The sequence below is a fragment of the Oncorhynchus masou genome, chromosome 22 (genome assembly GCF_036934945.1).
Source record: "Oncorhynchus masou masou isolate Uvic2021 chromosome 22, UVic_Omas_1.1, whole genome shotgun sequence".
Taxonomy (NCBI): Eukaryota; Metazoa; Chordata; class Actinopteri; order Salmoniformes; family Salmonidae; genus Oncorhynchus; species Oncorhynchus masou.
Window position 1 is genome coordinate 18,001,099 of NC_088233.1, and position 144,179 is coordinate 18,145,277.

The 144,179-nt window shown below is 42.7% G+C and overlaps 1 protein-coding gene across 1 annotated transcript; it reads right to left on the reverse strand.

Annotated features, from left to right (window-relative positions):
* Positions 1-202: 202 nt before the first annotated feature.
* On the reverse strand, positions 203-93,770 carry LOC135508787 (polypeptide N-acetylgalactosaminyltransferase 18-like). Its single transcript, XM_064929006.1, has 11 exons — positions 93,533-93,770; positions 46,466-46,667; positions 46,192-46,358; positions 44,474-44,657; positions 41,375-41,572; positions 40,838-40,952; positions 35,414-35,599; positions 34,946-35,083; positions 32,899-32,994; positions 27,874-28,038; positions 203-1,239 (listed from the first exon to the last, which is right to left on the reverse strand). The coding sequence occupies exons 1-11, from the start codon at positions 93,768-93,770 to the stop codon at positions 1,090-1,092; spliced, it is 1,839 nt and encodes a 612-aa protein (XP_064785078.1). The 3' UTR covers positions 203-1,089.
* Between the last annotated feature and the right edge of the window lie 50,409 nt (positions 93,771-144,179).

Genomic DNA, 144,179 nt, shown 5'->3' on the forward strand with positions numbered 1-144,179 from the left:
AACATGAACGGAGTGATGCGTTTTGAGTGCCATCACGTGCATCTTTCATGACTTTTAACTCAATTTCTAGAAGCTAATGAGGACTGACATGTTAAATCGATGAAAACAACTCTCCTGCACTCCTCTTCAGGAACCAAATCATAATTTAAGAATATATTTCTCTGTAGGACACGCAAGCAGTGTAGTGAAACGGGAGTTAGTTCTACAAAGTACTTTTAATTAGCAACATATGAAAACCAACATGAAAGCATTCATTTCCCACTTGAAATATACAGGACATTAAGTAAATGAAATCAGTGTCCTCATATTGGTAATAACAGTGATAACATAAGGACATTTGTTTCATCATACAGAGGATATTATTACTGGACGTTTCACTCAGGCTCCATTATTACCTAGCTGCTGCTGTCAACAAGTCCTGTATTTCTCAGGATATGGGGAAAATAATGATTGCATTCTTTGCAAAAGCCTACATTTTTATGCGTTGTGAAAAATAATTATTGTATCAAATAGACTATTAAGGTGTCTTCACAAAATCAAAACTGAGATGGACCATCTGGATTGACTTTCACAAGAGCATAAGGAATTACTCAGGATGGATAATCAGCCACAGAATATATTTTTTTCTCATCAGCATTTTTACTGAAGGTTTTTATAAATATCCAGCATATACACTTATAAAAAAAGTGTGTATATTCGCGACAGTTCCTCGAACCCGACCACTAGATCTTATAATAAAATCTGTCTACAAACAAACCTGAGACACAAAAGAAACCAGAATAAGAAAGGTTTTTCAAACACATGCTACACAGTAGCAGAAATTACATGATGTATATTAGAGCCATTGCCAGCCTAAATTCAGCATAACAAAAGACAATCTGACACTTAAATCCCACATACACTATGAATCCAGGAATTGTTTAATATTGATCGAATTATGTCTGAGTCTAAGAGATTGCATACTTATAATTAAATTCTTGCCTTCCTCAATAAATATATAGTTTTAAGAAGCAAAGCTTCTATGTCTGTCAGTCACAGGTCCAGTGTTCACCATGGGCAACTCTTTCCCCTGCAGGACTCAGGATCCCCTCATTGGTGAGTGTAGGTTGACAGTAGGTTGGTGATTGTCCATTTCTGACCAGAACACTTCTGTATGGCCAGCTGGTAGCCAAACTCCTTTTCACTGCTCTCGACAAGCTCCAGACAATGCTTGGACTTCCTGTTCTCTATGGAACCTCCCTATAGGACACAGAGCATATTACAACGTTGAATCATGCAGTCATTTCACTGTGCTGAAATGCATTGTGTCCATCGGGGAGCTCCGACTTCCACCGTAATGGCAGGCCATTTAAAATCCATAGGATAGTTAGTTGTACATCTGTAATCACATATCAGTAAAATGAATGCAGATGATGGATCTTTTACTGACCAGTGCGCAACTACGGGGCAAAACAGACAGGGTTGCCTTGGACTTACCATGTAAACTATAATTAGTCTCCAATGTTTATTGAAAACAAATACATTTGCACATTGAGCACTTGTCTCTCAAATACATTGTTATATTGATTCGCCGCACCTTAGCACTCACGCACACATCCATACAGACCCACACAGACATACACGTCACAAATGCTGATATGATTGCTAAATACTGCACCATTTAAAAAGGGTAGGAAGAATGAGTTAACTCTCCAAAGTAACAACACGCTTTGGTCAAAGACTTAGTAACTTATTCATAATCTAGTTAAAATAAATGTATGACTTTGTAGTTATTAAAACTGGATAACGTTAGCCACACCCAGGGGTGAAAGTAGATTTAATTTCTTTGCGATACGGGATCTATGTGTGCTGTGGCAGACCAGGGGATTTGGTCAAGACGTTTACACAGATCAGACAATTGTATTAGCTTGGTTGCAAGATGTGTTTATTAAATCACAAACAAAGAGAAAAGAATGGGTCTCCTCCTTCACCGCTAGGCACTCTTTCTCGACAATAGAGTACTTTTTTCTCTAGGTATCAGCTTTCTGCTTATGTACATGATGGGGTGCTCCTCCCCATCGTGTCCTGGGACAGGACGGCCCCTAGTCCCATGCGTCCATCTGGACCAACATCGGTACCTGGAAATCTGGCGTTACAAGAATCAGATGAGAGCACAGTGCTTCCTTCAGGCGTCTGAACGCTGTTTTGGTCTCGCCCGTCCATTTCCCTGTTTTTGGGAGGCGGGCCCTGGTTAGATCAGTAAGGGGGAGGCTATAGCCCCAAATTTGGGAATAAACCGGCTGTAGTATCCTGCCAGTCCCAGGAAGGACTTGACCTGTGTCTTGGTGTGTGGAACGGGCCAGTCAGGTACTGCGTGGACCTTCCTCTCCTGGGGCTTGACGTTCCCCGGTCTGATCAAATACTCTAGGTACTCCACCTCCTTGAACCTTAGCTTGCATTTCTTGGGGATCGACGTCAACCCAGCTTGCCTGAGGGCGTCCAGCACCGCCTGAAGGCGCGTCATGTGCTCTTCCCAATGTTGGCTGTGGATGATGATACCATCCAAAAATGGGCCGCTGCATTCTGTTGGTGGGGTCGGAGGACTCGGTCCATCAGGCACTAGAACGTTGGTGGGGCTCCGTGGAGACAATGGGAGGACCCAATTCTGATATAAGCCATCCTTCATCGAAAACACAGTCTTCTCCTGGGAGGAGGCTGACAACGGTACCTGCCAATATCCTGGTCAGGTCGAGGGTACTGATGTACTGGGCCTTTCCCAATTGGTCGATAAGCTCACCCACCCTCGAATTGGGGTAGGCGTCAAAAAAGCGGATGTCATTCACACCCCAGAAATCATTACAGAAGCGCTACTGTCCGGTTTGGGCACCAACACGTTTGGGCTGCACCATGTGCTGTGGGACACTTCGATGACACCCATCCTCAGCATAGCCTCCACTTCCTGCTTCATGGCCTTCCCTCGGGCCTCAGGGATCCAATATGGCCTCTTTTGTACAGTTTCCCCGGGTCGGGTGCAGACGTGGTGTTCAATGAGGGTTGTGCAGCCCGGTTTTTCTGAGAACACCGCCATGTTCTGATCGACAAGCTCCCGGAGCACTTGCTTCTGGGCCGGGTCGAGGTCATCACTGCTCAGGACCACCACTGGTACCGTTGGCATCTGGTAAATCTGTTGGGGTTTCCTTCTCCCCCCCGGCTGTCGTACGCGGTAATTGACCGGTCCCAGCTTCTAGAAACACCAACAAAAGTTTATTTGAAAAGCTTACGAAAGCTCTGCTCCTGTTTGTTGGTAATTCCAGCAGACATGTAAAATATGACCATACAATACACTATTCAAAAAGGTACCAAAAAGTACAGTAAAAATAACACTTCCATCTGTACCATGTTGCCAGGAACTTACTTTCTGCCGTGGGGATTAAGACCAACACCTTGTCTCTCACCTGGAAATCTTGGGGTTCCCTGATTGTAGACCTGGGCGTGTTGGGCCTTCTCCATGTGTTCCCTTACCACTGGCCATATAGCTGTCCGCAACCTCATCGTCTCCACGTGTTCTTCCATGTTGCGTAAGGGGGTCGGCTGGGCTTCCCACACTTCCTTGACAAGGTCTAGTAGGCACGTGGCCTCCTCCCATAGAGGAGTTTGAAAGGGGAAAACCCGGTGGATGACTGGGGCACTTCTCAGACCGAGAACATTAGGTGGGGAAGTAGCTGGGCCCAGTTCTTCCCGTCCTGCTTGATGACCTTCCACAGCATTTGTTTGAGCGTGTTATTGAACTGCGGGGGAAAGGCGGAGGTCCGGATCTGCTTGATCTGCAGGAGAGCACACTCATTAGGCGGGACATGAACTCAGCACCTTGGGAATGGCCTCGGGATACCGGGTGGCATAATCTACTATTACCAGCATGTACCGGTGTCCTCGTTCCATTTTTACCAGGGGTCCCACTATGTCCATGGCGATGCATTCAAAGGGCACCCCGATGACTGGTAGGGGATCAGAGGGTTTCGGCTCCAACGGCGCCTCGGACTCCAACTCCGGATTTACGGGTTTGCCAACCGCAAACGCAGGCTACAGGTTGTCCTCTCTCTCGTCTTCCGCCATCTCTGAGCATTTTTCCTCAGGTCGTGACTCCAGCGGACAATCTCGTCCCACGAGGAGGGTTACTGGCAACTCCGGTAGAGCACCCACCATCATCTGGAAGCTCCCTTGTGGCATTACGATATTGGCCTGTACGGTTGGATACCTCTTCGTGTCACCGTGGACACAGGAACCAGACATCTCCCGACCATGTTTGGTCCCCTGGGCCAGCAGGCTCTTGGCTATGTGGCTGATATAAGAAGGGCTTTAAAAATAAATTTGAAATGTTATATTATTCGCTAGAGCTCTATTATTCTTGACGTCGTTTGTCCTCTGATGTCTAAGCTTGATCTGCCCAGCTGGTTATAGACTCGTGTCCTACCGCCACCAGCTCATACATAAAACATCCTCCATTTAGGCTGCAAAGGCGTTGGTTTTCTCCTTAACTATATTTAATGCTGTGCGTCCGGAAGTACCATTAGCCACCCTAGCATGGTGATGGAAAATAGAATGTTAAGACATGACAAATGTTTTCTATTTTTTTAGGGGGGCCGGCACACCAATACATCTAGTTCAGGAGAAAAAAAACTTCTACAAAAGGAAATACTTTGTAGAAGCACCTTAGGAGTGATTACAGTCTTTCTGGGTAAGTCTCAATGAGCTTTCCACACTTGGATTGTGTAACATTTGCCCATTATTCTTTCAAAATTCTTCAAGCTGTGTCAAATTCGTTGACAACCATTTTCAGATCTTGCCATAGATTATCAAGTAGATTTAAATCAAAACTGTAACTCGGCCACTCAGGAACATTCACCATCTTCTTGATAAGCAACTCCAGTGTAGATTTGGCATTGAGTTTTAGGTTATTGTCTTGCTGAAAGGTGAATTCATCTCCAAGTGTCTGGTGGAAAGCAGACTGAACCAGGTTTTCCTCTGAGTTTGCCTCTGCTTAGCTCCATTCCTTTTCTTTTTTTTATACTGAAAAACTCCCCAGTCCTTAACGATTACAAGCATACCAATAACATGATGCAGCCACCACTATGCTTGAAAATATAGAGAATGGTACTCAGTAATGTGTTGCACTGGATTTGCCCCAAACATAACACTTTGTATCAGGACAAAAAGTTATTTTTTTTGCAGTATTACTTTAGTGCCTTGTTGCAAACAGGATGCATGTTTTGAATATTTGTATTATGTACAGCAGTGATCACCAACCAGCCAATCAATACATAAATACTTCCTGCAGGACCTGTTATACATCTGGGGGGTTCTGAAACTAGAAGTCACCGAGTTCCATTTTCTCATGTCTGATAATGGTTGTGAGTGACCTTCCTTCATTGAGAAAGATAAACAAAAAGGAAAAGTATGCTGACATCAGCTAGTCATGCGATCTTGTACTGGAACATAAAGGAATTCAACATGAATTAGCATGTTTGTATTAATAGGTTATAAGAAAAAAGTTTTGCAAGTTTTTCTTCTAATGATGATAACGTCTGTTTACGGAAGGACAGAGCAATTAAATGTCTTGTCAAACAAGTTTCTCTTCACTTATTTGTCCTAACAAGTCATTGTCCCTTCAAAATAGAGGTTCACCCTTTTAACTTAATTATATTAATCTATAATCTATTCATTCATATAGTAATAGCTATGAATTAATCTGCTAACGCCTGGATAAGGTGATATTTCTCACTTTAGATTTAAGATTTAAAGCTAGTCAAAACAATGATTGTGTTTACTGACTTATTACTTATTACTTATTATTACTGTTACTGTAAATTGTTATCTCATTTATATCCTAGCTACCTATTTAACGATTGGTAGTCTGAGCATTGTAGACTATATCATTTCTGAAGACGTGTCATTTCAGAATGAGGGGAGATGCAGCACTGCTGGTGTTGCTAGTCGTCCAAAAATGTTTGTGAACTAACACTCGCACTTGACTCTTTTTTCCCCTTACTAGCTGATAGCTACTTTGAGTAAAAATGTACTTCCTATGACTGATATGTGGTTGTCCCACCTAGCCATCTTAAGATGAAGGCACTAACTTTAAGTCGCTCTGGATAAGAGCGTCTGCTAAATGACTAAAATGTCAAACGTAATGTCAATGGAGGGCATGGGCTCAGGAAAGGTCAGTGCCAAAAAGTATTACGAGCATGGTTGGTTTAACCACAGAAAAGACCGCAACCTTCCCGCTAGCCATGATTGGCTGAGATAATGAGTGGGCTGGACATACCAAGAGATGAGTTGGGATTGATCTGCAATATAGCAGGCTTCTGTCTATGAATCATGTATTAAAACTGCATAAGTACTGCTCTCCACTTTCAAGAGGACAGAATTTTGAAATCAGTGGAATTCGAGTATGATAGCTAAGGAAATTGTCTCCGGAATACATCTTCAAACAAAGGGCGATCTTCAAACATGAATGATGTATACGGGTAAGATAGTCTAGCTAGCTATATTTTTTAGATATTACATGTTTCTAATTTTGACAGCAAGAGCCATTTGCTTGGCTAGCTATAGCCTAATGTTAGCTAGCTAACATTGAACCTGACTGGCTAGCCAAGTTACCTGCATCTTCATGCAGGGTAGATTTTTTATTTTACCTTTATTTAACTAGGCAAGTCAGTTAAGAACAAATTCTTATTTTCAATGACGGCCTAGGAACTGTCAGTTAACTGCCCGTTCAGGGGCAGAATGACAGATTTGTACCTTGTCAGCTCGGGGGTTTGAACATGCAACGCTCTAACCACTAGGCTACCCTGCCTCCCCAGTAATGTCATGAGTTGTGATTAGGTTCATTGTTTACCTAGCTAGCTAACGTTAGATGGCTGGCTTGCTAGCTATGGAAAATATTGTTAAATATTCGCACTGATTTAGGAACTAGGCCTACGGTAAATTGCATTTTGTCTGCCATGTGGCTGTTGAACAAGTTGAGGAGACTAAATTACTTGATGTTACCTTATATCGTAAACTGTCATGTTCAAAACATATAGATTCAATGGTTGTATAGATGGGGAGATGTCTGTCCATAATTAAGAGATGCTCTGCTTTTTGACACCACATTCCTGCAAGCTCTAGTTTTGTATAATCTTGATTATTGTCCAACCATGCGGTCAAGCGCTGCAAAGAAAGGCCTAGTTAAGCTGCAGCTGGTCCAGAACCAGGCGGCACATCCTGCTCTTCATTGTTATCAGAGGGCTGATATAACTACTATGCATCCCAGTCTCTTTTGGCTAAGAGTTGAGTAGAGACTGACTGCTTCTTTTTTTAAGAAACATTGTGTTGAAAATTCCAAATTGTTTTCAGTCACACAGCTCTGACACACACACTTACCCCACCAGACATGCCACCAAGGGACTTTGAGTCCCCAAATCCATAAAAATGTAAAGATAACGTACAGTATTATATAGAGCAGGGCAAAGGCCGTATGCGGCCCACGACCTGATTCAATACGTTCCGCAGAATCATGTTCAGATCAAAGAATTTGCTATAGTAAAGTTTTGAAAAAAGTATTTGCTATTTAAATTATAAACCCAAGGAATACTCGCCTTCGTGTAATGATTTAACTCCCACCGCTTGTGGGACATTTATTTTGAAGGCACGTATATAACTGCACGAGGACAGACAGTGACTGATACTGTGACGTGTGTCAGCCTTACAAATGGTAGCTAGCTAGAAATTGCGCAAAAATTAGTTTTTCAAAGGTTTCAAATAAAAGGAAAGTTGACAATGAATGTAGTAAGGTGTTCCAGCAAGAGTGGACATTGAAATATGTATTTATTGAGGTATCAGGGAAAGCTGTGTGCTTAGTGTGAGAAATAGTTTATTTCTCAATTGCAAAAGCAGCAAGGACTTTTCACAAAATTGCATTCAGCAAACAATGGAATTGCAAGAGCTAGCCATGTATTGTACCACAAAATTGCTTAACATAGCAAGCCATTCGCAGAGGGCGAATTCATTAAATAATGTTTAATTGACTCTGCAGCAATACTTTTCCCTGATGAGAAAGAGCGGTTTGAAAATGTTTTCCTGCCAAGACCAACAGTGACACAGCGTGTTGAGGGCATCGCAGAGAATATGGAACAGTTGAAAGACAAGGTTAAGGATTTCAACTATTTCTCCTTTACCCTGGATGAGAGAAGTGATGCACGTGACACGGTGCAGTTGTTGATATTCTTACAAGGCATATAACCTCAGACTTTGAAATTACAGAGGAGCTTGCTTCAGTGCAGTCAATGACGAGCACACCCACAGGGAAATATTTATTGGAGATTAATAAGTGTGTGGCAAAGCTGGGACTGAGTTTTGAAAAGTTATATTGTGTGACCACTGATGGGTGCCTAAACTTGACAGGAAAATAAATTTTTTAAAGGATACAAGATCAAGTAACTGAGCTGAACCCAGATCAGAAAAGTATTTTCCTGTATTGCATTATTCATCAGGAGGTGCTCTGTAAATGTGTTCTGAAAATGAGCCATGTTGTGGATACAGTCACTAAAGTGGTAAACTTAATAAGAGGAAAATCTGATTTTGCCTTCAGCATGGACATCATGGACATCATGCCCTCATGAATGAACTGTATTTCAAACTACAAGGGAAGGACCTTTTTGCACATCAGATGTATAGCCTTGTCAAAGCCCTCAAGGGAAAATTACTCCTCCTGACCCGATAAGTAGAAGCCAACAATCTCACCCACCTTCCAACACTACTAGTCTGTTCCCTATCAGATGACCAGCGGGAGAAGTATACATCGCTACTGCGTGCTTTGAACGGTGAGTTCTCGTCGTTTTGAGGATTTCAAAGCGTTGGAAAATGACATGCTGTTGCTTTCCTCTCCTTTTACCTTCAATATGGATAATGCTCACATTGACCTGCATCTTGAGCTTATCGATCTTCAGTCTGATGCAGTGATTGGAGAACTATTCAAAACAATGTCACTGATGAGGTTCTATGCATCTCTCGATGAACAAATCTTTCCAAAGATTAGGAGTCATGCTCAGAAGATGTTTGTACTGTTTGGGTCTACCTAAGGATGTGAACAGACATTTTCAGTGATGAAATATAAGTCAAGGCACAGATCATCTCTTACAGACTCTCACCTCCCAGCAATCCTGCGCATAGCGACGTCAGAAACTATTCCTGACTTCACTGCTCTAGTCAATGCCCATCAGAGACTTCACTCCTCACACTGAGTAATTTCAATGTAATGTTGAACTCTCTCTCATGTTTTTGTGCATACCCGTTAACAAGAGTTCTGTCTGTGGTGCTGAATGCAGTGTACTTTTTCCTCCGTGTAATTAATTGCATGTTTAATAATGAAAATATCTACCAAAAGGAGAACATAGATGTGGTTTATTTCTGTGCATGTTAAAAAAGGAAAATAAGTAGCATATCTGGACATGATTTACAGTATATATATCTGTCAACACAGTCATACATATGATGTAAAATCCTGTAATATGATTCTGGCCCGCGATGGCAAAAATATATTCTAATGTGACCCCATGGAAAATAATTGCCCAGGCCTGATTAGATGTCATAATTGCATGAAACTCCCATCTCATATTGTTCAAATTTATTTTTATTGATTTAATTAGGCAAGTCAGTTAAGAGCAAATTCGTATTTACAATGACGGCCTAGGAACAGTGGGTTAACTGCCTCTTTCAGGGGCAAAACGACAGATTTTTACCTGGTCAGCTCAGGGATTCGATCTAGCAACCTTTCCGGTTCATGGCCCGACGCTCTAACCACTAGGTTCGCCGAACAGCAAACCTTGATTAAGGGGAGGGTAGGCGATGCTTAGTTTTTTATAAAATTAAACAAAATGGGGGGGGGAAACCAATATTTAGTTTTTAAATACGAGATTCTCTGGCACAAAAGGAACACCTCTTGATTCATGAGCACTGTGCGTCATGGCTGGATCCAACAGCAAAGCATCCATGCCATTATCAACTGCGTTACTGTTAAGACCTTTTCTACTTTTGCGATTGTTTTTAAGAACACACCTCAAATATTGCCACCGCAAGGGGATGCTAAGCTACAGGACTGTTTCACTAGCACAGACTTAAATATGTTGCGGGGTTCATCCGATAATGTTGAGGAGTTTACTGCATCAGTTACTGGCTTCATTAAAGCTGCAACATATCACTTTTTTGGACACCAGATAAAAATCACAGAGAAATGTGAGTTATAGATCTGTCATTCTCATTGAAAGCAAGTCTGAGAAGCGCTAGATCTGTTCTATGTATGCTATTTCTATGCATTCTGTGCTTAAGATTTGTTTTACTTTCGGTTTGGTCATTGTAAATAAGAATTTGTTCTAAACGGACTTGCCTAATTAAATAAAGAATCAATTAAAAAAACACTATACTTGCTTGTTTTGTCACAAACTGAAATTAGGCAAACTATTAGAATTTTAGCCATCAAGAAATGGCGGAGCAATTTCTGCATAGTGAATCTTTAAGAAGTGCATTGACGACGTCGTCCCCACAGTGACCGTACATACATACCCTAACCAGAAGCCATGGATTACAGGCAGCACCCGCACTGAGCTAAAGCCTGGCCGCTTTCCAGGAGCTAATCCGGATGCTTATAATAACTCCCGATATGACCTACAACAAACCATCAAACAGGCAAAGAGTGAATACAGGACTAAGAAGTCACAATGTCTTTCGTGATTGTAGGTTGTTAGAATAGCTACTTCAGAGTACCATTCGGAAATATTCTCATAGATAGATGCTTCGGCGGTTGTCGGTATTCTCGTTTTAGGTTTACGTCATTTCTAGTTGCAGACCAGTAATTTGTGTCGTCTAGAATTTGCTCCTTCAGAAGTGAATTGATAGTCTCGGAGTTGAACCATTTCTAGCCATGTAGCCAAAACTACAGCTGTCTGGTCTCCGTGGCCTAAAGAATTGTAGCCATTCCAATGTGGGGACTCCTTCATGGCATTCTCTGACTTAATGTATATTTTGTAGGAAGTGGGTTTTAACACTATGGAAAAGGGCGGTTCTATGACCCCTAATGTAATGTCTGGGCTCATGGGGGTGTGGCCACTGACTAGTTAAAATATTATAACTAAACAAGTATCTCGTTTAGAAGGCCAACATGACATTACATCGTCTCACAAATATTTTCATATTCAACAATATATTTCACACAACATTCAGGTAGAAAATTAATAACATAAATGTACACTTCCAAAACTACCATTATTCAACTTGGACAGGATTATACACACAGACCATTCCCACATTCTCAAAAATAGAAATATTGTTTAATCCTCCAATTTGGGGAATAGGAGTAGAACAAAGAGAAAGCTCTTTGGTTTATTTCCCCTCTCTTTCTGCATGACCTGGGGGAGAGAGTCTCTGCCAGGAATTTATGACTTGTCGTAAAGTCCTAAAACTCGTGGTGGGAGAGAGAGGGGGGGCATGATATACACCCCAAAGGGCCACATCGTGACAACTGTGGGACCTTTCATAGACAGGTGTGCCTTTCCAAATCATGTCCAAGCAATTGAAAAGCAATTGAATTTACCACAGGTGAACTCCAATCAAGTTGGGACTGAATATTTCCCTCTGCAACTGGTTCCTGGAATTCCTGTCGGGCTGCCCCCAGGTGGTGAATGCAGGCAACACATCCGCAATGCTGACCAAAACGGGGGCCCCTCGGGGTTGTGTGCTTAGTCTCCTCCTATACTCCCTGTTCACCCACAACTGTGGCCGTGCACGACTCCAACACAAGTTCGCTGACGACACAACGGTAGTAGGACTGATCAACAACGGTGAGGAAGTCTATAGGGAGTTCAGAGACCTGGCAGTGTGGTGCCAGGAAAACAATCTCTCCCTCAACCTCAGCTGATCGTGGACTACAGGAAATGGAGCGGCGAGCAGGCCCTCATCCACATCGACGGGGCTGTAGTGGAGCAGGTCTTAGAGCTTCAAGTTCCTCAGTGTCCACATCACTAAGGAATTAACATGGTCCACACATCCACACATATGTGAAGAGGGCACGACAGCACCTCTTCCCCCTCAAAAGAGGCTGAAAACATTTGGCATGGACCTTCAGATCCTCAAAAAGGTTCTACAGCTGCACCATTGAGAGCATCTTGACTGGCTGCATCACCGCTTGGTATGGCAAACTGCAAGGCACCCAACCGCAAGGCGCTACAGAGGGTGGTAAGGCTCAGTACATCATTGGGCCGAGCTCCGTGCCATCCAGGACCTCTATACCAGGCTGTGTCAGAAGAAGGCCCCCCCCAAAAAAAAATGTAAGACCCCAGCCACCCAAGCCTTAGACAGTTCTCTCTGTCACCACATTGCAAGCTGTACCAGTGCACCAGGTCTGGAACCAACAGGACCCTGAACAGCTTCTATCCCCAAGCCATAAGACTGCTAAATAGCTAATTAAATGGCTACCGGGACTACCTGCATTGACCCTTTTGTTGCACTAACTCACTTGCACTGACTCGACTCGCTACTGGTGTTCTAAAAGGAGAATCTCAGGCCAACTGTCTGCGAGCTGAAGTTGAAGCGTACCTTGGTCATGCAGCAAGACAATGATCAAAAACAAGCAAGTCTACATAGAATGGATGAAAAGCAAAAAATGTTACGTTTTGGAATGGCCTAGTCAAACCTAAACCCGATTGAGATGTGGCAGAACCTGAAACGAGTAGTTGATGCTCGAAAACGCACAAATGTCGCCGAGTTAAAGCATATCTGCATGGAAGAGTGGGCCAAAATTCCTCTACAGCGATGTGAGACTGATCAACAACTACAGGAAGCATTTGGTTGCAGTCATTGCAGCTAAAGGTGGCTCAACCAGTTAGAGCGTAAGGGGGAAATCCCATTTTCCCACACAGGGGCATTGAGTGTTACTTATTTGATTCATTTAAGAAACAAAGTTATGCATCACAATTTTGTGTTATTGTTTCACTCAGGTTCCCTCAATTATTAGGTTTTGGGTTGAAAATCTGATAACATTCAATGTCAAAAATATGCAAAAATAGAGAAAATCTTAAAGGGGTCAAATACTTTCCCATGGTACCATATGTGTAATACCGCTGCAGTTTTTTGTTGCCTTGAGTTTCACTTTAAAAAGCAATGCTGTCAACATAGATGTCATTCAGATCTACATGAATACATTCAAATCACGAAGACAAACCTTTTAATACATTAACTTTAAAACCTTGGAGGGGGCAGGACCAGGTTCTAAGGTAAATGTCTGAGAGAAAGATGGGGCTAGTGCAAAAGCTGGTCATGAGAGTTGCAAATGGGAGCGAGACTAACCATGATGTATAGTAATGAAACGGACGTCAGTGTGCTGCTAACAGTATAGATTCCTCCACTGTCCCTGTCCCCATAATGGGCTCGAATGAGTGATCCTGTGCTCGCAGACACATGTAACCATCCTCCTTGACAACGTACAGTACAAACCGTTTGAGATATGAAAAATCTCATTCAATAGCTCCATCGGCAACATTTCAAGCTAGCTGTGGAGTAAACGTAGGCTAATTCTTATCCCATATTCTTCATTACGAACTAGTCACAAACTGCTACTAGAATTGGGATTATTTGCTTAAGTATTTTTACCTGAGAACTACAACAAAAACAGTAGCTAAGTGGAATGGACATCGTATTCTGATTAAATTCATTGTGGGAATTTCGAGTTGAATCTAGAGGCATTCAGCCATGGCATTCTAAACATTCTTATTTGGTTAGCAAGCTAGCTAAAGTTAACATAACTAGCTAGCGACGTCTGTGCAAATTAAGACTTTGCTGTTATCTAAAGAAATGCCTGGCAATGTATTTATGGTTGAATTTTCTGTAAGTTTTCAATCAAATTGTTGCTCAAAACAGTGGGCATAGTGGATGTTTTAGCACCACCAGAGAGACAGACCACTCTACTGCTGATGCTAGCTGCCATCCAAGAGCACAGAGTGCTTAAAAGGGTCTGTGCAGAAACATCGACTTTTGGGTGAAAAAAATGTAGATGTGATTAAAGGCGTCAAACTAATTAACGGTGTTATAATTTTCAAAAGTTAAATGTAACTTAACTTTGACAGCCCTAGTAATAATATTCCTTAGATCTTTATTATGGTAGAAAAGAGGTACCGTGCATTCAGACATTATTCACACCCCTTGACTTTTCCACATGTTGTTGTGTCCCAGCCTGAATTTAAAATGGATGAAATTGGGATTTTTGGTCACTGGCCTACATACAATACCACAATGTCAATGGAATTAGTCAACATGTTTACAAATGAATATAAAATTAAAAAGGTGAAATGTTGAGTCAATAAGTAATCTACATCTTTATAATGGCAAGCCAAAAATGTGCTTAACAAGTCACATAATAAATTGCATGGACTGTGAGTGACTGTGTGCAATAATAGTGTGTAACATGATTTTTGACTGGCTACCTTATCTCTGTAACCCACACATACAGATAATTTTAAGGACCCTCAATCGAGAAGTGAATGTCAAACAGAGATTCAATCACAACGATCAGGGACGTTTTCCAATACCTCACAAAGGGCACCAATAAGTAGATGGGAGAGAAAAAAAACAGACATTGACTATCCCTTTGAGCATGGTGAAGTTATTACAGTTAGTACCAGTTTTGACTTAAATTGTCTTCAAAATGTATGGAAAGACTTGTCTTGCAATGATCAACAATGAACTTGACAGAGCTTGAATAATTTTTTTAAGAATAATGTGCAAATATTGTACAATCCGGTTGTGCAAAGCTCCTAGAGACTTACCCCAAGAGACTTACCCCAAGACTCAGCTGTAATTGCTGCCAAAGTGATTCTAACATGTAAATGAGATATTTATGCATTTCATTATCAATAAATGTGCACCCATTTATTTTGAATTCAGGCTGTAACAAAATGTGGAATAAGTCAAGGGGTATGAATACTTTCTGAAGGCACCGTACATAATGGTGAATCACATTGAATCAAATAAGGCCACTGTCAAATTGCTTTTTACACACCATAAAACACAAATTGGAATTACATTTTAAAATCAGGGATCATGTTTAAGATACTTTTCATTATTACTGTTGTCTTTAATCTAATATTGCATATTCTGTGGCTATTCAGATGGCAAATCTAGCTAGTTTGTTACTTGGTCCATGATTTTGAATTTTGGTCCTAGGTTGGTTGCACCATCTGTACCACATCATCTTGGTTGGTAGTCCTTACTATTACACCATATTTCACATAATGACATCGATGATGTCACAGAACTGGACAAAACTTTAAACTTGCTCTTCCTGAGCTCAGTGTTGATTTAATAGTCAAACAGTCAACATGGGCTTCTGTGGGCTCTTCAAGTGCCATAAGGCAAAAAGCTAAAAATCACAGAAGATTGACGTTGGAAATGAAGAGGGGGACAATAGTAGCTCATCAAGGAGATTGATGTGCATCAGTGCTTATTTTTGCTACCTTTGGTTTGGTCTGTGGATTGGTCAACAATTGATTTTGAATACAAACATGTCATATCTGATATAAATGGAATGAAAGTCTGTTCTCTCTCTTCTCCTGTATCCTGCCCATGGAATAAGGTTGTAAGGCCCATGGCCTGAGTAGGTCTGATTAGTTCATGCTTTGTCTTGTAAGTTAGCCTTTGTGAATACTATCTAAGCATACAGATCCTATGTTAATGTCAGTATTGTCTTGTAACTTAAGCGTTATGCCTTGTATGTGAATCCACTCATTTGACAAAGATATTAAATGATGCCTACTTTTATATTCACTTCTCATGACCATTCCCAGATCTTACACAGCTAAATGCATAATAATTGCACATGGTTTAACTATAGTATCATATGGAGTCAGATATTCCGTTCAATAGACTTTGTTAACATACAAATGACATAGTCTTATGATGTGTTACATGTGAGGTATATACAGTATAATATATGCTTAGGCTATATGATAAATATTACTCCACTACATGTAGAGGTAGACCAGGCAGCTCATCACCTTCCACGATCCTGAGAGGAGCCAGCCATCTGGCTAAAAAAGCCTCTGGATCTGGTGTGGGCAGAGGGGTGCGTTGGCTTCCACTCCTAAGGGTACCTGCCCACCTTCCCTATATTTTACCTACCCTCAGGAGATAGCGCTGGCCAGGTAACGTCCATAATATTTTGTAAGATACATTGACACAACTTTTTCTTAGCAACCCCAATTAATTGTAAATGTCTTGGCTCCTACAACATGTTCCCTGTGTGTCTCTGGCTGGTCAGGGGCAGGACTTATTTCCTCTACTTCTCCCCGGACCAGCCTCTGGTCATGCTACGGAACAGCACCAGCCCTAAACTGGTCATGGTGAGCCCCGAACCTGCTGTCTGCCATCAGGCTCATCCAAACAGCGAGGAGCCCGTGGACATGGAGAGCAGATCATTCAGGTGTCCGTTTCATGGCTCATGTTGCCACTGTCTTTCAGGTGTACCTCATGGCAGAGGTCCCACAGGTGAAAGTTGGTTTTAGCCCAAGTTGAGGGGGGGATTGGCTATATTGGGATTGGGTGTAATCCCTTACAGCAGAGTTCCCACCATGTTGTGGCTGTTGCGTTTCATTTTTATCTTTCAATTTGAATGAGAAAAGACTAATCCGCTGAAGTTCCTTACTGGCATACCAAATAAAGGAGATTTTAGCATTGAAAGTAGATTGCTTTGCTGTGATCATTTTAAATAGTATTTTAATAGTATAATGTAGTATACTGTATGTTTTAACTGTCTTTTTTCAATGTGTTAGATATTAGAAGGGTTTCTATAAATATTACATTGATGATAACGCTGTCATCTGCAAAACATAAGGCAGGTTCACAGTGGTTAACAAATGCAAAACAGTTCAATGATTGCATATTGCTGTTATGTCTGAAACAAATTACATTTGATTTTCATCTCAGCAGTGCAGCTAGTAATTTATGCTGGTACAGACTGCTGTGCCCAGACTAACTATTGAACTCCAATACCGGAAGGCCCTAAACCTAAATTCCTTAGATAATTAATTTAATTTGATTCCTAATTAATCTGTTCACTCCGATATGAATGAATTATTGCAGAGCCTGTTTATCCTGCACTCATCTTTTTGCACATGTCAACTCCTCCACATTAGTGGGTATTCGTTTTCTGTGTGCATAAAATGTTGTGTTTGCTCCTCCACAGTGGGCTCAGGAGTGTGCTCTTTCCTTGGTCCCAAGGGAGAGGGTCTGAGATGGACTTTACCTCTGGCAACGAACCAACTCTGCTCTCCTCTCCACACAACACTCTCATTCAATATCCTGAGTGGGCCAAACCCAAATATTGATTTTCTATCCTAAGTAGAAGCTGAAATTCATCTGGCTTTGAAGGTTGTGAGGCCTATGTGTCCTGCGCTCCGATTCGGGAATCAGGGAGCTTATGAACTTGGAAGTGTCACACTGTGTACCATCTACTGCTAGTCTGAAAGTAGAATCATAAGTTACAGGCACCAATACTGTCTGCACACTGTTTTTCATGAAATAGCTATTTATTTTAAGGTACAATAGAAGGTGGGATTTGTTTTTCTTCAATGTATCATTCGCAATTCCTTGCACTGGGTCTGTCACAGTAGGTAGCCAATGTTCACAAATGGAAAATATAGGAAACTTAATGCATCTTTAGATGGCAGTATTATAAATCAGTATGAGCGCTCAGCAGACAGCATTTGATATGAAGATAAAAACAACACATTCTTCTGAAAACATTGTTTTTTGAACCGTCTGTGTAGGGTAGAAGGAGGCTGGAGTAGCTGTGGTAGTAAATTATGTATTATTCTGATAAGGCTGTCAAAGTTAATACGTTAATTACAGTTAACTATAAAAAAATGTAACGGAGTCAATTTAGTACCACATTTATTACATCCATTCTCCACCCACAAATCAGGGTTTCCCCACAGACACTTTAAGTGCAACAAACCGCGCTCCGCTGTTGGTCGGCAAGTCATTTCGTTCCCAGAAACTTCAGCCCAAATCTGCAAAGAGTCTGGTAGACTGAAAAGGCTAACTTTGTTAGCCAATACATAAAGAACAGGAGAAACACCCAGCACATAGGCATAGCCTTAATATACCAACCAATCATCTCCCACAATTGTTGTGTGATTCGCTAAAATTAAATGACAAATACTTTACTCAGTAGGTTACCCCCATTGAATTCTATGGTTACTCCAACTAAGGCAAACTTTGAATCATTGATACCCCAGGATTATATGCACTGTGTGCAATAGCCTGGGGATGAGCTTAGTTGGGAAGTAGCAGCAGCTATAGGTCTCACTGTGGTGCCAAAATATCCATTATGCGCACAACTTTGAGCAACAATTATTATTATTATTTTTTGTTGTTGAATTTTTACCCCTTTTTCTCCCCAATTTCGTGGTATCCAATTGTTTTTAGTAGCTACTATCTTGTCTCATCGCTACAACTCCCGTACGGGCTCGGGAGAGACGAAGGTTGAAAGTCATGCGTCCACCGATACACAACCCAACCAAGCCGCACTGCTTCTTAACACAGCGTGCATCCAACCCGGAAGCCAGCCGCACCAATGTGTCGGAGGAAACACCGTGCACCTGGCAACCTTGGTTAGCACGCACTGTGCCCGGCCCGCCACAGGAGTCACTGGTGCGCGATGAGACAAGGAAATGCCCATTGAAACATATTGCAAATGCACGTGCACTTGCAATATGATTCAACAGTGAAAAAAACATCACCAATTGGACATGATGAAATCAACACAACGAGCGATGGAAAGGAGCAACTATCACTGCCCGGCCATCCTGTGTTCATTTGAGCATGCCAAATTTGTGATGGTACATAGCAAATGGACATAACATCCTGCTTTGGCATTTTCAAATCTTTCATATTGCATTTGGATATTTCTTATGGCATTTGGCCCCAAAAAAAGTGACTTTTGACTTCCTATGAAATCATATTGCAAATGGACAAAACATATGCCTTATGCACAAGTTTAAAAAAAATAAAAAAAATAATGATAATATAATTGGACAAAAGTATATTCATACAGTTCTTACACGTGTAATTGACAAAAAAAAAATGAAAAAAATTGAAAGATTTTCAAAAAATGGTCCAGAAAGCACTTTAAGGGGTTGCTAGGTTTTTGAATTTTTTTTCACTTTTTCAAAATTTTGCTTTTGGATGTTGACTTGTGTTGCATTTGCAATATGAAAAACCACGGTGGAGCGTGAAGTGTTACACCTGGCATTTGCCATATGGCATTTGCAATCAACTTTGAATGAAACGACGCCGAATTGAGTGGTATTGGACACCGTGTATATGGTTTGTCCAGTGCCAATGACTTCCCATTCATTTTTGTCCATTTCAGGGGGGTGTTCCCTTACTTGGTTGTAAAATGTTTGTATGCTTTTGTAAGCTGGGCGCTGTCCTCAGATAATCGCATGGTATGCTTTCGCCGTAAAGACTTTCTGAAATCTGACAAAGCGGCTGGATTAACATGAAGTTCATCTTTAAACCGATGTATAACACTTGTATTTTTTAGGAATGTTTATTATGACCATTTTGAATTTGGCGCTCTGCAATTTCACCCCGGATGTTGTCTAGCGGAAGACCTGCGCCAGAAAGGTTAAAGGCACAGTCAACATAGTGTATGTCAACTTCTGACCCACTGGAATTGCGATACAGTGAATTATAAATTAAATAATCTGTCTGTTAACAATTGTTGGAAAAATTACTTGTGTCTTGCACAAAGCAGATGTCCTTATCGACTTGCCAAAACTATAGTTGTTAACAAGAAATTTGTGGAGTGGTTGAAAACGAGTTTTAACTTCTTGAAACTCCCCATCCCGGATCCGGGTTTGTGACTAAAGCCTCAGGCTCATTAGCATAACGCAACGTTAACGATTTCTGAAAATCGCAAATAAAATGAAAATAATGCGTCTGCTCTCAAGCTTAGCCTTTTCTTAACAACACTGTCATCTCAGATTTTCAAAATATGCTTTTGAACCATAGAAATTGACTAATTTGTGTAAGAGTATGCAAAGCTAGCATAGCATTTTGAGTAGCATTTAGCACGCAACATTTTCACAAAAACCAGATAACCAAATAAATAAAATCATTTACCTTTGAAGAGCTTCTGATGTTTTCAATGAGGAGACTCTCAGTTACATACCAAATGCGCAGTTTTTCCTGAAAGCGTCTGTGTGTAGGAGAAATCGTTCCGTTTTCTACATTGCGTCTGGCTACCGAAACGAACCGAAAATTCAGTCACCTACAACGTAAAACTTTTTCCGGATTAACTACATAATATCGACCGAAACATGGCAAACGTTGTTTGGAATCAATCCTCAAGGTGTTTTTTCACATATCTCTTCATTGATATGCAGTTCGTGGAAGCTTGCTTTCCTCTCTGTATCCCATGGAAAAATACTGGCAGGTGACTTTTGCGCACCAATTTCGGCGCAGGACACCGGGCGGACACCTGGTAAATGTGGTCTCTTATGGTCAATCTTCCAATGATCTGCCTACAAATACGTCACAATGCTGCAGACACTTTGGGGAAACGACAGAAAGGGCAGGCTCATTCCTCTCGCATTCACAGCCATATAAGGAGACAATGGAAAACAGAGCCTCAAAAATCCTGCTCATTTCCTGGATGCCGTCTCATCTTGGTTTTGCCTGAAGCTCACGTTCTAGGGCACGCACAGAAAATATCTTGGTAGTTCTGGACACGTCAGAGTGTTTTCTTTCGAATGCTATCAATTATATGCATAGTTGAGCATCTTTTTGTGACAAAATATCTTGTTTAAAACGGGAACGTTTTTCATCCAAAAATGAAATAGCGCCCCCAGAGCATCAACAAGTTAATGACTCCAACCTAAGTGTATTTAAACTTCCGACTTCAACTGTATGTATGTATGTATGTATGTATGTATGTATGTATGTATGTATGTATGTATGTACAGTGCCTTGCGAAAGTATTCGGCCCCCTTGAACTTTGCGACCTTTTGCCACATTTCAGGCTTCAAACATAAAGATATAAAACTGTATTTTTCTATTAAGAATCAACAACAAGTGGTACACAATCATGAAGTGGAACGACATTTATTGGATATTTCAAACTTTTTTAACAAATCAAAAACTGAAATATTGGGCATGCAAAATTATTCAGCCCCCTTAAGTTAATACTTTGTAGCACCACCTTTTGCTGCGATTACAGCTGTAAGTCACTTGGGGTATGTCTCTATCAGTTTTGCACATCGAGAGACAGAAATTTTTTCCCATTCCTCCTTGCAAAACAGCTCGAGCTCAGTGAGGTTGGATGGAGAGCATTTGTGAACAGCAGTTTTCAGTTCTTTCCACAGATTCTTGATAGGATTCAGGTCTGGACTTTGACTTGGCCATTCTAACACCTGGATATGTTTATTTTTGAACCATTCCATTGTAGATTTTGCTTTATGTTTTGGATCATTGTCTTGTTGGAAGACAAATCTCCGTCCCAGTCTCAGGTCTTTTGCAGACTCCATTAGGTTTTCTTCCAGAATGGTCCTGTATTTGCCTCCATCCATCTTCCCATCAATTTTAACCATCTTCCCTGTCCCTGCTGAAGAAAAGCAGGCCCAAGCCATGATGCTGCCACCACCATGTTTGACAGTGGGTATGGGTGATGAGCTGTGTTGCTTTTACGCCAAACATAACGTTTTGCATTGTTGCCAAAAAGTTCAATTTTGGTTTCATCTGACCAGAGCACCTTCTTCCACATTTTTGGCGTGTCTCCCAGGTGGCTTGTGGCAAACTTTAAACGACACTTTTTATGGATATCTTTAAGAAATGGCTTTCTTCTTGCCACTCTTCCATAAAGGCCAGATTTGTGCAATATACGACTGATTGTTGTCCTATGGACAGAGTCTCCCACCTCAGCTGTAGATCTCTGCAGTTCATCCAGAGTGATAATGGGCCTCTTGGCTGCATCTCTGATCAGTCTTCTCCTTGTATGAGCTGAAAGTTTAGAGGGACGGCCAGGTCTTGGTAGATTTGCAGTGGTCTGATACTCCTTCCATTTCAATATTATTGCTTGCACAGTGCTCCTTGGGATGTTTAAAGCTTGGGAAATCTTTTTGTATCCAAATCCGGCTTTAAACTTATTCACAACAGTATCTCGGACCTGCCTGGTGTGTTCCTTGTTCTTCATTATGCTCTCTGCGCTTTTAACGGACCTCTGAAACTATCACAGTGCAGGTGCATTTATACGGAGACTTGATTACACACAGGTGGATTGTATTTATCATCATTAGTCATTTAGGTCAACATTGGATCATTCAGAGATCCTCACTGAACTTCTGGAGAGAGTTTGCTGCACTGAAAGTAAAGGGGCTGAATAATTTTGCACGCCCAATTTTTCAGTTTTTGATTTGTTAACTTCTTGAAACTCCCCATCCCGGATCCGGGTTTGTGACTAAAGCCTCGGGCTCATTAGCATAACGCAACGTTAACGATTTCTGAAAATCGCAAATAAAATGAAAATAATGCGTCTGCTCTCAAGCTTAGCCTTTTCTTAACAACACTGTCATCTCAGATTTTCAAAATATGCTTTTGAACCATAGAAATTGACTAATTTGTGTAAGAGTATGCAAAGCTAGCATAGCATTTTGAGTAGCATTTAGCACGCAACATTTTCACAAAAACCAGATAACCAAATAAATAAAATCATTTACCTTTGAAGAGCTTCTGATGTTTTCAATGAGGAGACTCTCAGTTACATACCAAATGCGCAGTTTTTCCTGAAAGCGTCTGTGTGTAGGAGAAATCGTTCCGTTTTCTACATTGTGTCTGGCTACCGAAACGAACCGAAAATTCAGTCACCTACAACGTAAAACCTTTTCCGGATTAACTACATAATATCGACCGAAACATGGCAAACGTTGTTTGGAATCAATCCTCAAGGTGTTTTTTCACATATCTCTTCATTGATATGCAGTTCGTGGAAGCTTGCTTTCCTCTCTGTATCCCATGGAAAAATACTGGCAGGTGACTTTTGCGCACCAATTTCGGCGCAGGACACCGGGCGGACACCTGGTAAATGTGGTCTCTTATGGTCAATCTTCCAATGATCTGCCTACAAATACGTCACAATGCTGCAGACACCTTGGGGAAACGACAGAAAGGGCAGGCTCATTCCTCTCGCATTCACAGCCATATAAGGAGACAATGGAAAACAGAGCCTCAAAAATCCTGCTCATTTCCTGGATGCCGTCTCATCTTGGTTTTGCCTGAAGCTCACGTTCTAGGGCACGCATAGAAAATATCTTGGTAGTTCTGGACACGTCAGAGTGTTTTCTTTCGAATGCTATCAATTATATGCATAGTCGAGCATCTTTTTGTGACAAAATATCTTGTTTAAAACGGGAACGTTTTTCATCCAAAAATGAAATAGCGCCCCCAGAGCATCAACAAGTTAATGACTCCAACCTAAGTGTATTTAAACTTCCGACTTCAACTGTATGTATGTATGTATGTATGTATGTATGTATGTATGTATGTATGTATGTATGTATGTATGTACAGTGCCTTGCGAAAGTATTCGGCCCCCTTGAACTTTGCGACCTTTTGCCACATTTCAGGCTTCAAACATAAAGATATAAAACTGTATTTTTCTATTAAGAATCAACAACAAGTGGTACACAATCATGAAGTGGAACGACATTTATTGGATATTTCAAACTTTTTAACAAATCAAAAACTGAAATATTGGGCATGCAAAATTATTCAGCCCCCTTAAGTTAATACTTTGTAGCACCACCTTTTGCTGCGATTACAGCTGTAAGTCACTTGGGGTATGTCTCTATCAGTTTTGCACATCGAGAGACAGAAATTTTTTCCCATTCCTCCTTGCAAAACAGCTCGAGCTCAGTGAGGTTGGATGGAGAGCATTTGTGAACAGCAGTTTTCAGTTCTTTCCACAGATTCTTGATAGGATTCAGGTCTGGACTTTGACTTGGCCATTCTAACACCTGGATATGTTTATTTTTGAACCATTCCATTGTAGATTTTGCTTTATGTTTTGGATCATTGTCTTGTTGGAAGACAAATCTCCGTCCCAGTCTCAGGTCTTTTGCAGACTCCATTAGGTTTTCTTCCAGAATGGTCCTGTATTTGCCTCCATCCATCTTCCCATCAATTTTAACCATCTTCCCTGTCCCTGCTGAAGAAAAGCAGGCCCAAGCCATGATGCTGCCACCACCATGTTTGACAGTGGGTATGGGTGATGAGCTGTGTTGCTTTTACGCCAAACATAACGTTTTGCATTGTTGCCAAAAAGTTCAATTTTGGTTTCATCTGACCAGAGCACCTTCTTCCACATTTTTGGCGTGTCTCCCAGGTGGCTTGTGGCAAACTTTAAACGACACTTTTTATGGATATCTTTAAGAAATGGCTTTCTTCTTGCCACTCTTCCATAAAGGCCAGATTTGTGCAATATACGACTGATTGTTGTCCTATGGACAGAGTCTCCCACCTCAGCTGTAGATCTCTGCAGTTCATCCAGAGTGATAATGGGCCTCTTGGCTGCATCTCTGATCAGTCTTCTCCTTGTATGAGCTGAAAGTTTAGAGGGACGGCCAGGTCTTGGTAGATTTGCAGTGGTCTGATACTCCTTCCATTTCAATATTATTGCTTGCACAGTGCTCCTTGGGATGTTTAAAGCTTGGGAAATCTTTTTGTATCCAAATCCGGCTTTAAACTTATTCACAACAGTATCTCGGACCTGCCTGGTGTGTTCCTTGTTCTTCATTATGCTCTCTGCGCTTTTAACGGACCTCTGAAACTATCACAGTGCAGGTGCATTTATACGGAGACTTGATTACACACAGGTGGATTGTATTTATCATCATTAGTCATTTAGGTCAACATTGGATCATTCAGAGATCCTCACTGAACTTCTGGAGAGAGTTTGCTGCACTGAAAGTAAAGGGGCTGAATAATTTTGCACGCCCAATTTTTCAGTTTTTGATTTGTTAACTTCTTGAAACTCCCCATCCCGGATCCGGGTTTGTGACTAAAGCCTCGGGCTCATTAGCATAACGCAACGTTAACGATTTCTGAAAATCGCAAATAAAATGAAAATAATGCGTCTGCTCTCAAGCTTAGCCTTTTCTTAACAACACTGTCATCTCAGATTTTCAAAATATGCTTTTGAACCATAGAAATTGACTAATTTGTGTAAGAGTATGCAAAGCTAGCATAGCATTTTGAGTAGCATTTAGCACGCAACATTTTCACAAAAACCAGATAACCAAATAAATAAAATCATTTACCTTTGAAGAGCTTCTGATGTTTTCAATGAGGAGACTCTCAGTTACATACCAAATGCGCAGTTTTTCCTGAAAGCGTCTGTGTGTAGGAGAAATCGTTCCGTTTTCTACATTGTGTCTGGCTACCGAAACGAACCGAAAATTCAGTCACCTACAACGTAAAACCTTTTCCGGATTAACTACATAATATCGACCGAAACATGGCAAACGTTGTTTGGAATCAATCCTCAAGGTGTTTTTTCACATATCTCTTCATTGATATGCAGTTCGTGGAAGCTTGCTTTCCTCTCTGTATCCCATGGAAAAATACTGGCAGGTGACTTTTGCGCACCAATTTCGCGCAGGACACCGGGCGGACACCTGGTAAATGTGGTCTCTTATGGTCAATCTTCCAATGATCTGCCTACAAATACGTCACAATGCTGCAGACACCTTGGGGAAACGACAGAAAGGGCAGGCTCATTCCTCTCGCATTCACAGCCATATAAGGAGACAATGGAAAACAGAGCCTCAAAAATCCTGCTCATTTCCTGGATGCCGTCTCATCTTGGTTTTGCCTGAAGCTCACGTTCTAGGGCACGCATAGAAAATATCTTGGTAGTTCTGGACACGTCAGAGTGTTTTCTTTCGAATGCTATCAATTATATGCATAGTCGAGCATCTTTTTGTGACAAAATATCTTGTTTAAAACGGGAACGTTTTTCATCCAAAAATGAAATAGCGCCCCCAGAGCATCAACAGGTTAAAAAAGTTTGAAATATCCAATAAATGTCGTTCCACTTCATGATTGTGTCCCACTTGTTGTTGATTCTTCACAAAAAAATACAGCTTTATATCTTTATGTTTGAAGCCTGAAATGTGGCAAAAGGTCGCAAAGTTCAAGGGGGAATACTTTCGCAAGGCACTGTATGTTTACACACACACACACACACACACACACACACACACACACACACACACACACACACACACACACACACACACACACACACACACACACACACACACACACACACACACACACACACACACACACACACACACACACACACACATTGCTCATCCTAATGTTTCTATATATCTTAATTCCATTATTTTACTTTTAGATGTTTTTATAGTTTTGTATTACTGCACTGTTGGAGCTAGGAACACAAGCATTTCACAACACCCGCAATAACATAAGTGACCAATACAATTTGATTTGTTTGATTTAGCATGTGAGACCTGGTTTAGCTCTACTCTGACAAAACAGCTCACATATTCCCTGCTGCCTGTCCCACCTCCCCGGTAATATTCACTCCACCCTCTCTCCTGAATTAAGCATGTGTTTAGAGCCAGCACTTTTCATGGCTTTGTTATACGCTGTGATGAGTATTTGCGAGAGGTGATTGTGTTTAACATTTCTGTAATTCACTTTTTATTGGGGATTTCAAGTGATGTCTGTGAAGGGGCAAACAAAAATTTACCTATAAAATAAGAAGCTTATAAAAATTGATGTGGGATCTCAGATTTATACTGCATTGTCCCTCTTAAAAACTCTTCCCTCAGGGTCAAACACAGTTCAATATTTCAATAGATCACTTATCAATAATTCAAAGCCCCTGATTGGCCGCTTCAGAGACCCCCCCCTCCCTCTCTTCACCTCCCCTCTTCACATGGAGGCAGAAAGGACCTCTGGCTTCAAACACAGCTAAAGTCTCTGCTGGATTTTAAAGCAGGAGTCCTTGTGCCCTCCCAAGAGGCAGCCCCACAGCTTATGATCAAACAGCCACCGACTAATTACTTTAGAATGGTAGTACACTACAGTGACATAGGTATTTCATGGAATGATAGGTTGAATACTAACCAACCACTTTCCATTCTTCAGTAACTACTAAAGATCTCTAAATATGAAGTTTAATGACACACCCATTTATCCAGATTTTACCTACACCATTACTCGTTCTTCATTTCAGAGTCATTGACTAAACTTTCCTTTCAACTATTAAAAATGAAGGAGCCTTATTTGAACCTTGAGTAACACCTAATGGTGATGCTCTCAAAAATATAAAAAGGACAAAGTACGTTTCACATGTGATTTTTTGACAGCAGGGTGACATTAGGGTGAATTTTAATGCCATCGTCTGCAGTGGAGAAGATGCAAAGTCATTGGGCGATGTTCATTGTTCTCCACGGAGAGGATCTATTGTGTTTAATGAGCAGGGTCCAATGTTCCACTTTGGCTTTTCATATGGTGCGAATGCTTTTTTTGTGACACTCCGTAATGTGAAACAAGGCCACTTGAGTGCGGGCTGGTGAACCACACTCTCAACCCACTAACAGAACCACTCTTCACATCTGCTCCTCTCCTTCAAATGCTCAACAGCCCAGTGCAGTGCCTTATTAGCCTGGTTCATCGACCACATTTGTAACTTTGTTTGTGACTAACTCAATACCCATCTGAACTACTGTACAGTGAATCTACATTCTCATGAGAGAAGACAGGAGTAGCCTTTACCTGAGTAAACTGCCAGGCGAGTTTCATGCGCTTGGCTGTGGCGTAGCTGCACTCCAGGAGCCGCGGCCGACTGTTCACATCCACCAGGCACTTGTTGTCGTCGTCGTCGATGGTGGGGCTCAGGACCCCCAGGTGTAGCTGCTGCGTGTTCGTGTAGTACACATTCTAGAGAAGTACCAGATGAGTGTCAAGCAAAAAGAACGATTAGTAACAAGGAACCGGAATGTTATGCATCTGACTGGAGGGACTGAATGCAAGCATCAGGGAGATAATTGGGTGGAATGATGTTTGTCTTTCGCAAACAAGACATTTAGAAAATCAATTATCCCAACGTAAAGCAATAGTGAGCCTTTAAGCTGTGATCCTGTACCCTGAAAGAGTTCAGCAGACGGGGGACACAGTGATAATAGTGGTTATTAAACATGATCTATAGATTGACATTCCATTCCAACCGAACTCTTAATGGTGTTGCCTCTCCATTCAGAGCTGGTGACAGAATCTCATTAGTCTCAATCCCTGTGAAGAGAGGACTCTGTCCTTCATTACCTGCTGGGTCCTTTGATAGGTCCTAATTGTGTGTATTGCAATAAAGACACAGCTTGAAGTGTTTACACACCTTAAAAAAACATGGTCAAAATAGCAAATATAAGAACAAAAATACATGCATTAAATGGACATTTTTTCCATACAAATGGTTGTTCCACTTTGGTATTTATTAGGATCCCCAATAGCCTCTGCCGCAGCTACTCTTCCTGGGGTCCACATTTTATTGCTAGCTTGAATTACCTGGGGTGGCAGAGAGTTCCATATAGTCAAATCAAAAGAAATTGTAGTGATCACATGCACATGGTTAGCAGATGTTATTGCGAGTGTAGCGAAATGCTTGTGCTTCTAGTTCCGACAGTGCAGCAATATCTAACATGTAGTCATGGCTCAATTTAATACTGTGCATTTCCCAGCTTCTGTTCTGGACCTGGGGACTGTGAAGAGACATCTGGTTGCATGTTTTGTGTTGTACCAAAGACTGTTCAAACTGTGTGCCAAATGCTTGAACAGACAGTTCGGTACCCTCAACACATCAATACCTCACACAAAGACTCAACTCAACTCTCCTCAACTTTGTGCCAGGATAGATTGACATGCATGTTACTGACACTTGCCCACCATGTACATACATGTGTGATATGTGCTGCTTTGTTCTGGACCAACTGCAATTTACCTATGTCCCTCTTTCTCGCACATGACCACACAGCTGAACAGTAGTCCAGGTGCAACAAAACTAGGGTCTGTAGGACCTGTCTGGTCAAATGATATGTCAAGAAGGCAGAGCAACGCCCTATCACGAAAATACCTTTTCCCATTTTAGCAACCATTAAGTGTATATGTTTTGACCATGACAGCTTGCTTTCTAGGGTTACACCCAGCAGTTTAGTCTCCTCAACTTGCTCAATCACCACTTTTTGTTTTTGAGATATTTTTCAGCCCATTACTAGCTACCCTTTCTAAAACTGACTAGAGCTCTATGTCTATGTACACTGAGTCATCAGTGTACATAGATACACAGGCTTTATTCAAGGTCGGTGGAAGGTCATTAGTAAAAACAGAAAACAATAATGGCCTTAGCCGGCTGCCCTGCTGTACAGCACACAACTGAATTTGCATGATAGGCCTAGAATTTCATTTAAAGTACTCCTGAGCTTTTTTACTATCATTCTTTATATAAGTTCTTTGTTCCATAGTATAGTTTCTTCATTTAGTTTAGTTATGTGATTTATTTAATTGACTGTATGTTTGCTAGTCTGCTGTGTTGTCAGACCTATTTGCTATTCCCTTTGCCTCATCCTCTCAGCCATACAGTTTTTCAATTCATCATCTATCCATGGGGATTTGGCAGTTCTAACAGTCAGTTTTTTGATCCGTGTATGCCTATCAGTCAACAGAATAAGCGGTATCATAAATGCTTCAAGTGCAGCATGAGTATGTTCCTCAATTACACACATCTGACCAACCAATTTTTTTTACACATTCGACATAGGAAGCATTGCAAAATCTTGCATGATCGTTTATACACAATTTTAGGTACAATCTTTCAATCTCTCATGGCTCAAAGTGGAAGAGAGATTGACTTCATCCCTACTTGTTTTTGTAAGAAGTGTTGACAAGCTGAATGCACCGAGCTGTCTGTTTAAATGACTAGCACACAGCATGGACACCCATGCATACCCCACAAGACATGCCACCAAAGGTCTCTTAACAAGCCCCAAGTTCAGAACAGACTATGGGAGGAGCACAGTACTACATAGAGCCTTAACTACATAGAACTCTATTCCACATCAGGTAACTGATGCAAGCAGTAAAATCATACACAAAAAAGAAAATCTGGTAAAAATACACCATATGGAACAGCGGGGACTGTGAGACACACACAAAGGTACAGACACATGCATACGCACACAAGAGCTAGCACACACACACACGTATATTGTAATATTGTTGAATGGTGGTATTATACATTTTGTATTATAGATATGTAGAGGTGTAATAATGTTATGATGTACTGTTTTATCTTTTGTTTTGTATGTAATGTAAGTACCTTAATGTGATTGGACCCCAGGAAGCGTATCTGCTGCCTTTGCAACAGCTAAATGGGGATCACTAAGAAATACAAATCTACTTCCCCAGAGTCAAATTAACTTGTGAATAGTGTTTTCATGTATCTGTGTCCAGTATGAAGAAAGTTAGAGGTAGTTGTGAGCCAATGCTAACTAGCTTTAGCGCAAAGACTGGAAGTCTACGGGTATATCCTAGCATGCTACACCCATAGACTTCCAGTCATTGTGCTAATGCTAAATCCTGAAGTATCCCTTTAAAGATTAATCAAAAATAATTTCTACGTTTTTAAACTGAGCCGTGTGGAACAGAGAGTGTGAGTGTGTCTGAACCACCGACGAGAGTGTGTCTGAACCAACAACGAGAGTGTGTCTGAACCACCGACGTACTCATTGCGAGAAGAGCCTTCATCCCGATGAGGATTTGTACATAACACAGCCAACATTTATTAATCCCTCTTCAATGAACTCTGCAAGGGCTTCATAGCAAATTGAAACCCTCCATCTTTCGCCTGCTGACGCAGTCGCTTTCTGTTCATTTGCTAGGCAAGGAAGAGATGCGGTCTCTACTATAGTCAGAACCAAATCCTACATACTTCATTATAAACACAAATTTCACACAAATAATAGATACCATATCGTGGCTGTCTGATGAAAAACTTGTAACTCAATATTTATTTTACATTTATTAAAACCACTAACTCCCCTTAATGTACTCTGTCCATTTCATAATTATAATTGTATGATCATTAATGGGAAAATATGTTTTTATATATTTCCTGAAAAGTTTATTAAGGTGATAAGAGATGTTCATGAGACAGCGACGATATCATGTAAATGTAATTAGCAACAGTAATGTAAAGTAACTTTCAACAGGTATCACTGAGACGACTGAAAACAACCACCTTTGGTACTACAGTATAGAGCAAACCAGTAAAGATAGAATAACCAATTTAATACACTTGTTTCCTGTACTAAGGTATCCCTTCCGCTCTCTGCAGTAAACAGTAGAGTGCTCTTTGATAAGATCCTTTGATAAGCAATATGGATCCCTAAAGTGTCCTCACCAGTGATGGAAAAAGTACCCAATTGCCATACTTTAGTTAAAGTATAGATACTTAAGTAAAAGTGAGTCAATTTTCTTGTTTTTTAAAATGTACAGATAGCCAGGGGCAGACTCCAACACTCAGACATAATTTACAAATGATGCATTTGTGTAGTGAGTCCACCAGATCAGAGGCAGTAGGGATGACCACGTGTTCTCTTGATAAGTACGTGAATTGGACCATTTTCCTGTCCTGCTGAGCATTCCAATGTAACAAGTACTTTTGGGTGTCTGTACTTTACGCCACTGCTCCACACACACACAAACACACGTTCAGTGCCAATTGGAGCTTCATCTCCATACAGTCTAGAGGGTCTGGTCTCCTAGGTAACACCAGTTCTAATGAGGAACACTGGGAGATGTACAAATGAGGATCCCTGCTGAGAGGGGAGAATCTCCTGGTGGCCTGGCAGCCCATCTGTTCCCACAAGAAACACCCTTCTACCTCCTCAATAATAGACAGGCCATCACTATCTAATTAGTTCCTGGTCCCTGACATTCACCACCATTCCCCTCCATACCCAGATAATGCTCTGATAGAGTTTGTATAGGCCTACACACTCCATTGTAGTACAGATGCAGAGGACATGTGCTTCTATTTGGCTTGGCTTCAGCCTGCATACCCAACGTAATACATTATCTTCTCTCAGTTTGTATTCTACAGTAAATCTTGTAGAGTTACTGTCTAGAACTAAACTGCATTTTGGACCCAGCAGCTTAACAATTGATAATCTCATATCTTGGGTTTCAGCAAAAATATATAAAAAGTTATGCATAATAAGTATATTTTCTTACATGAGCTAAATGTCTCAGGGATAAAATGAACATTTATTGTGACAGTGAGAGAGAAGTGTTCACGCAGCAGTTCGGAGAGATCCAGTAGCTGGGTATGACCCAGAAAGAAGACAAAGGTTTAACATTTCAGGCACCAATCGATTATATTGACTTCTGACAACAGAGATGCGGTACTAGACTGTCTTGTTGCAATTATAAATTATTCAATGTGAATATGTAGACGGGCAAACAAATTTTTTATTTTTTGCTGTAAAATCCAGCACATTACAAAGTAGTAAAAAGGGACAAGTAGTATAAAAGCACTATGCATTTAGAAACATTAATATCTTTTCCAAAAGCTTTTATATTGAACAAGACAAGGAAATAAGGATGAATATCCTGAATCATAGTTAGAGTAAGAGTCTTATTTTAAGTGGGGGAAAAACCTAGTTATTCAGTAATTGCTGTGGCATATACGTTAGGACCAGGACAAAATTGGTAGTGACCTTACAGATGGAGGGGTCAGAGGGCACTCACCTGTGGCGTCATCCCATGACAGACGTACAGGATGGGGATGTTGTCCGAGTCAGGCCCCTGGTCTAGACACAGGTCGCTCCTCAGAGCATTCTTCAACTGGAGGAGACAGAGGAGGAAAATCAAGGCTGTTCCAACCACATAACCATGGGGCAGGGATGGAGACGGATTAAGGATGCAGAAGTTATCGCTCTCCATGCGATAACAGACAATCTGTTTCGTAAAAGCACTTAAACTGTGCCTTCTTCTGTCTGGCCAACGACAACGGTTAATTAGTCTGTTAATGATAGAATGACACAGCACACAACTGGTCTGTGTGACGAAGAGTTTGACAAATGGAAGCACTTTAGGCTAAATACCGAGAACACAATAGTTGAAACAATTGTTTTTCATTATCCTCACATCAACAAGGGAAGAAATATGTTTTGCAACTAAATAAATGGGATGCCATTAGTCCTGCGGAATCTATTTGACAACAAATTGAGTCATATTTTAGAGCGACATCTACAAAAATAAATAATCACACTTTTTAAAATGATATTGTGTAATAAATGTTATTGTTATGATAATATCACTCTCAATGCACTCTTATTCAGTTCAGCTTTAAGATAACTATCATTGGTCAAATATGTATTCTTCAAATGTGTTTCAAGAAGTTGTTTTGATAGCAATGCCTTCATAATCATATTCCCAGCTTGACTCCCACACATGCTGACTAGTGTCATGATCACACATCAAACATTTCTAACACAGTTGTGATGTGCTCATCAAACAACCAAGCAATGCACTAGAGGGTTCGTCAAGTTATTTTTGGACCGTTTTATTACTCATGTTTAAATACAACTGACCTTCAACCTTTCATTGCTTCAGTGGAGGTATGTCCTCAAGCTGTGGTTTGAAATGGACTCCTATGACAGTAATGTTCTTGCTAAGATATTTCAAAAGACTGTTTCAGCATGAACAGTATGTGGGTCGTTCCACCAATTCGGTGCCTTTTAAGAAGTGTAAATTTGTCCCAAAAACGTTAGATTTCACCTCATTTCAAAAGGACATGTTCGACTCCATGAAAAAAACACGTTTCCCCATCAAGAGTTTAAAATACGAAAAATGACTACAGTAAGTGGCTATTAAGTGACAAATAAAGTAACAGGGTAGACTGAAACAAGGTTGACAATTTCATCTTAAATCAGCTACAAATCCCCTCGAGATAGGGGGAATGAAAGCTTGTTTTGTGGAATAGGGAGTGGCAATTGAATGCAAGTGAACAATATTGTTTCAATTGCTAATACATTTCTAGCCTGTCTATCTATGGGATACAGGCGTGTTATATGCTCGACTCGCTCAGTTTTCCAGCACAAAACACACTTGAATATGGCCAAGAGTATAACCAGCTTACTTCCTTCTACAATATGATTTGACTATTCGATGTTCAATGTTTCTTTCGAAAAAGGTATTTAAAAAGGAAGTTTCACCATATTAAAAATAGAGTTCAGTTCTTCTAGTAACAGGGTTGACCTTAAAATGAGGGTCAGACGTAGATTAAGAACTAATCACATGAAATAAATAATAATCTCCAGAAATGACTGTCAAAGGAACAAAATAACTAGGGCTTCACAATGATGGTGAAACTTGGAGACATTTTGGGGTTAAGTGGGTTGAAATCTTCCTAGAAGTGACACAGGGTTGCTGAATTTCAGCACTTCAGTAAGCCATTTCATAAAAATAAAACATCTGATTGATTGAATTCTCCATGTGGTCTATATTAAAAAGGGCACTTAATATTACAGGCTTTAAAATTCAGTATTGGTCCACAATGTCTACTTAAAATATCAAAGGGACACAAAAGGCACTCTTTTCATGAAACGACTCATGCACGTTCTTACCTCACATTACCAGCACAATATAGCATGACTTTCTATGATAAGTGACATTGTCATATGAGGTGATTATTATTATTATTACCTACGCTGCACATGTATGGTACAGCCATCTTGTGATATTTTGGAAAAGAAACAAAGGCTGAGATGTACAGATATAATAACATACTCACCACTCCATAGGCAACTGTGTCACTGTAGGTTCTCATCTCAGAGTAGATGTTGGCCAAGAACCAGCTGAAAGATTTACACAGCAGTCTGTTTCTCAAAGCCTTCCTCTCCGAGAGGTCCCCTATGTCAATCCCTGAGTTCTAGAAATAGACACACCAACACATGGATACCACAGGTGGGTGGTTGCACCTTAATTGGGTGGTTCATAGTAAGGACCGGAACAGAGTAAATGGAACAGTATCAAACAGGTGTTTGATACCGTTCTATTCACTCCATTCCAGCCATTATCATGAGCCAGCCTCACGAATCTCCTGTGATGGATACCCACATGTCATAACCTATCATTAAATAAAACATTTATGGAATCCAAGTTTAGACTGAATTGACTAGGGCCTGGATTATTTTCTGCTCAGGTCACATGGTCAGGAGGGTTGGATAATGACCCACTCTAAGGAGGCTGTGGTCTTTACCTGTAGGGGAACGTTCCAGGCCATGTAAACATGGTTCTTGTATTCGTCCATCCACACCTCGGCCACCCTAAGTGCATTCCGCCGCACATGAGCAGTCAGGTCTTGAGTGTAGGGCTTGTGAGCACGCTCGATATGCGCTATCCGAGAACAGGGCAAAACCTCCACACTGCCCCCACATTGCCATACCTGGAGTTACATACAGTCCAAATAACATATTTCAAAAGTGGTAGGAAGTTGAGTATAGCCTTGGAAGTGTACAGAGCTCAGTAGTGAACACAGGGTTAGATGTAAGGAAGTCAGAGTCAGTAAATTATCTGTCATATAAAGACTGTCTACCACATCTCACACAAACTTTTGGACTACTGTAGAGCTACCACGTCTCCAAACATCTTTTACGAATCACCATATTTTGTAAAAGAACTTACTTGAAAGGGTTATGAGGAGCTATTATTTAGCATATAATGTAGCCTGTGTGTATGAGAGAGAGAAAGTCAAAGAGAGTGAGATGGTGTGTGCAAGAATCTTCTTTCATCCTCCAATATTCTCCTGCTGGGTAGAGCCCCAAGAGCTCTTCCTTTACTTTCTCTCAGAGGAAAATCCTTCTCATGGGGATTATACGGAGCATGTGCCTACTGTTTTGGACTGGAGACAACTGTATCGCCAGACAACATTACACCTGGCTGTACATGGGTGTGGAAGGTATAGGGAAGTGTCCAGGACTAGAAATATCAGTTATTATGAGTGCTGAATTGTTTCACCCACATGTTCATGGTCATAAACTAAACACACAACTTGGTCAGGAACTCAAAGGAAAAGTTAGCTAACCGCGATTTAATCAGAAAATGACTGCCTGCTGAGATAAGATTCTAAAGTAATCTAATTGGAGAAAAAAAATCAGCAGTAAATATACAGTGGGAAAACAGACATAATAAAGATAGACCTATAAATAAAGTCTTTATTAAAGCATAACATGTGTTTATGGGGTACCAGGGAGGAAGCATTGGTAGAAAAACAGACAAATCCCATTACTGATGATTTCCCTTGTTTTGGCAGGCCTAAATAGAACTATTCACTACGGGAGATGTTATGCCCTGTGGAAAGAAGTGGAATTCCGGATTCTGTTAACAAAATTCATCATTTACATTGACAACACTGATTATCCACGACTTGAGTTTCTATTATCTGCAAAGATAGAGGGGATTACGTATGCACTCGCACATAGCCTGTTAAGACTGGAAAATAAACTCCAGCACCCTGGTAATCGTGATTCCCCACAGATTCAATGGATCTTTATACCAACATCTGGTCTCAATAGAGTTATACACTACATGCTAAAAGTATGTGGACACCTGCTCGGCGAACATCTCATTCCATAATCATGGGCATTAATATGGAATTGGTCCCCCTTTGCTACCTTAAACAGCCTCCACTCTTCTGGGAAGGCTTTCCACAAGATGTTGGAACATTGCTGCGGGGACTTGCCTTCATTCAGCCACAATAGCATTAGTTAGGTCGGCCACTGATGTCGGGCGATTAGGCTCGCAGTCGGCGTTCCGATTCATCCTAAAGGTGTTCGATGGGGGTTGATGTCAGGGCTCTGTGCAGGCTAGTCAAGTTCTTCCACACCAATCTCAACAAACCAATTCTGTATGGACCTCACTTTGTGCACGGGGGAATTGTCATGCTGAAAGGGGCTTCCCCAAATTGTTGCCACAAAGTTCAAAGCACAGAATTGTCTAGAAAGTCATTGTATGCTGTAGTGTTAAGATTTCCCTTCACTGGAACTAAGGGGCCTAGTCCGAAACATGAAAAACAGCCCCAGACCATTATTTCTCCTCCACCAAACTTTAGTTGGCACTACGCAGTCGGGCAGGTAGAGTTCTCCTGACATCCTTCAAACCTAGATTAGTTTGTCGGACTGCCAGATGGTGAAGCGTGATTCATCACTCCAGAGAACACATTTCTACTGCTCCAGAGTCCAACGGTGGCAAGCTTTACACCACTCCAGCTGACACTTGGCATTGCGCATAGTGATCTTAGGTTGCGGGTGGCTGCTCGGCCATGGAAACCCATTTCATGAAGCTCCCGACGAACAGTTCTTGTGCTGACATTACTCCGAGAGCAGAATATGTGAGCATAACGGATCTGGAGCGTGTCCAATTTGACTGGAGCGAGATTCACAAAGGCTGGAGCGTCGGCCTTCTTGCCTGCTCCAAATTCTCTACAGTAGCATTCACTTCACAAGCTCAGGGCATGCCTGCCTGCCTGCCTCAGCATGCATTTGTAGTATACCTGTGTGCTGCTATAGCCCCCTGATTTAGCTACTGTCAGAGTTCGCTAAATATTTTCATAAAGAAACTGATTAAACACACAGGTGCTAAACCAAGGTGACTTACAAAGATGAGGTCCAAGAGCAGGAGAGGGAGTGTGTTGTCCACAACTAAAGAATCATTGTGGAATCTGAAAATAATCGTATCCCAAAAGCATGCTACATGTACATGCTAAAAGAAAGGAACGAGTTGGGTCATTAACTAAGTGTGTCATTGCAGCAAAGTATTATAAACAAAAAATCTGATCTCTTAAACGTTTTGTTCATTTTCGTACAATTATCTATACAATGGGCCATAATTGATTTTGGCCATATAGGCCTGGCATATTCCTACATTCAAAGAGCATTTTTTTTTAAACTGGCAAGAGAGTGGACAAGAGGGTGTTTATCATCCCCAGTGGCTTTGCAAGTGTGGAGAGGATATTCTCCACTTCTGGCCTGCTCTCCAGGCACCATCACATGAGCTTCAAGACACAGACTGGCCAGACTCGTGTTTCTAAAGATTTATTCCAAAAATAATTTCAAAAAGGCACTAAGTAATTCTTTGTTTAATGTGTATTTCATTCTAAGTAAGTCACAGCCTACATGCGCAATTTACAGACTATAAAGATTTAATACAACTAAATGTTGTTTAAATGCTGAGCGCTTTATGTCCCTACTAGCCTATTGTGACGCACTCACAAATGCTTCACAAAGCATTTCTTTTTAGGCTATAGCCTTCAAATAATTTAAATAGTATCACATAAATAATTCATTTTCGTTCCTTATTAGGCTCCCTGTCTAGCTCCTGACCTATTTAGACTTTTTATATGCTGTTTTATATGACATCTAGCCTATTTGAAATTATGTTCGCTTCTTATATTCACCTTTTCATGTTTATTCAAATACTTTTCATTCAAATCCATATGGTTTGGTTTCAATACTTAAAAAAACAAATTGGTAGATCCAGGTAGTCACAAAAATAGATGGGTGTTGGTTAAATTGTGATTTGAATGAATGGAGCTTATTTGGAGCGGCAGTAGTTTTTCATGTGATCATGGAGCAGTTTTTAGCGGCACAGTATGAAAGCACATGGAGCGATGACCGATGAGTGGGATTTCCAACGGCTCAACTCCACTCAGGAGCTCTGTTCCAGAGGCAGTTTGGAATGGTAGTGAGTGTTATAACCGAGGACAGATGATTTTCAGCACTCGGTGGTCCCATTCTGTGAGCGTCTATCATAGACCATAACGGTCTACCACTTCGCAGCTGAGACATTGCTGCTCTTAGACGTTTCCACGTCACAATAACAGCACTTACATTTGACCAGGGCAGATATATGATGAACTGACTTGTTGGAAAGGTGGCATCCTATGACGATGCCAGGTTGAAAGTCACTGAGCTCTTCAGTACGGGCCATTCTACTGCCAATGTTTGTCTGGAGATTGCATGGCTGTGCTCGATTTTATACGCCGGTCAGCCTAATCCACTAATTTGAAGGGATATCCACATACCTTTGACCATGTAGTGTATGGACAGTCCTGGAACTTTTTCCGTATTTCCACACAATAAGAATTTCCCATTTAGCCAGCAGGTTAGAGTTTTTTGCCATGAATCTTGTTCTGGAGGGAGCTCTGCAGAATGGTCACGAGCTGGCACAACCACAAAGTCATAAAATGTGATTTTAAACCTAACCACACTGCTAAACCGAATGCCTAACCCTAGCCTTAAATTAAAGACCAAAAAGCATTTTTTTGTTTACATACATTTTTACAATACAGACAATTTAGAATTTAGAACTGGCCCCATCTAAAAATCGCTCAGTTCTGCCTCCAGGACCAGACCCATCCCAATAAACATCAACCTCCACTTGCCAGATCCATAATGTAATACATAAAGCAATACAGTTGCTAGAGAGCACATTTCTCCCTTCAGAAGGATGAAGTTAGCCATTTAGAGAAGCTACTGTAAGATGCAGTCTAGGGAGTGACAGCTGGAAAAACAGCTGCTCTGATCAATTATTATAAACACCCGGTCTTCAGAGTGAAGGACGGGATTTACGCCTACCAAAAAGTTGGCTGTTCCCTTCCCTCCTGATACTGCAGGACCACAAAGCTGCAAGGGAAAGGATGCACAAATATCCACACAGGACCCACTCCAGAAATAGAATGAATATAACAGGATTCCCCATTCAAGTCAATGATGGAATAATGGGTGGACTGGCAGCCATTTTGAGGGTGCCCATGCCAGGAAGTAAAAGCAGGAAGTGTACCATTCAATCTGTGTTGTGATTTGTTGAGTCAACTCAACTGACATTAGAAAAACTACATTCCTTTGCATGAGCCCCTTCAGTTAGCATCATTTAAAGAAATCAGTGGAAGGTGTTGGAAGGAGCTATAGGAAGACAGGCTCATTGTAATGGCTGGAATGGAATGAATGGAACAGAGTCAAACGGGGTTTCTATATATGTGATGTGTTTGATACCGTTTCAGCCAGTACAATGAGCCCGTCCTCCTACATCTCCTCCCACCAGCCTCCACTGGAATAAACATTCTACATTACCATGGCAATCCAGCATCAGTAATAGAACATTCCAAATAACAATGGAAATTGTTGTATCACACTACCAGGCAGCCATTGCGAGTGTCTGCATGAGAACCAATCAAATTGCCAGGTTTGAGCTTGCAAGCCCGTTTCTATTCTATGTGCAGTGTGCATGTATGTTCCATAGTAATTACGGTTCGTCTAAGTGTATTTTTCCTATATTTTCAGATCGATGGCTATATGTAAGTGTGCAAGTCGCTGAGCTGGTCGAGTTTCAGCACACCATGGGGGCAGGTGGGGGTTCCTGACACACTGCAGCTCCTCCCATGGCCCATCTGGAGGAGTGCTGAGCTGACTGGTTGTGTCTGCCAGCAACATACAGTAGTGCAGCAGTGGATTATTACACACACTAATGAGTTTAAGAGTCCTCAAATCCCAACTTCAAATCTGGGCATGTACGTAACAGACTTGTGTAAATTACTCATCGATGTCAATGGGGGACCGATCTCAAGTTAGGATTTGGCTCTATTTAAACATATTATTGAGCTGATTATAGTTTGGACTCCACTCACCCTGATGCCAAGCTCCACATTCTCTCCACCATAGATCTCCATTCCCTCATCCAATAGACCAATCTTCTCAAAGTACGTCCTGTCCACCACAAAACAGCCAATTAGAGCTGGGCTCCTGGTACAAAGATGGCAAAGAGAGAGAAACAGTCATTTATGCGCTTTAGTTCTGTGAACTACTTCCTAGTACTTGCTCATTTATTTGTAATACTAAGTGCTCAGCTGAAGATTATGCACATTTGATTTCATGATAAACATTTGTTTTCAATAATAACCCTACAAGGTTGTTTGCCTATTCCTTTTTTTCTGTAAAGAATAAGCATGATTTTCTGTATCATGTTACTAAGTAACGGCTGTCCAGAAGCAAAGAGCTTTCATCTACAACAAACTGATGCAACAGGTTCACACACAGTTCTTACATTGTTCTGTTATCAAAATCAAATACTAAACAACATGTGGGTTTCTCAATGCCAACAGAAACAGTGCCAGTGAAATAGCAGAAGACAACAGTTGAGTGTTAAAGTCTTAGCTGACAGCAACCTGATAGGGGCGGTGGTGTTGTGCTGGGTCCACCAGGTTTTGGGCGGATTCAGGTAGCGACACCACAGCTCCCAGTCGAAGCCCTGAGCAGACAGTGGATACTCCTCGATCTCAAACGTGTCATACTTGATGTTGTCAAACGACGGTGAGATGATGCGCGTTCTGTCCTCCTTGATCCTGAGCAGGATGGGCTCGGCCCTGTTGGGAAGACAAGGCATTGTGGGACGTTCTGAAGCTTTGAGATACATTGTGTCTTTTTCCAATGAAACCGATATGAGGGACAACACCTTTCACCATACATTTTTCATCACTTCTTTAACATCACAGGAAAGATGGGGGGAAACTGTTGGAATGTGGGACTTTCATCCTACCCACTGATTGTTAATGGCTCCTTAGGAGTTCTTGTCCTATGGCTATAGGTTACAGTATTCCACGCCACACACAGAATATGAGATGTGTTGATTTGGTGGGTGAAACAAATTAGGTTGGACAAAGCGTATTACCATGTACAGTGCATTTGGAAAGTATTTAGACCCAATCTACATACAATACATGACAAAGAAAAAACAGGTTTATAAATTTTAGCAAATCTATTAAAAAAAGGAAATATCACATTTACATATGTATTCAGACCCTTTACTCAGTACTTTGTTGAAGCACCTTTGGCAGCGATTACAGCCTCGAGTCGCTCTTGGGTATGACGCTACAAGCTTGGCACACCTGTATTTGGGGAGTTTCTCCCATTATTCTCTGCAGATCCTCTCAAGCTCTTTCAAGTTGGATGGGGAGCGTTACTGCACAGCTATTTTCAGGTCTCTCCAGAGATGTGCGATCGGGTTCAAGTCCGGGCTCTGGCTGGGCCACTCAAGGACATTCAGAGACTTGTTTCCGAAGCCACTCCTGCGTTGTCTTGGCTGTGTGCTTAGGATTGTTGTCCTTTTGGAAGGTGAACCTTCACCCCAGTCTGAGGTCCTGAGCAATCTGGAGTAAGATTTCGTCAAGGATCTCTCTGTGGGCCTCCTGAGTGGCACAGTGGTCTAAGGCACTGCATCGCAGTGCTGGCTGTGCCACTAAAGATCCTGGTTCGAGTCCAGGCTCTATCGCAGCCAGCCGCGACCGGGAGAACCATGGAGTGGCACACAATTGGCCCAGCGTAATCCGGGTTAGGGGAGGGTTTGGCAGCAGGGATGTCCTTGTCCCATCGCGCACTAGCAACTCCTGTTGCAGGCCGTGCGCAATGCACGCTGACAAGTTCGCCAGGTGTACGGTGTTTCCTCCGACAAATTGGTGCGGCTGGCTTCCGGGTTAAGCAGGTATTGTGTCAAGAAGCAGTGTGGCTTGGCTGTGTTGTGTTTCAGAGGAGGCACGGCTCTTGACCTTCGCCTCTCGAGTCCGTAAGGGAGTTGCAGCGATGGGACAAGACTAACTACCAATTGGATACCAAGAAATTGGGGAGAAAAAGTGAGTAAAATAAATGAAAATAAAATAAGGATTCATCTTTCCCAAGATCCTGACAAATCTCCCAGTCCCTGCCGCTAAAAAACATCACCACAGCTGCCACCACCATGTTTCACTGCTGGGATGGTGCCAGGTTTCCTCTAGATGTGACACTTGGCATTCAGGCCAAAGTGTTCAATCTTGTTTTCATCAAACCAGAGAATCTTGTTTCTCATGGTCTGAAAGTCCTTTGGGTGCCTTTTGGCAAACTCCAAGTGGGCTGTCATGTGCCTTTTACTGAGGAGTGGCTTCTGTCTGGCCACTCTACCATAAAGGCCTGACTGGTAGAGTGCTGCAGAGATGGTTGGCCTTCTGGAAGGTTCTCCCATCTCCACAGAGGAACTCTGGAGCTCAGAGTCAAAGCCACAGTCAAGGAAATACACATCTTAACACATTTATACAGCAGTTTCCTGTGTGTATCAAGAATGGTCCTCCACCCAAAGGACATCCTGCCAACTTGACACAACTTTGGGAAGCATTGGAGTCAACATGGGCCAGCATCCCTGTGGAATGCTTTCGACACCTTGTAGATTCCATGCCTTGACAAACTGAGGCTGTTCTAAGGGCAAAAGAGGGGGATGCAACTCAATATTAAGAAGATGTCCTTAATGTTTTGGACACTCAATGTAGTTCTCCTCACTAAAAGGTAACTTGAAGTCTTGTTCGTGGGAGTTTGAGTTTTCAATTTTAGACTAGATAAAACAGGTCAAGATAGACAGAAAATCTGTTGTCGACTGGCACTAGACAACATGTCCACAGCTCCTGATGATTGTAATGTACAGTAGCAGAGGTGCTAAATATAGCAGTCAGTCGCCCTCTGTCATTTAAAATGACAGACATTATTCAATCAATCATTAAAAATAACCATGTTAGATCTCCACAGGGCTTGCATATGTGTGTAATTACATTTGGAAAAGGATCCTCAGCAGACACACAAATAGCATCAAAGTTGTTTTTTGTACAAAAGGCCTCAGATCAATGTTAATATGAACAGCCAACCTGTAATTCTATCAACATGATTCTGTGCATAAAAGACAAGCCGAGAGCCTCATGTACTCTGCTTTTCAAGCACTGTCATCGCATTGAGGCAAATTACTTTATTGGTCGAAGACATTAAATCTGGTAGCTCTGAGAAGTGAGGAGACCTGTGTGTTCTGAGATCTGTGCCAAAGCACTTCAGGAGTAAGTGGGGTTATTTTGAATTGAGCCCAGGCTCTTCAGAGATATGTGCGTCGGTCGGCCTGTCAAGCTGTGGAGAGAATGATTAACAGGCACATCAACCCTGTCAGACAACAGGAAGCCCTGATACACTCGGTTGCCATGGACAACACATCTCATATCTCAACTCCAGTCAGCAGCACGTCAACCCTTTGAGCCCTAATGCCTTTAAGAGCTGAGGACAGTCACATATTATTCTGACTGAAAACCCTCTACCTCATCGACCAAACTAGCTATTTTAGGTAATATCTCTTAGGTAATGACTGAGAAAATGCAGCACATATCAATTCTACCGCACTTACATCAAATATCATAAATGGGCACACAAGGTTTTTAGCTGTTGGACAGATGGGCACATACACATATGGCATCCCAGTCCCTTACCATCCAATGTTGAACTCCACGTGGGCATCGAACAGGGCCACGACGGGGGCGCTGGCGGCCCTCCACCCACTGACCCGGGAGCGGATCAGTCCCTCCTGCTTGTCGTGACGGACCAGTTTGATGAAGTCTGGCCGCTGGGAGTTGGTCTCCTTCACAAAGTGTTGAAGGTTCTCCTTCAGCTCAGCTATAGAAACAGTCGTATATGGATTTGTATAAGCATCACAGAGTCTGTCTGACCTTTATAAAGAAGTGACATTGCTGCATGAAACACTGGGAAGCTTTGAAACAGTGTGTAGGTATTTCTCATTATGTCTTATAAAAGCCTACACCTGCGAAATCTGCTGAAGGTATGTACAGTGTAGACTACCTAGGACCATCAACTAAACACACTTTTGAAATGTGCTTTACAGCCCGAAGTGTCATCTATTCCACATTCCATGGTGTAAAGGGTATTTCAAAGGAATAATATTGGGGTTGTGAAAAGTCCTGGAAATATCCTATTATTGAGCAGCCATCAGCATCGTCTGGTTGAGGGAAGTTAATTCTGCATTCCCACAAGCACCATCTGCCACCTGCTTGTTTCATTTGTTAGGTGGTCATGGCAGTGGCTTACCATGGCAACGAGAGGGAGTGATTGGGTCATTAAGGGCAAGGATCAGACATCAGTGTCCGTTTTCATTCCAGCAGTGTTGGGGAGTAAGCTGATACACTTTAGGGGACAATATCCTTCAGACATGTTATGTATGACAGTATTCATCATACAACCACGAACTGATTAGGATGAACCAAGTAATATACAGCGATAGTTAGTGGTGAATATACAGTAATTTAACTCATTTAGAAATTAAGAGTACAAATAAGAGGACGAAGGTCGATTAGATTAATTGGATTGTCATGGGAATTAACCCCAGCTGACTCTATGAGGAACCCCACTAAGGATGGCGAGCTGTTAGCCAGACTGAAACTGTACAGAACGGGAAGTGTCTCATTGTTCAAAGTGAGCCAACTGCCAAGGAATTAATTAGAATATCAACGGCCACAAAGGAACATTTTATAGCTTCATTTCCACTCTCAGTAATACTCTGCCTCTGGGCTACAGTTCCGTTTTCCAATTCATTTGCATTACGGATGCTCCTCTCTATTTAATCCAATGATTCAATGTTTATATCCTGAAATAGGAGGCCTTAATAAAAATATTAATTCAAAAGAAGCAGCCTGTTTCTTTTTTATCCCTCTGGTGGACTCGTATGACCCTCATTTGTCACCATAATATGATACACGTTCAGTCAAGTATGCAGCTCAAACACCTTGATCAGTCTAGGTAAAACAGAGCCTTTAAATCTTCTCACTTCCCTCTGGCTCTAAAGCTGATCAGTATGCAGGTCTGTCCTGCTGAAATAACTAGGATAACAAATAAGTTAATTGGGAGCTGTATGAAAGTAATCCATTAAATTGGCAAGCAACACCAGCAATTTTGTTTTTGATATTGTAAATGTGTATAGGGGTAGATACATTTTTTAAAGAACATTAAAGAGAAAATTCTGATGTACTCTCCGTCCTCAAGCATGTCAAGTGTGAATTTATCTATGTATGATGATGTAAATACATAGTGTGTAGGCATGCATTTATGCTTGCTAGTAAGCAGCCTGAATGGCTTCCTGTTTGCGATGCAGTTTGTATATTTTGTAGGCTACATTTGGTAAGAATATAGGAGTTACCATTGTTGCTGTTGTCATCAACCAGGATGATCTCCTTGAGGAGGTGCGAGGGAGTTCTGTTCATGGCTGTATGGATGGAGCGCAAGATGACCGACAGGGCCTCGTTCACAAAGATAAAGATGATACTGACTTGGGGGAGATTGGAGGGGTACGACATGTTTCTGCACCTGAGGAGAAACCGCAAACAGACAAGATATGAAAAAACAACTTGTATAAATATTTGTTTTAAATGGATGATAAAAAGGAACCAACAGAAGGGTCAAAGGTCACTGACCCATCAGGCCTGAGGTCTGGGATGGGTCTGGTCAGAGAGAGGCGGTCACTGAGGTAGCCATTGTAGCCGTAGTACTGGAACTTCTTCAGCGCCACCCGGCGACTCTCAGGACCAAGGTCATGACCCCAACGGACGAACAGGGAGGAGTCTGAGAGGGACTCCCCTGCTTTTTCTTCACTGTCCTTATCCTTTTGGGGCACCTCTGTATGAGAGAGGAAGAGAATAGATAAAATGTGTGGCTGGGCAGTAGAAAGAACATTGTTTACATTCATGACGTTGCCACATACTTCACATAGCTTACATTAAAGAGATTTATACCAGGTGGTGAAAAGTCATTGTATTCAGCATGATAACAGGCACACTTCCTGGAAAACATTAGCATTTGAATTGATCCATCATTTGAAACGTTGCTATGTGTTACTGAGGCCTCGGACTAATGATAATACACATGCATATTTCAACTTTTCTGGTCGTCTACTGAAGCAGCAATACCAAACAGGTTAGTCCTACTATATCGCATTGTCTGGACAATACGATAATCTCTGTCACTCAACACCAGTATTGTGAGCTAAAAGAACGCAACCCAGTGGAAAGTTACTGAGGTATTTACAGCGAGTGATGAAATTACTTCAAAGCACAGTGAGTGATGAAGGGCTTGGCGCAGGTAATTACTGAATGCTAATTATCGTCCGAGGTTATTTAATTATAGCCACTACATTGCATTCTTTCTCAGTACTAAGTCATTCATCTCTGCCACGACTGGGACCCCAAAATTAGCTACTAAGGGCACAACTATATATTTTATTTTACCTTTATTTAACCAGGCAAGTCAGTTAAGAACAAATTCTTATTTTCAATGACGGCCTGGGAACAGTGGGTTAACTGCCTGTTCAGGGGCAGAACGACAGATTTGTACCTTGTCAGCTCGGGGGTTTGAACTCTCAACCTTCCAGTTACTAGTCCAACGCTCTAACCACTAGGCTACACTGAGGAGGATGTTGACATGAAGGGTTCAGTACGCAGGGTCTCCTGACAGCACAATAATACTCTGATTAAATATACACTACATGACCAAAATAATAGGGACATCTGCTCGTCAAACATCTCGTTCCAAAATCATGGGAATTAATATGGATTTGGTCTCCCCTTTGCTTCGATAACAGCCTCCACTCTTCTGGGAAGGCTTTCCAATTGATGTTGGAACATTGCTGCAGGGACTTGCCTTCATTCAGCCACAATAGCATTAGTGAGGTTGGCCACTGATGTTGGGCGATTAGGCCTGGCTCACAGTCAGCATTCCAATTCATCCCAAAAGGTGTTTGATAGGGTTGAGGTTACGGCTCTATGCAGGCCAGTGAAGTTCTCCCACACCAATCTCGAAAAAAAAAACATTTCTGTATGGACCTCGCTTTGTGCACGGGGGAATTGTCATGCTGAAACAGAAAAGAGCCTCCCCAAACTTTTGCCACAAAGTTGGAAGGACAGAATCGTCTAGAATGTCATTGTATGCCGTAGCATTAAATCAAATCAAATTTTATTTGTCACATGCACATGGTTAGCAGATGTTAATGCGAGTGTAGCGAAATGCTTGTGCTTCTAGTTCCGACAATGGAGTAATAACCAACGAGTAATCTAGCTAACAATTCCAAAACTACTACCTTATACACATAAGTGTAAAGGGATAAAGAATATGTACATAAAGATATATGAATTAGTGATGGTACAGAGCGGCATAGGCAAGATGCAGGAGATGGTATCGAGTACAGTAGATACATATGAGATGAGTATGTAAACAAAGTGGCATAGTTTAAAGTGGCTAGTGATACATGTATTACATAAAGATGCAGTATATGATATAGAGTACAGTATATACGTATACATATGAGAAATAATGTAGGGTAGGTAAACATTATATTAAGTAGCATTGTCCATCTGGACAAGAGGAATACCTATGTGAGAACTTCCTGACGGGCCGCCCCCAGGTGGTGAGTGTAGGTATCAACATCTCCTCCCCGCTGATCCTCAACACTGGGGCCCCACAAGGGTGCGTTCTGAGCCCTCTCCTGTACTCCCTGTTCACCAAGGATTGCGTGGCCACGCACGCCTCCAACTCAATCATCAAGTTTGCGGACGACACAACAGTGGTAGGCTTGATTACCAACAACGACGAGACGGCCTACAGGGAGGAGGTGAGGGCCCTCGGAGTGTGGTGTCAGGAAAATAACCTCACCTTCAACGTCAACAAAACTAAGGAGATGATTGTGGACTTCAGGAAACAGCAGAGGGAACACCCCCCTATCCACATCGATGGAACAGTAGTGGAGAGAGTAGCAAGTTTTAAGTTCCTCGGCATACACATCACAGACAAACTGAATTGGTCCACTCACACAGACAGCATCGTGAAGAAGGCGCAGCAGCGCCTCTTCAACCTCAGGAGGCTGAAGAAATTCGTCTTGTCACCAAAAGCACTCACAAACTTCTACAGATGCACAATCGAGAGAATCCTGGCGGGCTGTATCACCGCCTGGTACGGCAACTGCTCCGCCCTCAACCGTAAGGCTCTCCAGAGGGTAGTGAGGTCTGCACAACGCATCACCGGGGGCAAACTACCTGCCCTCCAGGACACCTACACCACCCGATGTTACAGGAAGGCCATAAAGATCATCAAGGACATCAACCACCCGAGCCACTGCCTGTTCACCCCGCTATCAGCCAGAAGGCGAGGTCAGTACAAGTGCATCAAAGCTTGGACCGAGAGACTGAAAACAGCTTCTATCTCAAGGCCATCAGACTGTTAAACAGCCACCACTAACATTGAGTGGCTGCTGCCAACACACTGACACTGACTCAACTTCAGCCACTTTAATAATGGGAATTGATGAGAAATTATGTAAATATATCACTAGCCACTTTAAACAATGCTACCTTATATAATGTTACTTACCCTACATTATTCATCTCATATGCATACGTATATACTGTACTCTATATCATCGACTGCATCCTTATGTAATACATGTATCACTAGCCACTTTAACTAAGCCACTTTGTTTACATACTCATCTCATATGTATCTACTGTACTCGATACCATCTACTGTATCTTGCCTATGCTGCTCTGTACCATCACTCATTCATAAATCCTTATGTACATATTCTTTATCCCCTTACACTGTGTATAAGACAGTAGTTTAGGAATTGTTAGTTAGATTACTTGTTGGTTATTACTTCATTGTCGGAACTAGAAGCACAAGCATTTCGCTACACTCGCATTAACATCTGCTAACCATGTGTATGTGACAAATAAAATTTGATTTGATTTGATTTAAAGTGGCTAGTGATATATTTTACATCAATTCCCATCAATTCCCATTATTAAAGTGGCTGGAGTTGAGTCAGTGTGTTGGCAGCAGCCACTCAATGTTAGTGGTGGCTGTTTAACAGTCTGATGGCCTTGAGATATAAGCTGTTTTTCAGTCGGGGTGAACGATAGCGGGGTGAACAGGCAGTGGCTCGGGTGGTTGTTGTCCTTGATAATCTTTATGGCCTTCCTGTGACATCGGGTGGTGTAGGTGTCCTGGAGGGCAGGTAGTTTGCCCCCGGTGATGCGTTGTGCAGACCTCACTACCCTCTGGAGAGCCTTACGGTTGTGGGCGGAGCAGTTGCCGTACCAGACGGTGATACAGCACAACAGGATGCTATCGATTGTGCATCTGTAGAAGTTTGTGAGTGCTATTGGTGACAAGCCGAATTTCTTCAGCCTCCTGAGGTTGAAGAGGCGCTGCTGCGCCTTCTTCACGATACTGTCTATGTGGGTGGACCAATTTAGTTTGTCTGTGATGTGTACACCGAGGAACTTAAAACTCACTACCCTCGCCACTACTGTTCCATCGATGTGGATAGGGGAAGGTGTTCCCTCTGCTGTTTCCTATAGTCCACAATCATCTCCTTAGTTTTGTTGACGTTGAGTGTGAGGTTATTTTCCTGACACCACACTCCGAGGGCCCTCACCTCCTCCCTGTAGGCCGTCTCGTCGTTGTTGGTTAAGAATTTCCAAGCTGTTTAAAAGGCACAGTCAACTCAGTTCATGTAAACTTCTAACCCACTGGAAAAGTGATACAGTTGAGTTGAGTTTATTTTTATTTTTACAGGGACAGTGCACATTAATCAACGTTTCAGTAAAAGTGCCGGTTTTAGCCAGCCGCCTAATTTTCAACCGCAGTCCCTGGGCAGGTTATTAAAAACAATTACAATATAGACAATAGCAACATAGAACAAGCAAGACATAGCAACATAGGACAAGCAAGACGTAGCATACAGACAGAGCAACATAGAGCAAAAAGCAGCAAGACAAAATTCATAAAAGCAACAAAGTGTTTCCACACCTCACAAGCTACAGACAACAGACAACATGGAAAGCGGCAACACACAGCTAGGGACCATGTTCACAAATCTGATTGACCTTTAGCCATGTCTTCAAGCATTTTGTGAAAGTGTGATATGTGGTGCAGTTATGTGTGTCTGATGGCAGTGAATTCCAGACATGGGAAGCTCTCACAGAGAATGCAGATTTACTAAAGGTGCTTTTCCTTAGGGGAACTATACAGTCACCTCTCATGGCAGACCTTGTGGATCTGCTGCCATATGTCTGGGTTTTCTGTTTAACAAAAATATTGAGTGGAGGGGGAGCCAGGCCATTAAGGATCTTGAATACAAGACATGCATCGGTGTATTGCACAAGATTTTCCCAACTCAAGAGCTCATGCTTTCTAAGGATGTGACAATGATGATGGCTATTGGGCGTCCTATCAAGCACTTTGAGAGCCTGTTTGTAGACAGACTGAATAGGTTTTAATGTTGTACAGCAAGCTTGGGCCCAACTAGTCAAGCAGTATGTTAAGTGGGGGAGTATCATAGAGTTGAAGTACAGTTTTGCTACCTCTGTAGTCAAACAATTTCGTATAAATCGGAAATTAGCTAAGTTGAATTTAGTTATTTGAATTACCTTTTTCACATGCTTTTTAAAAGAGAGGTTGGAATCAAGTATGATGTCAAGGTACTTAAAATCGGATACCACCTGGAGCTTCTCCCCTGACACATAGACATCTGGCTCAATAGCATCTGTTGCCCTCTTTGTGAAGAACATGCAAACAGTTTTTTTCACATTGAGATGCAAACACGAGTCACTGAGCCACTTTGTAACCTGGACCATTGCAGTAGTGAGTTCTTGTGCAGCTTGTTGTTTGCTCTTTGCATGCACATATATAACTGTATCATCTGCATACATTTGAACTTCAGACCCAGTACAGACAGAAGGCAGATCATTAATGTACAGGCTGAACAGGAGGGGCCCCAGTATTGACCCTTGGGGCACGCCCACATCATAGCTACGATAGGGCGACAGCTCATTGCTCACTCTGACACACTGAGTTCTGCCTTCAAGGTATGATTTCATCCATCTCAAGGCATCAGGGGAAAAGTTGAACTTTGACAATTTTGTGATGAGAATCTCATGGTTAACAGTATCAAAAGCCTTCCTTAGGTCCAGAAACACAGCCCCAACAGCACCCCCTTTGTCCATCTTGGACTTGGCCGTTTCTGTGGAGTGTTTCGCTCTGAAGCCAAACTGCATGGAGTGTAATGTGAAGGGGCTGTTGTTGAGGTGGGCAATCAGTTGTTCTGCTACACACTTTTCAACAACCTTTGACACCACAGGTAGTATACTAATGGGCCTGTAGTTACTCACGTCAGCAGGGTCGCCTTATTTAAAGATGGCCGTTATTATGGCCGACTTCCATACCCTTGGAAACACACCGAGACCAATAGATGTGTTGGTGACCTTAGTAATGCAGCCGTCTTCATCGACCTTGCCAAGGCTTTCGACTCTGTCAATCACCATATTCTTATCGGCAGACTCAGTAACCTCGGTTTTTCGGATGACTGCCTTGCCTGGTTCACCAATTACTTTGCAGACAGAGTTCAATGTGTCAAATCGGAGGGCATGCTGTCTGGTCCTCTGGCAGTCTCTATGGGGGTGCCACAGGGTTCAATTCTCGGGCCGACTCTTTTCTCTGTATATATCAATGATGTTGCTCTTGCTGCGGGCGATTCCCTGATCCACCTCTACGCAGACGACACCATTCTATATACTTTCGGCCCGTCATTGGACACTGTGCTATCTAACCTCCAAACGAGCTTCAATGCCATACAACACTCCTTCCGTGGCCTCCAACTGCTCTTAAACGCTAGTAAAACCAAATGCATGCTTTTCAACCGATCGCTGCCTGCACCCGCATGCCCGACTAGCATCACCACACTGGATGGTTCCGACCTTGAATATGTGGACACCTATAAGTACCTAGGTGTCTGGCTTGACTGCAAACTCTCCTTCCAGACCCATATCAAACATCTCCAATCGAAAATCAAATCAAGAGTCGGCTTTCTATTCCGTAACAAAGCCTCCTTCACTCACGCTTCCAAGCTTACCCTAGTAAAACTGACTATCCTACCGATCCTAGACTTCGGCGATGTCATCTACAAAATTGCTTCCAACACTCTTCTCAGCAAACTGGATGCAGTTTATCACAGTGCCATCCGTTTTGTCACTAAAGCACCTTATACTACCCACCACTGCGACTTGTATGCTCTAGTCGGCTGGCCCTCGCTACATATTCGTCGCAAGACCCACTGGCTTCAGGTCGTCTACAAGGCCATGCTAGGTAAAGCTCCGCCTTATCTCAGTTCACTGGTCACAATGGCAACACCCATCCGTAGCACGCGCTCCAGCAGGTGTATCTCACTGATCATCCCTAAAGCCAACACCTCATTCGGCCGCCTTTCGTTCCAGTACTCTGCTGCCTGTGACTGGAACGAATTGCAAAAATCGCTGAAGTTGGAGACCTTTATCTCCCTCACCAACTTCAAACATCAGCTATCTGAGCATCTAACCGATCGCTGCAGCTGTACATAATCTATTGGTAAATAGCCCACCCATTTTCACCTACCTCATCCCCACAGTTTTTATTTATTTACTTTTCTGCTCTTTTGCACACCAATATCTCTACCTGTACATGATCATTTATCAATCCAGTGTTAATCTGCAATATTGTAATTATTCGCCTACCTCCTCATGCCTTTTGCACACATTGTATATAGACTCCCCTTTTTTCTACTGTGTTAATGACTTGTTAATTGTTTACTCCATGTGTAACTCTGTGTTGTCTGTTCACACTGCTATGCTTTATCTTGGCCAAATGAGAACTTGTTCTCAACTAGCCTACCTGGTTAAATAAAGGTGAAATAAAAAAATAAAAAAAGAGTGACTCTTTGTAGTTTTTAAGAAAGGTAGAGTCCATCCCAAACACATCTTTGGCTTTAGAGTTCTTTAGTGAGCTAATCTTAGTGAATTATAAGTGAAATAATCTGTCTATTAAACAATTGTTGGAAAAATGACTTGTGTCATGCACAAAGTAGATGTCCTAACCGACTTGCCAAAACTATAGTTTGTTAACAAGAAACTTGTGGAGTGGATGAAAAGCAAGTTTTAAATACTCCAACCTAAGTGTATGTAAACTTCCCACATGAAATCAGTAAAAATAAGACATGGTATCAAGAACAAGCTGAAATTAGATGAAACGAGGCACTTACGATTCCCCACATGGCAGTTTCTTGTCATTGATGCTAGCTATCTGAAGTCTTTTTCTCCAAACTGTCAACAACAGTACAGTATCCCTATGGGAAATTGACAATATTACATAGTTTTCAAAGCTCAATGAAGGAGATGTGTGCATTCAGTCTGTTGAGTAACTGTATTAAATTATATTTCATACAATCTGCAAAATCTATGAGATGAAATAATTCTACACAATCCTAGTGTGGCTATTTCCAGTAAATTGTAAATAATTGTAAATAACGCTGAGAGCAGGTAATTGCTTCTTCTGCACACTGGCTCTGATGTATGGCTTGTAATTTTCAGCTTGGTAATGGCATTCACAGTGTAGTTGGAAACAATATACAAAAGAAAAATCTAAAAATTGTTCAGTGTCTTTTTCCCACCTCAAATTCATGAGCAGCCGTAAGAGCCGGGTAAATGTTTACCCTGTGCTCTAGGCAGGCTGTATATGTCACACCCTGACCATAGTTTACTTTGTATGTTTCTATGTTTTGGTTGGTCAGGGTGTGATCTGAGTGGGCATTCTATGTAGGATGTCATGTTTGTCTATTTCTATGTCTGGCCTGATATGGTTCTCAATCAGAGGCAGGTGTTAGTCATTGTCTCTGATTGGGAACCATATTTAGGAAGCCTGGGTTTCACTGTGTGTTTGTGGGTGACTGTTCCTGTCTCTGTGTTTTGCACCAGATAGGGCTGTTTTAGATTTTCGCATGTTTGTTGTTTTGTTAGTTTATTCGTGTACAGTTTCTTTATTAAAGTACAATGAATAATAACCACGCTGCATTTTGGTCCGCCTCTCCTTCTACAGACGAAAGCCGTGACAGTATATTTCTGTATGTAACATATTTGGCCTGGCCCAGGCCCCCAACACACATCTGAGCCATAGTGGACCTCTGTGGTTAATCATGTGGAAAAGAGGTGAGCCGTGCAGGCATTTATGAAGGCTTCAATGGACAGTAGTGTTTTGGACTGGAAAAAGTAGCCACATGGGAATGGAACACTTTGCTGTTGTCTTGATGCCAAAAGCTACCAATTACACAAGTAGTGCATGAGTTTGAAGTAATTTAGTTATGAAGTTAACATAGTCAAATCAAATGTTATTTGTCACATGCACCTTATAAAACAGGTGTAGACCTTAGTGAAATGCTTACTTACAAGCCAACAATGCAGTTAAGAAAAATAAGAAATAAAAGTAACAAATAATTAAAAAGCAGCAGTAAAATAATAATAGCGAGGCTATATACAGGGGGTACAGGTACAGAGTCAGTTTGCGGGGGCACTGGTGAGTCGAGGTAATATGTACATGTAGGTAGAGTTATTAAAGTGACTATGCATAGATAATAAACAGATAATAGCAGCGGCGTAAAAGGGGGGAGGGGACAATGCAAATAGTCTGGGTAGCCATTTTATTATATGTTTAGGAGTCTTATGGCTTGGGGGTAGAAGCTGTTCAGAAGCCTCTTGGACCTAGACTTGGCACTCCGGGACCACTTGCCGTGCGGTAGCAGAGAAAACAGTCTATGACTAGGGTGGCTAGAATCCTGGACAATTTTAGGGCCTTCCTCTGACACCGCCTGGTATAGAGGTCCTGGATTGCAGGAAGCTTTGCCCCAGTGATGTACTGGGCCGTACGCACTGCCCACTGTAGTGCCTTACGGTCGGAGGCCGAGCAGTTGCCATACCAGGCAGTGATGCAACCAGTCAGGATGCTCTCGATGGTGCAGCTGTAGAACCTTTTGAGGATCTGAGGACCCATGCCAAATCTTTACAGTCACCTGAGGGGGAATAGGTTTGGTCGTGCCCTCTTTATGACTGTCTTGGTGTGCTTGGACCATAACAGTTTATTGGTGGTGTGGACACCAAGGAACTTGAAACTCTCCACCTGCTCCACTACAGCCCTGTCAATGAGAATGGGGGCATACTCGGTCCTCCTTTTTCTGTAGTCCACAATCATCTCCTTTGTCTTGATCACGTTGAGGGAGAGGTTGTTGTCCTGGTATCACACGTCCAGGTCTCTGATCTCCTCCCCATAGCCTGTCTCGTCCAGGATCCAGTTGTAGAGGGAGGTGTTTAGTCCCAGGGTCCTTAGCTTAGTGATGAGCTTTGAGGGCACTACGGTGTTGAATGCTGAGCTGTAGTCAACGAATAGCATTCTCACATAGGTGTTTCTTTTGTCCAGGTGTGAAAGGGCAGTGTGGAGTGTAAGACAAACTAATCATGTAAATGTAATTAACTAGGAAGTCGGGGCACCAAGAAAAATCTTGAGATTAAAGTTATAATTTTCCTAATATAACTCTTCGGATATTTTAATATCTGATCAATTAGTCTTCTTATTAATGAATGATTCCAAACGTCGCAAATTGTTGGTTATTTGCATGAACCCAGCCTTGACTATGAATCATCCATACACCAATTGGCTTAATCACTTATTTACTAACTAAATAATCACAGAAATGCATAAACAAAAAAACAGTAGATATGATTACAAGGAAATGATAGTGGAGGTTCCCTAGTGGGCTAAGCTGATATGATGGCTTAGTGGACAAAAGGAAGTGGAGGGTGGACTGAGAACATTTAAAAAAAAAGTTTTACCTTTATTTAACTAGGCAAGTAAGTTAAGAACACATTCTTATTTTCAATGACGGCCTAGGAACAGTGGGTTAACTGCCTGTTCAGGGGCAGAACGACAGATTTGTACCTTGTCAGCTCAGGGGTTTGAACTTGCAACCTTGCGATTACTAGTCCAACGCTCTAACCACTACAGTTTATAATTACATTAATTAAAATGCTAATCCTTTGCACATGAACGCTCACTCCTTCGGGAATAATTGCAATCAATATATATTGACACCCAGTGTGTGTCGTGGTGATTTCTGTTGGAATCCGGTCCGTCTGCGGAGAGTTTGTTCAGCAGCGCCTCTCCCTCTGCTTCCCTGAAGATCAAAGTATTCAGAAATGTTGTCATAGAATAGATGTTTCGGCGGTTGTCGGTCTTCACATCCCAGATTGACACAATTTCTAGCTGCAGACTAGTAATTAGTATCTAAGATTTGCTCTTATTCTGTAGGGATCAATAGTCGCAGAGTTTAACAATTTCCAGCCATGTAGCCAATGTTCCATGTGGTATGGTTAGGAATTCAATAACTATTCGCAACCACAGCACACGCTGTGAGTCTAAACTCAAACGTGTGCCCCCTCGGTGTCCATCGAGGTACGTGTGGACTGAAGGATTAGGATTTCCTAATGAGGGGGTTTTATTCGTAACAATAGAAAAGGAGGTTCTAAGACACCAGATCATGTCTGCTAACGGGGGCGGGCCAATGACTTATTTAAACTTTAAAGGAAATACAATTCTCTCACATTAAAAAAGGTTTAACATCAAGTTACATAACTTCACAAATAGTTTAATCTTTACTCATTTATTTTATACAAGAATTAGACGCAAACCCCATAATTAAGAATTGTACACATTCAGAGATATAGTTGTGTATCCTGTCCTGCCTGAGGTCACCAAATGAAACACACTCGTCATACCCATCCCTTAAATGTCCACGGACCATTCCCACCTTCTCACAAGTAGACATTTTGGATCAAATTCCCATTTTGGGGATTCAGGAGTTTGCCATGTGAAAGCCTTCATTCTCTCTATGTGTCTCTATCTGCATGGCCAGGGGGAGAGAGTCTCTGCCAGGCATGTATGACCTGATAACAGAACCTGTGTGTGAGTGTGAGAGAGATGCCACAATCTATACCCAGAAAGGGCCACGTCATGACAGCACATATTGATGAAGCCAGTGTGATGTGGTGTACTCCTCAATGCCATCGGAAGAATCCCGAAACATATTCCTTCTGTGCCATTTTTTTATTGACCGAGTCACTGGAGCTTCCTGCTTGAGTTTTTGATTGTAAGCAGGAATCAGGAGGATGGAATTATGGTCAGATTTACCAAATGGAGGGCGATGGAGAGCTTTGTACGCATCTCTGTGTGTGGAGTAAATATGGTCTAGAGTTTTTTCCCCCTGGTTGCACATTTAACATGCTGGTAGAAATCAGGTAAAACGGATTTAAGTTTCCCTGCATTAAAGTCCCCGGCCACTAGGAACGCCGCCTCTGGATGAGAGTTTTCCTGTTTGCTTATGGCCGTATACAGCTCATTGAGTGCGGTCTTAGTGGTGGTGGTGGTAAATGGACAGCTACGAAGATATAGATAAACTCTCTTGGTCGATAAAGTATCTCATTTTTTAAATTGTACTTTTATTTAACTAGGCAAGTCAGTTAAGAACAAATTCCTATTTAAAATGACGGCCTACCAAAAGGCCAAAGCCCTCCTGCATGGACAGGGGCTTGGGATTAAATTATAATTTTTTAATTATACAATATAAATATATGACAAAACACACAATACTACATAAAGAGAGACCTAAGACAACAACAAAATAAGGCAGCAACACAGCATGGTAGCAGCACAAAAACATGTTACAAATATTATTGGGCAAAGTCAACAGCGCAAAGGTGAAGAAGGTAGAGACAACAATACATCATGCAAAGCAGCCACAACTTTAAGTAAGAGTGTCCATGATTGGGTCTTTGAATGAAGAGATTGAGATAAAACTGTCCAGTTTGAGTGTTTGTTGCAGCTCGTTCCAGTTACTAGCTGCAGTGAACTGAAAGGAGCAGCGACCCAGGGATGTGTGTGCTTTGGGAACCTTTAACAAAATGTGACTGGCAGAATGGGTGTTGTATGTGGAGAATGAGGGCTGCAGTAGATCTCTCAGATAGGGGGGAGTGAGGCCTAAGAGAGTTTTTATAAATAAGCATCAACCAGTGGGTCTTGCGACGGGTATACAGAGATGACCAGTTCACAGCGGAGTATAGAGTGCAGTGATATGTCCTGTAAGGAGCATTGGTTGCAAATCTGATGGCCGAGTGGTAAAGAACATCTAGCCGCTCGAGAGCACCCTTACCTGCCGATCTATAAATGATGTCTTTGTCATCTGGCATTGTCCTCTGAATCAGGGTTAGTTTGAAAGCTAGGGTGAAAGATGAGCGATTACGAGAGGAAACCAAGTCTAGATGTAACTTTAGCCTGCAGCTTTGGTATGTGCTGAGAGAAGGAGAGTGTACCGTCTAGCCATACTCCCAAGTACTTGTACTTGGGCGCTCTAAAACCTCAGAGGTAGTAATAACACCTGTGGGAAGAGGGGCATTCTTCTTACCAAACCACATGACCTTTGTTTTGGAGGTGTTCAGAACAAGGTTAAGTGTAGAGAAAGCTTGTTGGACACTAAGAAAGCTTTGTTGTAGAGCATTTAGCACAAGATCCGGGGAGGGGCCAGCTGAGTATAAGACTATCATCTGCATATAAAATGGATGAGAGAGCGTCCTACTGCCTGAGCTATGTTGTTGATGTAAATTGAGAAGAGCGTGGGGCCTAGGATTGAGCCGTGGGGTACACCCTTGGTGACAGGCAGTGGCTGAGACAGTAGATTTTTGGACTTTATACACTGCACTCCTTGAGAAAGGTAGTTAGCAAACCAGGCTCATGACAAGCTGTAGACCACACTACGTCAGGCGAGCAAAACCTCAAGACTTTCCTAGATAATAGGCACCAGCTGCTGTTTACACATTTACATAGACTTACCAGAGGCTGCTGTTTCATCCTGCCGATACAGTGTGTAACCCACCAGCTGTATGTTATTCATGTCGTTGTTCAGCCACGACTCGGTGAAACATAAGATATTACAGTTTGTAATGTCCCGTTGGTAGGATATACGTGCTTGTAATTGCCCACTTTATTATCCAGAGATTGTCCATTGGCCAATAGTAACGATGACAAAGGCAGATTAGCCACTTGTCGCCAGATCCTTACAAGGCACCCCGATCTCCTTCCGCGATATCGCAGTTTTCTTCTCCTGCGAATGACGGGGATGATGGCCTCATTGTGTCTGGAGTAAATCCCTCTAGTTCGACTCAAAATTCTTTGTCCAGTTCAAGGTGGGTAATCGCTATTCTGATGTCCAGAAGCTCTTTTCGGTCATAAGAGACGGTAGCAGCAACATTATGTAGAAAATAAGTTACAAACAATGCAAAAAAAACAAAAAAACAGCAAGTTTGGTTAAGAGCCCATAGAAACAGCAGCCATCCCTTCCTGTGCCATTACATTTATGGGGGTATAGGTTGTCTGAGGCCTTCTACGCATGTGTCTGATTACAGGCATGCCTTGGGGGGTATGTATTTTCCCTCAACCTGTACAGTACCCCTACCCCCTTAGATCACTGAGAGCCTAGTGTGCTTGATAGGGTAGGGGAGGTGGTTGGGGCTTGTGAGCGCAAAGGTACAGACCAAAAAAGCATGTCACTCTGTCACCCCTGAGAGCAACTGCCACCAAACACTGATGTCATCATGGCAAACAGCAGGCTGAAGTGACCTTGCTGAGAACATGCTGGCTTGTTTTCAATGTCTGCTCAGCTGTAGTAGGACAATATAGATACCCTCACAGTCTATAGAGCTTCATCACAAAGAGAGTGGCAATGATGAACAGGAATATTATCAGCATAGGTAGAATTTATAACTACATCATCATGAACCTCAAAACCTCATGAACCTTTCATTATCCATTCATGAGAACACAGCACAAGAACTTAGATTATCATCAGATGGTCAAATTCTGTGCACAATTAGAAAGCATGGTTGAATCTTTTTACCCTAACGTATGGTAATATCTTGATCCAGTAGCCAGCACAAGAAAACGACATCATGCAGATGGTCACATGCAGTTTAGTGGCCAGAAAGCTGCAGAGGTTGTGAGTTCTTGGTTGGTCATTTTAAGAAGTCACTCTCCCATTAGAATGCAACACTGGCTGACATGCTCTCCAGGCTCCTCTGTGTGCGTGTGCGTGTGTGTGTGTGTGTGTGTCTGTTCAGAGAGGAGAAGCCATGCACAGTGACAGAATAGTGTGTAGGATACAACAGTGTGGAAGGATGTGGTCATCTATAGGGCCAGGACCATACAAGTATCGCAAGATTTTTTCCATGTTAAAAAGGAAAACACGAAGCAGTCCAAACTCTTTGGACCTTTAAAAACTTGCTGTTTCTAAAAATATTCGGTGCTAACTACTAAATGTTTAAATGTTTTAATAATTTCCTATTTTATATTTGTATTTTCAGTGTCATGTTTAACTCAGACATTTTCATTAGGGGAGCAATGTTAAAACATAAAACAACTTTTATGGACTGTTGCAGTAATGAGAATTTTGTAGAAATTGTGGTAAAATACATAATAGCTGATTTAAAAAACATGATAAAATAGATAAATACAAATGCTAATCTCAGTGATCCAAGAGGAAATTCTGTGGAAAATGACAAGATTTTGTTGGTCAAACGTCCGTTGTGAGAATGACCCAGTTGCACACTACACTAACTAAACAAGTTTAGCTGGCTAGCTAGCATTGCTAAAGTTAATAGCTCAGTGATTAAATCAGATGCACTACCAGATCACCTTAGTTTTGTTACCAAAGGCGAAGCCGTCTCCAAAACTGCAAGGTGTCTCTACAGTAATAAACCTAGCTGCCAAAAGGAATGTGCTTGTTGGACAATGTGATACAAAATGCTGCAAAGTAATATGAAAACAAGAAAAGTACAATACATGTCATAATTATATTAGTGTTAATAGCAAGTGAATTTAGTTAATCCTTCAATTTTGCACTTCTCTATTTAGAGAGTAGAGTAACATTTTGTCCTCTCTTAATATTGTAGTTGCCTATATGCCATTTTAAAGCTAGCCATCCCAGCCCCCCTCTACTCTGCATAACCACAGAAGTTAAACCACGGCCAGATAGATACAGGCAATTCCACAGTAACCGCATGATGCTGAGACTCAGATTTTTCACTTTAAAATGTCAAACCAAAACCAATGATTGCAAAGTAAAGCAAACCATACAACTGTATGCTCTAGGACTACTTAATTTCTACAGAAAATGTTAAAAACAAATTTACTTGAAAAGTGCAGATGAACAATTTAGACACAGTTTGCAAGTAAATGTGTTTTTAGATATAACCTATATTAGAGTATACACATTCTGTTGTTACATGAACACTTGTGTTATTATTTGGAGAATACAAGCTAACTAGTCATTTTGTACTCCATAAACATCAATAGTGTAATATCTGGATGAAGTAAATAATAGGTATCACGCCCTGACCTGAGATATCTCTGTTTTCTTTATATTTTGGTTAGGTCAGGGTGTGACTAGGGTGGGTACGTTAGTGTTTGTATTGTCTAGGGGTTTTGTAGGTCTAGGGTTTTTTGTAATTCTGTTGGCCTGATATGGTTCCCAATCAGAGACAACTGTTTATCGTTGTCTCTGATTGGGGATCATATTTTTCCCTTTGGTGTTTGTGGACTCTTGTCTATGTGTAGTTGCCTGTCAGCACTCGTTTGTATAGCTTCAAGTTTTGTTTTGTTAGTTTGTTCAGTCTTTTAATAAATAAGAATGTACGTATACCACGCTGCACCTTGGTCCGATCCTTATAACGAACGTGACAATAAGGAACATACATTGTAACATGTTTATTGATAGGCAATGCCTCTGGTAAAGTCTGATTCATGATTTGACCAAGTAACAGCCTTATCCTAACCGGCTCATCAAATACAAATGTGTAAGAAGTTGGGCGGCAGGGTAGCCTAGTGGTTAGAGCATTGGACTAGTAACCAGAAGGTTGCAAATTCAAATCCCCAAGCTGACAAGTTTCAAATCTGTCGTTCTACCCCTGAACAGGCAGTTAACCCACTGTTCCTAGGCTGTCATTGAAAATAAGAATTTGTTCTTTAACTGACTTGCCTAGTTAAATAAATATATTTTTTTATCTAGTTATAAAAAATATTTGCCCACATTCCAGATAGTGTCCATCACTGATTCAGGCAATAGTTGCATTTCTTGGCAACTTACAAAAAGCTTTAGGGCCAACTGTTACATTGGTTGTCTAGTAGCCAGCTAGTGGGGATACTTGTAAACATTACAGCTAGTTCGTTCTAGCTGTTGTTTCGTTAGCTAGCCAGTTAGCTGCTGTAGGATGGCTAACAAGCTACATTTCAAGTACAGTAGCTAGTTTAACTAGTATTAATGCTAAACTCTGTATTCATCCTTGATAATTTAATTATGTTGCAGAAGAGGGAGAAAGAGATTGGTCCTCTGCCTAGTCGTTAGCTGTGCCCCATAGCGATTTGCGAAGCCACCCTAATCCAGGGGTGTATTTATTACACAATTATTACAAAACGTTGTGGGTTGCAAAAAGTTTTGCAACAGAAAGCGTTTACTCCAAACAGAAACCGTTTTGGAATTAAAACAGAGTTTATTGGACAAATTCAGGTAGGTCCCTCCCCGTTTGTTTTTCGCTTGTTTGGTTCTGAAAAGATAAATGTTATCCATTGCAAGACGTAATGAATACATCCCTGGCTTTTTGGTTTGTTTACAAATCATGGAGTGTAGGCTGCCAGAGACCATATTGGCTGTGCACACGGAGGAAGATTGCGATGTCCACGGCAGATTAATTAGGAGAAAAACATTGGTTTTCTGAGTTTGGAAACTAAACAAGCATTTCCACATTGGGACAAGAATTACGTCAAAATAGTGGCAGCAAATTCCTCTGGATGGGTCCTTTAAGGCTTCGTAGTGTGTATCCCAGCAGGCTTTGCACTTTAAAGCAAACACTCCCACTCAAATGAGAGGATTTAAAGGAAAGTTCTCAGAGCTCTGAAAATTCTCTCGCCAAAGCCTTTGTTTTATCTGTTTGTGTACAGAACTTCAAAATCAGAGAACGTTCCCTCTTGTACAATAATTATTGTGGACCAGTGGTGTTGAAGTACTGCTGTGCTTGCAGTCTTGTGCCTCAGCTCTGAAATGATTCATTTCATCATAATTGGAACAGATGGTCTTCCCACCTATTTTCTCAAGTGTGAATAATGATGAACCATTTGCAGTGCACCTCGAAAAGTATAAGGTTCTCACCTAGGAAAGCAAGTGAAACTCATTCAAGTGTTAAGCCATTGAGACTGTTAGAGCTTTAGTTGTTTGCCAAACTGTTATTTTCAACTATCAGACACCATTTGTAGCTCATCCTAATGTGCTCACATGGTGTGACAGCCTACTGCATCTGTCCAAATGGTCATCGTATTTCATCTGTACTAAATCCCACTCTGTGGGGTACGGATCACCTCCCTCTGCAGTCAGGACACCATCATTATCCATCATGTCTGAGGATTACCCACAAGGCCTGTCAGGAGGCTCTCGCACACACAGCACACATACACACACCGTTCCACAGTGCACACATGTAATTTGACAAGCAGGAAACATGACTGGCCAGTGATTCAGAATTTATGTCAATAACTAAAGCCTTGAGTATACTAGCTACATCCTGAAATCAATATTATGCACTTCAAATAGATATTTCTTCCTGCAAGTTCATACTGCTTGATCGAAACATAAGATACGATTTATGAGCTAATCAAGTTACAGCATTGCTGATACGATTTCATTTCTCTTCTAAAAGAGATCAGGAAAATGTAATTGCTCAGAGAGTGACTTCCTGGAAAGCTGTGGTAGAGCGAGACAGTACTACAGTACAGCAATTATCTGACATATAATACGAACAATACATTCTCTCACAGTCAGGACTTTGAACTTAAGTTCATTGTAACAATCTCCCCCTTATTATGAATTATCTTCATTGTCCAATTCTGGTAATTTTGTTTAATTTGAAGCATTATTGTATATAATCTGGACCTTGGGTGTTACCTGGATAAGGGGGTACATACAGTGCCTTGCGAAAGTATTCGGCCCCCTTGAACTTTGCGACCTTTTGCCACATTTCAGGCTTCAAACATAAAGATATAAAACTGTATTTTTTTGTGAAGAATCAACAACAAGTGGGACACAATCATGAAGTGGAACGACATTTATTGGATATTTCAAACTTTTTTAACAAATCAAAAACTGAAAAATTGGGCGTGCAAAATTATTCAGCCCCCTTAAGTTAATACTTTGTAGCACCACCTTTTGCTGCGATTACAGCTGTAAGTCGCTTGGGGTATGTCTCTATCAGTTTTGCACATCGAGAGACTGAAATTTTTTCCCATTCCTCCTTGCAAAACAGCTCGAGCTCAGTGAGGTTGGATGGAGAACATTTGTGAACAGCAGTTTTCAGTTCTTTCCACAGATTCTCGATTGGATTCAGGTCTGGACTTTGACTTGGCCATTCTAACACCTGGATATGTTTATTTTTGAACCATTCCATTGTAGATTTTGCTTTATGTTTTGGATCATTGTCTTGTTGGAAGACAAATCTCCGTCCCAGTCTCAGGTCTTTTGCAGACTCCATCAGGTTTTCTTCCAGAATGGTCCTGTATTTGGCTCCATCCATCTTCCCATCAATTTTAACCATCTTCCCTGTCCCTGCTGAAGAAAAGCAGGCCCAAACCATGATGTTGCCACCACCATCTTTGACAGTGGGTATGATGTGTTCAGGGTGATGAGCTGTGTTGCTTTTATGCCAAACATAACGTTTTGCATTGTTGCCAAAAAGTTCAATTTTGGTTTCATCTGACCAGAGCACCTTCTTCCACATGTTTGGTGTGTCTCTCAGGTGGCTTGTGGCAAACTTTAAACGACACTTTTTATGGATATCTTTAAGAAATGGCTTTCTTCTTGCCACTCTTCCATAAAGGCCAGATTTGTGCAATATATGACTGATTGTTGTCCTATGGACAGAGTCTCCCACCTCAGCTGTAGATCTCTGCAGTTCATCCAGAGTGGTCATGGGCCTCTTGGCTGCATCTCTGATCAGTCTTTTCCTTGTATGAGCTGAAGGTTTAGAGGGATGGCCAGGTCTTGGTAGATTTGCAGTGGTCTGATACTCCTTCCATTTCAATATTATCGCTTGCACAGTGCTCCTTGGGATGTTTAAAGCTTGGAAAATCTTTTTGTATCCAAATCCGGCTTTAAACTTCTTCACAACAGTATCTTGGACCTGTCTGGTGTGTTCCTTGTTCTTCATGATGCTCTCTGCGCTTTTAACGGACCTCTGAGACTATCACAGTGCAGGTGCATTTATACGGAGACTTGATTACACACAGGTGGATTCTATTTATCATCATTAGTCATTTAGGTCAACATTGGATCATTCAGAGATCCTCACTGAACTTCTGGAGAGAGTTTGCTGCACTGAAAGTAAAGGGGCTGAATAATTTTGCACGCCCAATTTTTCAGTTTTTGATTTGTTAAAAAAGTTTGAAATATCCAATAAATGTCATTCCACTTCATGATTGTGTCCCACTTGTTGTTGATTCTTCACAAAAAAATACAGTTTTATATCTTTATGTTTGAAGCCTGAAATGTGGCAAAAGGTCGCAAAGTTCAAGGGGGCCGAATACTTTCGCAAGGCACTGTATGTCTGAGGCAGGAGTGTCAAACTTACTTTTCCCCACTGACGCAGCCGGACTTCAATGGTTCGGAGTACCGCACTCAAATTTGATTATATTTCCTCGCTAAAATCACTGTTAGCAAGTTGGATATAGTGAGGAGACTAGAAATGACTGTTAGCTAGATGGATACAGCGAAAAGACTAGAAATGTAGTTCCATTATCATTTCTCCACAGTTTCGATTTGGGTTAAGTCATTTCAAAGTAGATATTTTTTGTACTCCAACCACCTGCGGGCCGGATTGAATGGGCCGTACATGGTTTGACACATGGTCTAAGGTATTCTGGGTCATAATTAAGAATTGTTAATAGTTCTGTACAAACATCCTTTAAAACATGAAAATGATTCCAAATGATCTTGATGATATAGACCTGACTGCACAGATGAATCTGCTGTGACATATCAAGAGACAGTCAAGTTGAGAGGTCTTATAAAACACTAGGACTAATTAATGCATGTCATCACATGACCTTTCATTATGGTCATTCTGATTGTCTCTGTCTATGCAAACCTATATCCTTTCAATTAAATATTAATCTGTGTGTTGGAGTTTGAATACTCAGTGAAACAGATTGAAATGTTTTTCTGAGAACAAGACATTTGCAGTCAAACATCTGCTCACAATATGCTTGACTTCTGCTCCTAATCAGGAAAACAGGGCACAAGTTTCGGAAACATATGGCCCCCTCACAAGACCAATTACCCCACAGCTGGCGAGCAATGTGAGTAAAGTGCTTCGCTGATGCCTTTGTTCAAACCACTCCCAGTCAAAGTTGCACCTGCTCGCATCTCCTACTGTACAATTACAACCACTGCATTTAACACAGCCAAGTGAGCTAGAAACAATCATTTAAATATTTACTATTAAAATATCATGGACTTAGTTTGGCTTGGTTTGAAAGCAAGGTAGTGTCTGAATTGTATTTCAAATGAAATAAACATTCATTACGTAACACAACCAGCCAGTATACATAAATTAAGATGTTTTTTCTTTAGACCTCAAGATAGGTAGCCTTATGGTTAAAGTGTTGGGCCAGTAACTAGATGCTAGTTTTAAACCCCGAGCCGACAAGGTGAAAAATCTGTCGATGTGCCCTTGAACAAGGCACTTAACCCTAAATGCTCCAGGCTCGCCATTAATAAATGGCAGACCATGGCTGTGACCCCACTCTCTGAGGGTCTCAGGGGGAGTTGGGATATGCAAAAAAAACCATTTCAAATCACAAATGTATATAATTGTATATAATAATACATCGTCCTGAAATAGGACAAATGAGCAATAATATTATTATTTAAGTGTTATCGTGTGTTGTAGAGTTTGTATAATTTCCCCCCTTTACAGGTCCAGTTCCCCATATCTCAGACAGTGTGAATGAAATGAATCATAATCCTAAATGTGCTTCCTCCCACTGAAACAGACAGTGTCTCTCAAGGCACCATGGGCCTGAAGGTAAACCGATTGAAAGAAGAAAAAGGTCTCGCTCAAGTCCCATCCGTCACACCTGGGACAAAGGTTGGCTGGGGGAATAGTAAGAGCGCTAAGAACTTTTGTTAGTGAATACATCATGAATACCAGGGCTACACAAGCTCCATGTTGAGTTCATGGGCATGCAGCACAGTATGGATGTTATGTTTACCTTTGTAATGTAATGACACTAAGGTCAAAAACACTGCAATGATATTAAATAATATGACAGCCTGGAGGGAAGCCAGTCGACGGAAACGGAAAACATGCCCTGACAGACTAAATACAACATTTGCACATATTCGCCCTACCACCTCCCTGCCAGAGAGGCTTATAGGAACAGACAGCCCACTCACACATATCCTGGGAAATATATTTTATTAATTTCTTGCATATGCACATTTACTGAAGCCCTCACAGGGGAAGAGGGCCCTTCACTGAGAGGATGAGATGGGCTGGGATGTGCTGTCAAATGTGGTGCTGGAGGACTATGCACAGGAGATTTAGACCTACGGCTGAATGAGACGTGCCCAGTTCTGGCCTGACCTGCCTGACCAGCCAGGGGAGGTGTGGCAGAGTGCCACCTCTCTGGGACGGGAGGGCAGTTGTAATTCTCTGTGCCCTCTAAGCCCTACAATTGCCAATCTGTTTACCATGCATGTATGGAAGCATTTACATAAATGGAGACCAGGAATTCAAAATGTACCACAAGAGGTTATTAGCTACCTTAAAACAATCTCTTTAAAAAAGGTGGTTGTTGCAGATGTTGACCTACTACTGCTGTTGACTTTGCACATCTATGTCATCTCATTGAGTCCTTTACCTTTAAGAACTTTAAGTGCTAATACTCCCAGAGTGTCCTCCTCATCCCGGTCACAGATGCGTGTCACCCTGGAGTGTCTGCTCTGCACATCCCTCAGTACCAGTCTGGTTAGATGTGTAGGATTCTAATCTGACAGTGAGGAGAGAGAGCCAATCAGCTCAGTCACCAGGCGTTATGCAAGTGTCTGCCTGCTGTCTCCGACCTCCGGGTGGTGCCACCCACAGGAGTGGGAGGAAACACGTCCCAGCCATCACTTTCAGTAACCTCATTTAAAGAGACAAATCGGGGACAGCTGACAGACTGGTGGAAATCTGCCTTGCACCATTACTTACTGTTGGGGACAGCTTTAACTTTAAGTGTTCGGAGGAAAACAAGGTTTTATTTTGAACCTTTCCCAAATCCATGACACAATAAAAAAGCCTAGAAATAATGCAGGTGTGTAGTGTAAGGGTTTCTCTCTCTATATACACTGCTCAAAAAAATAAAAGGAACACTAAAATAACACATCCTAGATCTGAATGAATGAAATATTCTTATTAAATACTCAGCAACAAAATCACACAAAAATTATCAATAGAAATCACATTTATCAACCCATGGAGGTCTGGATTTGGAGTCACACTCAAAATTAAAGTGGAAAACCACATGACAGGCTGATCCAACTTTGATGTAATGTGCTGAAAACAAGTCAAAATCAAATCAAATTTTATTTGTCACATACACATGGTTAGCAGATGTTAATGCGAGTGTAGCGAAATGCTTGTGCTTCTAGTTCCGACAATGCAGTAATAACCAACAAGTAATCTAACTAACAATTCCTAAACTATTGTCTTATACACAGTGTAAGGGGATAAAGAATATGTACATAAGGATATATGAATGAGTGATGGTACAGAGCAGCATAGGCAAGATACAGTAGATGGTATCGAGTACAGTATATACATATGAGATGAGTATGTAAACAAAGTGGCATAGTTAAAGTGGCTAGTAATACATGTATTACATAAGGATGCAGTCGATGATATAGAGTACAGTATATACGTATGCATATGAGATGAATAATGTAGGGTAAGTAACATTATATAAGGTAGCATTGTTTAAAGTGGCTGGTGATATATTTACATCATTTCCCATCAATTCCCATTATTAAAGTGGCTGGAGTTGAGTCAGTGTCAGTGTGTTGGCAGCAGCCACTCAATGTTAGTGGTGGCTGTTTAACAGTCTGATGGCCTTGAGATAGAAGCTGTTTTTCAGTCTCTCGGTCCCAGCTTTGATGCACCTGTACTGACCTCGCCTGCTGGATGATAGCGGTGTGAACAGGCAGTGGCTCGGGTGGTTGATGTCCTTGATGATCTTTATGGCCTTCCTGTAACATCGGGTGGTGTAGGTGTCCTGGAGGGCAGGTAGTTTGCCTCCGGTGATGCGTTGTGCAAAATTAGGCTCAGTAGTGTGTGTGGCCTCCACGTGCCTGTATGACCTCCCTACAACGCCTGGGCATGCTCCTGATGAGGTGGCGGATGGTCTCCTGAAGGATCTCCTCCCAGACCTGGACTAAAGCATCCGCCAACTCCTGGACAGTCTGTGGTGCAACGTGGCGTTAGTGGATGGAGCAAGACATGATGTCCCAGATGTGCTCAATTGGATTCAGGTCTGAGGAATGGGCGGGCCAGGAACTGCTGACACACTCCAGCCACATGAGGTCTAGCATTGTCACGCAGTAGGAGGAACCCAGGGCCAACCATACCAGCATATGGTCTCACAAGGGGTCTGAGGATCTCATCTCGGTACCTAATGGCAGTCAGGCTACCTCTGGCGAGCACATGGAGGGCTGTGCGGCCCCCCAAAGAAATGCCACCCCACACCATGACTGACCCACCGCCAAACCGGTCATGCTAGAGGATGTTGCAGGCAGCAGAACGTTCTCCACGGCGTCTCCAGACTGTCATGTCTGTCACATGTGCTCAGTGTGAACCTGCTTTCATCGTGAAGAGCACAGGGCGCCAGTGGCGAATTTACCAATCTTGGTGTTCTCTGGCAAATGCCAAACATCCTGCACGGTGTTAGGCTGTAAGCACAACACCCCACCTGTGGACGTCGGACCCTCATACCACCCTCATGGAGTCTGTTTCTGACCGTTTGAGCAGACACATGCACATTTGTGGCCTGCTGGAGGTAATTTTGCAGGGCTCTGGCAGTGCTCCTCCTTGCAAAGGCGGAGGTAGCGGTCCTGCTACTGGGTTGTTGCCCACCTACGGCCTCCTCCACGTCTCCTGATGTACTGGCCTGTCTCCTGGTAGCGCCTCCATGCTCTGGACACTACGCTGACAGACACAGCAAACCTTCTTGCCACATCTCACATTGATGTGCCATCCTGGATGAGCTGCACTACCTGAGCCACTTGTGTGGGTTGTAGACTCCGTCTCATGCTACTACTAGAGTGAAAGCACCGCCAGCATTCAAAAGTGACCAAAACATCAGCCAGGAAGCATAGGAACTGAGAAGTGGTCTGTGGTCCCCACCTGCAGAACCACTCCTTTATTGGGGGTGTCTTGCTAAATGCCTATAATTTCCACCTGTTGTCTATTCCATTTGTACAACAGCATGTGAAATTTATTGTCAATCAGTGTTGCTTCCTAAGTGGACAGTTTGATTGACTTGGTGTTACATTGTGTTGTTTAAGTGTTCCCTTTATTTTTTTGAGCAGTGTACATATAGAATATATATAAAATATATATATAAAATTTGAATGCCAGAGCAGTTGATCACATCGTCCCTTGAGTTCTTGACCTCCATAGTCCTCCTAATGTTTGCAAGCTGTTTGATAAACCATAAATTACAGTGGAATATTCAGGAGGTTCCTGTAACCCAGGGAGATCGTATGTGCGGATGCCACAGTTATCAAAATGCAAAACCCCCACACATCAAAAAGAAACGGAAACACTTCTGAACTTCACACTAGTGAGCGTGCTCCACTCCTCTATGTGACAAACAGAAAAATAACAAGAGGCGTCAGCGTGGCGCACCGGTCTAAGGCACTGCATCTCAGTGCAAGAGGTGTCACTACAGTCCCTGGTTTTAATCCAGGCTTTATCACATCTGGCCATAATTGGAAGTCCCATAGGGTGGCGCACAATTTCCCCAGCATCGTCCGGGTTTGGCCAGGGTAGGCCGTCATCGTAACTAATAATTTGTTCTTAATTAACTGACTTGCGAAGTTAAATAACGGTTAAAAATCCCCAAAAGCTCCCATTCCCTCAATCATCTGCAAAGTATCAAATATATAGTGTCACTCACCAACTCTCAACCATGAGCTAACTCCACCTAGCCCACAACATGAGGTATCTGGCAAAACTCATGGGCACTCCAACTCTCAGAGACATACTCAGATGCCCACCGCTTCTTCTATCCCCATTGCCCAGTCATGCCCCAGGACAGTTGGTACAGCTAGGACAGTATATCGGTGGATCAGTGGATCAATGTGGGGCTTAGGGTGATTAATCAAATTAGTGCATATGGTTGCATCAGTAGGTTACTGGAATATAATCAATCACAACCCTGGTGGTTTACTTAGGCGGATGTCTGTGGCAGTGGCGGCCACTGATTGGCTGAATACTCGAGGCACGAGGTGGTTGGAGTTGTCAACAAAGCAGCATGACAGAAATATGATGCCAAGTTTTTGAACTAGTTTCTTTGAAAAGATACACTACTTGACCAAAAGTATGTGGACACCTGCTTGTCGAACATCTCATTCCAAAATCATGGGCATTAATATGGAGTTGGTCCCCCGTTTGTGCTATAACAGCCTCCACTCTTCTGGAAAGGATCTTCATTTGATATTGGAACATTGCTGTGGGGACTTGGTTCCATTCAGCCACAAGAGCATTAGTGAGGTCGGGCACTGATGTTGGGCGATTAGGCATTCGGAGTTCCAATTCATCCCAACAGTGTTAGATGGGGTTGAGGTCAGGGCTCTGTACCGGCCAGGCAAGTTCTTCTACACCGATCGACAAACCATTTCTGTATGGACCTCGCTTTATGCATGGGGAATTGTTAAATAAAGGTTAAGCAAAAAATAAATAATAATAATCCCCAACCTGATGCCACAAAGTTGGAAGCACAGAATCGTCTAGAATGTTATTGCATGCTGTAGTGTTAAGATTTCCCTTCACTGGAACTCAGGGGCCTAGCCCGAACCATGGAAAACAGCCCCAAACCATTGTTCCTCATCCACAAAACTTTACAGTGTGAACTATACATTTGGGCAGGTAGCATTCTCCGGGAATCCGCCAAACCCAGATTCGCTGGCGGACTGCCAGATGGTAGAATGTGATTCATCACTCCAGAGAGCGCATTTCCACTGCTCCAGAGTCCAAAGGTGGGGAGCTTTACACTACTTCATCCAACGCTTGGCATTGCGCATGGTGATCTTAGGCTTGTGTGCCGCTGCTCGGCCATGGATACCCATTTCCTAAAGCTCCCAATGAACAGGTCTTGTCCTGAGACAGTTTGCAACTCGGTAGTGAGTGTTGCAACCGAGGACAGACAGTTTTTACATGCTATGCGCTTCAGCACTAGGTGGTCTCATTCTGTGAGCTTGTGTGGCCTACCACTTCGCGGCTGAGATGTTGTTGCTCCTAGACGTTTCCATTTCACAATAACAGCCCTTACAGTTGACCGGGTCAGCACTAGCAGGGCAGAAATTTGACAAACTGACTTGTTGGAAAGGTGGCATCCTATGACAGTGCCACGTTGAGTCACTGAGCTCTTCAGTATGGGCCATTCTACTGCCAAATGTGTGTTCTATGGAGTCTGCATGGCTGTGCTCTCAATTTTATACACCTGTCAGCAACGTGTGTGGCTGAAATAACCAAAGTCACTGATTTGAAGGGGTCAAACTTTTTTAACAAATCAAAAACTGAAAAATTGGGCGTGCAAAATTATTCAGCCCCTTAAGTTAATACTTTGTAGCGCCACCTTTTGCTGCGATTACAGCTGTAAGTCGCTTGGGGAATGTCTCTATCAGTTTTGCACATCGAGAGACTGACATTTTTTCCCATTCCTCCTTGCAAAACAGCTCGAGCTCAGTGAGGTTGGATGGAGAGCATTTGTGAACAGCAGTTTTCAGTTCTTTCCACAGATTCTCGATTGGATTCAGGTCTGGACTTTGACTTGGCCATTCTAACACCTGGATATGTTTATTTTTGAACCATTCCATTGTAGATTTTGCTTTATGTTTTGGATCATTGTCTTGTTGGAAGACAAATCTCCGTCCCAGTCTCAGGTCTTTTGCAGACTCCATCAGGTTTTCTTCCAGAATGGTCCTGTATTTGGCTCCATCCATCTTCCCATCCATTTTAACCATCTTACCTGTCCCTGCTGAAGAAAAGCAGGCCCAAACCATGATGCTGCCACCACCATGTTTGACAGTGGGGATGGTGTGTGTTCAGGGTGATGAGCTGTGTAGCTTTTACGCCAAACATAACGTTTTGCATTGTTGCCAAAAAGTTCAATTTTGGTTTCATCTGACCAGAGCACCTTCTTCCACATGTTTGGTGTGTCTCCCAGGTGGCTTGTGGCAAACTTTAAACAACACTTTTTATGGATATCTTTAAGAAATGGCTTTCTTCTTGCCACTCTTCCATAAAGGCCAGATTTGTGCAATATACGACTGATTGTTGTCCTATGGACAGTCTCCCACCTCAGCTGTAGATCTCTGCAGTTCATCCAGAGTGATCATGGGCCTCTTGGCTGCATCTCTGATCAGTCTTCTCCTTGTATGAGCTGAAAGTTTAGAGGGACGGCCAGGTCTTGGTAGATTTGCAGTGGTCTGATACTCCTTCCATTTCAATATTATCGCTTGCACAGTGCTCCTTGGGATGTTTAAAGCTTGGGAAATCTTTTTGTATCCAAATCCGGCTTTAAACTTATTCACAACAGTATCTCGGACCTGCCTGGTGTGTTCCTTGTTCTTCATGATGCTCTCTGCGCTTTTAACGGACCTCTGAGACTATCACAGTGCAGGTGCATTTATACGGAGACTTGATTACACACAGGTGGATTGTATTTATCATCATTAGTCATTTAGGTCAACATTGGATCATTCAGAGATCCTCACTGAACTTCTGGAGAGAGTTTGCTGCACTGAAAGTAAAGGGGCTGAATAATTTTGCACGCTCAATTTTTCAGTTTTTGATTTGTTAAAAAAGTTTGAAATATCCAATAAATGTCGTTCCACTTCATGATTGTGTCCCACTTGTTGTTGATTCTTCACAAAAAAATACAGTTTTATATATTTATGTTTGAAGCCTGAAATGTGGCAAAAGGTTGCAAAGTTCAAGGGGGGCGAATACTTTCGAAAGGCACTGTATATAGATCTGTGCATTTTGAACAACAGCATAAATACACCTATTTCACATTTGCATGTCAAAAACCAAAACACCACTGCTACACATGCTGCCACTGTTTTGAACAGATTAATCAAATCATCAAATCAAATGTTATTGTTCACATATACATGGTTAGCAGATGTTAATGTGAGTGTAGCGAAATGCTTGTGCTTCTAGTTCTGATCATGCAGTAATATCTAACAAGTAATCTAACAATTTCACAACAGCTACCTTACACGTAAAGGAATGAATAAGAATATGTACATAAAAATATATGGATGAGCGATGGCCGAAAGGCATAGGCAAGATGCAGTAGATGGTATAGAGTACAGAATATACATATGAGATGAGTAATGTAGGATATGTAAACATATATAAAGTGGCATTGTTTAAAATGGCTATTGATACATTTATTACATCCAATTTTTAATTATTAAAGTGGCTAGAGATGAGTCAGTATGTTGGCAGCAGCCACTCAATGTTAGTGATGGCTGTTGAACAGTCTAATGGCCTTGAGATAAAAACAGCTTCTGTCTCTCGGTCCCAGCTTTGATGCACCTGTACTGACCTCGCCTTCTAGATGATAGGGGGTGAACAGGCAGTGGCTCGGGTGGTTGTATATTTAAAACCAAATACTTTTAGATTCCTACTCATGTAGTATTTTACTAGGTGACTCACTTTTCCTTGAGTCATTTTATATTAAAAAAGTTATCTTTACTTTTACTTAAGTATGACAATTGGGTACTTTTTCAACCACTGCTATTTAGACCGAGCAGCCAGCTCATGAAAGAATGCACCAGGGACAATGCAACAAGCATGCTGAACACACATGATCTAACTGGGCTAGCTAGCGAGCTAACATAATGTCACAAAGCATGATGCGCTAGCCAGTTAACTTTCATTCTGAAATGACTTCATATTTCTAAGTTATTCAGATATTAGTTAAGAAAGACTTAAAATTGACATGGGAGCTAATTAGCTAGCAAACTAACAGCTAGCTATAGTTATCAAAAAGGTAGATGACTGGTTAATCTGACCCCTCCCCCCCAAAAAAAATCTACAAAACTATTTATCAAAATTACTGTAGCTGGCGAATTAATTGTATCATGCTTTGTGATAAACAGCATAAAACCAGGTGTTAGTCCACAGAACCCCACCACCTACAGTAAAAACCGATGAACAACATGGGGGGGAAACAATCCAATTGGCCAGCCACCGTCATTTTTTTTTGTCCTACCAGAGCCGCAATTTCATTGGGGCAGTTCTCCCTCATAGCAAATAGCTGGAAAAACAATCCAAGCATTGTTCACACGGCCTATATGCCCACTGTAGCAGTCACTGAGGGGCAGAGTAGTACCTGAACAGCTTGTTTTGAACAATATATTTGTACCCCTTATATGTTATAGAACATTTTCCAAATTAAAAAAATGTAAGCTGAAATATCATAATTGGATAAGTCTCCACCCCCCAAGTTAATACTTGGTGGAAGCACCTTTGGCACCCATCACAGCTGTGAATAATTTTTGTTAAGATTCTACCGACTTTGCACCTCTTAGGGTAACATATATCCATCATTTTTGTCAGAATTGCTCAGGCTCAGTGAATTGGGTTGGGGATCATTGATGGATAGGGATACTTTGTATTTTCAAGTATTGTGGTGCTAGCATCATGTTACGGGTATGCATGTCGTCGGCAGGGACTGGTGAGCTTGTCAGGATCAAAATAAATATGAAAAGCGCAAAGCTCAAGTCTTCTGAAAACCTGACCCTGGAATAAAGTTGTATTTTTCAGCAAGACAATTGCAAAACAATGTATGCTAAAGACTCACCAGAATGGGTTTCCAAGAGGTGTTAAAAGTTCCTGAGTAGTCTAGTCTGTCTTAACTGAAATTTGCTTGAAAATCGGAGACAAGGTTTGAATATTGCTGTCCATCAATGACTCCCAACCAAATGTACTGAGCCTTATCAATGTTGACAAAAAAATATGCATATACAGTGTGTGTACAAAACATTTGGAACTGCTCTTTCCATTACGTAGCTTTCACTTGGGTTCACCTGGTCAGTCTATGATCCCTTATTGATGTCACCTGTTAAATCCACTTCAAAATCAGTGTAGATGAGGAGGAGACAGGCTAAATAAGATTTTTTAAGCCTTGAGACATGTGTGCCATTCAGAGGGTGAAGACAAAATATTTATGTGCCTTGAACTGGGTATGGTAGTAGGTGCCAGGGTACACAAGTTTGAGTGTGTCAAGAACATGCTTCTACATCTACATTGCTTGCGGTTTGGGGTTTTAGGCTGGGTGTCTGTATAAGCACTTAGTGACATCTGCTAATGTAAAAATGACTTATAAATACATTTGATTGATTGATTGAAGAACTGCAAAGCTGCTGTGTTTGTCATGCTCAACAGTTTCCTTTGTGTATTAAGAATGATGTGAACATGCTTCCCACATTCGACACCCTGTAGAGTCCATGCCCCAACGAATTCAAGCTGTTCTGAGGGCAAAATTAGGTGCAACTCAATATTAGGAAGCTGTTCCTAATGTTTTGTACACTCAGTGTACTGTATGTTGCCCTAAGAGTTGTGCAAAGATGGTAGAATCGTAATAAAAATGATTCACAGCTGTAATGGCTGCCAAATGGTGCATTACTTAATTTTAAGGCAGATAATAGGCAGAATCTACCGCACACCCAAAGCTGATTTGTGAAAGTGATGGAGACAAAACTGGAGAAATGTGGGGGGGGGGGGGGGTCACCGCACACTTCCCGTTTCTTCAAGGCAACAAAATGTGAAAAAAGTTCAAGGGGGTGTGTACTTTCTATGCATTTTCTTGTGGTTAGAGGAATATTTTCCTTAACAGGGTAAAGGCTGACTCAAGCCACTCCAGGGACAAATACAGTTCTGCAGCAATTCAAAACATGTCACAGGCAATTATTTCTTCATTTGTGGAGGGCAAAAAGGGTCTCTTGAAGGCATCGCCAGAATGGTTTTTGATTCCAGTAAGACAAATTAAATTAGCATAAATGTCCAATTTATTTTTTTTACTCATTATCTTGTCCAAATACACTGTATGCATTCATGGGAGCAGTACACAGCATAGAATACAATATTCTGAATGTTGCTCTTAAGGCGCGCTATCACTACTGTATTCATTGAATAATGATAGCGCCTTTGGGATTCTCTCGGTAGGAAATCAAACCGCATAATCTTGTGATGCTATGAGCCATGTCTCATTAGAAGCTCCTGGAAAATAAAACAATCCACAAAAACATGTCTGAAAATGTAATGGTAATGGAAAATAATCCTTCTTTGGCTATTAGCCTATAGTAGGCACTCCTACTTGACCAAGGACATCTCATTCTCTCTGTGCTATATCCTGTGTAGAACAGAGTAGCTCTCAAACTCATCTATTCACCGACGGCTCTACTAACCTGGTCCCCTTTCCATCCGTTACAGAAAAATAAGCTGTCAAAGCTACCTCGTAATATATTGCAATGTGTTCTCAGTGCAATTCGTATTATTCTGTATGTAAATCTGTGACCCTCCATTTAGTATGACATATTACGTTACATTATGAATGGAATAGCAGTCATACAAAATGAGACGAATTATAGGATGCATAGTGTCATACATCGAACCCAGTCGTACAATAGCATTTTAATTGGATGATGTAACTGATTATACATATTGGAGGATGTATAGTATTATACAGCTTTCTCTGAAACAAGGTTGCTTGTTGCGCCATTACAAAGGAGAATTACGGGGAGAATTTACACTACCGTTCAAAAGTTTGGGGTCACTTAGAAATGTACTTGTTTCTGAAAGAAAAACACATTTTTGTCCATTAAAACAACATCAAATTGATCAGAAATATAGTGTAGACCTTGTTAATGTTGTAAAAGACTATTGTAGCTGGAAATGGCTGATTTGTAATGGAATATCTACATAGGCATACAGAGGCCCATTATCAGCAACCATCACTCCAGTGTTCCAATGGCATGTTGTGTTAGCTAATCCAAGTTTATCATTTTAAAAGGCTAATTGATCATTAGAAAACCCTTTTGCAATTACATTAGCACAGCTGAAAACTGTTGTATTGATTAAAAAAGCAATACAACTGGCAATCTTTAGACTAGTTGAGTATCTGGAGCATCAGTATTTGTGGGTTCGATTACAGGCTCAAAATGGCTAGAGACAAAGAACTTTCTAATGAAACCCGTCAGTCTATTCTTGTTCTGAGAAATGAAAGCTATTCCATGCGAGAAATTGCCAAGAAACTGAAGATCTCGTACAACACTGTACTACTCCCTTCACAGAACAGTGCAAACTGGCTCTAACCAGAAGAGGAGTGGGAGGCCCCGGTGCACAACTGACCAAGAGGACAAGTACATTTGAGTGTCTAGTTTGAGAAACAGACGCCTCACAAGTCCTCAACTTGCAGCTTCATTAAATCGTACCTGCAAAACACCAGTCTCAACGTCAACAGTGAAGAGGCGACTCCGGGATTCTGGCCTTCTAGGCAGAGTTCCTCTGTCCAGTGTGTATTCTTTTGCCCATCTTAATATTTTATTTTTATTGGCCAGTCTGAGATATGGCTTTTTCTTTGCAACTCTGCCTAGAAGGCCAGCATCCCGGAGTCACCTCTTCACTGTTGATGTTAAGACTGGTGTGGGGGGGAGTAGGTAGGCATGTGGGTGTGTGCGTGTTTGTTTAGTCGTTTGCTTTGTTCCTCTCGACTTTATCCCGGTCTGTACGTTGCTACTTATCCCTGATGAGTCTTAGAGATGAGAACTCTCGCACTTCTCACTGGTTTATCTAGCACTCCACACAGGCTCTCTCGGTTTGCCTAATTAATCTGGAGTTACATCCCATTGCTTCTAATTACAAGGTTAATACTATAATCCAGGAGAGAATATGGTAATTATTATAGCCTTGTGCTGTTTGGGCTTCATCTGTGAACCATATATAATAGCAGTTTCACCCTCACAATCTGTGGTAGAAGTCATGACAGCAGGAGGAGCAGGACGGTGTGTTCATGAGACTCAGATGATTCATCTGGCTCTCTCAGAATAAGTGGATTTTTCTTTTCATACACAGAAATGACTCTTTTTCAACCACACTTGACTTATGGTGGGATGCTGAGTGAGCCAAAACAGACCTCTCCTCCTCCTATTGTCAATGTGCTTACTGTCACAGCTTGACAGTCACAGGCTGGTTTGTCTGAGCTCAGAAGAGACCTGACATACAGGACATACATACAGGAAGTACGAAGCACCATACAACATTGCTCATGTCAAATGGAAGGCACAATTGAACACGTAAGATCAATGAACTAACTAATCAATTAAGTTAAATCTTAACAGATGGATATTTACATCTTAAACAATAATACCATTCAAAGAAACCATGAACTATACACAATGTCAGTTTGTTTGTCAGATCTAACATCATAATCTACTAATTCCACACAGCACAGTCTACCACAGCAGGGACATTGGAGCCCAACCCCCAAGGAGAGGCTCAGAACAAAAATAAAGTTGTCATCATCAAGGAGCTGCCATGGGTCAATAGATCATCTGACCATCCAGTCCTCATGGTACTCATTCACACTCTGGGCATGTGGCTTTGAACTCTCCCTCTCGACAGCCTCTCATTGACCACAATTAACTTCCCTAGAATGCAAGTTCCAGCCAGTGAACGCTTTTCTGCAATTACTTTTCTGTTGAACAAATGTTCTCATAGAAACATTTTAAAATGTAGTATTTTGGTATGCTGGCAGTATAAAAATAAGTAATCCTCTGCTTGCCCTATACAGTGGGGCAAAAAAGTATTTAGTCAGCCACCAATTGTGCAAGTTCTCCCACTTAAAAAGATGAGAGGCCTGTAATTTATCATCATAGGTACACTTCAACTATGACAGACAAAATTAGAAGAAGAGAAATCCAGAAAATCACATTGTAAGATTTTTAAATGAATTTATTTGCAACTTATGGTGGAAAATAAGTATTTGGTCAATAGCAAAAGTTTATCTCAATACTTTTCTGTAAGTCTTCACAAGGTTTTCACACACTGTTGCTGGTATTTTGGCCCATTCCTCCATGCAGATCTCCTCTAGAGGAGTGATGTTTCGGGGCTGTTGCTGGGCAACACGGACTTTCAACTCCCTCCAAAGATCTTCTATGGGGTTGAGATCTGGAGACTGGCTAGGCCACTCCCGGACCTTGAAATGCTTCTTACGAAGCCACTCCTTCGGGTTGTGTGTGTGGGATCATTGTCATGCTGAAAGACCCAGCCATGTTTCATCTTCAATGCCCTTGCTGATGGAAGGAGGTTTTCACTCAAAATCTCATGATACATGGCCCCATTCATTCTTTCCTTTACACGGATCAGTCATCCTGGTCCCTTTGCAGAAAAACAGCCCCAAAGCATGATGTTTCCACCCCCATGCTTCACAGTAGGTAAAGTGTTCTTTGGATGCAATTCAGCATTCTTTGTCCTCCAAACACGACGAGTTGAGTTTTTACCAAAAAGTTATATTTTGGTTTCATCTGACCATATGACATTCTCCCAATCTTCTTCTGAATCATCCAAATGCTCTCTAGCAAACTTCAGACGGGCCTGGACATGTACTGGCTTAAGCAGGGGGACACGTCTGGCACTGCAGGACTTGAGTCCCTGCGGGCGTAGTGTGTTACTGATGGTAGGCTTTGTTACTTTGTTCCCAGCTCTATGCAGGTCATTCATTAGGTCCCCCCGTGTGGTTCTGGGATATTTGCTCACCGTTCTTGCGATCATTTTGACCCTACGGGGTGAGATCTTGCTTGGAGCCCCAGATCGAGGGAGATTATCAGTGGTCTTGTATGTCTTCCATTTCCTAATAATTGCTCCCACAGTTGATTTCTTCAAACCAAGCTGCTTACCTATTGCAGATTCAGTCTTCCCAGCCTGGTGCAGGTCTACAATTTTGATTCTGGTGTCCTTTGACAGCTCTTTGGTCTTGGCCATAATGGAATTTGGAGTGTGAGTGTTTGAGGTTGTGGACAGGTGTCTTTTATACTGATAACAAGTTCAAACAGGTGCCATTAATACAGGTAACAAGTGGAGGACAGAGGAGCCTCTTAAAGAAGAAGTTACAGGTCTGTGAGAGCCAGAAATCTTGCTTGTTTGTAGGTGACCAAATACTTATTTTCCAACATAATTTGCAAATAAATTCATTTAAAAATCCTACAATGTGATTTTCTGGATTTTTTTCCCTCATTTTGTCTGTCATAGTTGAAGTGTACCTATGATGAAAATTACAGGCCTCTCATCTTTTTAAGTGGGAGAACTTGCACAATTGGTGGCTGACTAAATACTTTTTTGCCCCACTGTCGGTCAGAGATTCTAATTTATAGAATTGTGCTTTGTATTTTATATGCTGCCTTACACAGTGAATAAGCAAATCATTCCTCTGGTGGTCCTGGGTAGTTTGTGGGCATAGAAAAATACTTCATTGCCAATGGAAAATTAGAAACTATTTCATTTAGCAGCAAGAGAGACTTTATTAACATAGTCTGTTGAGCTGGGAACTTGGATTCTTCACAATTTACAGAATGACTTCTCAGAAAACGCTCCATATATTTGGACAAAACAATCACCTACTGTCTCTGGCTGTGAAACATCAATTTACTTTTAACATTTATTTTTTAACTATGGGGATTAATGTCAATAATCAGTGCAGTGCAGCATAGATGGGTGGACAGGCAGATTTATCCAGTACACGGCAAAGAGAAAAGCCTTAGCTTCAGCTACAGAGCATGTGAGAGCTTAGAGCAAGCATAACTTGAAGCATAACACCCATTAAAAACCTCCTCCTGGTTTATTTGCCATTCACGGTTAGAATATAATAAAACCATGGGGAGTTACTAGCACTAACGACTAAAAACAGCTTCAATGGAATCAAATGTTTCACGACCTAGTTCTCTTTCAAATCAAGCAACATTCACAGTTGACAGGCTGGGGGCATCTATAGCAAAGCCTCCCTTCCTGAGCACATCTGCATCTCACAGCCAGATTACCCCAACATAATCTACTGTGAAATCCATCTAGTCAAAAATGACACGTGTTTTATGATCTTTTGATTGTGCATATTCAGCAGTATATCCAGCTGTGAGAGCCTAATTTGATCACTGACCTCTAAAGGAGAACGGCATTTCAATGTACACATCAATGGAGGAAATTCCCAGTTCCCTTATAACCTTTACTTCTCAAAGCCCATCACGAGGCGTTTCATATTTGTAATGAGAGAAAAACTTTGCTAGAAACAAGATTGAACTTTACATTTCTCCTAGCTGCTTGTAATCACTGGATTCAGTCGGATCGGCGTCAACCTTAATGTGGAGGGATGCACTCGCATCATAATCTATATAATCATAGACCAATCAAGCGAGATTAACAGGGAACGGCCTTGATATCCCACTCTTCCTTTGTCTTTCCTGTTGCCTACAAGTGGAAAACATAGCGTATCATCTGGTCTCACAATCTAACAAACCCCCTCTCCTCATTAACAGCTGGGAATGAGGAAATCTAAATCCCAGCTCAATAGGAAATACAGATCTATCTATTCATGGGCAATACCACACCAAAAATATTTTCTGCTCCTTCTGGTATCTCAGAATGTTCTGGCAATTCTCACATCGAAACTTAAAAAAGGGAGGAACAATGTTTGAAATATTTTACATTTGTATCAAACTATTTGAGAAAATCACGACCTATACATAGCTTTTGTGATCTACCTATGATCTGTGAAACGTAAATGATACAGAAAACAACTTGATATCATTATACTCCTTAGTATGCTATGCAATATGGAATAAGTATGATATCAAATGGGCTATCTGCTAATTCTGAAGGTATGATGCATTTTCTGAGCACCACCAACACAGTGAAAGGGAAAATGGAATCAAAAGGCGCATCCTCTGTGACTTGCTGAATGTGCAAAATCCTAAAGGATTTCTATGTACATGTATAACAATGGGTCATATCATTAAAAGTACCCATTTTTTTTGTTTGTCACATGCACCGAATACAACAAGTGTAGACATTTATAGACCTTGGTGAAATTCTTACTTACAAGCCCTTAACCAACAATGCAGTTAAGAAAAATACCTACAAGAAATAAAAGAAACAATTGAAGAGCAGCAGTAAACTAACAATAGCGAGGCTACATACAGGGGTACCGGTACAGAGTCAATGTGCGGGGGCAGCGGTTAGTCGAGGTAAAATGTACACGTAGGTAGAGTTATTAAAGTGACTATGCATAGATGATAAACAGAGAGCAGCAGCATAGGGGGAGGGGGGCAATGCAAATAGTCTAGATGCTCAGGAGTCTCATGGCTTGGGGGTAGGACCTTTTTAGAAGCCTCTTGGACCTAGACTTGGCGCTTTGGTATCGCTCGTTGTGTGGTAGCAGAGAGAACAGTCTATGACTGTGGTGGCTGGAAAAGGGTTTTGATAGAACTTTGGCAGGGTCGATAAATAATACCAAATTATTTCACAGCACTGATATAAAGATGGTACTTATTTTCTTTTGAAAAATGCTCTCTGTACAGCCAAATCAAGACCTTTTAAAACAGCTGATTGAAGAAAATGACATTGTCTTTCAAAACATAGGCCTTCTATTTCAAGTACCACAGCATTCCCTTTCTACAGATTCCATCTCCTTTGTGATTATGACTTCTTTTCAGTTTCCAATAAAAGGCTCCCGGAGAATGAAATGATGTGAAAGGGTGTTGTGTGTCACCTTAAAGCAGCCATACAAATGCATTGAAAAACAAGGCAAAGTAGCAAAGATCTTCCTCAGGCACATTAAAATTACACAAGTCAAGCAAAAGAGACATAATGAGCTGACCCAAAATAAATTACTGGCACTGCAGCGCACTTGAAAGAGGTGAATGTAAAAATCCCTGATAAGATTGTCATAGTATTCCAACACCATGCTGATCCCTTCTAGGAGTAGGAGTGAGGAAATGGAATGAAAAAGAATGTCATTTCTGTTCGATGCAGCATTATTCTCCATGAAGACACAACAAACGATCAGCTGCTTTCCTGTTGCTCCCCCCTTTTTCCTCAGTCACTTTTACCTACAGTTTATAATACTCTCCCATTTCATTTTGAAGCTCTCAATACTGTTGTAATGAAACCATGGGCAACTAAAATGTTGGTGAGAGACGGTCATATTCTAGATAGTTCATTCTGGGCATATTGCGGTAGCAATTGAATGGAATGTTTGCAAGTGGCCACTTGAAACCTGAGGAATAATGTGTGCTGCAAGAGCGAGTCATCAGTGTGGTAACTATGGCCAGAGCGTTTCCAGGGCGACCTCTGCTAAATCTGGACCAACAGAGTGAATTGAACTAAGATCAGTTTATGTCAGACTCAATAAGGGAGGATGTGCTGGTAATTGAAATGTCCTCATCTGCTTCAAGCCTGAGTGGTGCAGCGGTCTAAGGCACTGCATCTCAGTGTTAGAGGTGTCACTACAGACCCTGGTTCAATCCCTGGCTGTATCACAACCGGACGTGATCGTGAGTCCCATAGGGCGGCAAACAATTGGCACAATTGGTTAGGGGAGGGTTTGGTCGAGGTAGGCCGTCAATGTAAATAAGAATTGTTCTTCACTGACTTGCCTCGCTAAATATTTTTTAAATGAATAAAATAAAGTAAAGCACTGCCTCGTCACAGGATACAAACTCGGAGCAGGCTGCCGCACCGTGTCATTCTTCTCAGATGACAATGTAATCAGACATTTCAGACAAGCGTGAAAACCGGACTCCCTGCTTTTAATGGATTCTGAGGAAATAAGCCCCTCTCAGGCAGAAGTCACTGACACTTATCTTACAAACAGGAGGGAGGGTCCAAGCGAAATGTAGATGCCCTGATCTGTGTGGTCTGATTTCATAAAAAGTGTGCTTTCGCCTTACGCAATGATTACTTTGTTAAGTTTATGATTACTTTATGAAAGCTGTCACATTAACTGTATCCCCAAAATTGTATATATAGCACCAAAATGTTTTACTTTGCACTATTACACTGGTAAAAAAACAACTAGTTCTTAGATACAGCACGTATGAAAAAAATATGCAGTCTGCTCTGATGTATGTTCCAGAGCAGTGGTATTCAAAGTTGAGGTTGTGACTGCTAGTGGGGTCGTGGGGAAACAAAAAATGAAGAGTACAGATTATTTTATGGGACAATATACAAAAGTTGAGAATGATAATTTGAAAAATACAATATTAATGAGAAAATGTATTTACTAATTTTGATAAGAGATGAAAATGCAATGACTGAAGGTTATTGTTGATGGGTCGTTTTTTTACACACTATTTTTTTTACAAACTTGGTGACACATTGCTTAGTTAAGAGCGAGACATGCATACTTTATGCACAAGGAATCCTCCCCCCTACTCTGAAGGAGGTGGGTGTGGAGTGGGTCATAACTCTAAAATGCTACTGACTGTCTCCTATGGAGGGTGAGTCCATTATGAACCTCCCAAGGGGGGTTCTGGATCAACTGCAGTGGCAGTCCCTCTTATCTTTAATTAAAAGATGAGCGTTATAGGTCTAGTGAGGGCCAATCCAGCAGCTGAGAGGACCCTTCTGCATTTTAATCATTTGGCGCGGGCCTCAACGTTCCCTGTCAGCTTGCCTTGGGAACAGGGTTGGGTGGTATCTAATAGGAAACATTCTTAACCTTCTAATGCAAGACCTGACATTTCTTCTACTGTACACATAAAGCACAACTGCAGTCATGTACAGAATGTTTGATGAACAGGCACTCACACACACGAGAGCCAACACACCCTTTAGTCTACTGCAAAGATGTGAAACTCCATGGCATCTCTCGTTTTATCATAAAGGGCAAAATTGGACATAGACCTACACATTTTGGGGATTAAAGGTCTTTTAAGGTCCCACAGTTTGTCAAGTGATCTCCTCAGCTCCCTGCTAACAGATATCATTGACAACATAAACAGACCCATTCACAAGAATATAACATGGCACCAGCTACAGGGGTGCATCTATGGGAGTTCTTGCCAAATGCTCCAAGTGCTAAATTTACTCATCAGCTCACCACCAGCATTTGAGTCACTCAGCACCCTGACCTCCAGTGTGAAGTGCACTATTTCCTAGCTATTTGTATATGTCCATCACATTGTATTAGTGAAAACTATTAATCCTCTTTTAGCATGGTGCTTAAAGCATTGCTTAACTCCTCTAACTGTACTTGGACAGGACAATATCAAATACTTTGAATTTAACACGATGTGGTTAAGATTGATAATCACATTACATGGAATAATTTTGATTATATTTTATTTTATAGTAGGTCACCTAAATTTAAACACATTTTCAGGATGGAAAACCGTTCTTCAGTGTAAACTTTAAAACGACTAAAACCAGATAGAGTATGTAGAAAGGATAATGGACCTACAGATTTAAAAACATAATCTTTGAGAACTAACAAATCACCTAAATAAAAGCTAGACAGTGAGGGAGAATTGAAAATTCCCAAAAAACAATGAATTTAAAAGGTATAGAATTTGTTATTATGTTTGAGCAAACGACCATGGCACCAGCCATGGCAAAATGCATTGAATTACAGGAAATTTGCATCAAAACAGCAAAAATGTCTCTCAGCTCCATGGAGAAATTAGAAATATTGCAGGAAATTGGCTTAAAAATGCAACAATTTCTCTACACCGCCAAGATGAGGTCCAAAACAATTCTTTAAAATTCAGCCGCACAGACTGCACTCCATGCCATGCCCACCATCTAAGCCCAATTTTGATCCAGAAATCCCTGAGTACATTATTTCCTGAATTATAGTTGCTCCGGTATAGTATGCATTGGTTAGAGCTCAATGTTAAATTTAAATCTCCCTGCCATCATCTGTAAGCCAATATGACACCGATGTCTATGAAAACTTGCTAATCAACGTGGAGGTACACAACACACTCCCCTCGTCGTGAACCGTCTAAACGTTAACAAGAACCACTATTCCAGATTTTTTGACAGGGTCATAAGCATTAGGGTGGTCAGAATGATTTTGGCCCAAACCTCTCAAAATCTAGACGTCGGATTAAACAAGGCTACAGTGTCCAGAAGGTGCCCATTAGACTTAGATCCATGTGGACTGAATAAGCTTGTAGGTACAACAGATTTTTATTAAAATTCACCATTTACCAGTCTCACATGCACATTTCTGCCCAATAAAAAAAAAAAAAACATGTGCTACCTTTTTGTAACATTTCTGACAATGCTAACATCTTTTCAGCCAAATCTCAGAGTTCTAACGCCACGTGCAACTCGGTAGCTGCGCAACAGTAGCAGCTAACTAGTAGAAGGCTAGCAGCTGTAGCTAGCTAGCTTACACCAGTTGGATGAGAAGCAAATAGTGTTTTCACGATACCAGAATTTTGACTTTGATACCAGGTTAAGTATCGCAATACTTGATACCAACATGATACCAGGGCAAAATAAGAAGGCATATTGGCCAGTCACAGAATGCCATTTGATCCAGACAGATAAGCTACTGCTCTGTTCAATTGTTAGGCATCTTTTGAGTTCAATATCATTACATTTCTATATATTTTTTTATTTTTCCAACAGCCATGTATGCATTAATGACTCAATTATACAAACAATTTGAATTTGTTTTTACCAAGTTAAGTTATTACCATTATGTAGTTATTTGAAAGGTAAATCTCTATTGATATAGTGGATAAATCAAGACGTAACATAGGCCTAACCACAATACAGGTGAATGCATATTCAATAGGTGTGCGCATGCATTGCATTATTTCACTTGTTTTAGCTCATTTCACGGAGCTACAAATGTCAAGCAATCCATTTCCCTTCGATTTGGGACTTCTATTATTGTACTGATCAACAAAAGAAAAATGTGCGCTCTCATTCACGAGGCAGTCAGTTCATGGAGGCAATGGGGGAGAAAGACCAAATAAGTGAATGAATAAAGTTGAAGGCAATCAGCTTTGAAATTAGCACATTTTTCATTATGGTTTATAACAAACAAAGTACTAGGGTAGTGAATTGATGTTAGCTTTATCTGTCAGCTAGCATGGAAAGTTTGCCTACAAAGCTGGAAGCTACCTGTATCTTCATCCACTATAAAGTCTATGGACATTGTTTTGCAAACAGCAATTAACAGTTTTAACATTTCTACATGCAGTGTCACATTATTAAAGTGTTTTAACTTCACTGCATCATGAGTGGGGAGCTAACATGATGCATGCCAGACTCCCAGTGCAGGATAGCAACGAGTAAGTGGAGGGGTCGGCTGAGCTAATAGACAGGCTTGATTCGTGAGACACAGACAGAAGTGCCGAAAGTAACACATTCTAGTACCAAACCATCTTCATGTACTAGTATCGAAAAAGTAACGAAGCGTCGATATACCGTGCAACACTAGAAGTAAAAGGTAGGTAACTAGCTAGCTAGGTATATTTTGCCATGGAAGTATTTTCATAGGTCTGAAGTCAGCTGTGTAAACTGCTGTAATCGGTGCTAAAACAAATAAGATAGCGAAAGTCCATGTTTGCTATTATAGCCAGTTAGATACACCAAATTTCGGGAGGTTTGGAAAAACGGTCACGTTGCTAATTTATAATACACGCACACCAGAACAGATACATCGTGGTTAGAACATCCAGCGCAAATTCTAGCCCTTACCTTATGCATTAATTCAGTTCCCTCTGTCAATTACATTTTCTTCTTGTCATTAGAACACAAGTTACTTTTCAATGTGTTACCGAAAACCTGAATTTTCCATCCACAAGTATAAATAAAGTAGCAGGGGTGCGGATTGCACATAAGCATCCAGGTAAAACAACATAAGGATCATTGCTTGCGAGACCTGTGCGCAGTCAAAAGAAAATGTCATGCTTGCTAACTTGGTTAGCTATGTGATGAATTAAACCGTTTTAACCCATCAACTGTTTTAGACTTTACATTTCTTACCAAGCAAGATAAAAACGTTCCACCAGTACTGAGTTAATTAACAAAAACATTTTTGCAACAAACGCATGCTGTCATCACCAGACTTTCCATTTAAGTAGTTTCAAGTTGACGCATCTATAACAGGGGTCGTAGCGTAACGGTTAGTGTCACTGCTCTGGGTTCGCCTACTGAAGTGGATATTTCGACCATTCTATTTCGTATTTTTATTTTACACCACCCTCCCTTTCCCGACACACAGGCGCACCAGTTGAGTGCTTATTTTCATTAATTAGGTGTCTCTTAAAAGAGCCTTTGGGTTTGTTGGGCATTGTCAAGTGGCAAAAAACAGGGAGTGTGACGTGTACTAGTGCGAAAGGTAGAGAGACCAGCTCTCAAACTCTCAAGAAAGACGTTGTTGCCCTCATCCATCAGATGCATGCCATCCTTACAGTACAAATGCATGCGATAAGTTGTACAGGTTGTAAACATTCCTCCTTTTCAGGTGCCTCTGTCATTTGAGAAATTTGTCAAGCTGCCCCATGTGGCGCTGACAAACGACTTACGTTTATTCATGTGCACACATTACTTCGCACACTATCAGTAGCACTTATGCACGGGCTGTTCCATATCTGTGAGTAATCCTATCTGTTTTCATATTTATACTGCCATTTACAAAATGTGGGGATGTGTGCTCCTTTACTGGAGTTGGACAGCTGTCTACAGCATTACTAAGAACATTGGTAGCTGAAGGATTTAAAGCACCTATGCAATGTCAGATTTGTAAATATGCCTTCTTAAAAAAGTGTTTTGTACTAGTCTAATGACTTTGAAATGTACAGGTTTTTCTCAGCTGTTTGTCATTTGTCACAGTGTTTGTACCAGGAGTTACCAAATTTGCTATTGACGAGCCACAGGATTATGCAGCCTTTTTGTTCAAGCCCAGCGCTACCACACCTGATTCTACCACTCAGCTGTTCATCAAGACCTCAGCTGTTCATCCATATCTTGACAGGTAGAATCAGGTATGGTAGAACTGGGCTTGAACAAGAAAGCCTGCATAACCCTGCAGCTCTTCAAGAGCAATTGTGGCCATCCCTGAATTGTATGTAAAACATTTACGATATGAGATGAATGATTGTACATTTTGTAATAATTCACTATTGTTTACAGGTAATGTAGTACTAGGTCTTTCTTCAGTAAACTACAAAAGTACATTTTCATGTAAATAATGAGTGAAACATGATTATTTAGAGTATATTCCAGCAGCTTTCTCGATTGTCTTGTTAAGAGATCAGGGGAGGGGGAAAAATCCAGTTTACTCCATATTGTCTTCCCTCAGATCAGCTGTTGACATTAAATAAATACTAATAACTATTATTTCTGTTGCCATTATGAATTTTTTTTCATCCCCTTTTTCATGATCTCCAATTGGTAGTTACAGTTTTGTCCCATCGCTGCAACTGCCGTACGGACTCGGGAGAGGCGAAGGTCGAGAGCCATGCGTCCTCCAAAACACGACCCTGCCAAGCCGCACTGCTTCTTAACACACTGCCCGCTTAACCTGGAAGCCAGCCGCATGTATGTGTTGGGGGAAACACCGTACAACTGTCCGGGTTAGGGGAGGGTTTGGCCAGGGGGGGCTTTACTTGGCTCACCACGCTCTAGTGACTCCTTGTGGTGAGCCAGGCGCCTGTAGGCTGATTTCGGTCGTCAGTTGAACGGGGTTTCCTCCGACACATTGGTGCAGCTGTCTGGCTTCCAGGTTAAGCGAGCGGGTGTTAAGAAGTGGGGCTTTGTGGGTCATGTTTCAGAGGACGCATGACTCGACCGTCGCCTCTCCCGTGCTCGTTGGGGAGGTGCAGCAATGAGACAAGATCGTAATCACGAAATTGGGGAGAAAAAGGGGGTAAAAATTACAAACAAATAAAATATTGCCTAGCAAGTTCTCATAACTTTGCTTTACAGAGAGTAGGCTACTGAGACAGACAGTAATGTGGCGCTCAGTGGTGAGGCTGAGGCAGGCTGCAATGCATGCAGGAGGAAGCAGAGTAAACAGAGAGAGGAAGCAAGCACAGAGAGAGGTTAGTACAGTGGTTCCTAAACTTGGAGTCGGTGTACCATGTGGGATCCCCTGAGAAAATATGTACTAATCTTATCAAACAAGCTAGGAACTTTAAAAAAGCAGCCATGTTTCAATATGAACATCTCCACATGGCCTATATTCCCTATAAGCCTACATTAAAATGCAATCAATAAAGTTCTAAAAATCACCAATGCTACGTGTAAAATGTGAATAATTTCTCAGATTTCCCCCCTTTCAGTGTTATAACCAGTGGGGTAGAGAACTTAAGTAGTACTTTAACGTTTTTTTTTACTTAAGTATTTATAGATTTTTTTTTATATACATATGTTTATTTTTTTTTGGGGGGGGGGGTATCTGTACTTTACTATTTATATTTTTTGACAACTTTTACTTCACTTACATTCCTAAAGGAAATAATCTACTTTTCACTCCGTACATTTTCCCTGACACCCAAAAGTACTCATTTCATTTCGAATGTTTCGCAGGACAGAACAATGGTCCAAATCACCACGTATCAAGAGAACATCCCTGGCAGACTCACTAAACAAATGCTTAGTTTGTAAATGATGCCGGAGTGTGTTCCTGGCTATCCAAACATAAGTAAAACAATTATGCTGTGTGGTTTGCTTAATATATGCAAGTAGAAATTACATTTTTACTTTTGATACTTACGTATATTTAAAACCAAATAGTTTTCGTTTTTTTACTCAAGTATGACAATTTAGTCCTGTGTTTGTAGAACGACTGAGGTGAATGAACCTACATCAGCAAGGTGATGATGGCTAGGGTAATTTTTTCTTGTTTTTGCCCTTGTCCAAATAACATTAAAATATATATATATATTTTATAGAATTGCAGTAAATGAGCTTCAACTAAAAATATATATTATTAGTAGTAGTAGTACCCCCACCCCTTTGGACCTAACTAAAACTCAAACCCTGGTTATGGCCCTGTGTGTTATAATTTAACCTTTGTTTTTTGGAAATTATTTATCGCTGATATGAAATATACGTTCCTTGTGTTTCCAAAACCTTTCCGCAAGCGATGCATGTTAACATTTAGTCTAGAACAAGCGTCGGGGATTTTAACAAAACTCCCCTGCCAAAATATACTATCGTCCATATGCGCTAAAGGAAGTTCGTGTCTATGAATAGGCTAACCTTGGATATGTTGGTTGACCACATTTTCCAGTCGGTCCAGTCGCTCTATAATCTTCAGAGTTTCTCCCTTGTTGTCATCTTCAAACTTCCTCTCCAGTTCGGGCTCTGGGACTTTGGTGTTCACATTGGCCACATAATTAGTGATCCAGCCGACGTAGAGAAGACAGACAATATTGGTCATGCCACTCAAAATAACGCATGTCGACACCAAAGTTTTGGTTCTCCTAGAGCAGACCATCATCGCGACATCCCTCCATACGGTCCAGTGCGCATACAACCACAATAGAAAATGCTTACAAAACTCAATGACAAAACGGTAGCTTCAGTGCAGGATTATAACATTGCAGCAAAGGGCTAAAGCCTTCCAGCTGCTGAGACTGACAGCAACGCTAACACAGAAACGTAAATTAATAGATGCAATGTTCAGTACTGCATATACTGGGCACCACCTGAAAGCCGCTGCTACAAATTAATCTGAGGCACAGCGCAGGCGGCCAATGAAATCCTCTGGAAATGTACACTGCATATCCGATCATTACACAATCCAATTGGAGCGTGGGACGCGTGTTCTCCACAATTCTCTCGTCCTTCAAATAAGGGAAGGTGCCGTGAGCTTTATAGATCACCTGAGTCAAGCACATCGACCCTTTGGAATTCCATTGAAGTGTGAAACAGGTGTGTGTGTGTGTGTGTGTCTGTCTGGTGTGTGGGTAAAGATAATGTCTCAATACCGTAATAATACAATTTCATCAATAATTGACTGCGATTTTTGTAAAGGTTCTTGTCTTTATCCTCATCAATAAGATGGGACATTATGATGTAATACTTTTTGAGGCCACACGAGGCCTCATTTATAGACTTTATTGGTACCCAAGTAATTAGTAATCTAACATCAGTCCCCCCTTCACATCCAGTAAGCATACTGTATAGACGTCACAGAGTATTAAGACTGTCACAATGTTTTATTTGATTAATTAGGATCCCCATTAGCCGACAGCAATGGCGACAGCTTGTCTTACTGGGGTTCGACACATAACGAAAAATACATTATGGACAAAATTCTTTACAATTTACACTACTGTTCAAAAGTTTGGGGTCACATAGAAATGTCCTTGTTTTTGAAAGAAAATCAAAAAAAATGCCAATTAAAAGAACATCAAATTGATCAGAAATACAGTGTAGCATTGTTAATATGGCAAATGAGTATTGTAGCTGGAAACGGCAGATTTGTTATGGAATATCTACAAAGGCATACAGAGGCCCATTATCAGCAACCATCACTCCTATGTTCCAATGGCACATTGTGTTAGCTAATCCAAGTGTATCATTTTAAAAGGCTAATTGATCATTAGAAACCCCCTTTGCAACTATGTTAGTACAGCTGAAAACTTTTGTCCTGATTAAAGAAGCAATTAAACTGGCTTTCTTTAGACTAGTTGAGTATCTGCAGCATCAGCATTTGTGTGTTCGATTACAGGCTCAAAATGTCCAGAAAAAGTACTTTCTAATGAAACTCGTCAGTCCTATTCTTGTTGTGAGAAATGAAAGCTATTCCATGCGAGAAATTGCCAAGAAACTGAAGATCTGTGTACTACCTTCACAGAACAGCGCAAACTGCCTCTAACCAGAATAGAAAGAGGAGTAGGAGGCACCGGTGCACAACTGAGCAAGAGGACAAGTACATTAGAGTTTCTAGTTTGAGAAACAGACACCTCACAAGTCCTCAATTGGCAGCTTCATTAAATATTACCCGCAAAACACCAGTCTCAACGCCAACAGTGAAGAGGCAACTCCGGGATGCTGGCCTTCTAGGCAGAGTTCCTCTGTACAGTGTCTGTGTTCTTTTTCCCATCTTCTTATTGGCCAGTCTGAGATATCAAATCAAATCAAATCAAATGTATTTGTCACATACACATGGTTAGCAGATGTTAATGCGAGTGTAGCGAAATGCTTGTGCTTCTAGTTCCGACAATGCAGTAATAACCGACAAGTAATCTAACTAACAATTCCTAAACTACTGTCTTATACACAGTGTAAGGGGATAAAGAATATGTACATATGGATATATGAATGAGTGATGGTACAGAGCAGCATAGGCAATATACAGTAGATGGTATCGAGTACAGTATATACATATGAGATGAGTATGTAAACAAAGTGGCATAGTTAAAGTGGCTAGTGATACATGTATTACATAAGGATGCAGTCGATGATATAGAGTACAGTAGATACGTATGCATTGTTTAAAGTGGCTAGTGATATATTTACATAATTTCCCATCAATTCCCATTATTAAAGTGGCTGGAGTTGAGTCAGTGTCAGTGTGTTGGCAGCAGCCACTCAATGTTAGTGGTGGCTGTTTAACAGTCTGATGGCCTTGAGATAGAAGCTGTTTTTCAGTCTCTCGGTCCCAGCTTTGATGCACCTGTACTGACCTCGCCTTCTGGATGATAGCGGGGTGAACAGGCAGTGGCTCGGGTGGTTGATGTCCTTGATGATCTTTATGGCCTTCCTGTAACATCGGGTGGTGTAGGTGTCCTGGAGGGCAGGTAGTTTGCCTAGAAGGCCAGCGTCCCGGAGTCGCATTTTCACTGTTGACGTTGAGACTGGTGTTTAGCGGGTACTATTTAATGAAGCTGCCAGTTGAGGACTTGTGTGGGGTCTCTTTCTCAAACTAGACACTAATGTACTTGTCCCCCTGCTCAGTTGTACACCGGAGCCTCCCACTCCTCTTTCTATTCTGGTTAGCGCCAGTTTGTGCTGTTCTGTGAAAGGAGTATGTCACATGCGATCCCTCTCCGGCCTCTAGGTCACCAGACTTCTCATTATGGCGCACACCTGTTACCATCATTACGTGCACCAGCGCGTCATCAGACTCACCTGGTCTCCATCACTTCCCTGATTACCTTTAACTCCTTTTGGTTCCTTCCCCAGGCATTATTGTTTCTGGTCTGTGTGTTTGTGGTTCTTGTTTTGTATTATGTTGCATTAATTTATTAAAGCACTCACTCCCTGAACTTGCTTCCCGACTCAATTTAATATATTTTTTTTACACCTTTATTTAACTAGGCAAATCAGTTAAGAACATGTTCTTATTTACAATGACTGCCTAAAAACGGTGGGTTAACTGCCTTGTTCAGGGGCAGAACGACAGATTTTTACCTTGTCAGCTCAGGGATTCAATCTTGCAACCTTACACTTAACTAGTCCAACGCTCTAACCACCTGCCTCTCATTGCACTCCACGAGTAGCCTTCCTGTTATGCGAATGCAGTAAGAAGCCAAGGTAAGTTGCTAGCTAGCATTAAACTTATCTTATAAAAAAAATCTATCATAATCACTAGTTAACTACACATGTTTGATGATATTACTAGTTTATCTAGCATGTCCTGCGTTGCATATAATCGATGCGGTGCAAATTCGTGAAAAAGGACCGTAGTTTCTCCAACGTGTACCTAACCATAAACATCAATGCCTTTCTTAAAATCAATACACAGAATTCTATATTTTTAAGCCTGCATATTTAGCTTAAAGAAATGCAGGTTAGCAGGCAATATTAACCAGGTGAAATTGTGTCACTTCTCTTGCGTTCATTGCACGCAGAGTCAGGGTATATGCGATAATAAAAAAAAAAAAGTTTTCTAAATGATAGTTTCCGGATTATACCATATTAATGACCAAAGGCTCGTATTTCTGTGTGTTATGTTATAATTGAGTCTATGATTTGATAGAGCAGTCTCACTGAGCGATGGTAGGCACCAGCAGGCTCTTAAGCATTCATTCAAACAGCACTGCGTTCGTGCGTTTGCCAGCAGCTGTTAATGACTTCAAGTCTATCAACTCCCGAGATTAGGCTGGTGTAACCGATGTGAAATGGCTAGCTAGTTAGCGGGGTGAGCGCTAATAGCGTTTCAAACGTCACTCGCTCTGAGACTTGGCGTGGTTGTTCCCCTTGCTCTGCATGGGTAATGCTGCTTCGAGGGTGGCTGTTGTCGATGTGTTCCTCGTTCGAGCCCAGGTAGGAGTGAGGAGAGGGACGGAAGCTATACTGTTACACTGGCAATACTAAAGTGCCTATAAGAACATCCAATAGTCAAAGGTATATGGAGTACAAATGGTATAGAGAGAAATAGTCCTATAAATACTATATTAACTACAACCTAAAACCTAAAACCTCTTACCATGGAATATTGAAGTCTCATGTTAAAAGGAACCACCAGCTTTCATATGTTCTCATGTTCTGAGCAAGGAACTTAAACGTTAGCTTTTTTACATGGCACATATTGCACTTTTACTTTCTTCTCCAACACTTTCTTTTTGCATTATTTAAACGAAATTGAACGTGTTTCATTATTTATTTGAGGCTAAATTGATTTTTATTGATGTATTATATATATATATATTAAGTTAAAAGTATTCATTCAGTATTGTTGTAATTGTCATTATTACAAATAAATAAAAGATATTGTCCGATTAATCGTTATGGGCTTTTTTTTGGTCCTCCAATAATCGGTATCGGCATTGAAAAATCATAATCGGTCGACCTCTAATCACTATACAGAATAGCCTACTACCACTATACAGAATAGCCTAACACCACCATACAGTGAGCTGAGACCTTTAGCCAACAGCAGAGGCGGGTTCAAGGTCCAAGTCATTTTTATGACAGCTGATGAGACAGACAGAAGTACCAGGAGTCTCCCCATCAGAGCTTGAGCTCTAAAATCAAATCTGAGCAACTGCACAAACAGATGGATTGCACAGATAGTGACTTTAGGCAACAGCTTTGATTGTTGTCTTTCATGCACCCGATTCACTAAATTACGTCTCCACCATAAACCTCATTCTCCAAGAGGAGCGCCTGGAAGGATGCAGTTGATGGATGAAAAATGCATGAGAACTGAAATATTAAGCACTGGTAGGTGGGGCTCTGCTTAGAACACTGGGCCCATGAAACCAATTGAAAAACTTTGTCATGACTTTCTCATGGGTCGGAAGTATGAAATATAGTTAGCATTGGAACAGCATGTCTTAATTCGCAGTATCCATGCGGTTTCAAGTTTTTTATTTTATTTCAAGGTTTAAAAAAAATCCCTTGTGATAATAACGTGTAAAAACGAGCAGTTGGCTAAGCTGCTACAGGCCCATGGGATCTATGCTAAACTTCCCCTCTGAGGGAAGAGATAGTGGGCTGTCATCTATTTTGAGAAAGGAGGGACATTTTAATATATTTTAAGGAGGCAAGATTATGTCAGATGATGTCTAATGCAATACAAAGTCAAGGGTTTGTCTCTTGGCAGAACAGAATGGATTTAACTAAAACAACAAGCCACAAAACAGCATCATTGAAGGAACATAAACTTGATGTGATTTTCTAATATTATGTGCCCGTACAGTATCTGAGCTATCTAATTAAGTTCTAGTGTGGAGTAAGTAACTGGCTAGAGTTACACCTGTCTGAGGTACCTTGCTCCGCTCCATAATTGGGCTCCCTGGTCCCCGGTTCAAATCCAGGCTGCATCACATCTGACCATGATTGGGAGTCCCATAGGGCAGTGCACAATTGTCCGGGTTAGGCTGGGGTAGGCTGTCATTGTAAATAAGAATTTGTTCATAACTGACTTGCCTAGTTAAAAACATGTTTTTCAAACTTGATAGCAGCCAGAATAGCAATAGCTTTACCTTCTGTGTCTGTCATTACCCTGTATCATCACTATGTTATGAATTAGGTGTAAACAATTGTGGAATCAACAAAGCTCCAAAATTGAAAATAATCTCTGGGGAAACAAGGTTGACTCATTTCACTCAAATGGATTTAATATCTCCAACCTGCAGGGGCTTACCCGCTGTCAGACAATATCAGATGACTATGTTGGGTCATGCTCTGCCCTGAGTGAATCAATGGACAATCCCTCTGTCTTGGTACGTGTTTACTCAGAGTGAAGCATCAGCCTGGCACTGCTCAGGAATCTAATCACATAATCAACAAGCATTGATGATGTAGACAGACTATAGAAGGTCACTGGTCAGAGATGAATCAATCAAAAGGCTCCCTCGATGCAATGCCACTCCTATCATCAGAAAATGTATTGAAACTGCTGAAATGGGCTCCTGTTGACGTCAGGAAATCCTCCTAGCTATGCTACCTTTAACACTGGAGTAACCAGGGAAAGAGGTGCCCCAAATGTACACATAAACCATTTGACTCTTGAGCATGAGATTGCCTCATGCAATGTTGGTCATGCAACTTGAAATTAGGCTATTTCATGAAGAAATAAGTAATTGTTTCTTTACCCTTCAGAAGTGCTCTGACCTGCAGTGCTGAAGGATAGAAAATGTGTTTAGCCTCCTCCTTTTGTATTTCACTGTCACTTCAAGTATATCTTGAGATGAGCCAAGTGGCAATGACAGATCTTACAATGACCTTCACACTCAAGCAAGGGGACATACAGTATACTGTGAAACCATCATTCAATTTACTGTATGTATTAATTATGCAGGCCAGTTGTCACAGAGGTCATGAAGCTCACCCAACAACATCCATTGCCCAATCACAAAATAAGCTCTCTTTCAAACTCAAGTTATTCTGTCTTTGAAATGAAATGTCTCTATTGAAACATTGGGGCTACATGATAATATAGAGTATAATTATTTACTGAGCATCAATTACTTTGATCACAATACAATCTTTGTCATTTTCAATATCTGCACTTCAGATTGAAGAAAACATTTATGAAGTCTCTTTGAATGCAAAACCAATCTTATCAAAAGTGATGACAGATTAACTTTGTAAAATTGCAAGCCTTTCTAAAAAGTACTCAATTTCAGTCAAACTGTACTGTGCCTTTGCCAAAGCAATAATCAGTTGAAAGTAAAGTGAACTGTCAGGAACCTAATGAAATGAAGAGCCCTGATTTGTATGAAGCTGACTGCTGTGGTTCTACCATACAGTTGAGTAAGTAAATTCCTTTGAACACCATTCAATCATTATTGAAATATAATTAATTGCAGAAGGTAAAATGCTTACTTCTTCTTGACATCCACCCACACTCCCTGAGAAGGAAAAGATCAGGGCATCTACATTTCGCTTGGACCCTCCCTCCTGTTTGTAAGATAAGTGTCAGTGCCTTCTGCCTGAGAGGGGCTTATTTCCTCAGAATCCATTAAAAGCAGGGAGTCCGGTTTTCATGCTTGTCTGCAATGTCTGATTACATTGTCATCTGAGGGGAATGACACATTATTGTGGCAGCCTGCTCTGAATTTGGCTCCTGTGTCGAGGCAGTGCTTTCCTAAAACGGACAAGGATATTTCACAATTACCCGCACAACCTCAATTAACCTGATTGTCCCAAAGTGATCCCAGTGTAATTCACTCTGTTGGGCCAGGTCCTCTGGAGGAAATTGAAAATGCCCAGGGAATTCCAGAGCCATGGTAACTGGAAGTAGAGGTTGGCCCTGCTCTTACAGTTTAACAGCACGTGACCTATTCAGATTAGTGTCCCCCTCTTCCATCAAGCCTTTTATGTGACTGGCATATAAAATGCTTTCAAGAGGTAGGGGTTTGCTCATCACAACTGTCAGGATTTGGCCAGGGTTGTTCCAGTTGTTTGTCAGTAGATGTCCCCATTGTGCTTTTTGTCCCTGTGTTTTTCCCTTGACCCCCATTATTGTTTGCACCTGTGTCTCGTTTCCCCTGATTGTATTTAAACCCTTTGTTTCCCTCAGTTCTGTGCTCTGTGTTTGTATGTTAGCACCCTGCCCTAGTGTTCTGTGTGCTCTTGTCGATTCCGGGTGAAGTTCTTGTGGTATTCTTTTTTTTGTTTTTGTTTATTTTTTGGTGAGTTTCTTTTGAGGTCTTTTTGTGTTTTTCCTTCCACCTTTTGGATTTGCCATTTTTTGTCTTTTAGGATTTTTTCTTTATTAAATACACCGTCTTAAGTACTGCTGTGTCTGCCTCATCTTCTGGGTTCTGCTGTCTATTCGTGGCTCAGTTGGTTAAGTGACTGTTTCTCACTCCGGAGACCCAGGTTCGAAACCGGGTCCTGACAGAAACACAGAGCCAAAAATGAACCCAGAGGCAGCCAGTTCCCAGGACCTTTTTGCCACGCTGTCCCACCACCAGGAGACTGTCCAACGCCACGAAGCCGCCCTGGTTCAGCAAGAGGCCTTAATGGCTAGACATTCTCATCTTCTGTCGGAGATGCTGACTTCCATTAAGCAAATATCTGATCGACTTACCCCGGCAACAGTTCCCGTCCCAGTACCTCAAGTTCACGTACCCATGGCAGTTAACCCCCTGGCTGAACCTCGTCTTCCACCTCCCCAACGGTTCTCAGGTGATCCAAGTGCTTGTAAAGGGTTTCTCACTCAATGTTCTCTCTCCTTTGAGCTGCAACCCTCGTCGTTTCCCACCGACCGGTCTAAGATCGCATATATCATCACCCTGCTGTCGGAAAAAGCCCTGGCCTGGGCTACTGCTGTGTGGGATGCCCATAGTTCCTGCTGTGCCAGCTACTCTGCCTTTGCTGAGGAATTCAAACGAGTGTTTCAAGGCCCAAGCAGTGGTTCTGACTTAGCCAAACAGCTCCTGACTCTCCATCAAGGTTGGCGCAGCGTGACGGACTATGCCATCCAGTTCCGCACGGTGGCAGCAGCGAGTGGCTGGAACAACGAGGCGCTCACGGTGTGCTTTCTGAAAGGCCTTTCCGACACTATCCAAGATGAACTGGCCACTCGGGAACCACCGGACAATCTCGAGTCCCTGATCAAGTTGGCCTCACGCATTGACCAGCGTCTGAGAGAGAGAGAACTCAACCGTAGACCTCTAGCCCCTATCAGTCCCAGCTCCGAGTCCCCACCTTTATCATCACTGGCTCCACCGGAACCCATGCAGATTGGACGCATCTCCCAGGCTGAGAGAGACCGCCGGATGAGGGAGCGACGCTGTCTATATTGCGGCAAACCGGGCCATTTCCGTTCCACGTGTCCCGGGCTCCAGGGAAACGCTCTGTCCCTTACAGACCGGGGGAACTGTAACGGGAAACATAACCTCCTCCCATCCGTCCAACTCCCGTCTGCTCATTCCAGTCACCCTCTCCTGGGACAACCACAAGCTTCACCTTCAAGCCTTGGTAGACTCTGGAGCCGCAGGTAACTTCATGGATGGTGTCTGGGCGAAGGAGAATGGCGTTCCCTCTGAACCTCTAAGTGACCCCATGAGGGTTACTACATTGGATGGAAGCCCTTTGGGATCTGGACTTGTCACTCATGTCACTACCTCCTTGAGACTTTCAGTTTCACAACACCAGGAATTGATGAACTTTCATTTGATCTCCTGTTCCGAGTTCCCTCTCGTCCTTGGATACCCCTGGCTTCACAGCCATAACCCTCACATCGACTGGTCTGTGGGCACTATCAAGCAGTGGGGTCCTACGTGCCAAGCTACTTGTATTTTCCAGAATTCCCGAGTTCTACTCCCGAGTCTTTAGAATCCATCGACCTGACCCGAGTTCCCGAGTGTTACCATGACCTCAAACTGGTGTTTAGCAAACAGAGGGCCACCATGCTACCACCCCATAGATCTTACGATTGCCCCATCGACCTGTTTCCGGGCACTTGCCCCCCAGGGGTCGGATCTTTTCCCTATCTCCACCCGAACGAGCTGCTATGGATACCTACATCAAGGACTCTCTGGAAGCAGGCCTCATGCGTCCATCCACCTCCCCGGCGGGAGCAGGGTTTTTCTTTGTGGCCAAGAAAGACGGTGGGTTACGTCCTTGCATCGACTACCGGGGACTCAATGACATAACCGTCCGTAACCGTTACCCGCTACCCCTTATGGCCACAGCCTTCGAGCTGCTCCAGGAAGCAGTTGTTTTCACTAAGCTTGACCTGCGGAACGCATACCATCTTGTGCGGATCAGACCTGGTGACGAGTGGAAGACCGCTTTCAACACGCCTACTGGTCACTATGAATACTTGGTGATGCCCTTCGGCCTGACCAACGCCCCAGCGGTGTTCCAAGCGCTCATAAACGATGTGCTTAGGGATATGCTTAACATATTTGTGTTCGTTTACTTGGATGACATCCTCATCTTTTCGAGCTCCCTTCAAGAACACACTAAGCATGTCAGACAAGTACTCAAACGCCTCCTGGACAGCCATCTGTACGTTAAGCCGGAAAAATGTGAATTCCATTCATCCCGAGTACAATTCCTGGGATTTGTAGTGGAACCCGGTCGAATCCAAATGGACCCTAGGAAGGTAGGGGCGGTAGCGGATTGGCCCACCCCCAAATCCGTTAAGGATGTTCAGCGTTTCCTGGGCTTCACAAACTTTTACCGCAAGTTTATCAAGAACTTCAGTTTGGTGGCAGCTCCTCTCTCAGCTTTAACCAAAGGTGGCAATGCAAGGTTTTTTTGGGGAAGAGAAGCTGAGACGGCCTTCCAAGGACTCAAGCAGCGCATCCTCTCTGCTCCCATCCTGATACTACCGACTACGGATGAACCATTTGTGGTGGAGGTAGACGCATCAGAGGTTGGTGTTGGAGCTGTCCTGTCTCAGAGGGGTGAAGATAAGAAGCTTCATCCGTGCGCTTTCTTCTCACACCGGCTTACCCCGACTGAGAGGAACTATGATGTGGGGGATCGTGAACTCCTAGCGGTTAAGATGGCATTGAAGGAATGGAGACACTGGCTCGAGGGGCTTCTCACCCGTTTCAAGTGCTTACGGACCACAAAAATCTGGAGTATATCCAGCAGGCGAAGCGATTGAACTCTAGACAAGCTAGATGGTCTCTTTTCTTCAATCGATTCCAGTTTATCCTCACCTATCGACCCGGGTCGAAGAATCTCAAACCGGATGCCCTGTCCCGAGTCTACGCTCCTGCCATTCGAGATGACACGGACATGCCTGTCCTTCCTGCTGCTAAGATTGTGGCTCCGATCTCGTGGCAAGTTGAGGATACCGTGAGACGTGCTCAAGCTAGCGAACCGGACCCTAAAGGAGGCCCTGCCAATCGGTTGTTTGTCCCCAAGGCAGTGAGGACTCAGGTCCTTCTGTGGGGCACTCCTCTCGCCTCACCTGTCATCCGGGCGTAGGTCGCACCTTGGAGTTCATCCAGCGTAAGTTCTGGTGGCCTACCATAAGAGAAGACGTTGCCACTTTCGTCAATGCCTGCCCCGTGTGCTGCCAGGGCAAATCTTCTCACCTCCGCCCTCAAGGACTCCTTCACCCTTTACCTGTTCCCCACAGACCCTGGTCCCATATCTCATTGGACTTTATTACTGGACTTCCTCCATCCCATGGCAATACTACTATCCTAGTCATAATCGACAGGTTTTCAAAGGCGGCCAGGTTCGTCCCTCTGACTAAGTTACCTTCTGCCAAGGAAACGGCTGAGTTGGTAATTAATCATGTGTTCCGAGTCTTCGGCATTCCTCAAGATGTGGTTTCTGACAGAGGTCCCCAGTTCGCCTCAAGGTTTTGGAAGGCCTTCTGCCAACTCATGGGGGCTTCTGCCAGTCTATCTTCAGGGTACCATCCGGAGTCCAACGGCCAAACAGAGAGGATGAATCAAGAGCTGGAAACCACCCTCCGATGTATGACTCGTGACAACCCGTCCACATGGTCATCCTTTATTGTTTGGGCCGAATACGCGCACAACACCTTGCGCTCCTCCTCCACTGGTATGTCCCCGCACGAGTGTCAGTTTGGCTATGCTCCTCCATTGTTCCCGGACCAGGAGGCAGAAGTCAGAGTGCCTTCAGCCTTGAGATTCGTCAGACGCTGTCGGCTTATGTGGAGGAAGACCCGTCTTAATCTGATGCGTTCCTCACAGAGGTATCAACAACAAGCCAACAGACGTCGCCGTCCAGGGCCTACCCTGCGCCCCGGCCAGAGAGTCTGGCTCTCCACAAGAGACTTACCTCTACGGGTGGAGTCTCGCAAGCTGTCCCAAAAATACATCGGTCCCTTCAAGGTTGCCAGGAGAGTTAACCCAGTTTCTTATCGCCTACACTTACCCAGATCCCTTAAGATTAATCCCACATTTCATGTGTCTTTGTTAAAACCTGTTGTTTTTTCTCCCCTTGTCCCGGCAGACAGACCTCCCCTCCGCCTCGTGTCATTGGAGGCCAGCCGGCTTATACCGTCCACCGGATACTGGATTCCCGCCGGGTGCAGCGGTCCTGGCAGTATCTGGTGGACTGGGAAGGCTACGGTCCTGAGGAGCGCTCCTGGGTTCCTGCCAAAGACATCCTGGACCCTGACCTCATTCGTCAGTTCAGGGTCCTCCACCCTGAGAGAGCTGGTAGGAACGTCAGGAGCCGTTCCTAGGGGGGGGATTCTGTCAGGATTTGGCCAGGGTTGTTCCAGTTGTTTGTCAGTAGATGTCCCCATTGTGCTTTTTGTCCCTGTGTTTTTCCCTTGACCCCCATTATTGTTTGCACCTGTGTCTCGTTTCCCCTGATTGTATTTAAACCCTTTGTTTCCCTCAGTTCTGTGCTCTGTGTTTGTATGTTAGCACCCTGCCCTAGTGTTCTGTGTGCTCTTGTCGATTCCGGGTGAAGTTCTTGTGGTATTCTTTTTTTTGTTTTTGTTTATTTTTTGGTGAGTTTCTTTTGAGGTCTTTTTGTGTTTTTCCTTCCACCTTTTGGATTTGCCATTTTTTGTCTTTTAGGATTTTTTCTTTATTAAATACACCGTCTTAAGTACTGCTGTGTCTGCCTCATCTTCTGGGTTCTGCTCTCTATTCGTGGCTCAGTTGGTTAAGTGACTGTTTCTCACTCCGGAGACCCAGGTTCGAAACCGGGTCCTGACAACAACCACAGGTCTAAGCCATATTCATTGGCTGTTAGGACTCCATGCAATTGACCTCAAAGTGCCCCATCGTTCTTTTATTGTGTTGATTTCCCTATGGTTGGAACAGCTTACCCACAACATCACTGCTTCACTATGCAGTTCAGTGTCCTTACTTACCCCTCTGGATTTATTTCACAGGGCCTACGCAATTAAAACAAACATTTCACCAGAAATGTGATGCATTGTACTAGATTTAGCTAAATAGCTAGTTAACATATACTGTCCCTAAACAGGTAAACAAAGGAATGCTCAGGAAGTACTTTCTTATGCAATTCAGGAGCCTAATTCTAGAATAAATTCAGATTTTGTATATGATCCACTGATGTGCTATCACAGATCTAACATAGTTACGCCTATTTAATTGTATTACATCTTTCCCATTTACATTTTGAGAGCTGCAAAAGAAAATTGGATGATAGATTGCCAATAACTATCCAAGTTATAGAACACAAACCTCAATGAAGCATTAGAGGAAGAAATATAGTAATTTTGGGAGGGAGCAGAGCAGAGCACTCATGAATGTACATTTGTGATGCAGCCGGAGTCTAATTAAATATTGGGTAGAACCACCAGAGATCTCTCAGTAATGAAACGCTCAATTTAAATGACACGAGAGAGCAAATAGTGCCGAAATATTACAGTGATACATAATGTAAGCTTTTCATTAACACATATCTCAGCAGGCAACCAAACAAAGTCTGCCCTGGGACTTCAAGAATCTGAACCACCAGTATTCTCCACTGGCTTTCCGGTGTGTAGAGAAGTGGTTCCTCAAACGCTTTTATGCTGTGACCCGTCTAAAGCTTTTTGGGGTTTTCTTGCGTGACCCACTATGTAAACAAGACACAATCTAGCCAGTCATCCCTCTGACCTTACACTTGGAAAACACTAGTTTAGATATTTTGGACATGAAATTCACGTCTTTGTCAGTTATTACTAAGTGACCTCTTTAGGTGTCCTGCCAACAACTAAAATATATGTATGTAATATTCAGTTGGGTACCTTCCCATTAAAAGGTAAAAGCCACCGATCATTGCATTCATAAATTGGGGCTCACTATCTCCCCTTCCCAGACGAGACTGTCTGCAGATTGCTGAGGAAATAGTGTTAAAAGTGAACGCATCACTGTCTCCATATTAATGAGGTCATTACCGGTTCCTGACGTGCTCTACTCTGAATGGCAACAGGAAGAAAGCAATATCTAATTTCATGTTCCAAACCACCCCACCAATCCAGACATTTCCTGTCAAAGAAGGAAATCCACATAATTACTGACACAATAAACATTTGCTTGTAGGCTACTCACTGAGTATAAGACAGCCATTTAATACCATTAGGGCATTCATCTTGAGATAACATGACAATTCATGTTCATTAACGCCTTAGTATTGGTCATTGTAATGTAAAGTGTTCAATAGTATTGCTCTTAAAGTGTATTTTCATTATATTATAGCGACCTTAACCCAACACCTAGCAACCTCATCAAGCGTTTAGGACCTCTTGGTGTAACAGTTAAGGCGTTGGCTTGGCAGTTATTGGACCTGGGTTTGAATCCCAGTTGGGGCTATCCCCTGAATTTGTTACACTGGTGTCTGAAGTGATGTGGTGCCTGTGAGGCCATCTGAGTGGCGTGTACACGTGAAGAACTTGGTATAGAGAAGCGTGGGGACACACTCTCCTGAAGAAAGGAGTTAAGGTTGCTACTTTAACCTAACTCCTAGTGACCTCAACAAAAGGTTTGTACCTCTTGGTATAATGGTTAAGGTGTTGGCTTGACAGTCACTGTACCTGAGTTCAAGTCCCAGGCTACCCCCTGATTTGCTAAAATATGATGTGCCCAAAGTAAACTGCCTGTTACTCAGGCCCAGAAGCCAGGATATGCATATAATTGGTAGCATTGGATAGAAAATACTTTGAAGTTTCTAAAACTGTTAAAATAAAATCTGAGACTAACAGAATTGATATGACAGGCTAAATTCCAAAGGAAATACATTTTTTCTTTTGAGCTCCCAGGCTCCTATAGTGGGAACCCATTGTAAATCCGTCTCCCAGATTGCAATTCCTATGGATTCCACTAGATGTCAGTCTTTATTCAAGGTTTCAGGCTTGTTTTTTGAAAAACGAACAAGTATTTGGAGTTTGTGAGAAGAGCACCGGAACAATATCAGTCTTACGGCGGGCGAGGGAGAGGGCATGCGCTTACTAATTTTCCTTTCCTATTGAACATACTAGTCTCCGTATGAAATATTATAGTTTATTTACATTTTAGAGTACCTGAGGATTACATAGAAACGAAGATTAGCGGTAGCTTTTTGGACTCTTTGTCTGCACGTTGAATGAGTGGATTACTGAAATCGATGCGCCAAATAAACTGACTTTTGTGGATTTAAAGAAGGATTTTATCTAACAAAACAACCATTCATGTTGTAGCTGGGACCTTTGCGATTGCAAACAGAGGAAGATCTTCAAAAGTAAATGATTTCTTTAATCACTATTTGTGATTTTGTGAAGCTTGTGTTGGTTGAAAAATATGTTGATATGGGGCACCGTCCTCAGACAATCGCATGGTATGCTTTCGCCATAAAGCCTTTTTGAAATTGGACAAAGCAGTTAGATTAACAAGAATTTAAGATTTTAAATGATATAAGATACTTATAGGTTCATGAATGTTTAATATTACGATTATTTATTTGAATTGTGCACCCTCCAATTTCACCGGATGTTTTCGGCCTGTGTCCCGCTAGCTGGACGCCTATCCCTAAGATTAAAAGGTATGAATGGTCTATGCTTGCATTTGACTTTTCATTCTACATCCCTTGTCTAGAAACAATTGACCCTTGATTGCGATACGGTTTTGAAACTCCTGTGTAATTCTAGACAGGGTGGCCCATGATCTAGTACTTCATATAAGGAATATCGCATCAAATATTTCATGCTTGGCGTCTAATGACGCTATGAGCACACATTAATTCTCTCAGGAGCAGAGGGGACCTTTAGAAGCTCCATGTGCAATAAGCACACACACATCAAGCACCAACCACACTGTTAGGGCCATGCATGTAAAAGTAAGAGAGGAAGATGCTGGCAATGCAACTCATCTGACTCCAACCATGTTAACAGGCACGAATGTACCGAACCATAAACATCAATACCTTCCTTAAAATCAATACACAGAAGTACAGTGGGGCAAAAAAGTATTTAGTCAGCCACCAATTGTGCAAGTTCTCCCACTTAAAAAGATGATAGAAGCCTGTAATTTTCATCATAGGTACACTTCAACTATGACGGACAAATTTTGATTTTTCTCTCTCCAGAAAATCACATTTTTAATGAATTTATTTGCAAATTATGATGGAAAAATAAGTATTTGGTCAATAACAAAAGTTTCTCAATAGTTTGTTATATACCCTTTGTTGGCAATGACAGAGGTCAAACGTTTTCTGTAAGTCTTCACAAGGTTTTCACACTGTTGCTGGTATTTTGGCCCATTCCTCCATGCAGATCTCCTCTAGAGCAGTGCTGTTTTGGGGCTGTTGCTGGGCAACACAGACTTTCAACTCCCTCCAAAGATTTTCTATGGGGTTGAGATCTGGAGACTGGCTAGGCCACTCCAGGACCTTGAAATGCTTCTTACGAAGCCACTCCTTCGGGTTGTGTGTGTGGGATCATTGTCATGCTGAAAGACCCAGCCACGTTTCATCTTCAATGCCCTTGCTGATGGAAGGAGGTTTTCACTCAAAATCTCACGATACACGGCCCCATTCATTCTTTCCTTTACACGGATCAGTCGTCCTGGTCCCTTTACAGAAAAACAGCCCCAAAGCATGATATTTCCACCACCATGCTTCTCAGTAGGTATTTGGATGCAACTCAGCATTCTTTGTCCTCCAAACACAATGAGTTGAGTTTACCAAAAAGTTATATTTTGGTTTCATCTGACCATATGACATTCTCCCAATCTTCTTCTGGATCATCCAAATGCTCTCTAGCAAACTTCAGACGGGCCTGGACATGTACTGGCTTAAGCAGGGGGACACGTCTGGCACTGCAGGATTTGAGTCCCTGGTGGCGTAGTGTGTTACTGATGGTAGGCTTTGTTACTTTGTTCCCAGCTCTATGCAGGTCATTCACTAGGTCCCCCCGTGTGGTTCTGGGATTTTTGCTCACCGTTCTTGTGATCATTTTGACCCCACGGGGTGAGATCTTGCGTGGATCCCCAGATCGAGGGAGATTATCAGTGGTCTTGTATGTCTTCCATTTCCTAATAATTGCTCCCACAGTTGATTTCTTCAAACCAAGCTGCTTACCTATTGTAGATTCAGTCTTCCCAGCCTGGTGCAGGTCTACAATTTTGTTTCTGGTGTCCTTTGACAGCTCTTTGGTCTTGGCCATAGTGGAGTTTGGAGTGTGACTGTTTGAGGTTGTGGACAGGTGTCTTTTATACTGATAACAAGTTCAAACAGGTGCCATTAATACAGGTAACGAGTGGAGGACAGAGGAGCCTCTTAAAGAAGGTCTGTGAGAGCCAGAAATCTTGCTTGTTTGTAGGTGACCAAATACTTATTTTCCACCATAATTTGCAAATAAATTCATTAAAAATCCTACAATGTGATTTTCTGGATTTTTTTCCCTCATTTTGTCTGTCATAGTTGAAGTGTACCTATGATGAAAATTACAGGTCTCTCATCTTTTTAAGTGGGAGAACTTGCACAATTGGTGGATGACTAAATACTGTTTTGCCCCACTGTATATATTTTTAAACCTGCATATTTTAGTTAAAAGAAATTCATGTTAGCAGGCAATATTAAACTAGGGAAATTGTGTCAGGGTATATGCAACAGTTTTGGCCGCATGGCTCGTTGCGAAACAATTTGCCACATTGAAGGTTGTGCAATGTAACAGCAATATTTAGACTTATGAATGCCATCCATTAGATAAAATACGGAACGGTTCCGTATTTCACTGACAGAATAAATGTTTTGTTTTCGAAATTATAGTTTCCGGATACGACCATATTAATGACATAAGGCTCGTATTTCTGTGTTTTATTATATTATAATCTAGTCTATGATTTGATAGAGCAGTCTGACTGAGCGGTGGTAGGCAGCAGCAGGCTCGTAAGCATTTATTCAAACAGCACTTTACTGCGTTTGCCAGCTGTTTATGACTTCAAGCCTATCAACTCCCGAGATTAGACTGTTAATACTAAAGTACCTATTAGAACATCCAATAGTCAAAGGTATATGAAATACAAATGGTATAGGGAGAAATAGTCCTGTAACAAGTACCACCTAAAAAACTTCTTAACTGGGAATATTGAAGACTCATGTTAAAAAGGAACCACCAGCTTTCATATGTTCTCAGCAAGGCACATATTGCACTTTTACTTTCTTCTCCAACACTGTTTTTGCATTATTTAAACCAAATTGAACATGTTTCATTATTTATTTGAGGCTAAATTGATTTTTATTGATGTATTATATTAAGTTCAAATAAAAGTGTTCATTGTTCATTCAGTATTGTTATAATTGTCAGTATTACAAATATATAAAAATGGTCCGATGAAATCGTTATCTGCTTTTTTTGGTCCTCCAATAATTGGTATCGGTATTGGTGTTGAAAAATCGTAAATCGGTCAACCTCTACTTGGCACACCTGTATTTGGGGAGTTTCTCCCATTCTTCTCTGCCGATCCTCTCAAGCTCTGTCAGGTTGGATGGGGAGCATTGCTGCATAGCTATTTTCAGGTCTCTCTAGAGATGTTCGATCGGGTTCAAGTCCAGGCTTTGGCTGGGCCACACAAGGACATTCAGAGTCCCAAAACTACCTACTGTGTTGTCTTGGCATGGCTGTGAGCTTAGGGTCATTGTCCTGTTGTAAGGTGAACCTTTGTCCCAGTCTGAGGTCCTCAGCGCTCTGGAGCAGGTTTTCATCATGGATTTCTCTGTACTTGAGCTCAATTTCGAGTCTCATAGCAAAGGGGCTGAATACTTACAGTATGCAAATTAGGTATTTCTGTTTTTTCATATATTTGCAAAAATGTATAAAAACCTGTTTTCGCTCTGTCATTATGGGGTATTGTGTGTAGATTGCTGAGGAAAAAAAATGTTTTTAAACCATTTTAGAATAAGGCTTTAAGTTAACAAAATTTTGAAAAAGTCAAGGGGTCTGAATACCTTCCAAAGGCACTGAATATACGGTACACACACACACACACACACACACACACACGCACACACGCACACACGCACACACGCACACACGCACACACGCACACACACACACACGCACACACATCCACCTTTTGTTGCCTTACAGCCTGAAATGAAAACACATCAAATCTGGCTTTTTCAGGCTTTATTTACACACAGTGACCCACACAATGCAAGTGGGGAGGGGGGGGGGAATCTCAAACTCTGAAAATGTATTACAAGTAAAACAGTAAAATACCGTATTTGGATAAGTTAACCCCCCCCCCCCCTTAGAATTGCAATTGAAAACTTGGAGGTATAACCAACCACCTTCCATATGACAAATTAAGCTAATTGGCTTCCATCTGTGATCAGTTGTAGTGACTTTGATTAGTTCAGAATAAAAGCAGTTAGACTCCAAAGCAAAGAATCCACTGTGGGCGGAAAGGCACTTTCAAACAATCTATGAGATAAAGTTGTGGAAAGGCACAAATCGGGATGGATATAAAAATATTTCAAAGGCTTTGTTTATCCCTGGGAGTACAGTTAAGATGAATATTAAAAAGTGGAAGGCGTATGGCACCACCCAGACCCTGCATAAATCAGGCCGCCCCTCCAAACTGGAAGACCGGGCAAGGAGGAGACTGATCAGAGGCTACCAAGACGCCAATGGAGACATTGAAGGAGCTTCAGGCCTTTATGGCAAAGACTGGTCAATGTGTGCATGTGACCACAATATCACAAGCACTCCACAAATCTGGCCTCTATAGGAGGATGGCAAGAATGAAAAAAGAAGAAAAAGAAAAAAAACTCCACAACCACTTCAAGTCTCGTTTGAGCTTTGCCAAAAAGCACATTGTAGATTCCGAGGCCAAGTGGCAAAAGGTGTTACGGTCAGATTAACTTTTTGGCCTGAACGCAAAATGACATGTCTAGCGAAAACCCAATACGTCTTTTCCACCCAAAGAACACCATGCCTACAGTAAAGCACGGCGGTGGCAGCATCCTGTTGGGAGGGAGTTTCTTTTCAGCACGGACTGGAGCACTTGTCAGGATAGAAGGAAAAATGGACAGTGGAAAATACCGACAGATTCTTGAGGAGAACCTGCTGCCCTCTGGCAGGAAGTTTAAAATGGGAAGAGGGTTCACGTTTCAACATGACAATGACCCAAAACACACCGCCAAAGCAACCGTACAGTGGCTGAAGGACAAGGTGACTGTCCTTGAGTGGCCCAGTTAGAGCCCCGACCTAAATCTGTCAGGATTTGGCCAGGGTTGTTCTGGTTTTTGGTCACTAGATGCCCCATTGTGCTTTTTGACCTTTTGTTTTCCCTTGTTCCCCGTTATTATTTGCACCTGTGCCTCGTTTCCCCTGATTGTATTTAAACCCTTAGTTTTCCTCAGTTCTTTGCTCTGTGTTTGTATGTTAGCACCCAGGCCTAGTATGCTGTGAACTTTTGTTGCTCCTGTTGGACTCTCTTGTGGAATTCTGTTTTTGTTCTTGTTTATTTATTTTTGAGTATCTTTTGAGGCTTTTCATGCTATACCTACCACCTTGTGGATTTACCTTTTTGTCTTGGAGAATTACCTTTGTTCTCGTGGAATTCCTTTTGACGTTGTGGAGTTATGTTTGCCTGAAGGACTTCCCTTTTTTACTTTATTAAATACACCGTCTCAAGTACTGCTGTGTCTGCCTCATCTTCTGGGTTCGGCCGACTATTCGTGGCTCAGTTGGTTAAGTGACTGTTTCTCACTCCGGAAACCCGGGTTCGTAACCGGGTCCTGACAGAAACACAGAGCCATAAATGAACCCAGAGGCAGCCAGTTCCCAGGACTTTGTTGCCATGCTGTCCCACCACGAGGAGACTGTCCAACGCCACGAAGCCGCCCCGGTTCAGCAAGAGGCCTTAATGGCTAGACATTCTCATCTTCTGTCGGAGATGCTGACTTCCATAAAGCAGATATCTGATCGACTTACCCCGGCAACAGTTCCCGTCCCAGTACCTCAGATTCACATACCCGTGGCAGTTAACCCCCTGGCTGAACCTCGTCTTCCACCTCCCCAACGGTTCTCAGGTGATCCAAGTGCTTGTAAAGGATTTCTCACCCAATGTTCTCTCTCCTTCGAGCTGCAACCCTCGTCGTTTCCCACCGACCGGTCCAAGATCGCATATATCATCACCCTGCTGTTGGAAAAAGCCCTGGCCTGGGCTACTGCTGTGTGGGATGCCCATAGTCCCTGCTGTGCCAGCTACTCTGCCTTTGCTGAGGAATTCAAACAAGTGTTTCAAGGCCCAAGCAGTGGTCCTGACTCAGCCAAACAGCTCCTGACTCTCCACCAAGGTCGGCGCAGCGTGACGGACTATGCCATCCAGTTCCGCACGGTGGCAGCAGCAAGTGGCTGGAACAACAAGGCGCTCACGGTGTGCTTTCTGAAGGGCCTTTCCGACACTATCCAAGATGAACTGGCCACTCGGGAACCATCGGACAATCGAGTCCCTGATCAAGTTGGCCTCACGCATTGACCAGCATCTGAGAGAGAACTCAACCGTAGACCTCTAGCCCCTATCAGTCCCAGCTCCGAGTCCCCACCTTTATCCTCGCTGGCTCCACCGGAACCCATGCAGATTGGACGCATCTCCCAGGCTGAGAGAGACCGCCGAGCGACGCTGTCTATATTGCGGCAAACCGGGCCATTTCCGTTCCTTGTGTCCCGGGCTCCAGGGAAACGCTCTGTCCCGTACAGACCGGGGGGAACTGTAACGGGAAACATAACCTCCTCCCATCCGTCCAACTCCCGTCTGCTCATTCTAGTCACCCTTTCCTGGGACAACCACAAGCTTCACCTTCAAGCCTTGGTAGACTCTGGAGCCGCAGGTAACTTCATGGATGGTGTCTGGGCGAAGGATAATGGTGTTCCCTCTGAACCTCTAAGTGACCCCATGAGGGTTACTACATTGGATGGAAGCCCTTTGGGATCTGGACTTGTCACTCATGTCACTACCTCCTTGCGACTTTTAGTTTCCCAACACCAGGAATTGATGAACTTTCATCTGATCTCCTGTTCCGAGTTCCCTCTCGTCCTTGGATACCCCTGGCTTCACAGCCATAACCCTCACATTGACTGGTCTGTGGGCACTATCAAGCAGTGGGGTCCTACATGCCAAGCTACTTGTATTTTCCCGAGTTCCCCGAGTTCTACTCCCGAGTCTTTAGAATCCATCAACCTGACCCGAGTTCCCGAGTGTTACAATGACCTCAAACTTGTATTTAGCAAACAGAGGGCCACCATGCTACCACCCCATATACCTTATGATTGCCCCATCGACCTGTTTCCGGGCACTTGCCCCCCCAGGGGTCGGATCTTTTCCCTATCTCCTCTCGAACGAGCTGCTATGGATACCTACATCAAGGACGCTCTGGAAGCAGGCCTCATGCGTCCATCCACCTCCCCGGCGGGAGCAGGGTTTTTCTTTGTGGCCAAAAAAGACGGTGGATTACGTCCTTGCATCGACTACCGGGGACTCAATGCCATAACCGTCCGTAACCATTACCCGCTACCCCTTATGGCCACAGCCTTCGAGCTGCTCCAGGAAGCAGTTGTTTTCACTAAGCTTGACCTGCGGAACGCATACCATCTTGTGCAGATCAGACCTGGTGACGAGTGGAAGACCGCTTTCAACACGCCTACTGGTCACTACGAATACCTGGTGATGCCCTTCGGCCTGACCAACGCCCCAGCTGTGTTCCAAGCGCTCATAAACAATGTTCTTAGGGATATGCTTAACATATTTGTGTTTGTTTACTTGGATGACATCCTCATCTTTTTGAGCTCCCTTCAAGAACACACAAAGCATGTCAGACAAGTACTCAAACGCCTCCTAGACAGCCATCTGTACGTTAAGCCAGAAAAATGTGAATTCCATTCATCCCGAGTACAATTCCTGGGATTTGTAGTGGAACCCGGTCGAGTCCAAATGGACTCCAGGAAGGTAGGGGCGGTAGCGGATTGGCCCACCCCCAAATCCGCTAAGGAAGTTCAGCGTTTCCTGGGCTTCACAAACTTTTCCTGCAAGTTCATCAAGAACTTCAGCTTGGTGGCAGCCCCTCTCTCAGCTTTAACCAAGGGTGGCAACGCAAGGTTTTTGTGGGGAAGAGAAGCTGAGACGGCCTTCCAAGGACTCAAGCAGCGCGTCCTCTCTGCTCCCATCCTGATACTACCGACTACGGATGAACCGTTTGTGGTGGAGGTAGACGCATCAGAGGTTGGTGTTGGAGCTGTCCTGTCTCAGAGGGGTGAAGACAAGAAGCTCCACCCGTGCGCTTTCTTCTCACACCGGCTTACCCCGGCTGAGAGGAACTACGATGTGGGGGATCGTGAACTCCTAGCGGTTAAGATGGCATTGAAGGAATGGAGACACTGGCTCGAGGGGGCTTCTCACCCGTTTCAAGTGCTTACGGACCACAAAAATCTGGAGTATATCCAGCAGGCGAAGTGGTTGAACTCCAGACAAGCTAGATGGTTTTTCCAGTTTATCCTCACCTATCGGCCCGGGTCGAAGAATCTCAAACCGGATGCCCTGTCCCGAGTCTACGCTCCTACCATTCGAGATGACACGGACATGCCTGTCCTTCCTGCTGCTAAGATCGTGGCCCCGATCTCGTGGCAAGTTGAGGATATCGTGAGACGAGCTCAAACTATCGAACCGGGCCCGAAAGGGGGTCCTGCCAATCGGTTGTTTGTCCCCAAGGCAGTGAGGACTCAGGTCCTTCTGTGGGGGCACTCCTCTCGCCTCACCTGTCACCTGGGCGTAGGTCGCACCTTGGAGTTCATCCAGCGTAAGTTCTGGTGGCCCACCATAAGAGAAGACGTTGCCACTTATGTCAAGGCCTGCCCCGTGTGCTGCCAGGGCAAATCTTCTCACCTCCGCCCTCAAGGACTCCTTTACCCTTTACCTGTTCCCCACAGACCCTGGTCCCATATCTCGTTGGACTTTATTACTGGCCTTCCTCCATCCCATGGCAATACTACTGTCCTAGTCATCATCGACAGGTTTTCAAAGGCGGCCAGGTTCGCCCCTCTGACTAAGTTACCTTCTGCCAAGGAAACGGCTGAGTTGGTAATTAATCATGTGTTCCGAGTCTTCAGCATTCCTCAAGATATGGTTTCTGACAGAGGTCCCCAGTTCGCCTCAAGGTTTTGGAAGGCCTTCTGACAACTCATGGGGGCCTCTGCCAGTCTATCTTCAGGGTACCATCCGGAGTCCAACGGCCAAACAGAGAGGATGAATAAAGAGCTGGAAACCACCCTCCGATGTATGACTCGTAACAACCCGTCCACATGGTCGTCCTTCATTGTTTGGGCCGAATACGCGCACAACACCTTGCGCTCCTCCTCTACTGGTATGTCCCCGCATGAGTGTCAGTTTGGCTATGCCCCTCCATTGTTCCCGGACCAGGAGGCAGAAGTCAGAGTGCCTTCAGCCTTGAAGTTCGTCAGACGCTGTCGGCTTATGGAAATCTACATGAGCCCCATCTTAATTTCAATGGGTTTTAAACAGCCACCAAAAAGATGCATCGGGGCAAGCTTCGATAAATTAATTCCTATCCTATGAAATCTCCGGACTTATTTAAAACCTCTGATATGTGGGACGGTAAAAAGCCAAAAGCCAGAGAAACTGCAGAGCGCCAAATTCAAATAAATTCCTATAAAAATCTAACTTTCATGAAATCACACATGTAAGATACCAATTTAAAGATACACGTGTTTTTGAATCCAGCAACATGTCAGATTTCAAAAAGGCTTTTCGGTGAAAGCAAACAATGCTATTATCCGAGGATAGCACCTCCATTAACAGAAGAGAGAAAACATATTTCAACCCTGCAGGCGCGACATAAAACGCAGAAATAAAAATATAAATTATGCCTTACCTTTGACGAGCTTCTTCTGTTGGCACTCCAATATGTCCCATAAACATCACAAATTGTCCTTTTGTATGATTAATTCCGTCCATATATATCCAAAATGTCCATTTATTTGGCGCGTTTGATCCAGACAAACACCGGTTCCAACTTGCGCAACGTGACTACAAAATATCTCAAAAGTTACCTGTAAACTTTGCCAAAACATTTCAAACTACTTTTGTAATACAACTATAGGTATTTATTAAAGTAAATAATCAATAAAATTGAAGACGGGATGATCTGTGTTCCGTACAGGAAGAAAACAAACTGAAGCATGCTTTCTGGTCATGCGCCTCTATCAAACAGTACACATGAAGTGACCCTCGTTCAAGATGGCCGTACTGCTTCATTACACAAAGGAATAACCTCAACCAATTTCTAAAGACTGGTGACATCCAGTGGAATCGGTAGGAACTGCAAGCAAGTCCTTTAGAAATCTGGATTCCCAATGAAAACTTATTGAAAAGAGAGTGACCTCAAAAGAAAAATCTGAATGTTTTGTCCTCGGGGTTTCGCCTGCTACATAAGTTCTGTTATACTCTCAGACATGATTCAAACAGTTTTAGAAACTTCAGTGTGTTTTCTATCCACATCTACTAATAATATGCACATCTAATCTTCTGGGGATGAGTAGCAGGCAGTTGAATTTGGGCATGCTTTTCATCCAAAATTCCAAATGCTGCCACCTATCCTAGAGAAGTTAATGTTTGTAATGAGCTGTTTTTAATTCATTTAAAGGGCTGGGTTTGTTTCATTTAAATGTGATAAGTATGATGTCAAAATGGACTTCATCGATATCTGGATGCATGACGAACACAAACATTCTTGTTTTAAATTAGACTTAGTTAAATGAGTCGATTGTTAATTACAACATTTTCTGATGTGATAGGCAGAGACAAGCTGTAGGGGTAGCGATGTATGTGAAATCCACTTTTGGCCCATCGTGTTCACTTTATATCACTATACCCCAGAAATGTGAAATCCTAGTTTTAGATGTGACCATGAGCCAAAACGTGCATGCATTTGTTGCTGGAGTGTACAGGCCTCCTGCTGCTTTACTTGATGCAATTAGTATCATAACTGAGCATTTAAAACGTTTCCTATCATCTTGTTATGCACTTGAGTGAAGACCCAAAAGCGGTTTAACAAAAACAGAGTTCTTTAATGAGAACACAGGAAAGACATAGATCCTCTTCAGACGTTGATAATGGCAAAATAGACTACCCGCAGAGAGGGCGACAAATGAAACATAAAGTCCCTCTGATGAATAGCAAGAGAGTCCCCTTCTTAGCAGCAGAGGAGAATAGCTGGGTAGCGGCGACAGGCTGCAGGTCGCTCTGGGTAGGCGCGGGTCATAGAGGAATAGTGGTACCTGATCACACGTAGCATCAGATGAACTGGACACAGTGCAAACGAAAGACAGTTAGTAGTGTACAGGATGCACCTGCCAGGCAGACTCCGACAGGATAGGACAAGGAGGAAGCAAACGAGATGATAGCTTGCTTCTGGCATGAGAAACACAAACGAGAATCTGACACCGAAAGTAGCAGGAACAGAGAGAGAAATAGAGACCTAATCAGAGGGAAAAAAGGGAACAGGTGGGGAAAGGGTGAACGAGCTAGTTAGGGGAGATGAGGAACAGCTGGAGAAGGAGAGAAAGACATGGTAACCTAATAAGACCAGCAGAGAGAGACAGAGTGAAGAGAAAGGACAGGAACAGACATAATAAGACATGACACATCTGAACTGGTGGTCTTAGGTGTCAGCCAGTCCAAGTTAAAATCACCTCTCTCAGACAACTTTGAGAACATTTGTCTTGATCTTAATCTAACCCAACTAATCACTAAACCCACTTGGTTAAATGCGAAAAATGTAGATAGAATTAAATCTAATATTGAGGATCTCACAAAGACATGTGAGAATTAGTACATGTCTTTTGGTGTGTTTGTAAGTGACCTCAGTGATAATTGTCCTATTAGAGATACTAGACAGCAAAATTCTGATCCCCGTATTATTAGGAAGAGACATTTTAAAAACTTCTCCCCAAGCGTTTATGCATGACTTGTACTTTTCTCCATCAAGCACTTCTCATCTATTATTATATCACTGGCAGATAATCACGCTCCTTTTAAAACGCTATATATCCTCTTGCTCAATTGTGCACCGGGGCCTCCCACTCCTCTTTCTGTTCTGGTTAGAGACCGTTTGTGCTGTTTTGTGAAGGGAGTAGTACACAGCGTTCTTGGCAATTTCTCACATGGAATAGCCTTCATTTCTCAGAACAAGAATAGACTGACGAGTTTCAGAAGAAAGTTAATTGTTTCTGGCCATTTTGACCATGTAATCAAACCCACAAATGCTGATACTACAGATACTCAACTAGTCTAAAGAAGGCCAGTTTTATTGCTTCTTAAATTAGCACAACAGTTTTCAGCTGTGCTAACATAATTGCAAAATGGTTTTCTAATGATCAATTATCCTTTTAAAATGTTTATTTCACCTCTATTTAACCAGGTAGGCCAGTTGAGAACAAGTTCTCATTTACAACTGCGACCTGGCCAAGATAAAGCAAAGCAGTGCGACAAAAACACAGACAATTACTTGACATTTATATTGAGTGGTATCCAATTGGTATCATGGCACCGGAGAAGATTGTTGACGTTTTACGTGTTCCTCACCAACTGTTTTTATTTGTTTTTTTACGTTGTTTGGAACTTATTCTGTACATAATGTTGCTGCTACCGTCTCTTATGACCGAAAATAACTTCTGGACATCAGAACAGCGAATACTCACCAAGAGCTGGCAGAAGATTTTTTTTGCTTTAAAAGAGTGTGATAGAAAAATTACATATTTATCTGATTTGTTTGATATTAATAGTTAGCAATTGATACTTAACATATAGGATTGTCAAGTTCATTATAAAGATGAGACCAAGGCGTAGCAAACCAACCGCTATACAAATAGTGCAGCCAGGCAACTAAACATCCCACAAACAAGATCCCACAAACACCAAAGGGAAATGGCTACCTAAATATGATCCTCAATTAAAGACAACGATAAACAGCTGTCTCTGATTGGGAACCAAATCAGGCCAACATAGAATTACAAAAAACCCTAGACAATACAAAAACCAGAGGTTCTACATTTGTTAAACAACAGTTTCATAATTTTACTAAATTAATGCAATAAGATTACCGGAAAGGGGCTCTGGGATTGTTTATTTTACACGGGGTCGGTTCCAATGGATTCTTGCTACCAGTACTGATGGAAGTCCAATACAGTATGTATGTTAATTAATGGTGACGTGGGAGACCACGTCTCAAACAACTTTTTAATAGACCCCTGGGATTAAATATCACTGATTCCTTACGCTGAGAAATTGACTACATTGACAGAAAAAAGTACTACATTTAGAGGGGTAACAGGAACAATCTAAGGCGAAACAGCTATTAGATATGTTGTTGGACATTGGTCTAGTAACGATACCAGGATCATTTTACATGGTTATGAATGGAGAGACCAATCATATAATACGATATGGGAGTGAATTGTTAGACTCGGTGGCGAGACACATGCTGTTGTGTCTAAGGGTAGAGCATGCTAAATTAAGTGCACATAAACGTTGGGGTACATTAAAACAAACAATTAATAATTTGAGGGAGTACAATGGACTTGTCATTATCATGTTTTGTTTGTAGTTAAAACCTTTGGGTTGCTGATTATGATATTGGTATAGTGAATGCTAAAGAAATGGACACTTTCACTTCCAGGAGAATGGGGGTAGTCATTTTCTCTTTCTTTGAAATGTTTCCTGAGGCTATGATCTTGGAAGAGCGGTAAGTGAAATTCAACAGTTTTATAGGTATAAAGGTATCCGGATTCGGTGGTAAAGAGGAGTTAACAAATTAAATAAGGCCTGGTGTCACGCCCTGGTCAAAATATATTATGTTTATCTTCATTTATTTGGTCAGGCCAGGGTGTGACATGGGTTATTGTGGTGTGTTTTTGTCTTGGGGTTTTGTGGGGTGTCTAGCGTAGTCTATGGCTGCCTGAGGCGGTTCTCAATCAGAGTCAGGTGATTATCGTTGTCTTTGATTGGGAACCATATTTAGGCAGCCATATTCTTTGAGTGTTTCGTGGGTGAATGTTCCTGTCTCTGTGTTTGTTTGCACCAGAATAGGCTCGGTCACTTTGGTTTTTAATTTTTCCTTGTTTTGGAAAAGAAGAGAACGTGAGCCGGGTGCGCCATTCTCCTAGCGGAGATGGTGCAAAATTCATCAACACGGTCGGTCCCTGGGATTGGGCTGGCCAACACGATTCGGTTTGCTTGGAAGGAAAAGGAGTTGGAGCCTTTAGGACGGGAAACTTTTGGAAGGACAATATTGATGGGGATTCTAAAGCTGACGGTGAAGGACGTGTTTTGTTTCCAAGGCAACTCGTTGGAGGGAGCATACGACGTGGCACTACATACAGAGGAAAAACACGATGATATCCTGAGAAGGGCAAGAGCAGTGGGAGGTGAGAAGCCGATGAGCCACTATGAAATAACAAGCCTGGCGAAGAACAACTTTAGGGTTGTAACTGTCAACATATACAACCCATACGTTAAGGACGAAGAGGTGAGGGCCTTTCTGGGGAGATACATGGATAACATCTCCTCAGCAAGGCACCTCAAAGACTCTCTTGGGTTTTGGAATGGGAGGAGAGGTTTCCAGGACCTCAGGGAGGACCCAAAGGGACATGGTGGCTACCTCCATCCTCCTGCTATCTTCTCCCTGGGGGCTGACAGGGGGACATTGTTTTATGCACGTCAGCCTCCATTTTGCAGGCTCTGTATGGCCTACGGCCATATCTTCGCCTCGTGCAGCGCAAGAAAATGCAGAATTTGTGGATCTGGGGAGCACGAGGCGAGGGATTGTGACAAGCCTAAGGCATGCCACGGGTGTGGCTCGTCAGCACACCTGTGGCGAGGGTGCCCGGCTCGTCAGAGGTCATACGCGTCTGCGGCTGGTGGGGGAGCAGAGGCGGGGGATGGGGGAAGAAGAGGAGGGGAAGGAAGCACGCCTCATGACCAGAGTACAAGTCCAGAGGGGAAGGCCGCAAGGAAGGAGGAGGAGCAAGAAGCGGCAGATGGAAGAGAGAAGGAAATGGAAGGCACGGGAGTAGGAGAACCAGGAAAAGCAGCGGAAGAAGGCAAGCGAGTGGAGGAGCATGAGAGAGAAGAAAGCGAGGGAGGGGTGGTGGAGAAGGAGACGGTGGAAGAGCAAGTGGAGTGGGGGGAAAGTGCCCTGGTGGAAGAGATGAGGGGTATGGTGGAGGAGCTGGCGGGGGGGGAGGGTGGTATCTCTCCACTGCCGCCATCACCAAAGAAGAGAATGAAGACGAGGGTGCGATTGGCCGACAATGAGAGGGAGGGGATGGTCAAGAGAGTGATGGGGGTGGGAGAAACCTCTGGGTTGTTGCTGGTTTCCCCAGACCCTCAACTTCGGGTGGGTGGGGTCACACCTAACAAGACTCAGGACTGGGTACAGGAGGAGGTGGGGAGTTTTTTGTTTGGGGACTCAGCCTCCCCTATTTTTTTCCAAACCAGCTGCAGCACTGGGGAGGAGGAGGAGTGTGGGGGTAGACCCAGGGTGCAGGGCATCCCGGAGCCAAACACTATTCCTGCATCCTGGGTTGGTGAGATGGAGGAAGAGGGGGGATGTCGATGGTGTTTTCACAGGTAGATATGGAGCAGGGGAGCATCGGGTGAGTCTCCTGTTTTTGTTTTTTTGTGTCTGGGCTTAGTATTTAACTGTATTACATGTTTTTATTTCATGGGGTCTAATTTTACTTTTGTTAGTTTAAATGTAAGGGGTTTAAGGGATTTGGTTAACTCTTGATACTCCCCATCCCGGATCCGGGATCGTGAATAAAGCCTCGGGCTCATTAGCATAACGCAACGTTAACGATTTCTGAAAATCGCAAATAAAATGAAAATAATGCGCCTCCTCTCAAGCTTAGCCTTTTCTTAACAACACTGTCATCTCAGATTTTCAAAATATGCTTTTGAACCATAGCAATTCACTAATTTGTATAAGAGTATGCAAAGCTAGCTTAGCATTTTGAGTAGCATTTAGCACGCAACATTTTCACAAAAACCAGATAACCAAATAAATAAAATCATTTACCTTTGAAGAGCTTCGGATGTTTTCAATGAGGAGACTCTCAGTTACATAGCAAATGTTCAGTTTTTCCTGAAAGAATCTTTGTGTAGGAGAAATCGCTCCGTTTTGTACATCACATTTGGCTACCGAAACGAACCGAAAATTCAGTCACCAACAACGTCAAACTTTTTCCGAATTAACTCCATAATATCGACCGAAACATGGCAAACATTTTTGGAATCAATCCTCAAGGTGTTTTTTCACATATCTCTTCATTGATATATCATTCGTGGAAGCCTGCTTTCTTCTCTGAATTCCATGGAAAAATACTTGCAGCTGAGGTTTGCGCACCAATTTCGGCGCAGGACACCGGGCGGACACCTGGTAAATGTGGTCTCTTATGGTCAATCTTCCAATGATATGCCTACAAATACGTCACAATGCTGCAGACACCTTGGGGAAACGACAGAAAGGGCAGGCTCATTCCTCTCGCATTCACAGCCATATAAGGAGACAATGGAAAACGGAGCCTCAAAAATCCTGCTGATTTCCTGGATGCCGTTTCATCTTGGTTTTGCCTGTAGCTCACTTTCTAGGGCACGCACAGAGAATATCTTTGCAGTTCTGGAAACGTCAGAGTGTTTTCTTTCCAAAGCTATCAATTATATGCATAGTCGAGCATCTTTTTGTGACAAAATATCTTGTTTAAAACGGGAACGTTTTTCATCCAAAAATGAAATAGCGCCCCCAGAGTTTCAAGAGGTTAAGAGAAGGGCGGTTTTTAGTTATTTGGAGGGTGTGGGGTTTGATTTTTGTTTTTTACAGGAGGTTCACCTGAGGGATGGAGGGGATGTTAGTAGGTTTAAGAGGGAGTGGGACAAGGGGGAGTCGGTTTGGGGTATTGGGGGGGTGCACTCATCGGGGGTAGGGATTTTGTATGGGCACAGGGAGGTAAAAGTGGAGGGTTCTTTTGTGGTGATGCAGGGGAGGGTTATAGGGGTAGATGTCACGATAAGGGATTGTAAATTTAGATTAGTGGTGGTGTATGGGCCACAGGTGGTGGCAGACAGGAGGGAGATGGTGGACTGTCTGGCGCCCCTGTGTGTCACAAATAGGAAATTAGTGATAGGGGGGATTTTAATACAGATTTAGGAATAGGGGGATAGCAGTGCAGGCGCCATCACCGGGCTAATGGCTTGCCATGGTCTGGTTGATGGTGGCCTGCACACTACTCCGAAAATGGCCGGTCCTACATGGCGCAACTCCAGGGGGGTTGTGCGGAGGCTCAACTATATTTTTGTACCCAGGTCTTTGGATAAGTTGTCTGGGCGGCTGTTGCCTGTTTTCTTTTCGGATCACGACGGGGTGCTCCTGCAGGTGGGGTCGCCAGTCTGCCTCTTTGGTAGGGGGTACTGGAAGTTAGATCGGGAGGTGCTGGAGGAGCAGGCTTTTGTTGACGGGTTTTTTGGTTTCTTTTCGAGGCTTGAAGGCCTCCGGTCCATGTGCAAGGGGGTGTTGGAGTGGTGGGAATTAGTAAAGGTGAGGATTAGGGCTTTTATAATAGGGTATTGCAAGAGGAAAAAAAGGGAGGAGAGGAGGGAGGTGGATCGTATCCAAAGGTTAATTGAACTCGAGTACGAGGCAGGCAACCTCAGCGGGTCGTTTGACTGGGAGAGATCCGCAACCCTAAAGGCGCAGCTCAGGGAGTTGCAGGAGCGGAAGGCTCGAGTTTTCCTGGAGCGTGCGCATAGTGGCTTTCTAGAACACAATGAGACTTGTTCTGCTATGTTCTTTAAGTCGGTTAGGGCCAGACAGAGTAGGAAGGTAATGCATGGCGTTAGGGAAGAAAATGGTAGTATAGTTAGAGAACCAGAGGATATGGTCATGGTGACAACTGATCATTTCCAAGGTTTATTTAAGGAAAGGGAAATAGATGTAGAGCAGGGAAATGTGTTTTTAGAACACTTGTCCAGGCGGTTGCCGGTGGACATTAGAGAAGTGATAGAGGCCCAGATCTCACTAGAAGAGGTTGAGAGCGCTCTTAGGAGGATGGGAAAAGGGAAGGTGCCTGGGATGGATGGGCTGCCGGCTGAGTTTTATCTCAAGTATTGGGGTATACTTTGACCAGTGGTTCTCGAAGTCTTGAAGGCCATCCTTGAGACGGGGGTCCCGGGGGATCAATGGCTGTTGGTGTGCTGTCACTTTTATATAAGAAGGGGGAAGTAACAGACCTTGGCAACTGGCGGCCGTTGACCATGCTGTGTGTAGATTACAAGCTACTTGCAAAGGTTTTAGCAGACCGGTTGCGCACAGCCCTTCCCTACGTTGTTCATGAGGATCAGACGTGCGGGGTAGAGGGACGCTCTATTAGATGGAACCTACAGTTAATCAGGGACTCCATCACTTGGGTTGAAGATAGAGGATTGCCTTTAATGGTAGCAGCGCTAGATCAGGCGAAAGCCTTTGATTGCGTGAATAGATCCTTTTTATTCAGAGTGTTAGGTCGATTAGGATTTGGGGAGAAGTTCATAGGATGGATTCGTACATTATATGTCGGAGCGGGGTGCCGAGTTAGTGTAAATAGTCACTTGGGTGACGTTTTTGACCTCTCGTCTGGGGTCAGGCAGGGGTGCCCACTCTCGGCTCTCCTCTTCGTTCTGTACATGGAACCTTTGGGGGCTGCCATTAGGGCAGACACAGGGGTGGAAGGCTTGCTGATCCCTGGAAGTGGTGGGCTGCATGTTAAGATGACGCAGTACGCCGACGACACTTCCTTGCTGCTATGCAAGGACTCGTGCCTGACAAGGTCCCTTGCCATCTTTGGGGATTTCACCCGAGCGTCGGGAGCGGTTCTGAACCATGCAAAGTCTTCCGTCAAGTTTTTCGGAAGATGGTGCGGTAGAACGGATGTGCCCGGGGGGTTATCTCTCTGTGAGGGGGCCCTGAGGATTCTCGGGGTCCATTTTGAGACCTCCGGCTCAGCGACGCTAAACTGGAACATGCATATCGCAGTGGTACAGAGGAAGCTAGCAATGTGGAAGGCTAGGTATTTGTCATTTATGGGCAAAGTCCTGGTTCTAAAGGTGGATGTGTTGCCGTCTCTTTTGTTTTTGGCGTACATCTACCCATTGCCGGCTTGTCTGAGGAGGCCTGTAGTGAGGCTTGTGTTTCAGTTCATTTGGAGTGGCAGGTGCGAGTGGGTCGCCAGGGCACGCATGCTCTGTCCCATCGGGGAGGGAGGTAGGGGGGTACCACATTTCCCCCTCAAACTGGACACAATTTTTGTTTCTTTCTTGTTAACGGAGCTTGCTCATCCAGTGATACACCCGTCCGGTTACCTCCTGCGGGTGTTCTTCTCGTATCAGGCGAGAAGCGTAATGGTGTGGTCTAACACGGGTCCTCGGGCGGAACAGCTGCCGTGGCACTTTGGTCATGCGGCCAAGTGGCTGCGTGCGCACCCTGAGGTTGAAGTTGCCCCAGTATGTTTAGATCACAGGCCCCTGTACGAGGAGGTCAGAAAGGCAGGGAGTCCGGCGCCTGTAGTGGGCATCTCGGAAGTGGTCTGCGAGGGGGTGCAGGCGCGGGGTCTGGACAACAGGCTCAAGGACCTGAATTGGTTGAGCCTCCATAAGTGCTTGCCGGTACGTTCCATCATGTACCGGTATAGTTTGGTGCAATCCCCCACCTGTCCAAGATCCTCTTGTGGCAGGGAGGAGACTGTGCGCCATGTCTTTTGGGACTGTGCCTTTGCCGGAGTAGTATGGGCTAGGGCACGGGTGTTGTTAGGTTTGGTAAGGGGGGATTTTGGATTGACGTGGGCCAGGTTAGAGAGAGGTGTAGGGAGAGCGAGAGGGACGGATAGGGACAGGTTTCTGCTCTGGCTTCTCATGAGTCTCTTTAAACGGGGGCTGTGGGAAGCCAGGCAGAACATGGTGAAGACAGGGAGAGATTGGGGGGGATCATGAAGAGGGAGGAGAGGAAGTGGGGGCAGCATGCTGCTCGGGAGAGGTGGAAGGGGGTTTAGGGCTGGGTGTAATTTAGATTTGTAAGGGGATAGATTAGGGACAGGGAGATAGGGAAAGGTAGTTTGTAGGGTGACGGGGAGGGAAGATGCTCCCCTGAGGTTTTGTTTGGGGTTGCGGTTTAGTTAAATTAAAATACCATTATTGGAGTATGTATGAAAATTATGAGTTGTAAAGAATGAATGGTATTGAAGGTAATAAATTATTTTTTATAAATAAAAATAAATAAAAAATAGGCTGTATAGTTTTTTCACGTTTCCGTCTGTTGTTTTTTGTACATTTCAGTTATTTCATGTCTAGTCATTTTTCATCAATAAACATGAGTAACCACCACGCTGCATTTTGGTCCGCTCCTCCTTCAACAGAAGAACGTCGTTACACCTGGCCATTTTTGTTTGTTTTTGCCATATGATTTGCCACACACACACACCAGCACGGACACACAACTTACTGGTTATGAATATGGGTTAGTGCCGAGGTGTCTTAAAGGGGCACACACACATTGAATTTGATAATTTCTAAGTTTTAATTGAACATGTGAATTATTCTGATAAAAACATGTATTGAAGACCTGGAAATTGAAATGTATGAAATGTTTTGACAGTTTTTAAGAATTAGTCTAATATAGTAAGAGACACTTATTTGAAGGGTTTGAATGACCTCTGACCTCTGTCCTGACTTTCTAGTGTGGTTTGATCACCCTCGCTAGAAAGCTGAGAGACATTGGATGATGATTTGAAGGTCATTTGTAATGATGATAATTATGGAGAAGGTTATAATTAATAGTTCTATTTCTGATTCGGAAAGAGAGGGCTGCCCTTGAATAGCCTGGAGGCTGTCTAGGGTCTGTTTTTGCAATGAAGTTATGGGTACAAATGGTGAGTCGTGTCAAAATTGGGGAATTACCAGTCTTTTGAGGTTTTTGGATTTAAGTTTACACACCTTGAGTTATATATAGAAATGTACTGAGTGATGTATGAAGGAGTGTATAGTTACGTTGTTTGTTTTGTTTTGATAAATCTCACCAGATTGGGTCTGCTTGATGATCGGGATAATTTCCTGATCCTATCAAATCATATCAAATTGTATTACTCACATGCAGCAAATACAACAGTGAAATGCTTACTTACGAGCCCCTAACCAACAATGCAGTTAACCTCTTACATCTATGAGGGCGCTATTTCATTTTTGGATGAAAAACGTTCCCGTTTTAAACAAGATATTTTGTCACAAAAAGATGCTCGACTATGCATATAATTGATAGCATTCGAAAGAAAACACTCTGACGTGTCCAGAAATACCAAGATATTCTCTGTGCGTGCCCTAGAACGTGAGCTTCAGGCAAAACCAAGATGAGATGGCATCCAGGAAATGACAAGGATTTTTGAGGCTCTGTTTTCCATTGTCTCCTTATATGGCTGTGAATGCGAGAGGAATGAGCCTGCCCTTTCTGTCGTTTCCCCAAGGTGTCTGCAGCATTGTGACGTATTTGTAGGCAGATCATTGGAAGATTGACCATAAGAGACCACATTTACCAGGTGTCCGCCCGGTGTCCTGCGCCGAAATTGGTGCGCAAAAGTCACCTGCCAGTATTTTTCCATGGGATACAGAGAGGAAAGCAAGCTTCCACGAACTGCATATCAATGAAGAGATGTGTGAAAAAACACCTTGAGGATTGATTCCAAACAACGTTTGCCATGTTTCGGTCGATATTATGTAGTTAATCCGGAAAAAGTTTTACGTTGTAGGTGACTGAATTTTCGGTTCGTTTCGGTAGCCAGACGCAATGTAGAAAACGGAACGATTTCTCCTACACACAGGCGCTTTCAGGAAAAACTGCGCATTTGGTATGTAACTGAGAGTCTCCTCATTGAAAACATCAGAAGCTCTTCAAAGGTAAATGATTGTATTTATTTGGTTATCTGGTTTTTGTGAAAATGTTGCGTGCTAAATGCTACTCAAAATGCTATGCTAGCTTTGCATACTCTTACACAAATTAGTAAATTTCTATGGTTCAAAAGCATATTTTGAAAATCTGAGATGACAGTGTTGTTAAGAAAAGGCTAAGCTTGAGAGCAGACGCATTATTTTCATTTTATTTGCAATTTTCAGAAATCGTTAACGTTGCGTTATGCTAATGAGCCTGAGGCTTTAGTCACAAACCCGGATCCGGGATGGGGAGTTTCAAGAAGTTAAACAAATATAGATAAGAATAAGAAATAAAAGTAACAAGTCACTCAAGAGCAGCAGTAAAATAACAATTGCGAGACTATATACAGGGGGGTACGGGTACAGAGTCAATGTGCGGGGCACCGGATCATACCATGAGACTATCTGCCTTGACAGAATCTCCAGCCTACCTAAAGTGCAGTCTGGCTGAGGGAAGCTGCAAACTCCCGTTGTGGAGTGTAGAACTGAGGGTGAAATGTAAAATACACAAAAGGTCAATTATTTATGAAGGTAAAATATGTTTGTAGTGACACTGGTTGACTTGCAACAGTTAGGCTATGTTTACAAAGGCAGCCAAATTCTGATATTTTTTACACTAATCTTTTGACTAATCACTTCAGATCTTTTCACATCAGATATTTTTCACAGCTGATCTGATTAGTGAAAAAAGATCGGGCTGATTGGGCTGACTGTGTAAACACAGCCACAGAGGCAGATATAGCATGAGAGAGAGATGAAACCCAGGCTTTGAAGCAACCTCCTTTTGTTTGCAAATGGAGCACAATTATTGCCAAGTGTTGTGAATGAGAAGGCAGCTCTTCTAAAATTAGTTATCTAAGCCATGTATGTTTTCAGTGATTTATCTTCATAGGAGAATCAGAAATCGGATACCAAAATAAGTCCTCAGTAAGCCTACAATGACATAAGCAATGGCCCTGACAAAACTGCCCTGGCAATACAAAACACATTTGAAGGCCAAAACCCACACATTTCCAGTCTGATTATTAAATCATCTGCTACATGTTATTCCTAATCATAACATACACTGCTCAAAAAATAAAGGGAACACTTAAACAACACAATGTAACTCCAAGTCAATCACACTTCTGTGAAATCAAACCTCTCCAGTTAGGAAGCAACACTGATTGACAATACATTTCACATGCTGTTGTGCAAATGGAATAGAAAACAGGTGGAAATTATAGACAATTAGCAAGACACCCCCAATAAAGGAGTGGTTCTGCAGGTGGTGACCACAGACCACTTCTCAGTTCCTATGCTTCCTGGCTGATGTTTTGGTCACATTTGAATGCTGGCGGTGCTTTCACTCTAGTGGTAGCATGAGACGGAGTCTACAACCCACACAAGTGGCTCAGGTAGTGCAGCTCATCCAGGATGGCACATCAATGCAAGCTGTGGCAAGAAGGTTTGCTGTGTCTGTCAGCGTAGTGTCCAGAGCATGGAGGCGCTACCAGGAGACAGGCCAGTACATCAGGAGACGTGGAGGAGGCCGTAGGAGGGCAACAACCCAGCCGCAGGACCGCTACCTCCGCCTTTGTGCAAGGGGGAGCAGGTGGAGCACTGCCAGAGCCCTGCAAAATGACCTCCTCCAGCAGGCAACAAATGTGCATGTGTCTGCTCTAACGGTCAGAAACAGACTCCATGAGGGTGGTATGAGGGCCCGACGTCCACAGGTGGGGGTTGTGCTTACAGCACAACACCGTGCAGGACGTTTGGCATTTGCCAGAGAACACCAAGTTTGGCAAATTCGCCACTGGCGCCCTGTGCTCTTCACAGTTAAAAGCAGGTTCACACTGAGCACATGTGACAGACGTGACAGAGTCTGGAGACGCCGTGGAGAACGTTCTGCTGCCTGTAACATCCTCCAGCATGACTGGTTTGGCGGTGGGTCAGTCATGGTGTGTGGTGGCATTTCTTTGGGGGGCCGCACAGCCCTCCATGTGCTCGCCAGAGGTAGCCTGACTGCCATTAGGTACCGAGATGAGATCCTCAGACCCCTTGTGAGACCATATGCTGGTGCATTTGGCCCTGGGTTTCTCCTAATGCAAGACAATGCTAGACCTCATGTGGCTGGAGTGTGTCAGCAGTTCCTGCAAGAGGAAGGCATTGATGCTATGGACTGGCCCGCCCGTTCCCCAGAACTGAATCCAATTGAGCACATCTGGGACATCATGTCTCGCTCCATCCACCAACGCCACGTTGCACCACAGACTGTCCAGGAGTTGGCGGATGCTTTAGTCCAGGTCTGGGAGGAGATCCCTCAGGAGACCATCCGCCACCTCAGGAGCATGCCCAGGCGTTGTAGGGAGGTCATACAGGCACGTGGAGGCCACACACACTACTGAGCCTAATTTTGACTTGTTTTAAGCACATTACATCAAAGTTGGATCAGCCTGTAGTGTGGTTTTCCACTTTAATTTTGAGTGTGACTCCAAATCCAGACCTCCATGGGTTGATAAATTTGATTTCTATTGATAATTTTTGTGTGATTTTGTTGTCAGCACATTCAACTATGTAAAGAAAATAGTATTTAATAAGAATATTTCATTCATTCAGATCGAGGATGTGTTATTTTAGTGTTCCCTTTATTTTTTTGAGCAGTGTATATGGCAACCAATAATTTGTGTGCGTGGTGTGGGTGTGTGTGCATGGCGTGCATGTGCGAGAGCCTCCTGTGACAGGCCTTGTGGGTAATCCTCAGACATGATGGATAATGGTGGTGCTCTGACTGCAGAGAGAGGTGATCCATCGCCGACAGAGAGGGCTTTAGGACAGATGAACAGAGTGAAATACGATGCCCATTTGGACAGATAAATAAAGCCCTTGATGCTTTCTGATCTCAACAAGATAAGTAATACATTCTACGTAATGATGCCACATCAAAACTTGAGCCATAAGTTTAAAGTCACCATGGTATTGGCAGGTAGTCTACCGGTTAGAGCATTGGGCCAGTGAACATAAGGTCACTAGTTTGAATCCCTGAGCCAAGGTGAAAAATATGTTGATGTGCCCTTGAGCAAGGCACTTAACTCAATTGCTCCAGGGTTGCTATTAATAATGGCTGGCCGTGACCCCACTCTCCGAGTGTGTATCGGGGCAGTTGAGATATGCCAAAAAACACATTTCCAATTCACACGTGTATAATGCTTACTTGTACATGAGTAATATAGGACAAATATTACATTTGAAAAAAATTGTGCCCTTTTTCTCCCTAATTTTGTGGTATCCAATTGATAGTTATAATCTTGTCCCATTGCTGCAACTTTCGTACGGACTCGGGAGAGGCGAAGGTCGAGAGTTGTGCGTCCACCGAAACACAACCCAGCCAAGCAACACTGTTTCTTGACACAACGCAAGCTTAACTCAGAAGCACCAATGTGTCAGAGGAAACACTGAACACCTGGCGACCGTGTCAGCATGCATTGCACTTGGCCTGCCACAGGAGTCGCTAGTACGCCGGCTGCGACAGTGCCTGGACTCAAACCAGGATCTCTCGTGGCACAGAGAGACCACTGAGCCACTCGGGAGGCAATATAGAACAAATATAAGCACCACCTTATTATTATTATTATCATATTGGATGTACACTCACAACCCTTTACAGTAAGCATAAGGTGATGCTTTGCTTCGCTAAATTATATCTATGGTGTTTAAGGTCTGACAGTAATACACCATGATTCCTTGCCTTCACACTGCATACAATATTGTTATCTCTTGTAACGTTGAACGGATTCATCAATGGACATTGCCCATTGGACAATCAGAAGAATCTGTCAAATGTTTTAGGATAAACGGCCAAAGATTCTTGCATCGCAAGTTTCTCTTAATACGTTGGTGCTGTTACATTGGCTGTAACATATCAATCTAAAAATCTCTCCCTGTAACTGTAGTCTTCTGAAGGACACATTTCCATATCTTGAATGGAAAGCATGAAACTTATTTCCCGGTGTGAATCATTTCTACAGAGACCATGAAATGACATTGAGAGGAATATCTAATCCTCTTCTCCCTCTTGTTTTATCTATGCTTAGTGTACAAACCATTAAGAACACTTCATGCTTTTTTTCCTCCTTGCTTTCAGAACAGTCTTCAGAACAGCCACAATTTTTTTTTGTGTGTGTGAATTTTTACCCCTTTTTCTCCCCAATTGTTTTAGTAGCTTGTCTTGTCTCATCGCTACATCTCCCGTGTACAGGCTCGGGAGAGACAAAGGTTGAAAGTCATGCGTCCTCTGATACGCACTGCTTTAACACACCATCCAACCAAGAAGGAGGAAAGACTGTGCACTTGGTTAGCACGAATTGTGCCCGGCCCGCCACAGGATTCTGTGGTGCACGATGCGACAAGGATTTTCCTACCGACCAAACCTGGAAGACTCTAGGCCAATTGTGCGTCGCACCACGGACCTCCCGGTCTCAGGCGGTTACGACAGAGCCTGGGTGCGAACCCAGAGTACAGCTGGCGCTACAATACAGCACCCTTAACCACTGCGCCACCCGGGAGGCCGTAGAACAGCCGCAATTTGTCGGGGCATGGACTATACAAAGTGTCGAAAGTGTTCCACAGTGATGCTGGCCCATGTTGACTCCAGTGCTTCCGACAGTCAAGTTGGCTGGGTGGTGGACCATTCTTGATATACATGGGAAACTGTTGAGTGTGAAAAACCCAGCAGCATTGCAGTTATTGACACAAACCGGTGATGCGCACTGTAAACCTATGTTAAAGGCTCAGTGCAGTCAAAAACCTGATCTTCCTGTGTTTTATATATATTTCCACACTATGAGATTGGAATAATACTGTGAACTGTGAAAATGATAATAATGCCCTTTTAAAGTAAGATACGTTTGAAAAGAATGCTTGAAATCTCAGCTTGTTTTGGTGGGATGGAGTTTTGGCCTGCCTGGTGACATCACAAGGTGGTAAATTAGTTAATAGACCAATAAGAAAGCGTTCCAAAACTCTCTGCCAACAACAGCTAGTTTTCAGTTTCCCCTCCTCACCACTCCTAGATAGTCCTAGCAAAATTCTTGCTTGAGAAATTGCTCTTTACTAAGAATATATTTTTGTTTCTATTTAACCATTTTAATTGAAAACAATCACAGTAAGGTACTTAACTTTTACTCAGAAATTATTTGATATTGAGATAAGAATGGCTGCATTGGGCCTTTAACATTTACATTTAAGTCATTTAGCAGACGCTCTTATCCAGAGCGACTTACAAATTGGTGAATTCACCTTCTGACATCAGTGGAACAGCCACTTTACAATAGTGCATCTTCACCAATTTGTAAGTCGCTCTGGATAAGAGCGTCTGCTAAATGACTTAAATGTAAATGTTAAAGGCCCAATGCAGCCATTCTTATCTCAATATCAAATAATTTCTGAGTAAAAGTTAAGTACCTTACTGTGATTGTTTTCAATTAAAATGGTTAAATAGAAACAAAAATATATTCTTAGTAAAGAGCAATTTCTCAAGCAAGAATTTTGCTAGGACTATCTAGGAGTGGTGAGGAGGGGAAACTGAAAACTAGCTGTTGTTGGCAGAGAGTTTTGGAACGCTTTCTTATTGGTCTATTAACTAATTTACCACCTTGTGATGTCACCAGGCAGGCCAAAACTCCTTAACATGTTAAGTGATACACTGATGTATACCATTTGACCTATAGTAGCCCTAGAGTTCCAATTAAAAGTTAGACCATGGAGAGAGACAGGAGGAGAGGGATTGGTATTTCAACAGAATATTAGTTAGACAGTGAAATAGATTTAGAAAATAATCCATGAATACGTTAGAATACGTTAGCTTTCTACAGAGTGGAATGTTAGCTAAAGAGACTGGTACTCAGGCTTTAGTCTGCCTGGTAAGAAATGACATTGGGCTGCCTAGATGGCTTTGGCGTAGTAAATATAAATGTGCCAGTGAGCCTGAGAAATGATGAAAACATGTCAGAAGAATTATTCAGCTGAGTGAAATGTAATAAAGCAATATGAAGGATACCAAGCCACAGCGGACAACCCCTGGCATCTGGCGATGTGTGTATTCTTCATTTTATGGCTCTCAATTCATCATAAGCTTGAATTTATATGAATGTTGTTATTCTGAGCTGTGCCTTGGCCGCCAAGTGTTAATTACCCAAGCACCCACGACTTAACGGTCATTTATTTTTGCAATGGAACACTAAGTCAAAGTTGCTACTTAGTAAGATAGGGATGAAATGCTATTATATCTACATTTGGATGTCTTCCATTCCAATGTGATGGCTACAATACCTAAACCTAAACCTGAATAAGATCTGTAAGATAAACTATAAACCCAACCGTTTTGAGTGTGTTTGTGGTGTTTTTCACCTAATCCCGATAGGAGTGGCTACTGGCTACAGCACAGCACTTTGCAAAAGAAAGAAGACAGAAATTATACTAGCAATGCTATCCCTTAATCAGTCGTTAATGTATTTGATTTGGGAGTGCCAAGAGTGTTTCCATCCCTTTAATGAGAGAAGAAGTTGTATCTAAAGAAGAGGAGAAGGCCACTGAGCAGACTGTGACAGGAAGGGGATATGAGACAGTTGGATGTGTCTGTGTGGCTGTCAGGTGCCTAATTTGCTCATATGTGAATCTTGTAGAAAACTTGGCAGAGCCTCTTACCCCAGTCTTTAACTGTGCCCTTGCGGTGCCCTGCATTTACACTCCATGCTTCTGTAATCTTTCTGAGCATAAATACCAACTCATGTTGCTCTGGCCGGCTCTATTTAATCATGAGATTTACACGGGTGTGCTTGACACTTGTCCTGTGCTTCCAAATGTTGAACGGAAATCTCCACAAATGAAGGTTTGCTGTTGGGATTTAGCTGGACAAAAATTGAAATATTTTTATTTCAGTAAATTTGCGACTAATACTGGTCCTTAGATGGTTGAGGAGCCTACAGGCACAACGTCAGATAGCAGAGTTGGGATTAGCAAAGATTGTCTATAGATTTTCCAGCGCAGCCAAGAGGATTACTCTGTTCCAAGGACTTCTAGATTGTATCTCCAGAATGAGAAGGACTACTTTTAGTTAAAGATGAGGGCACCTGACATAAGGTATATCCCTACGCAAGTCTAGTCCTGATCAATATCTTGTGTAAGAGTATCCCTCTAGAACGTAAACATGTTTGAGAATGTGTGCATCGAATGATCAGCTCATGTTGGACAGCAAGATAAATTCAATAAATACAATCTAACAGTGGAAGTCCTTGGCAGTCTGGAACAACTTGCAAAAACAACAGCCTTTTTAAAAACGTACTTGTAAACACAAACAATCCGATTATGCTTGACTTGAATTTACTACCCTGCTCTCAATCTCACATTCAGTTTTGTCTGTTCATACTTCACTACGCACTAGAGTTCCCATGTTATATTGACGTTGACAGGCCAAATTCCCTTAATACAGCTAATTAGTTAGAAAAACAAGGACAGCAATGTAATAATGAGTAGGCATTGCCTCTTTGCTAAAGCAGACTACTGTTGTCACGCCTTGGTCTTAGTATTTTGTGTTTTAGTTAATTTGTTAGTCAGGCCAGGGTGTGACATGGGTTTATTGTTTGTTGTATTCTTAGTGGGGGTTTTTTGTTTTTGGGATTGTAGCTGATTAGGGGTGTGTGTTACATAGGTTTGGTTGCCTGATTCTCGTTGTCTCTGATTGGGAACCGTATTTAGGTAGCCTGGGTTTCGCTTTGTATTTCGTGGGTGATTGTTCCTGTCTCTGTGTTAGTTTCACCAGTCAGGCTGTAATAGGTTTCACGTTCCGTTTTGTTGTTTTGTATTTATTCGTTATTTCATGTATAGTTTCGTTATTTGTTTTCACTAATAAACATGAGTAACAAACACGCTGCATTTCGGTCCGACTCTCTTTCGACAAACGAAGAACGTCGTTACAGAATCACCCACCACACACGGACCGAGCAGCGTGTCAACAGGCAGGAGCAGCCCAAAGAGGAGCCGCGTATTAAGGATTTCTGGACATGGGAGGAAATCCTTGACGGGAGAGGACCCTGGACTAAACCAGGGGAGTGTAGCCGCCCAAAGGTGCAGCAGGCGAAGAGAAAACAGGAGCTGGAAGGAAAAGGACCCTGGGCTCAGCCTGGTGAATATCGCCGCCCTAAGGAGGAACTAGAAGCGGCTGAAGCGGAGAGGCGCTGGTATGAGGAGGCAGCACAGCGACGTGGATGGAAACAGGAGCAGCCCAGAATGGAGTACAGTATGGATATTACGACGTGGGAAGAAATAGACAGGTGGGCGGCCGACCCAGAGAGAGTGCCGGAGCCCGCCTGGGATTCGCTGGAGCAGTGCGAAGAGGGCTATAGGAGAATGGAGTCGGAAAAAAAGACACGGCGGCGCAGAGCGAAGCCCCAAAAATTTCTTGGGGGGCTCAGAGGGGGAGTGGCTGAGTCAGGAGACAGACCTGAGCCAACTCTCCCTGTTTATCGTGAAGAGCCAAGGAGGAGACCAGAATCGGTGTTGGAGGTGAGCGAAGCAGATACTGTGAAGGAGTTAATGGGGAAATTGGAGGAGAAATTAATGAGGGAGTTGCTAGTTTGGTGCTTTAGGTACAATATTCGTCCGACGGAGCGTGTCGGGGATTTAATGGCACCTGGGTCAGCGCTCCATACTAGTCCTGAGGTGCGTGTTAGTCGGCTGGTGAAAAATGTGCCAGCCTCACGCACTAAGCCTCCTGTGTACCTACCTAGCCTTGCACGTCCTGTGCCAGTCCTGCTCTCAGGCTCTCCAGTACACCTTCACGGTCCAGTCCATCCTGTGCCACCTTCACACACTAGTCCTCCGATGGTAGCTCCCCGCACCAGGCTTCCTGTGCCTGTCCTCTATCCAGCACCACCTCCACACCCCAGCCCTCCGGTAGCAGTTCCCCGCACTAGGCTTCCTGTGCGTGTCCTCAGCCAAATACCACCAGTGCCAGCACCACGCATCAGGCCTTCAGTGCGCCTCGCCTGTTCAGCGCAGCCAGCGCTTTCTCCCTCTCCTGCGCTGTCGGAGTCTCCCGCCTGTTCAGCGGTTCTAGAGCCTTCCTCCTCTACAGCACTGCCGGAGCCTCCTGTCTGCATGGGGCAGCCAGAGCTGTCAGTCTGCTTGGAGCAGCCAGAGTTGCCAGTCGGCATGGAGTTGCCAGTCGGCATGGAGTTGCCAGTCTGCAAGGAGCTGCCAGTCTGCATGGAGCAGCTAGAGCTGCCAGTCTGCAAGGAGCTGCCAATCTGCAAGGAGCTGCCAGTCTGCATGGAGCAGCTAGAGCTGCCAGTCTGCAAGGAGCTGCCAGTCTGCATGGAGCAGCCAGAGCTGCCAGTCTGCCTGGAGCAGCTAGAGCTGCCAGTCTGCAAGGAGCTGCCAGTCTACATGGAGCAGCTAGAGCTGCCAGTCTGCAAGGAGCTGCCAGTCTGCATGGAGCAGCCAGAGCTGCCAGTCTGCCTGGAGCAGCTAGAGCTGCCAGTCTGCAAGGAGCTGCCAGTCTACATGGAGCAGCTAGAGCTGCCAGTCTGCAAGGAGCTGCCAGTCTGCATGGAGCAGCCAGAGCTGCCAGTCTGCATGGAGCAGCCAGATCCGCCAGTCAGCATGGAGCAGCCAGAGCCATCAGCCAGCATGAAGCAGCCAGAGCCATCAGCCAGCATGAAGCAGCCAGAGCCGTCAGTCTGCCAGGATCTGCCAGGCAGCCAGACACTTCCATATCTGCCAGTCAGCCAGACTCTTCCAGATCTGCCAGTCTACCAGACTCTTCCAGATCTGCCAGTCAGCCAGACTCTTCCAGATCTGCCAGTCAACCAGACTCTTCCAGATCTGCCAGTCAGCCAGACTCTTCCAGATCTGCCAGTCAGCCAGACTCTTCCAGATCTGCCAGTCAGCCAGACTCTTCCAGATCTGCCAGTCAACCAGACTCTTCCAGATCTGCCAGTCAACCAGACTCTTCCAGATCTGCCAGTCAGCCAGACTCTTCCAGATATACCAGTCAGCCAGACTCTTCCAGATCTGCCAGTCAACCAGACTCTTCCAGATCTGCCAGTCAACCAGACTCTTCCAGATCTGCCAGTCAACCAGACTCTTCCAGATCTGCCAGTCAACCAGACTCTTCCAGATCTGCCAGTCAACCAGACTCTTCCAGATCTGCCAGTCAGCCAGACTCTTCCAGATCTGCCAGTCAGCCAGACTCTTCCAGATCTGCCAGTCAACCAGACTCTTCCAGATCTGCCAGTCAGGCAGGATCCGCCAGCCGGCCAGGATCAGCCAGTCAGCCAGGATCCGCCAGTCGGCCAGGATCCGCCAGTCAGCCAGGATCTGCCGGATTCAACTGCCTGGCTGGGCTTCATCTCAGTACTGGGCTTCTTCTCAGTACTGGGCTGCCTCTCAGTGCTGGGCTGCCCCTCAGTCCCGAGCTGCCCCTCAGTCCGAGCTGCCCCTCAGTCCCGAGCTGCCCCTCAGTCCCGAGCTGCCCCTCAGTCCCGAGCTGTCCCTCAGTCCCGAGCTGCTCCTCAGTCCCGAGCTGCCTCAGTCCCGAGCTGCCCCTCAGTCACGAGCTGCTCCTCTGTTATGTAGGGTTCTGGGTGAGGACTATTCGGCCATGGTCGGCGGCGAGGGTGGATCATCCCAGGACGCGAAGGGGAGGAACAATGACATTTATGAAGTGGGGTCCACGTCCGGAGCCGGAACCGCCACCATGAACGGACGCCCACCCGGACCCTCCCTATGGTTTTGAGGTGCGTTCGGGAGTCCGCACCTTAGGGGGGGGGGGGTTCTGTCACGCCTTGGTCTTAGTATTTTGTAGCTGATTAGGGGTGTGTGTTACATAGGTTTGGCTGCCTGAGGCGGTTCTCAATCAGAGTCAGGTGATTCTCGTTGTCTCTGATTGGGAACCGTATTTAGGTAGCCTGGGTTTCGCTTTGTATTTCGTGGGTGATTGTTCCTGTCTCTGTGTTAGTTTCACCAGTCAGGCTGTAATAGGTTTCACGTTCCGTTTTGTTGTTTTGTATTTATTCGTTATTTCATGTATAGTTTCGTTATTTGTTTTCACTAATAAACATGAGTAACAAACACGCTGCATTTCGGTCCGACTCTCTTTCGACAAACGAAGAACGTCGTTACAACTGTGATGGTCAGGTAAGTACGACAAGTTTTAAATACAATGTAGCCAGGGCAGCAGTGTTATGAAACCAGAGTATGTTTGATGGATGTGAGATTGGATGCGGGATTTGACATCTCGGTTGAGAGCCTAAGCACAGCTAGTTTCTATAGCACTTTAGACCACAAAGGCAGTGACAATGCCGAGGAAAGGAAAAACACAATACTTGATATGGTAATTGACCAGGTATAGAGAAACCCTTACCTTTCTATAAAAACTGTGTTTTTATTCCTATACATTGCAGTATGAAACTAATGATAGTGTTCAGATAATGATGTACTGTAGGATAAATCGGTCATTGTGCAAAACAGTAAGTATTTTTCCCTGCAGTGCATCACTAATAAATCAAAGCCTTTATAAACATTAGGGCAGGAAATGGCTTTTTTAATGTCGAAATGGGAGGATTATTTTCTCTTTGTATTCTGTTAATAACATTAAATTCTAAAAGTCAAAATAGTCATTTTTTAAATAAAATCTTGATATATTCTGTCTGTAAGACTCCAACCAGCCCCAGGCATTTTACAAAGAGATTAAAATTTGGGCTGATGAATATAGATCCTACACATAGACAGTAGTTTAATCAAATAAGTCCTCACAGTAGATGTTGTGTTGTTCAAAGGGCTTACCAACTGAGACATAGTTCACCTTGGGTGAGAGTTTATGAATATCACATAAGCAATAGGAGGAAAGGTTCATTGGCACACTGGTAGCACAGCACAGCATGGCACAGGTACATACTGTAGCTACTATCCTCATTTTTATAATTGAATGATGTTCATTAAATAGGCTTTTGTTAAACAACACAACAAAAATGTTATTCAATGAAGGCAGTGAATGCTACAGACAGTCAGTAGGCAACAGCTTGCTGTTATGAAGTGCTGTCAACTCAGTTCATAATCTGGCAAGTACCACACACAAACAGATTATTTAAATCTTGGTTGAGTATGTTTTCTTAGAAGTCCTGTGGTTTGCCATTAAGGATTATTTCTATAGTGCAATGTAATGAAGAAGAAATTATGCAAATTATCCGCTAGTACTCTGTTACATACTGTGCAGCTGATGAGAACAACCACCATCGCCTATAGTGCACCGAGCCGAGCCATAAGTCAAAGGGGTACAGCTTCACTGCCAGAGTCACCTGAAAGTAAAACAAGGCAACAGTAAACATGTCATCCCCCACGAATGAATCGGTACCCCTATGGGCCTTGGGACATTTTGTAAATTACGGTGCTCTATGGCTAAACACATCATTCACCCAAGTTTCATCAAAATCGGTCCAGTGGTATCTGATATATCACGTGGGTTAGCTAGACTCATATCCCTGAGCATGTGTGCCAAATGTCATCACTCTGAGTCAAACAGACCAAGAGATAAACATGTGCCTGTTTTAGCTCCACTGTGAGGTCGATATAAATGTTCTTGCATATGTTGAATCATGGCAGTGTTTGCAATATGTGTTCCAAAATTTGTTATAATACGAATATCATTGACGGATTTATATGCATTTATGTGCCAGACCACGCAAACGTGAATGTTTATTGGTCAATAACGGCCATGTTGTTTTAGGTACTAGTATGGAAAATATTGCGTTGAGAGACCTTTGTCCATAGATCTGGTCAAACAAGTGCATAATTCACCCAGTTCTGTCTGAGATTTTGCATGTGACTAACATACGAACAAACGTACTAACATACTAACGCCATAACAGACCAACTGTCTGATCAACAGACCAACTCACTGATCAACAGTCCCCTCCACGATTTCACAGTGGGGGAGAACAAAAGGAAATATTTTGACTGGATGTCAGAAAAGCCAACAAAATCATTCCTTTCCACCGAGCTGCACGAATGGGATCCATTTTAGACAGAATGCCAGCCAAGCAAATGCCCCCTTGTTTTGTCCACAGTGAAGTGGAAAGTGATGAGATGAGATGAAGGTACTGTGGACAGACTGGACTATATCTGTGGTTTATTGTCTTGTCGTCTACTCAATCGTTATTAGACCGAGGTCACACTGAGCTGCTCCTGCTGGGGCAGTGACACAGACTCGTTAAAGAGCCCATTTTCTTCTCCCCTTCTGGGAGGGCAAAGATAGAAAAACATCATGAAGAGATCCGTCATCATTACTCTCAAATACATCAGTACACCTCAGTAAGACCATGACCAAGTGCAACAAGAAGTTGATGAAGGTTTGGAGAAAGTGAACTACATGAGCACAAAGCAGATGTCAGTGTGTTGTAACATTGAGTATTTGATTTATTTAGGCATCTCAAAACAATATCAGACTTATGAGATTACAACGGACAATAGACCGGAGTGTCACAATTCTTATGCAGAGA

Coding starts and splice junctions, on each gene's coding strand:
- LOC135508787 (XM_064929006.1), bottom strand. CDS start 93,770: ATGGTCTGCTCTAGGAGAACCAAAACTTTGGTGTCGACATGCGTTATT. Junction 46,359..46,465: donor CCAGACCTCAGGCCTGATGG/GTCAGTGACCTT, acceptor GTTTCTCCTCAG/GTGCAGAAACATGTCGTACC. Junction 35,600..40,837: donor ATGTGGAGCTTGGCATCAGG/GTGAGTGGAGTC, acceptor ATGTAACTCCAG/GTATGGCAATGTGGGGGCAG.